We start from the raw sequence: 144179 nt of genomic DNA on the forward strand, positions 1-144179 counted from the left end.
ATATTCAGAAGACTTCTAGAACAAAAATCTTGGAATTTTGAATTGTGAAAGATTGATTTGATTGATGGTACAAAACACTGAGAATTGTACTGCCAGCAGTTTGGCTATCAACTGACTGTTCAGGTATTGACGCAGCAGTTAGAGTGAAAAATCAACAGTCAAAGTTAATTTTCTTTTTTTGTTGTTTTTGCTTTTTGTTTTATGTGAAAAATGAAAGTTTATTTACATGACTTGTTAGAAAAACACAGACATAATAAATAACTAATATTTACTGTATGCGGGCAAAATTACCGATAATAACCCTGAAAATCATTTAATGCACAGAAAAATGAATATTTGACTGGCAGAAAACACATAAAATATTATCTGAGTAATTAAGCAATATTATGACAAGTAATACAACATTTAATACTGACAGTACAAATATTACATACTATATTGAACAGTACGACGAATAAACGGTACATTTAAGAAATAAGAAATACGGCAAATTTTAAGAATGACGATTGATAACCCATGCTACAAATAGTAACATGTAGATGATTGGGAGCATAAGCATCCCAGGTCCACAGTGTTCAGGACTATGCAGGCAGAAGAAAGTCATGATCACCGTAGCAATGGTGATGACTGTAAGAAACAGTGTCTCTATCCACTTTGCCATTCTTGTTAGGGAAGAAGAGAAAATAGATATGAGATAGGAATTTGAAAGATGAGTTGGAATTTGATGTGAGATTTTATGGAAGAAAATGAGAGGTATTTATAGAATGGAAAGAAGGAAAGAGACGTTGGGGAATGATGTGATTCCGTACAAAAGGAAAATTTGAGTGGAAGTAAGATTTGAAAGAAAGTGTATGATAGTGTTGGAAAAAGGAGAGATTTGATTTTTGAAAAAGAGATTTGAAAAGATTTTTGCAAATAATGGAATATAGTACAAAAATTAGTGGGAAACAAAAGATAATAATAATCTACTTGTTACCAGTACAGTCTGAGTTTCCTGATTCTGCGCCTGCAAAAAGATTTAACTCTGTACCAATTGTGTCAGTACCATTTATCTGTAAATAAATAAATAGCATGTGTGAAGTAATACACAGTATTTGGTGTTTGCGTAAGAATAAATTCAACTGCAAGCCAAATTACTGTATAAGAAAAATTCTAAAAACTAAGTATTTCATATGTCAGGATATTTGTTGAAATAAAAATCCATGATTATATGAGACCCTTAATTTTCAGATTGGAGTTTTCTTGAAAAATATGTGGGCAAATTTTGGGGTATAACACATTGTTCATAGCCTAAATAGTTCATTAATCGTCAAATCTATTACAAATACAACTTTAATATGTTATACCACATTTTAAAATTAAATATTTTTTATCTGTAGAATAAATATGTTTAAGTTATAGATACTTTTGAGTAGATAATAATATTCTTTATAAATGTAAATGATTTTTTATTTTATAATAGGCATTACTCGAGTAAGGACCATTAGAGCTAGTGGTTATGAGAAACTTTTCAATAGGCTGCGATGTTGAATTATTATTTGTGGTGAACATTAAGAAGAAGGCGGGTTTGTTGAAGGTGACCTTACGAAACCACCAGCGAGACATGAATGAAACAGTAAACCCTAACCCCCTTTTCTTATAATCCGTTGTTTCAGCCATGGATCTCGAATTTTTGTTTCCAGAAACCAAATGTTGGTGCGGTATAGCGGCAAGCAACAAAATATTTGGAAGTATTCATCCGGGATTTATCGTGTCCACAGAGATTGGTGAGAAGAACTGCCGTTCGACTATCTCGCGTTCTAAGTTTCATGATTTGGGTGCGGAAAGGTAAATGCGGGAAAAGTAAATAAAAGCAGATAAACAATCTCAATAGTCTAAGAGAAATAGTTATGGAATTGCATTTCGTTCTACCCGTCGAATACTTAAATCTGAAGATCTATCGCTATACACTCACAATACGCATCAACATCACCGGGCATCACTCGAGATGCCACATTAGTGTCCATGTCTGCAACACCGACGAAAGCTCAACCGTACTATTCACATCAGCGATTTCTCCACCGACACAATCAACACGGAGGCATTAGACTCGATACCCACTAAGATTGTTAGTCCTGAATCCATGTCTGCAACCCAGAAACTAACAGTTATCATTCCTAATCAAGATCTATGGTGTCCATGTCTGCAACAACACAAATCCAGAGCATGTAAGCAAAAAGATCAAGAACAACAACAATGATGATTTGTAAAGCGAATATATAAACGATCCCAAGATCCACAAATATACATACAATAAGGGTAGAAACATACATACAACACCCACCATTGGAATGAAACAAAGGGAGGAGAGAAGCTGAACTGGAAAGATCTCACCGGTATAATGAAATCGAGACAGATCCATGATCAATCCACATGACGTCGCACCCAATGGTGTTTCGTAAGCCTCTAAAACACCAAGAAAGGATCAGAGCTCAACTTGTCAAGAAGAGGTGATAAAAAACCTAGAAAAATCTGTTTAAAACTATTTATACAAACTGATTTACGCACAGCGCGCGACGCGCCGGATGCAGCGCGCGTAGCGCGCTCTCACTTATGTACCAAATCGCCCTAACGCGCGAAGCGCCCTAAAAACCGCGCGACACGCCCAAACTCAAAAGTGCCACTATTTACATACACAAAATAACTACAATTTGGCACTTAACACCAAATCAATCCCTAACACGAATGAGGTGCTTTCTTCCTCTCCTTCTTCTTCGAGCACCCCTGTTCCCCAGCGCGTGAAGTCTTTCACTCAAGCTTTGAAAGGGGTCTCTGATATCCCTGTATCGCAGCTCCCTCAACCTTTGATCAAAGGGGATCGCCCTTCTATTACCATTCCGGAGGAAGAATATAAGGCAGGCATAGATGAATGTAAGAACAATCTCCATGGGAGAGTTCTATGGCCAAAAGGAACTTCGCCCCTTACTGTTGTTGAGCTCAGGAAGAAGCTTGCTCTTATTTGGTCAAACGTGAAGCACTGGGGCGTTCATTCATTGGGTAAAGGTTACTATGAACTTACTTTCTCTAGTATAGAAGATATGCGCAAGGTGCGAGCTTTGGGAGCTATCAGTTTAAACCAAGGTTCATTAAAGTTGTTTGCTTGGACTAGGGATTTTAATCCGTCAGTACAAAACAACACCTCTGATCAAGTGTGGGTCAGATTCTATGGGTTGGCCCAGGAATATTGGAGGCCACGGATTCTTTTTGCTATTGCTAGCTGCGTAGGTACACCAATTTGTATGGATGCTGCAGCATCTGAGTCTAGGGTGGACCATACCTTCGGGAAATTTGTTCGAGTTTTGATCGATATGGACCTGACACGTCCATTAAATTACAATGTTTTTGTTGAAAGAGAAGGCTTTGCGTTTTTCTCAGACATTGAATATGAAAACTTACCCGAGTTCTGCACACACTGCAGAAAAACGGGTCATGCGGTGCAAAATTGCAGACTACTAAGACCCCCCATGAACTCTCATGCTCCAAAGCCGTAGGAGCCTGCATTGCTTAATAAGAACCCTACCGAATTAGATCATGTTGACAAGGGGGTTACCCAACATCCTGATGCTGTTCACTTAGAAGCTAGAGCGGATGATGGTGATTTGGGTGGAAATAATTCTGATAATACCTTGAAAAAACAGGATTTAGTGAATGATGTACCTGAAGCTGAAGCTTTGCTGAATGGCTTGGCTGTTGATGACCCTATTTTGGTTCTTGCAAATTCTCTAAATTTTATTACTCCTCCCTCACGGCACAATGACTCTCAGCTATCAGAGTTTGTAGACGCAACGCAGTATGATGTCGCCAAAGCTGATGAAGGAGTTGTTTTTCTCCAAAAATCTTGGGATAACCTTGCTGAAGAAGATGAACATATAGAAAGAGCCTTCTCAAATGCAATCTCCAATCTTAACAAAAAGAAGCACACAACTAGAGTAAAAAAGAAACACTCTTCAAGGTCTCAAGCAGTACCAAAGACAGTGTCATCATGAAGTGTGTTTATTGGAACATAAGGGGTGTGGCTAATGCTTCTTCTAGATTAGCCTTGAAAAGAATAATCAATAAATAGAAGCCTGATTTTTTAATAATAGCGGAACCAAAAATTGTCTTTGACAATTTCTTTCAGCTTTGGTTTGCAAGGTTGGGTTTCAAGTTTTTTGCCTCGAATTCGTCTGTTATTCCGTCTATTTGGTGCCTTTGCAATGTTTCTTTTACTCCTACCCTTATTTCCGTGTCAGATCAGTTTGTTGGTTTCTCGGTTTGCTTGGACAATTAGCCGATGGCCATTGCTGCTGTTTATGCCTCTACTAACTTGGTTAAAAGAAGGGAGTTACGAAAGGACCTTAATGTTCTTCAGGGATGTTATCCTCTCCCCTAGGCCTTCTTTGGGGATTTCAATGCGATTATGGGAGCGTTCGGGCATCGGGGCCGGAACAGTCCGGCTATTAGGCCGATGGCTGATTTTATTAGTTGGACATATTGCAACAATCTTTTTCATTTCCCTACTACTGGTGCCAAGTTTACTTGGTCTAATAAGAGGGATCCTCCTTTCTTTATAGAGAGACGTCTCGACCGGTGCATAGGTAACTCTCTTTGGCTTGATATATGTAGCAGTATCGCTGTTTCCACGCTGCCTAAGATATGCTCTGATCATCATCCCTCCTGTTGGAATTTCACATTCATTCTTTCAAAGTCGCTTCCCAATTCAAGTTCCTTAGCACATGGTCGCTTCATGATAATTGCAAGGAGTTGATTGGCTCGGTTTGGTCTCAAAGTATTGTTGGTTGTCCCATGTATGTTTTAGATAAGAAGATGCAGCTTCTTAAGAAAAAGCTTAAAGTGTGGAATAAATCTGTTTTCGGTAACGTAACGCAGAATGTTAAATATGCTGAAGATATATTAAGTAAGATTCAAGAGGATATTCAAATAGAAGGTATGTGTGCCTCCCTGAAGCAGCAGGAATTTGATGCCCAAAATTCTCTCAGTAAGGCTCTCGACATGGATGAGCAATTTTGGAGGGACAAGTCCAGAGTTAATTAGCACCTTGAGGGAGACCGCAATACGACTTTTTTTCACCGTGTCACTAAGATCAAGCAAAATTTTAGACCGATTTCTATGCTTAGAAATGGTGACTCCGTTATTACTGATTCGAAGTCTATTGATGATTTCACGGTTAGCTATTTCGAATCGCTTTTTTCTTCTAACCTTTCTATTTTGCAGGATTCAAAAATGGTTGAAGATACCATTCCCTCTTTAGTGGACGATAAAACGAATCAAATGTTGACTGCTATTCCTTCGATAGATGAGATTTCTGCTGCTGTTTTCAATCTCAATAATAGTAGTTCCCCGGGCCCCAATGGTTTTGGAGCGTTGTTCTTTCAGGCTTATTGGGATATTATCAAGCAAGACGTGTCAAATGCGGTAATTCAGTTCTTCAGTTCTGGCTGGCTGCGGCCTGGATTTAATGCAAACACTATAATTCTCATCCCTAAAGTCAAGGGAGCAGACACGTTGGATCGCTTCAGACCAATTGCGATGTCGAATTTCAAGTTCAAAATTATTACAAAGATTCTGGCTGATCGTTTGGCTTCCATAATGCCTTTTCTTATTTCCAAGGAGCAAAGAGGTTTTGTTAAAGGGATGCATATTCATGACTGCATTAGTTTGGCGTCTGAGGCGGTTAACTTGCTAGACTCTAAGGCTTGGTGCAGAAATATGGCGCTCAAGGTTGACATTGCAAAGGCGTTTGATACCCTGGATTGGAATTTCCTTTTGAAAGTGCTGCGTCAATTCGGTTTCAATGATAAATTCTGTTTGTGGATTAGTAACCTTCTCAAATCTGCCTACTTGTCCATTAACATCAATGGTGTGCTGTATGGCTATCTCGATTGTTCTCGTGGTGTCCGGCAAGGGGACCCGTTGTCTCCGTTGCTTTTCTGTCTTGCCGAAGAGGTGATTAGTAGAAAAATTCTGCAGCTGGTTTCCTCGCAGAAGCTTGAGCTTATCAAGGGCCCTAACAACGTTATTGTTCCTTCCCATATTTTGTACGCGGATGACGTCTTCATTTTTTGTAGAGGAAAGTTCTCAAACATTAAGAATCTCATCAATGCTTTTGAAGATTATGCTACTGTGTCGGGGCAACATGTTAATTGTAATAAATCCTTTCTTTATGGTGGTTCTATGTCCGCGTCCAGATTAAATATTTTGGCGAACATGTCGGGGTTCAATATTCGCACTTCTCCGCTTGTTTATCTTGGAGTTCCTATCTTTAAGGGTAAACCTAAAGAGGTTCATTTGCGTCCGATTGCGGATAAAATCATTCATTTGCTTGCTTCATGGAAAGGTGCTCTTTTATCGTTTGCCGACCGTGTTGAGCTTGTGAAGTCCGTCATTCAAGGTATGCTCACGCATTCCATGGCTATTTATTCGTGTCCGATCTCTCTTATCCGCAATGTTGAGCGTGCGGTGAAGACGTTCATATGGAGCGGCGAAACTTCTAAGAATAAAATCATAACGGTGGCTTGGAACAATATGTGTTTTCCTTTAGTGGAAGGTGGGCTTAGGATTCGGTCTATCAGCAGCTTAAATGACGCTTACAATCTTAAGATGGCTTGGGAGTTACATAACTCAATGGAGCCTTGGGCTCATCTACTTAGGCAGAGAGTTTTTAGAAAGCAGAAAATCATCAAGCATCACATTTTTTCTTCCCTTTGGGCCAGCATTAAACCGGAAATGCCGACTGTGGAGAACAACAGCTCTTGGTTGTTGGGTTGCGGTTCTAATATCAGTTTGTGGCACGATGCTTGGTGTGGCAGCCCGCTGAGCAATGATTTGGTGGATGCGGATGGTATCGTCGATCAAACGGTCAGCAGTATTATAACGGATGGTAAATGGGATTTTTCTAAAGCTGTTTCTTGCATTCCGGCAGCGATAAAGGAGAGGATTTCTGGCTGCTATATTCCCTTCGATCTTCATCCTGATTCGAAAGTTTGGGTGCACTCTACTAATGGGGAGTTCTCTTCTAAAATAGCTTATGAGTTTAAGAGACCAAAAGGTTTGCTTAACGAGTGGTGGCAGTGGCTTTGGTCAAAATCTATCCCACCTTCGAAGTCATGCTTGGTTTGGAAGCTCTTACATATTAAAGTGCCTACGGACGAACAACGGCGGAGAAGGAATTTTGCCTTTCCTTCTCGGTGCGATCTTTGCAATGAGGCGGAAGAAACAACACCCCACCTATTCTTTAACTGTAAGTTCTCCTCCCAGCTTTGACATTGGTTAAGTTTAAAGCTTAATTCATCCTTCCCTATTCTTTGTTGGAATGATGCTTGGAGTCTTTGCAAATTTTTTGGGGCTGGTCAATGCAAATCCGTTGCTGGGGCAGCCGTGATTTACGTCCTGAATGTATATGGCTGGCTAGAAATAAGACTAGATTCCATAATGCTAAGATGAATTTCTCTGCTGCCACTTCTTACATTATGGATGCCGTTGCTTTGGCTGGTAGTGTTTCTTCGCCTACAAAATATTTGAATATGCAAGATTCCATCTTTCTCAAGAGTTTCAAAGTCATTATCCGTCCTCCCAAAGCTCCTATTTTTATGGAGGTTATTTGGAAGCCGCCTCCAAGATATTGGATAAAGATTAATTGTGACGGTGCCTCGTCTTCATCGTCGGGGTTGTCAGCTTGCGGTGGTATTGTGAGAAATAGTGAGGGCTTTTTTATGGGAGCCTTTGCTTCTTTTTTGGGAGTTTCCAACTCTCTCATGGCCGAACTCTCAGGAGCAATGTTTGCTATTGAGTTCGCTTATGAGCATAATTGGAATTCCATTTGGTTAGAGACCGACTCTACGACGGTGGTTAATGCGTTCAAGTCCCTGTTTGTTGTGCCATGGAATATTAGAAATAGATGGGTGAATTGTATTAATATAGTTGCTAATTGGAATTTTGTGATTTCCCATATTTTTCGGGAAGGGAACACTTGTGCAGACAGACTTGCTAACATAGGGCTTAGTATTAATGGTACTTCTTATTTTTCCTCTGTCCCTGATTGTTTAAGGGCTTATTTTGTAAAGAATAGGCTTGGTATGCCTTTCTTTAGGTTTGTTCCTCCTCGATAGGGTTTCGGTGTATGTCCCCCTATCATTTTTGTAGCAATCTTCTTTTATCTAATATTATCCTTCATTTAAAAAAAACATTAAGAAGAAGGCCGACTTTAATGAATTTGAATGTTTTGATATCTTACAGTTCTTTTACTGGATACTTTTATGAGAAACAATTTTTTTATAGAACATTAAAACATAAACATCCTTAAATTAAGATAGTTTATTTTGACTACTACTTGATGTCAAACATTTATATCAATCACACCAACAATATGTAGGGGTATTTTTTTTCTTTTCATATTAAGTTTATATCAATTTTTTCTTGTCAAATTCATTTTAACACATTCCATTTTTTTGATAAGGTCGAGATACTGGAAGATTACTTGGAGGTGGTGGATAATACAATGATAGTGAATTTTTTGAACGTCTGGTTTTTTATTTTTTAGAAATCAAGATATCAATAAAGGGAGAACTAAGGGTTCTCCAACCCGAATACAAAGAGTGAAAACGGGAAAACCCCTCAAAAAGAAAAAAAATTACAAACCAATTAAATTATGAGATATAGTACAACGGTTCCTTACTAAACTCGTAGAAAGAATAATTGGGTTGAGTAATTTTTCCTCAAAAAGACCATCTCCAAGCTAACAACTTAATGTTTCAAACAACGTTGTTAACACTCCAAGCTTCTTTACGAAAACAAACGCCGTTCCTAACCAACCAAAGGCACCAAGTTGTTGCAAACCATATAATATCCAATTTACTATCCAACACCAATTTACTATGGAAGAACATGTGCCAATCCATAAAAATCGATAAGCACTCTTCTTCGTAACAAACCCCTTTACCCACCCATAACGCTACATCGTTCCAAATATTTTTCACCACCAAACAACCAAAAAACAAATGATCCATATTCTCCTTACTAATGCCACAAAAAATGCACTTTAAATCCTCCGAGGATAAAGACATACCTTGATTCTCCAAGAGGTCCTTCGTAGGGAGCCTATTATGAAATAACCTCAAACCAAAAGCCTTTATTTTGAAAGGGGCATCCATAACCCATAAAAGATCAAAAACTTCCGCGTGCTTAACTTGGGGACCATAAGGAATGAAAAACTTTTCGTAGTGCTCATAACAAGAAGCAACCGAGAACTATTTCTCCAAATTACCATTCCAAACCACGGTATCCTTGTCTACCGACCAACCATTGAAATTCTCCAAGCGGTTCTTTAAAGACAACAAAAAGCCCCTAAGGACCGAATCATCCATCACGGAATCGGGAAGACCTAAATCCCCCCACCTCCATTCCTCCTCCAACCACCCTCCCATAGCCGCCACCGACACCTTTTTAAGGCGAGAGGCAAAAAATAAATCCGGAAAAGCCTCTCTCAAAACTATATCATCCAACCACTTTGAATACCAAAACGGGGCATTATAACCATTGCGGATAACAAAACTACAACTACCAACAATCGGATCATTCATACCAAGGGAAGAAAAAGATGAAGAAGAATTAATTTTTAATATGACTTTCCACCATAAAGAAGAGAGGGACGATAAAGGTACCTTACCATCCGATCCGAGCACCATGGAAGAGAGATCACCATACCGCGCTTTCAATATGTTATACCACAAAGAGTTATGACCTTGAAGAATCCGCCACCTCCATTTGTTAAGAAGTGCCAAGTTGAACAAAGCCAAATTCTTCACCCCTAAACCACCATATTTCCTCGGTAAAGTGACAACCCCCACTTTATCCAATGAATACATCTTTTATCTTCCATGCCACCCCATAAAAATCTACTTTGAACACTAGTGAACAACTTCACCACCTTCTTCGGCATCTTGTAAAACAACATAGTAAATATGCATAAAGAACTAAGCACCGATTTAAGAAGAGTAATTCTACCTCCCAAATTCAAAAACCAATTAGACCATCCTTCCAAACGATTCCTCATTTTTATCAAAAGAGGTTTCCAAGTAGCTTCCTTTCTTGGATTAAATCCATTAGGAATGCCCAAAAAGTAAAAGTTACTCTCCTCCACCTTACAAGAAAGAAAATTGGAAGCCGCCTCCAAAAAGTGCACATTAGTATTAATACCAATCAACTTACTTTTATTATAATTAATACCGAGACCCGATACTATTTCGAAATCCCGGAGAACCGCTCGAACCGCCCACAAATGTTTCCAACTTTCTTCCCCCACAAGTAACGTGTCATCCGCAAATTGGAGAATATCCACTTTGCTATTAGCATTGAAGGAGTAGTTTTGAAATTCACCCAATTGAATGGACTTCTTCACAAGACCCGTAAGACCTTCCACCACTAAAACAAAAAGAAAAGGTGAAAGAGGATCACCTTGCCGTAAGCCTTTATGCACCTTGAACTCCTTAGTTGGACTTCCATTTACTAGAACCGACATGTTACTAGAAAAAACCAACATCTCCATCCACTTCCTCCACTTTTCCCCGAACCCCATCCTATTAAGCATGTACCTCAAGAAATTCCAACCTACATTATCGTACGCTTTTTCAAAGTCCACCTTAAAAAGAACACAATTACGCCCTTCTTTTCTCGCATGATCCACCACCTCATTAGCCACAATAACACCATCCAATAATTGCCTACCGGGAACAAAAGTGTTTTGAGAAGGAGAAATAATAAAGTTAAGCACTATTTTTAATCTTCCCGCCAAAAGTTTGGAAACCGCCTTATACAAACATCCCACCAAGCAAATGGGTCTATAATCATTTAAATCCACCGGATTCTTTGCCTTCGGAATTAAAGTCAAGAAAGAAGATGTAATCCCTTTAGAAATCGGTCCTCCTTGGAAAAAGCAATTGAAGAAATTGATCACATCCTCTTTGATAAAGTTCCAACAATTCTTCAAAAAAAGGAAAGAGAATCCGTCGGGACCCGGACTCTTCGCCCCACCACACTCCAAAACCGCCTTTTTAATCTCACATTCAAGGAAAGGTTTCTCAAGATCCTCCGCTTCTCCCCTACTAATAGATTTAAAAGGGATACCATCCAAAGTAGGTCGAAAAGGTTCCGATTCGGAAAACTTATTCTCAAAATGAGAGAACACCTCCTCCCTAACCTCTTCCACCGTTTCTACCAATCCTCTCGAAGAAGTAATTGGACCTATATGGTTTTGTCTACTTCTTTGTCTCACGACTTTATGAAAAAAGGCACTATTCGAATCACCCTCCTTAAGCCACAAAAGTCTAGATCTTTGCCAAAGCATATTCTCTTTTATCCTTACCTTCCTCCAAAATCTACCCGTCGCCTCCTTTCTAAGAACGATGTCATCATCAAAAGAGGAAGGAGATAAAGGATTGAAAACTAACCTTTCATCCACGGAGTTTATGTCATGAACTTCTTCATCAATCTCAAGATCAATCTTCCCGAAAACTTCTTTATTCCAAATCTTGATTTTGTCTTTAATAAGTCTAAGCTTCTCCTTCAAAATAAAATCGCCTCTCCCATGGATCACCATATTAACATCTGGTACAACACTTTGCTATGTTCCTCCAAAATAATTAAATTGAGATGAAGTCCACTTTACTCAAGCAACACACATGTAACTAGCAAAAGGTTTAGTAGAAGAAACTTTTGCAAATCTTTTTCTAAAATCCAATATTATTTCTCTTTTAAGATAGCATAAAACTAGTGATTGCAAACTTTAAGAAAGATCCTTTGATGAATTCTAAACACGATTTTATCTTTAAATTTATGGCTAACCATTCCCCCCCCCCCCCCCCCCACCCCCAAAATTATAGTTAAGACCTACTGCAACCATTTACACTAGTAATTGACCAATTACATTTTCTTTGAATTTTAATAATATATATATATATATATATATATATATATATATATATATTTATTATAACGTACTCCACGTTAATTCTTTTCAATTTAATGGTTAAAAATAATAAGAAATAGTTTTCTCTCTCCACATTTAAATTACTTATTATTTTTAACCATTAGATTGAAAAGAATTAATGATTAATATTTGGAGTAAGTTATAATAACCAAGTGTTCTCACTTGAGTCGTCCTACCATATATATATATATATATATATATATATATATATATATATATATATATATATATATATATATATATATATATATATATATATATATATATATATATATATATATATATATATATATATATATATATATATATAGGGCATATCATATGAGAATGTCTTTTTTATATGAGAATGAATCTGAACCATTGGATTTTAAAATAAATGGTGGAGATTATGAGTGAATCTTTTTTTTCTCTCTCCTATATTTTGAAATAAATGATGTAGGAGAGAGAAAAAAAGATTCACTCATAATCTCCACAATTTATTTTAATATATATATATATATATATATATATATATATATATATATATATATATATATATATATATATATATATATATATATATATATATATATATATATATATATATATATATATATAGGGCATATCATATGAGAATACCTTTTTTATATGAGATTGTGAGAATGAATCTGAACCATTGAATTTTAAAATAAATTGTGGAGATTATGAGTGAATCTTTTTTTCTCTCTCCTGCATCTTGAAATAAATGAAGTAGGAAAGAGAAAAAAAGATTCACCCATAATCTCCACCATTTATTTTAAAATCTAACTAGTAGAAGACCCGTGCGTCCGCACAGGTAATTTAAATCTTAATGCGAATAATATAGTACAAACGAAACGAAATGAGCACATATACTAAAATGTTTCTTAGGAATATACTTAGAAATGTTAATGTGGAAATCATCCTTACTGATAACTATAAATATGTACAAATATTTTATTGAATAAAATAAAAAAGGTATTGTGGTGATAGTGACCCGTGAAAATAGTGAGTTTCAGTGAGAAAATTCAGAGTTGGTAAAATTTACAAATATCGCTCTTATTGTTTCTCTAGAAATAAAGATTTTATCTCTCAAATTAAAATAATTATTAATAAAATTAAAATAGATATTAGGTTGGTAGTGACCCGTAAAATTAAAAAAAAAGTTAATTATTTGTACATCTATTGAATATTATGCAATTTATTAAATTAAATTATTAATTTTATTTAAGTTAAGAAAAAACAGTGAGTTTCAGTGAGAAAATTCAGAGTTGATAAAATTTACAAATATCGCTCTCATTGTTTCTCTAGAAATAAAGATTTTGTCTCTCAAATTAAAATAATTATTAATAAAAATAAAATAGATATTACGTTGGTAGTGACCCGTAAAATTAAAAAAAAAAAGTTAATTATTTGTACATCTATTGAATATTATGCAATTTATTAAATTAAATTATTAATTTTATTTAAATTAAGAAATAAATTAACGATTATTTTTAGTGATAATGATGCAAAAGTGTAATATTGTCTCTACTGAAGCTTTCCAATAATTTAATATATTTATTTTAGCTAAACTTGTTTGGTTAATTAGTTAGGAGAATTTCTTTGGCCACCTCCCAACCTTCTAGCTCACCTCTGGTGAAAAACCCAGAATACCCCTGATTTCGAAAATGAATTTCCGAAATGCAGGAAAAAGGTGTTTTCGGAGATGCATCTCCGAAAGTGCCTTTTTTTTAAAAAAAATTTGACTTATTTCGGAAATGCACTTCCGAAAACACCATTTCGGAAGTTCATTTCTGAAATACTGCGCGTTTTGCAGATTAGGCAAAACAGCCCCCTCCCCCTAATCATTTACCCTAATCTTCTTCCAAACTCACACCCCAAGAGATTTTTGTGCAAACCAGTTCCAAGCTACCTCAAAGGCTCCAACTACTTGCTCTATTACATTCAAAAGTCCTCAAATCCATTCAATCGGTAAGCATTTTGATTTTAAGATCTATGATTAAAATGTATATTAGGGTGTTTACAAATAGCAAAAAATGTATTAGGTTATGTTTATTGATCGTAAAAATAGCAAGTGTACTATTTTTGCCTCTGTAGTAATAATAGGGGAAATTCCCCGAATGTCGATCTCAAGGACTGCGTAGGAAATACAGATTCGTAAAATATAATTCAATTGAATAAAAACTAATGTTTTGGTTTTGGGGAATTTAATCCTTGCAAAGAAAAATAATGAGAAAAATAAATTGAGTTTTGTTATCAAATATATTAGATGCTAGGGTGAGTGGTTGATTTGGCATGTAACACTTTCAGAGTTAAGATCTCTTCAACAAGTTCATAACATTCAGTTACCACATCCTTAGGGTGTTTCCTCCTAAGTCCTTAGTGAGGAAACCTTTGGTCTTCCAACCTAAATCCTAAGTCCTTTGGAACCTAAATTGAAACCAAGCTTTTATATAATCAAGATTATGTGGTAATTATAGGGTATCCCTAGTCCTAGGTGATATCTACTATAATCAAATTATACACAAACCCTAACAACTACAGTCCTGTATTTGTTAGCCATAGATTAGTCCTTATTTGACCAATAAAGAAAATAAGAAGAACATTGCATAATTTAACTGAATAATATAATCCAATGTATTGACGAAATCACAAATTCATCGTTATTACAAAAACCAAATCAGGACCACCCCCTAGCATTGGGGGGTTTAGCCTCTCATAATATTCAAGAAAGACAAAGTAAAGAATTTAGACATTACAAAGATAATTGGGAACTTTGATCTTCAATGGTGTCCACCGTTGAATCTCTCCGTCTCTGAAACCCTTGATGAAGCTATCTTCTCTCTTCTGTGATTTTCTATCGTATGATGCAAAAGTCCCAAAATAATTCTCTCAAACTCAACTAAATAGTCTAGGTACAAATCTCAGGCAAATGAAATGTCTAAAGTACCCTCAAGGTGGAGATTTAGTGAAAAAGCCCTAAAATTGGAAGTTTTCACGCTCACAGCAGCACTGGCCGTGCTTGGACGCACGGGCGGCCGTGCTGCTCTTTATTTTTATTTTTGCTCCCATCCATCCTGACACGGGCCGTGCGTGGAAGCACGGGCGGCCGTGCGTGGTCCCTGGATTTTGTATGGAGAGTGCCATTCTCCTGACACGGGCCGTGCATGGAAGCACGGGCGGCCGTGTTAGACCCCAGAACCTTGAATTTTCATCTTTCTCTTGCCTCTCCTTCCTTCATAGTTGCTTTGACACTTAAGATGACTTGTTCAAACCTGAAATTCGTACACAACTAACCAAACGGCATAAAAAGCATCTAAATAACTTAAATTAAAACATAATGTAAAGTAAACATAAAAACAATCAAACATGAAATACTTAAACAAAAACAATAAAACATTGATCAAAGTGTTACCGAATCAACAAATTTAGACCGAATCCATGATAGAAATTAGGTAGAAATGGTGACCGATCATTTATACTGATATTTAGGATGTTTAGAATGTGTAGACATAGGTTTGATGTTTGGTTTCGGGGTCTGCCATGGGAGTTGCAGAAAACTCCATCGTAGGGGTGTTTCGGAAGTTCATTTCCGAAAACACCTCCATCCCAATTTTCGGAAATGAACTTCCGAACTGTATCAGAATTTCAATTAATTTTGTTTCTTCTTTTGTCTCGCATATTAATCGATTTCAATTGTTTACAGGAACATGTCAGGCAACCAACCAGCACGCATCAGACAGGGGAGAGAGTCTCAGACTGCGTCGGCTAGACGCGAGCGGGCGGCGGCGCAGCTGGCGTCGACCCAGGGACGGGGGCAGGGTCGGGGACGCCGTGTGCGAGTTCCCGTGGACGTGGGAGAGGGTACATCTGCTTCAGGATCTAGGAGTCGGCTGGCTCGGGTATCTTCTTCCCGCCAGCGAGAGGAGGAGGACGAGGTGCCAGTGCAATACTACGAGCCGTAAGGTGTACCGGATGTTGACCCTCCAGCCGGGGAGGAGGATGAGCAGGAGGATGGCTATCCGGGAGGGCCCTTTGACACTTCCGTGCTGATTCACTACCACGATCACGTCGCTCGGCGGATCTGGGAGGGAGAGGTATTTTTTTAATTTAACCGTTTATTTGTCACCATTTTTTATAATCTAACTGTTTATTTGTCGCCTATTTAATATATGTCCGCTTATTTAATATATGTCGCTTATTTGTTTTTTTTTGTTACAGGAGAGAGAGCCGCTGAAAATGGTCAACCACGCCCGCAAGATTTTTGGTCTGTTTAAACCAGCAGCTGAGTGGTTTAACGACCATGTGCGAGGTTCAGGGCTCAGCGGGCTCTGCATGACGGGGTACACCATGATCAGCACCGGCATGCAGGGGGCATTTGTGGAGCGTTGGCACAAGGAGACGTCCTCTTTCCACTTGCCGGTTGGGGAGATGACGATCACCTTGCACGACGTGCAGTGTCTTCTCCACCTGCCGATTAGGGGGCCGCTGTTGACCCACTCCAAGATCCAGAGGGTGGAGGCCATTGAGTGGATGATGCTCTACTTGGGCATGGAGCACGAGGTTGCTCACTTTGAGTGCGCCACGACTTTTGGGCCTCATGTCCGGTTCACCACACTGAGCGTTTATTTTGAGCACCATCTGAACGCGGCTGTCGGGGCTGAGGGTGAGGGTGACGAGCTGTTCACACACTATCACCGCGGCTGCGCTCTCCGGTGTTGGTACATGCATGTGGTAGGCGCTACATGCTTTGTGGACAAGAGTGCCAGGTACGTCGACGTGACCTACCTCCGCTACTTCATGGACCTGGATACCGTTCACCAGTGGAACTGGGGGGCAGCTACTCTGGCATACCTCTACAAGAAGCTGAATGAGGCCTCCAACTGGAGGATGAGGCAGTTGGTCGGATCCTGCACACTACTTACGGTACGTTTTATTTTAACACATTATCGTATTTATTTATTTATTTATGTTTCGTATTTATTTTTAATACATTATCGTGTTTGTGTTTCAGAGCTGGATCATCTCCTACTTCTCCCGCATCCACGGCTTCCACATCGATCCTGCGTACGTTGACGCCATGCCCAGGGCCACCAGATACGCTCTCCAGAGGGGGAAAGATGCGGTGGGACCATACCATTTGTACCTGGACCGCACGATGCATGACGACGTCACCTGGAGGCCGTTCGTCGACTACGCTCAAGTTGTCCCCTTTGACGGCATTGCTCTATATTCAGGCTGGTTGGCATGCGGGACCGGCATCATGGTCCGGTATCTCCCTGAGCGGTGCATGCGTCAGTTCGGATTCGTGCAGCGGATACCCAGGTCACCCTTTGAGGCTGCCCCGGACACAGTGACCCGAGTGCAGCTCACTGCCATATGGGAGGACTGGCAGCATCATGTGGTACCGCAGGAGTACCGTCTCACTCGGGTCACACAGGACTGGCACAGTGAGGAGGGGTACGTCACATGGTTCTACCGGGTGTCCCATCCTCTGATGAGGCCCGACGTTCCCGACGCTCCTAGGCCAGCACATGAGGAGATCCTGGAGAACCAGCAGGCCGACGATGACCACGCCATTGATCTCCTGCCGATCTGCTAGCGGATAGAGATGCTTGGGCGGGACGCCTTGGATCGGGGTGTCGTTCTTCAGGGCGGTCCAGATGCAGTCGCCGTGATGGAGGCGATCGTCACTGATGCGGGCCGTGCGGCGGGGTATAGGCGGCAGAGGAGGGCTCAGGGTGAGAGGGTTAGGCACACCCAGTAGTGGTCGGGTTTATTTATTTATTTTTTCGGATTGTATATTGCACACACTATTACTATTTGGTTCGGCTTGTATATATTATTTGGATTTTATTTATCGCATTAGTATTTTCTGTTTATATGTCGCTTATTTTATTTGGCGTTTGCGTTTAATTAAAATGCGAGACTGCTTAAGAAAAAACATAAAAAAAAAACACAGTTTCTGCATAATTCGGAAGTTCATTTCCGAATTCACCCCCCATGAGGTGTTTTCGGAAGTTCATCTCCGAAGACACCCCCGTGAGGTGTTTTCGGAGATGAACTTCCGAATTGTGGAAATTTTTTTTAAAAAAAAAAGCGCTTCGGAAGTTCATTTCCGAAACAGGGGTATTTTGGAATTTTCGCTAGGGGTGACCCCCCATAGGGAGGTGGCTAAAGAAATTTTCTTAGTTAGTTTTGCCATTTCATTTAACTCTTATTTGATGTAGATGTTTTTGTAAATGTTTTTATTGTTATAATAAAAAATAAAATTAATTAAAAAGTAAGAGAAATATAAAGAGAGGGGGATTATATATTCTTCATGAAAAAATTAAAGTGCAACTTAATATTCCAAAACCACAATCAACTCTAAGGTTTTTTCAATTGACCCAAAAATTTGTCAATTACCATTCTATATAATTCACATATCCAATCATCACATTTAAAACACTTCTTTACAAACAGATCATTATATGTGACACATTTAAAACACTTCTTTACAAACAAATCATTATATGTGAATTAATTCCCTTCCTTGTAATGAGTTTGCATCCGAAGATGTTTTATAATAATTGGTTTGATGATGAACGTACTGATTATAAATTGGTGGATGATGTTATTGTCCTACCATTATTTAATGTATTTCTTTCTCCAACGTTTATTGCAATACCCTGCAGAAAATTTAAAAGAATTTTTATAGTTATAATAGTCTAATTCAATTCGTGCATTGAACAGGAGTAAAACAAAATACAGAAAAATTAGGGGAAACGCCTTTGGTTTAGGAGCAACTAAATGTAAAGTTGGCTCATTCTTTTTTTCTGAAATGGTTGGCAAAGTTGCTGCTACATCTATTTCGAACGTAGAGCCCTCCAACTGATCCCATAACATGAAAATTAGTTGCAAGATATTTTTAGCTTTAAATGCACAATGAATAGGTACTATATTACATTGTTTTTCTGAGAAGGTGTGATAATAGCATCAGTTACAAAGTAAGACCCTAGACTAATGATCTAAGGGATTTTGACATAGCCTGCGGAATCTGTTGGTATAATGGCTAATGTCTCTGGTGTTTGTTTCAATTTTATTAGCTCAAAAATTAAATTATTTGACACAAATGCATTTTTATGGTTATTGTACTCAGGTGTTGTTAGCTTGAATAAATAGATTGCTACTGACCTGTGAAGATTTCAACTCGTGTCTTGATGCTGCTTCAACTTCAATTCCAACGATAAAGTCTTTGGTGGTTTCAATACCAATATTGTAGAAATAGAGTCATCAAATCTGTGAGCATTTCTTTATCCAAAGTTAAATATTATAGCATCCAGTTACAAACTCCAATACAATATATATTTTTGTTTGGCTTCCCATGACTTGTAAGCAAAAATGCTTCTGACATTAGAAACAAAATTCGACAAAACAGTAAATCGTGTTAGAAATGAAATTGACTTCTTATTGCAGATTTTTACTTCCTAATAAAGTAAATTATATTTAGTCGAAAGGTATGCATAAGAGAAAATAGTAGAGGATATGCAAATTTAACATCTGGATGGTTATTGAGAGTAATGAAAAATAAAATGTCATCGCTCGAGTGATTGGTAAAATCTCGTATAGTCGAACAACATTTGGATGCTTGATTAACTTCATCGTAGCTACTTCCCTCTTGATCTGCAAAATACATTACAAACATGTAAAATACCTTACACATCATAATTCAGTTCCTAACTAATCAAAAACCAGAATTCACCTTGAATATGAAACAAACACACCTGAATTGTTGTTGATGGTTATGTGCCAAAACCACAACTAAATTTGATGGAGTTCCTAACTAATACTGGAATGTGTTTGGGTGCAATACAAAGAATGTAGGTAAAATCATGGTGGAATATTGACATGCTACAATTGCATGCTGGTAAACTACTGGTATGAAAGGAGGGAGAAAATAAGAGTTAGATGCATGGAAATGGTAGTATAGGAACATATCTATACTGAACATATAAAATTTGCATCCCACTAATCAAATCTACATAACAGAAGTGTGATATAACATAAGTAAGTTAGTAAAAACTGATGGTCAATAATGATTTCAAGAACCTTGGATGAGCTGGAGGCTGAAAGAGTGGAGGAAGGTGCAAAATCGAGCAAGACTGGCACAACAGCCCCAAATCCCACTCCTTTCTCCAACGTAATTTTGAGCTCCAACCTTCATAAAAAACATTAAAATTAGACGGGCTTTAAAATTTTGAACCAGTTGGAAAAGAAAAAGACATATATCACTACGCCAAATTTAAGCTGTAGCAGCGCAGCTACTAAAGCGCTTTTAGCAAAAGCGCTCTCGTAGGGCTCGCTAAAAACAAAATTAATAAACAAGGGAAAATGATGCAAAAAAAGCGCTCTGGTAGGGGGGGTTATGAGAGCGCTTTCAAAAAGCGCTCTGGTAGGGGGGGGTATGAGAGCGCTTTTAAAAAGCGCTCTGGTAGGGGGGTTATGAAAGCGCTTTTAAAAGCGCTCTTATAGGGTGGGTGCTACGAAAGCGCTTTTGGGATAAAAGCGCTCTGGTAGGGGGTGTTATTAAAGCGCTTTTGAAAAGCGCTCTGGTAGCCCATTTTAAAAATTATATATTTTACAAACACACGCGTTTTGTTTCAGATCCAAAACACGCGAACCTTCTTCTTCCTTTCGTTGCTCCGCCGTCCTCACTCCCTCTCCGCCGTCCTCACTCCCTCTCCAGCCTTCAACCGACTCCGCCACCGCCTTCCTCACTCCATCGCCACCCTTCAACCGTCTCTTCTCTGTTCAGGTTAGGGTTTTGTGCCGGAAATTTTCCTTCTTTTCATTGTTTGCTTTCAAAAATACAAAATTTTATTTAGGGTTATAGTTAATATTATTGGGGCTTTTTTAATTTATCAGTGATTTAGGTTTTATCAGTGTGATTTAGAGTATTGAAGACAAAGTTTGTTAGGTTTTTATCAGTGATTTAGAGTATTGAAGACAAAGTTTGTTAGGTTTTTATCAGTGATTTAGAGTATTGAAGACAAAGTTTGTTAGGTTTTTATGCAGAAAAAAAAAAACTCAAGTAATTTGTTTTTGGAATAAAAGTTTCATTAGATCCGTGAAGTTAGTATTTACATCTATAGATGTATTATCTATAGTTTTATACACTTTTTAATTTAGTATGAATTGATTTAAAGGGCCTCCAGGATTGATCACTTTTGAACTCTTTTAGCTTTCACATTCTAATTTTTTTTCAATATAATGTATCTGGAAATTAACATGATTCAAGATTTTCTATATGTAGTTAGTAATAATCACGTTTTTCTATTGTAGGTTGAGCTTCAAACAGTGGATGGACTGGTAAAGGATAGAACACAATGTGCCCCTGCCGATTATGTTCCACAGAATATGAATCAAGTATTGTACCCCGAAGTCTTCTGTGGCAGGATCCTTCGGGGTACAGTTATTTGATTCATATTCTGTGACACAATACAACTTGGATAGAAATGAGGCGATGCAGGTTAAGTCCAACAAAACCTTCAAATTTCTAGTCCAACAACCCCTTCTCATTATTGCAACATTTATTGATTGAGTAAACATACACCCCTAGCTTACACCAACACCGTAATTTTCTACATACAAGGTATACAATTCATTTTTTATTAATTTATTCTATCTTAATTTCTGTGCACAAGTATCTATCTGTGTTAAAATATACAGTGTAATATACAAATGTAGGAAAATAAGTGTAGATATAGCATAGCTCAAAGATGAAGGAAAACGCTGAAGGGTAAGTAGTAGTAACTAGTTGTCATGTATTATTTGTCATAGAAATTAATATTCAACTTTTATTTGTGTCTAATTTTTCCTGTCAATTGGTTGTGAACTTTACATTAATTGTTGTTGCAGAGAAACTTCTTATATTGCTAAGAGATAGTAGAAAGCTCACAAGGATACTGGGCTCTTTTGATCAATTTGGTAACAACTTCTCAAATTCTGTAATTGTTTGACATGCTGTTGGTTGAGTTTCTAATAGTGTTCCTATCAATAACATGTAGCTAATGTTGTTCTTGAGGGTGTCTGTGACAGGATTATTGTTAGTGATCTATATTGCTTTATCCCTCTGGGCTATATGACGTGGCTGTGTTAAATTTAAGGTAAACTTTATGTACAAAATTTGTTGAACTAATTTACAATAAATGATATTCCATTCCATGTATTCAAGTTAGATATATAAAGTCCTAAATATTAATAAATTAATTTGTATTTATTGATATATTTAATTTGATTATTCTTTTTACACGACATATATATATATATATACTCGTTCTACTCTTTACCTTCTTATTTTAGAGCCTTTATATAATAATAATCTTATTTTGATTATATTATTTTTATTTTGCAGATTGTGAAGATTTTCAGTCATTTGAAGATGTTCAGACTTTGCAGGACTAGGACCGATTTAGTTGATTTAGTTGTTTAGGGATGATTTTCTTATTGTTATAATGTCATGTGAATTGGTTTAGTTGTTTTCATGTTTGAAATATGTGAATCGGTGTATATATATTTTGGATTAATTACAATGGTATAATTATAATGCATGTTTAGTATATAATCGAAATCGCTTCTTTGTTGAAATAATGAGATTACTGAAATAATGGGATTACGATTGTAAATTATAGGTTTATGGGATAACAATGGTAAATTACAGGTTCATGAAAGAATGCTGCCATAAATGCAGGTTTAGAAATTATAAAAATAATAGGTTTATAAAAAAAAAAGCATAAAAAATAAAATAAAAAACGCAACCTACGAAAGCGCTTTTGGAAAAGCGCTCTTATAGGAGGGGCTATCAGAGCGCTTTTTCCAGAAAAAGCGCTCTAATAGGGGGGGTACCAGAGCGCTTTTTCCAGAAAAGCGCTCTTATAGGGGGGTCTACCAGAGCGCTTTTAGAAGCGCTTTTGTTACCTATGCCAGCGCTGGCTTTCACAGCGCTTTAAAGCGCTTTTAAAGCCCAAAATAAGCGCTTTCGTAGGCCTTCCGTGTTGTAGTGTATCATGGAATGTATATGAATATACTTCCATTGTGGGACCTCTCTTTGCAGGTAATATCTATGCAACATGGCTTCAATTTTTCTCTTATCTAATATGAATATCAAAGACACCAAATTCATCAGATAAAATCGGTAACTATGCAAAATTGGAAGCATTACAAGTAATATCCCTAGTTACCTTCAGCAGTCAAAGGAAGGAGACATTGCTTTGGGTAGAGGCATTGTCTCCTCACGATTCATTCTCGATGTAATCTAGCCTGTGGATTTGCTAGAGAACACTGTAACATTCTAATTGAAACCTTAGAATAAACCTAATCAATATATGCAACAATTACATAACTTTTAAAAAGCAGATAGTGCACAAATTCTAATGATACCTTCTAATTCATATCTTTCGGTATTCTTTAGTACTTTCATAGCATTTGATCGCTCTGCAAAATTAACAAAACCGCATTTTAAATAACGATAGATCAACATTCAAAGAGCAGTATTTATAAAATAAAAAGTAATCAATTATTTAGAGTTTAAACAAAAATTCATGGCAAAAAAAAAGTTCACATTAAAAAATTATAAAAGAAATTGAATATGAGAAAAGATTGAGAAACATTTAGCAAAACTCACTGCGAGAGCAGTAGCTCCATCAGCTGGATCTGAAAAAATACAACGGAGTAAGCAAAAAGCTGAATCTGAAAAATTACAACCGAGTAACGAAAATTTTCACACCAAAAAGATGAAGAAAACCTAAAAAACTAACATGAAAACAAATATATTGATGAAAAAGAAAAAAATCTTCGAATCACATCTTATTTCGGCGGAACACTAAAAAAACAACAAACCCATACAAAAAACATCCAGTGAAATAGATGTCGACAAAAAAAAGCATGTCACTAGGTTTTTTGAATCAAGAAAAATATATATTAATATTAATACCTGAAAACCTTATGCAAGAAAAAAGCGGTGGAAATCAAAACCTGAAAAATCAAAACATTGTCATTATTCTTCTTCCACTACGCCAAATTTGGTTTTTAGCAGCACCCCTACGAAAGCGCTTTTAGGAAAAGCGCTGGCATAGGCTTCGCTAAAGACAAAATTAAAAAACACGCTAAAAAAGCGCTCTAATAGTGGGGGGGTATGAAAGCGCTTTTAAGAAGCGCTCTGGTAGGGGGGGTTATGAGAGCGCTTTTCAAAAGCGCTCTGGTAGGGGGGGGTACGAAAGCGCTTTACAAAAGCGCTCTGGTAGGTGGGGGGAACGTGGGGGGAACGAAAGCGCTTTTCAAAAGCGCTCTGGTAGGGGTGTTTAATGAGAGCGCTTTTTGTCAAAAGCGCTGGTATAGCCCAGGCTATGAGAGCGCTTTCCAGAAGCGCTTTAGTAGCCTTATTACTAAAATTAAAACCAAAAACACGCTTCTACTGTTTCTCACTTTCTCTCTTTCTTTTTCTCTCTGCACGCGAACCAGAAACCCCACCCCTCACCGTCGTCGGTCCTCCGTCCACCACCATCGCGCGAACTTCTTCTCCTCCGTCCACCACCATCGTTTCGTCTCCGTCTCTTCTCCTCTGGTAGCAACTTTCTTTGCGCCACCCAGGTATCACACTTCTCCGTCTCTTCTCCTCTGGTAGCTCTTGATTTTAGGGTTTGTGTGACCAATTAGCCATGTCTAACATTATATGCATTGTTAGTTGCAACTGTGGCTTGAATCTTGGAAGATAAATTTTGTGTCGCTGTATTTAGACTCATTGCTGAATTAAGTTTACATATGTTTATGAATTAAGTCGATTTAAAAATTGTGGCTTGAATCTTGGAAGATAAGTTTAGCAGATAATACATTTCAGTCGATTCAAAAATTTATGAATTAAGTCCTAATTGCAGAATTGGCATTGCATATGTTAGTATTTACTCTTTAGCCATGAAGAACTTGTCATCCAACACATGATTGGAAGATAGTTATAACAACACAATTGATTTTCTTAAAAGCAAATATTATCCAAATTTTTTTAAAATTATTTGCCGATAGGTGCTAAAGACGTAGCTCGCATGTTCAGTGACTGAAACTGGTTCAGAGCATTCATTTCCTGGTGAATCTGAGTTACAACTAATGTTTGCTGCATTGCTAGCAAGCTGGATATGCTTTTAGGTGATAGGGTTCTGTTGAACTGTGAAATGGTGGCTGTTGGATTGTTTGGGGTCTGCTTGTATGGTTTTCACAAAATATAAATTTAACCTCTTCTTATCTTTTGAGTTCTGTTCCATAGAGAGGCTCTTATTCTTAATTTGTGGTCTCCATTTATGTCCTTAGCCTCTTCTTATCTTAGTACAATTGAAATTGTGAGTCTCTTGTTATCTTAGTAGAATTGAAATTGTGAGTAAAGTTTCTTGACTGTTGTATAAGATAGTGGAGGAGGTGCAATATTTCTCTACCAATGATGATATATGTAGTGGATTTTGAGGCATGTCGGTATATACATACGTGTAAAGGTATATAACTAGCTAGTGGCATAACCGATGCCCATCATATATTTGGGCATAAAACTGAATATAAATTAAATGATATAAAAATGAATATATAATAGTATCAGTATGAACATAATTAAAAATGAAACATCTCATGAAACAGAGACCAGCACTAAAATCATACCATTCCCTCCATATGCCATAAAGTTTTATAGCTTCGTGTTAGTAGTGGTGTATTTAATTAACTGCATCGTGTGTCTTGTGTTAGTAGTGTTAGTAGTGGTGTATTTAATTAACTGCATCATGAGCTATTCACCCATTCTTATTATAATCATACATTGAATTGAATTTCTTGTATAGGTCTGACTGGATTGATAACTTTGGATCTCTTTGGAGCTCGTATCATTGACTCTGGTACTACATATTTAGGAGTATGTACACACATCAAACTATTGTTGATTTCCTTTGTTCAATCGATTTTGTCTTGGTGGTTACTAACTTTGTGAATTTGCTATAGGGGTAACTTGTGTATAGTGAAAGTTTGATCGTTTCCCAGCCTAGTTCGACGTTTGGCGTTTTCTTGAGTTCGGTAACATCCGAGGTAAATTTCTTTCTCAAATTACTGGTATTATGATGAATTTGTCTGAAATTGTGTGATTATATATGTTACGTTTTATTGCTTCGGATTCATTCCGTTTATACTTTGCGTTTTGACAGAAACACATTAGTTTTATGTGTTTAGAGAGTTAATATAGGAGGTACTTACTAACTTTGTGAATTGAATTCGCCATAGGGGTTACTTGTGAAGAGTGGAAGTTTGACCGTTGTTGTTTAGCTTAATTAAGACATGGATAAGACATGGATGAATTCAAACCGATTGTCGAAAGAGTACGAGAAAGGGGTATGGGAATTTGTTGAGTTTGCGGTTGCGAACTCCAAAGACCCGCTTCGAATGCCGTGTCCTTGCTTGGGTTGCTGTTATGCCGGGGGTAAGGTTGACGGGAATCAGTTGGGATCTCATTTACTACGGTTTGGAATTGATAGAAGTTATACATGTTGGACAATGCATGGTGAGAAAAGTACCGGGAATGCTGGGTCGAGGTGTAATAGGAAGTATGCTTCAAACGACGATTGCACAGACACATACGATTGTGATCGAGTCGAAGAGATTGCAGAAGCGCTGGAAGAAGATCTAGCGGATTGTCCCAAAATGTTTGAGAGGTTGGTAAGCGATGCAGAGAAACCGTTGTATGATGGTTGTTCAAAATTCACAAGATTGTCTGCGGTGTTAAAGTTGTACAACTTAAAGGCGGACAATGGATGGTCGGATAAAAGTTTCACAGAGTTATTAGCCCTTATGAAAGATATGCTACCAGAGGATAATGTTCTTCCCAATCGAACGTATGAAGCCAAAAAGATGTTGTCTTCTATTGGAATGAGCTATGATAAGATACACGCATGTCCAAACGATTGCGTTTTGTTTCGAAACGAGTATGCAGCGTTGAATGAGTGTCCTAAATGTGGTGCCCCTCGATATAAGAAAAAGTTGTCTCCTGCTAAAGTCTTATGGTATTTTCCTATAATTCCGAGATTTAGACGCATGTATCGTAGTGAGACCGATTCAAGACACTTGACTTGGCATGCAGATGAAAGAATTATTGATGGAAAGTTGCGACATCCGGCAGACTCACCACAATGGAGTAAAGTTGATACTGAATATCCTGAATTTGGAAAAGAAGCAAGAAACCTTCGGTTGTCATTGTCTACTGATGGAATGAACCCGCATGGTATTCAAAGTATCTCGCATAGCACATGGCCTGTGATTCTTATGATTTATAACTTACCTCCGTGGCTATGTATGAAGCGTAAGTACATGATGTTATCTATGCTAATTTCTGGGCCTAAACAACCAGGGAATGACATAGACGTATACTTGGCACCCTTAATCGAAGATTTAAAGTTTTTGTGGGAGAGAGGTGTGGAGGTTTACGATGGGTATAGGAAAGAAAGTTTCAACTTGAGGGCGATGTTGTTTGGAACAATTAATGATTTTCCAGCATACGGAAATCTATCCGGGTACAGCAACAAGGGTCAAAAGGCGTGTCCTGTTTGTGAAGATGAAACCGATACGACACGATTGGCGCTTTGTCAGAAGAATGTCTTTCTCGGCCATCGTAGATTCTTAAATTCTAATCATCACTACCGTGGGTGGAGAAAAGCATTCAATGGAGAGGCCGAACATCGTACAGCCCCGCCTTTTTTGTCAGGTGATCAAATTTTTGAAAAGGTGAAAGATGTGAGCACTCAGTTTGGCAAGCCTTTTGCACATTCAATTGTCAAGGGTGGGTGGAAGAAGAAGTCAATTTTCTTTGAACTTCCATATTGGAAGTCGTTGTACGTAAGACATTTCCTGGATGTTATGCATATTGAAAAAAATGTATTTGACAGCGTTATAGGTACGCTACTCAATATACAAGGAAAGTCTAAGGATGGCGTTAACATAAGGAATGACATGGTAAACATGGGGATGAGAACTGAATTGGCGCCCGTGACGAAAGGAAGACGAACATATCTGCCACCTGCTGTTTACACTCTATCTAGAAAGGAGAAGAAAACATTGTGTAAGTTCCTCAGTGAAGTAAAAGTTCCAGAAGGCTACTCTTCAGATATTAGAAGACTTGTGTCCATGAAAGACCTCAAGTTAAAGAGTTTGAAGACGCATGATTGCCATGTTATAATGGAACATTTTTTACCAATAGGTATACGTTCTATTCTGCCAGAAAAAGTAAGAAGCGCAATAACTAAGCTGTGTTTCTTCTTCAGGTCTATTTGCAGTAAGGTGGTCGATCCCGCGATCTTACCAACATTGCAAAATGAGATAGTTGTTACTTTATGTGATCTTGAAATGTATTTTCCTCCCTCGTTTTTTGACATAATGGTTCATCTAGTCGTTCATCTTGTGAAAGAGACACAACTGTGCGGACCAGCTTATATGAGATGGATGTACCCTGCTGAACGTTATATGAAAATATTAAAAGGGTACGTGAAAAACAGAAGTCGACCGGAGGGTTGTATTGCCGAGCGATACGTTGCTGAAGAAGCGGTTGAGTTTTGTACTGAATATCTGTCAAATGTTCAATCAATTGGACTCCCCAAATCTCATATTGTCGAAAAAAAAGAAGGAAAAAGGCTAATTGGAAATAAAGTTGTGACAGTATCAATGGTCGAACGGGATCAAGTGCACTTGTATGTTCTGCACAATGAGATTGAGGTTGAGCCGTTTGTTGAAATGCACAAAGTTGTTCTCCGAGATTTAAATCCAAATAGAAATGAGAACTGGATAGTACGAGAGCACAATCGAAGTTTCATACCGTGGTTTAGAGATCATATTTATTCAAAGTATCGTTCAGATCCTGCTTCAGTAACAGAAAGGTTGAGATGTTTAGCCTATGGTCCATCTGTAATTGTACTTTCTTATAGCGCATACGCAATTAATGGATACACATTTTATACCAAAGAACAGGATGATAAAAGTACTATGCAAAATAGTGGTGTAACCTTGGTAGCTGAAGCTATGCACATATCAAGTGCGAATGACTTAAATCCGAAATTTGCAAATTTGTCATATTTTGGGGTTATCGAGCGCATTTTGGTGTTTGATTACGCGAAGTTTCAGATTCCTGTATTTGGTTGCAAGTGGGTTGAAAATAATAGTGGCGTACGAATGGATAAGTCAGGATTTTTGCAAGTGGATCTCAATAGGGTAGGGTACAAAGATGAGCCTTTCATTCTAGCCTCTCAAGCTAAACAAGTGTTCTATGTCAATGATCCGACAAGTACGAAATGGTCTATAGTGCTTTTATCTAACAAAATAGTTGATGAAAAAATTGAAGATCAAGGTGATATTGGTGTTGGCATTGAATCTTGTACAAGAAACGATCAAAATGAGAATGAATCTTGTATTAGAAATGATCATAATGAGGGTATTTGGATCAATCCAACCGTCCGCATTGTTAAGAGACGCGTAGTACACAAACCTACCAAGAAAAGAAAGAGACGTTAGTGATAAAGGTAATAGTATACATAGTCCGACTAATTTGTTTTATTCAATTTGGTGCATATTCTCGTTTTGTACATAACTTTTGAACCATGTATCCGCTTGTTGACTTCTTTACATGTAACTATACTATTTTGACGATTCCGGAGCTGCTCATGCACTTATCTTTACATTTCGGGACTATTTTTTTATCGGTTTTGCTTCTGCCCGTAATCAAAAGTCGGGCTTAGGGTCTGAATTTCGGAAAACCGACTTTGTTTTTGAGTCCGTGGCGACGTTTTACCATAGCCATGTAAATTTCGTTCAATTCCGATAACTTTCTTTTTTACGCTTATTTTGATTTGTACCGATTTCGTTTCCGATTTACTTGTACATGCATGGTTTGACTTCCATTTGACTTGTATAGATTGTTAGCTTATTAATAGTGTACTAATGTGCTTTAGTTTGTTTGATACAGGTTCAATGGCTTCAGATAGAGATGCTCCACCTGAAAACCCACCTGAAAACTTACAAGAAAACTCACAAGAAAGAGTTGCTTCGGATACAAATGCTCCACCTGATACTGAAGCAAAAGAGGTTGCACGAGGCATCACTATTATGAGGAGTATCATACGACATAGAGACCAAGGATTAGTGTACCGATTGGAATGGAATTCTGATAAACAACCAATTGGTCCTAATTCTGCAAAGTTGACAAGTTATATTGGTACACTTGTCCGTATGCATATTCCGGTCTCCATAGCTACCTGGAAATCGAAAACGAAAAATTTAGAATTGGAGGAGAAAAAACAAGCGATTTGGGAAGAGCTTCAGGTATATATCATATATGGTTAATTGTTGTTATTATCTTGACGATAAATTGTTTAAATTATTTATACTAACACACTATGCGTACGTTTTTTTGCAGAGGACTTTTGAGATACCAGATGAACGTAAAAGCTACATACTTAGTTTGGCCGGCAAGAGATATAGAGGGTGGAAAAGTTTTTTGACAAACACCTATCTTAAGGATAAAGATGGAAAATTTCTTGAAAATGCACCGGGACGGCCAACAAAGTATGCGACCTTCATTGATGAAGCAGATTGGGCTGAGTTTGTAAAGCAAAGAGATGAAGCTTTTCAGAAAAAGAGTGCCACGAATAGGGAGAGAGCATCCAAACCCGCGTATCCATACAAAAAAGGGCGTTTGGGATATGCACGCTTAGAGGATAAAATTGTAAGTAAATAGAAATTCGATTTAATTAATTGTCTACATGTGCATGTTTTAATTGACGATTTTATCGTTTGTGTCAATGCATAGTTGGAGGAGACTAAAAGTGAGGAAGCTTCACTTCCTGTACATGTGTTGTGGAAGGAAGCTCGTGTGGGCAAGAATCACGCTGTCGATCCCGATGTTCAGAGAGTTTATACTGAATGTGTAAGTATAATACTATGTCTTTAATTAAATCAAATGTTTTTTAATATATAAATGACTTTTTATCTCCACTAATAATTATTTAAATGTAAATGAATTACAGGAGACCTTGTCGCAATCGGCATCCACCGGTGAGGAGAGCGTACTTAGTAGAGTACTAGATGCTCCCGAGTATCCCGGTCGGGTGAGGGGTAAGGGTCATGGTGTGACTCCAACCTCTTTTTACAAGAGTCCTAGGAGAAGAAATCCTTCAAATGAAGAAGTGTTGCAAAAGTTGGCGGAATTGCAAGCACAAGTCTCTGAATTGCAAAGAGATAAAGAGGCGTATATGAGAGAAAAATGCAACACTTCATCGGTGAAAGAAACTAGTGATAAGGCTAGTATCAACTATCAAAGGAAATTTCCCGAGGTAATTATAATTTTTTTTCCTTTTAAATTGTTCTATTTTATTAATGATAATGACTTTATATTTACTATTGGTTTAGGGCATTTCATCTTGCCAACTATACTTATCGGAACCGAGTTATCGACTAGTTGGCAAGGGAAAAGTGCACAACACTTCGGGAGATTTACTTCACCACAGACCGCTCCCGGATGGACACCTGAAAGTATCGGTGGATGTTGTATTAGATCGTGATGCGATTCTACCGGTACCTGACATGGTCTCAGAGACGACATTGCTGCGAGATGCAATAGGATCGTTTGTTGCATGGCCCTCGGAGCTCATTACCATTAGTGATGAGGTAAATTGAAAACGATTATGAATCATTTAGTTTTCGAATGTCAATTCTAAACCGTTTATTAATTATGTTTTACATTTTATTTTTAGACTGCTCCTATAAAACCCGCAATTAAGGGTAAAGGGATTTTACAGGAGGAGGAGTCTGTTGCATCGCTAAAAGAGGTACATTTAAAGTGTTAATATATAATCTGAATCAAAATATGCATGATTTTATATTTTACCTAACTTATATGATTTTTAGGCATCCGCTCGGGAGTCACAACAAGTGACGCAGCAGGTTCGTAGCGTACCACCCAGTGGTCCTCCGAAGCAAGCGGCAAGAAAAGGCGGTGCTTTTGTGCCTCGATACCGGGCGACACTCGCAACAATGGTTGATATGTCCGATATGAAGGATGGTGCTTTACGGGAAATCGATATGGATGAAAGTGTCTTCGGTATTGAGTTCAAGTCACATATTACAATTGATGACTTGCAAGAGATTTTTAACCAAGATCAACTAGGCGTCAGTAATATGCATTCATACATCCGGTAATATTCACTCATCCGATATATTATTTAATTAGTCCCACAATATAATTTATTTACACTTTTCAATGAAAAGAATCTAATGTTTATTATGTTTTTATTTAAGGTTGTTGTATGACAGAGTGTTGCGCGGGACTGCATTGTCTAACAGATTCCGGTTCGTGTCTTCCGCCCATTGCAGCGGAATGGAAATTGTTTCGGATCCGGAATCTGTTAGACAGCGCTTAGTCGATAGATTCATGTCCACCGGCAATACAGAATGTCTGCATCTTTGGGCGTATAATACCCGACCAGTAGGGTTAGTTTCTCATTCTTTATTCATCTAATCTCTGTTTCTTTAGTGTATAGCAATATTTTCATATAACCTATTGTTTTAATTTATAGAGCACACTGGTTGCTGCTTGCTATCAACCCGATAAGGGAAGTCGTGTATTATCTGAATTCGGTAAAGGGTGAATGGACCAATTATCCGGCCATGAAGGAAATCGTTGATTTGTAAGTAGGATCGTTCTAAATATATATTCGTGTATATTTATATATTTACTTATTTGTGGGATTGATCTAAACATATGCTTTTATATATTTGTTAATTAGATCAATACAAGTATTCCGTAGTCAACGGGACGCACAGGTATCCCGGACTAAATCAAACAACATCACCTGGATCGAAGTGCAGGTACATTACTTTTCACAAATTTGCTTATAATATTTATGCTACTTGGTAAAACAAGACAACTTATATAGAATCTTATTTGTTTTTCTATGTAGTGTCCGCTACAGCGTAACAGTTCAGACTGCGGATACTTTGTATTGAGGTTTATGAAAGAAATCATTCAGGCGAATCAATTAGAGATTCCTCCCACGGTATAAAGTTATAACTTAAGATAATTTCATATAATTTATTACATTTACCTAAATATATTATTCATATTATGTTTTTGTTTTATAGTACCTTGACGAATTCCGTGCTGCTGGGTACTCGAAGCTAAAGTTAGAAGAAATCAAAGAGGAATTGTGTCAATTTTATATTAAGCTATTTTTCATGCAGATTTGAACTATAATATTGTTGATTTTGTAATGATGTATATATATAATTTTGTAATGATGTATATATATAATTTTGGATATTATAATGGTATATATTAGTATATATATTGTCTTACTGATGGCTGAAATAATATAGTCGAAAATATATTACAGGTCGAAAATATATTACAGGTCGAAAATATTACAGGTCGAAAACATTACAGGTCGACTGGGAGGATTAAATTATAGGCTGCACATAAAAATACCTCATTTAGCAACTACAGCGCTTCTAAAAAGCGCTCTTAAAGGTCCACATACTAGAGCGCTTCTTAGTAAAAGCGCTGGCAAAGACCAGTAAAAAAGCAAAAAAAATTAAAAAATTACGCAGCATACAAAAGCGCTTTTGGAAAGCGCTCTGGTAGGCCCCCCTATGAGAGCGCTTTTTCTGGAAAAAGCGCTCTCATAGGGGGGCCTACCAGAGCGCTTTCCAAAAGCGCTTTTGTATGCTGCGTAATTTTTTAATTTTTTTTGCTTTTTTACTGGTCTTTGCCAGCGCTTTTACTAAGAAGCGCTCTTAAAGGGGGGTCTACCAGAGCGCTTTTTCCAGGAAAGCGCTCTAATAGGGGGTCCTACCAGAGCGCTTTTTCCAGGAAAGCGCTCTTAAAGGGGGGTCTACCAGAGCGCTTTTAAAAGCGCTTTCGTAGCCTACGCCAGCGCTGGCTATGGCAGCGCTTTAAAGCGCTGTTAAAGGCCAAAAAAAGCGCTGTGAAAGCTGTTCCGTGTTGTAGTGTTCACCGTAACAACAACAACACAACCAGCAAATATTGTAAAAGAAATTGAAACAATAATAAGAGAAAAGAAGAATGCATGCCTAAAATTGCTTACAAATTTCATATGCTTATGAGAGTGAGAAGAAATTGTGATTTGTTTATTGAAGATTGGGAGGAGAAAAGGGCAGCGACGGAGGTAGGGTTTGAGGGGAAAGAGAGAAGACCAAAGGTAGGGTTTGGGAATAGAGGCCAGAGAACAGGAAAGAGAGAAAGAAAAGGTTTGTGCGTGAGAGAGAAAGAGAAAACACAAAGATGAAAAGAAGTTCTGCAGAGAATGGGTACAAAATATTTTGAGTTTGTCCAATAAGAAACACACAAATGGCAAAGTTGAATTTTTAATTTGTTAATTACTTAGATAGCCTTTTGATAGTGTAAATTTTTTTGGAAGGAAGGGTATATTAGTCAGTTTGGGCAACATTATAGTATTGGGTAGATAGTTGATTGATTGATATTTCAGATTCATTCTCACATTCTCATATAAATATAGGGGACGACTCAAGTGAGAACACTTGGTTATTATGAGAAATGAGAACAATGAATCAAGACCATTAAATTTTGATTTTGTTGATTTTAATGGACTGAATTGGTTTCTTTTTCTATGTTGATTTAAAATAAATACTAAGGAACATAGAAAGATAAGCCAATTCAGTCCCTTAAGATCAACAAAATCAAAATTTAATGGAATAATGGTCGTGAATCATTAGATTTATTTAACAAATATGAATCATTAGATTTAATTAACAAATAGAATTTATTTATTCTATATAGAGATCTCCTTATTGAATTTTTTCTACTATTTAAAATTTACAAATTAATCTTACCATAAATACATTTCATTTACTATATAAATTAAAGACTAACATTTTTCTATTTTTTTTATGTAACAAAATTATATAATAATTATATCTAGATTTTTAGTTTTGCAGCATCAAATAGGCGTCATCATTAGTAAAATATTGTTAAAATGCTCAGAGTTATTGATTTATAAAAATAAATAATATTCTAACCTGCAAATAAATAAATAAACCAAACTAAAAGATAATAATTTTATATTATCTAATATTTTTATTCAGATTAAAATATAGATAATAATTTCACATTCTGTAATATTTTTAATTAAAATAAAATATAGGCAATAAATCAATAATATGATTTTATTTAAAATAGCCAAAATAGTAGAATTTTCAAAAGTAGAAAAAATAAAAAAAGTTAAAATATAGTTAATCATTTATAATGCTTTGACATTTTTATTAAAATGAATCTATTGGTGATAAACCCACAACGTGTTTTTATTTTAAAATAGTCACAATAATAGAACATTCAAAAATAAAAAGTTGATTTTATTTATCATATATTTATTTATACTATACAATATAGATCAATATATTAGAATATTCAACTTTTTTTCATCAAAATAAATTATAGATCAATAAATTTATAATTATGTAATGAATAAAATTATATGAATCATAAAATATAAATGAAAGAACTATATTAATTTTAAAGCATAAAAAATATTATAAATAAAATTAACTTTTTATTTTAAATATTTTACCATTGTGACCATTTTAAATAAAAACACATTATTAATTTATTACCAATATATTTTCATTTGGGTAAAAATATTAGAGAATATGAAATTATTATATTTTAATTTGCTTCATTTATTTATCTGCAATTTAGGAGATTTTTTTATTTTTACAAGCTCTATAATTGTGACCATTTTAAATAAAATTACATTAATAATTTATTACTTGTATTTTAATTTGATTAAAACATTAGATAATGTGAAATTATTATTATCTATATTTTCGTTTTATTTATTTATTTATTTGAAAGTTATGATATTATTTATTTTTATAAATTCTATAATTCGGACAATTTTAAAAAAATTCTACCCTTTAAACAATATTATAATAGTTGAGGTGTATATTTGATGTTGAAAAATTATAAATTTAAATCTTGTTATTTATTTAATTTTTTCAAATACAAAAATAGAAAAATAATAGTCTTTAATTTATTCTAAATATTAGAATAACAAATAAAAAATTATTTATGGTAAGGTTGTCTTATTATAGAATTTGTAAATCTTAGGCATAATAGAAAAAAATCAATAAGGTGATCTCTATTTAGAATAAATAAATCCTAAGCGTTAATAAAATCAGACGATTGATATTGTTAGTTCTCGTTTCTCACCATAGTTATCAGTTCTCACCGGATACGCTCCATATATATTTATTTTATTTTAAAGTTAATAATCTAATGCCCAAATAATATTGCAGTGAAAAGTAGTAAATGTCAATTTTACTCTAGCATATTTTCAGCTAATTTATCATTTTATTTTTTATTATTCATTTGAGACTTTCGAAAATTGCACCTTACATATCCGTCCCGGAAGACTTTGAAAACGTCTTCCAATTTGTAAGTTTTAAGAACCGAAATACATTAAATGAAGACATCCAATTTTGTAGTAATTGACTTCCGAAAGACCTGAAAAAAGAGTTTCGATTTTGAATGAAAATTTTTAATAGACCATAACACTTGACAACTGTGTTTGCTTTTTTACGACTTTTTGTACCAGAACTCTTTATGCAAGTCTTCCGGTTTGTGTTTCGTTGTTTACCTGAACTCTTTGCTGAAGACTTCCGGTGTGCATTTTAAAATTTCTTTTATGTATGGAAATTCTTCTACAAATACGCGGAAACAACCAAATATGTGTAGATACCTCTGAAGCTTTCTCAACTACTCAAATATTCTATACACGATAAAAGGTGATAAGGTAAATTAAAGAGGTTGGAATCATAAATAAAGTAACTGTTATCATCACTCGTTCAGACATGGAAATATGGAAGAGAGGGAGAAGTAACTAAGTAATTTTTGGTTGTGATAAAGTTGGAAAATACAAGGATACAGATAGTGGAACACAAAATGCGACTAAGAAACGTTGATGTCCATTCGAAATTAGGTCGACTCCGGTGAAAGATGGGTCTGAATGGAAGGTTGATGTAAAATATGGAGTTCATAACCTTTGTTGGTAGGTTAACCACAAATATGAAGCAACATGTTGTTAATTTGACAAAGAGAGATGTTTCACCTAGACACACATTGTTTTCCTGGCAAGAGCGAGATATCTGGATCAATAGTAATTTTTTCTGTATAACAATATTTAGAGTCTGTTTGGTAACACACAAACAGTAGCTTTTAGCTTTTCAGCTCGTATCAATAAAAAAACTCTATTTGGCAACTGTCATTTAGCTTGTAGCTTGTAGCTTGTAGCTTTTTTACTAGCTTTTAGCTTTTTTCTCAAAAGCTAATTGAAGTAGCTTTTTAACTTTTAGCTTTTAGCTTGTTATCTTTTCTTCCATTTGTACCCTCAATAATTTATTAAAACCCATTTTTACCCTTTATATTTTATTGTGATTTAAATTAAATTAATTGTGTTTTAATTGAGAAAATAATAAAGGTTAGTAATCGTATTTCAGCTTTACTGTGGAATGTTAGACAATAAACTTAATTTTATTATTAATATTATTCTTAAAAACTAATATAACTGAATTGAAAATTACAATATTATTATTTTAATTATTTTGTTAAATTAAATTACAAAATTTATATATTTACTATCTATTTTTTTGTGTTATGTTTAATTTTATAATATTTAAAGTATTTTGTATGTGATTATTAATGTGTTTATTTTTATTGAATAAAAATTAATAAAAAATATTTTTATTGATGCTCACATTTATTTTTTGAATGTCCTTTTATGTCATTATGCATTTATCAGCTAATGTAACAACTAATTTACCAAACACTCAAATTAGCTTATCAACTACCAGTCATCAGTTATAAGCTATCAGTCATCAGCTACCAGCTAGCTTATCAGCTATCAGCTAATTTTATCAAACAGAGTCTTAGATCAATAATAATTTTTTTCGTATTTATTCATTTCTTTAAAAACAATGTACTATTCAAATTTGATATTTTTTATGTGATAGAGAGAATAATAAAAAATTAATTACAATGATTTACTTATATGATACTTAAAATTTAAATATTTGTCCATCAAAATTTTTAAAAGAATATTTAGTCAAATCTAAAATTTAAATAACAATTAAACGTTACATTTAAGAGAACATAATCAACGTTAAAGGTGGACTCGTTTCTAGACCTATAATTTACTGATTCATTAATACTATTAACCCATTTATAGTGGAATGTGGCACAAAACCAAAAACTCTCAATTAAATTTCATAAGTTCTCAATTAAAATGTTAACGTAATATAAATGTCAATTAATGAAATTTTTAACTTCAACTTACACAAATATACTCTTTGTCTATACACTTTCAATATACACCACGCATCATGGTATTTTCAAGATTATTGGACACACATTTGTAAGTAAATTTAAGACACCAATGTACTGATTATAAATACCAATTGAAATTATATTTGTAACACCCATACATATATGTCTAGAATAATATGTAACGATGCTAAAATGGTACAAGAAACATGCATAAGCGGGAAAAATGACAAGAATTAAAAATCATATAAAATTGCATTCTTTGACAAAATATATACAATTAGCTTGTCAATAATAATACACAGCGAAAAGAAATGATCTGATGAGGTCATCCTGCCATGGAAATAAACGGATCTGCCGTGGATCTGAGGTTTTTCCTCACTGTCAGGTACAAACCCACAACAGGGATACAATCTTACATTGGAAGTCCATTGACTAACTAATGAGATCAACAAACAACCATGAGTACCAGTTTCCTCCAGAATAGGTATTCCGGATTTACTTGTTTACCTCTTGTCGTGTGCGACCCTTAAGGTCAGGTCTTCCGGGGTTACCTGCCTTTCTGCTATCGGAAACTGTCCTCAAGCCACATAAACAAGTATGCAAATCCGTCCCCATGTACGAGGAATCCAGAAGTAAGTTCTACCTTTCTACTTAGGCTACGCTATACCACACCCTCGATGAGTTATCCCTTGTGCCTACGCGTCAAAAGACTTGCACATGCACACCGCTAGATGAAACAGATCATTCCTACTTAGAATTCCATCCACGATGGGTTTTCCCGTTGTGGCCTGCCTAAGTGGCGTCACAGCCCCATCAATCACCTATACGCAGATGTGTTAACCACTAGTGCAAATACGACATAATGACTACTCAAGCTCACCGGGTGAGAGCCTAGTGGCATTGCCTACTTGGCACCACTAGAGGATAGTTATTTGACGTGATGTAGCCTACATGGCATCACTCCTTTGTAACACCCTTCTAAAAACCCCCGCGGAAAATATAATAAAGATCAGAGTAATTATACAGCAAGGATGCTACAATTAATAAAATAAATAAACTCCACGTCGTTTGTCATGCTTTATTAGGGATAAACCAAAAATGTAAAAAACATATGTTCGGCACAGCGGAAACTCATTCAACAATGTTATAAAACATCTCCAATAAAATCAACGATACATAAACCAATAATGGAAAAACAGTGTATCACAAGTAACTCTAAGACTATCGTCCCCCAGTGTTACAAGATAAGAGCATGACCGACACAACCCAACATAACTGAATAAACTCTACGAGTCATCCTCACCAATCGCTTAAACCGCTAATTCAAATCTGAAATCGTCAAAGTAAGGGTGAGACTACATCATAATTAAATAACATTATAAATCATCAGATATAGAATTTCATAAGCAATTATCCACCCTACTTAGCATATTCAGATTTATCAATTCATACCAATCACAAGCACAAGTCAAAAGTATGCACCAATAACACCACACAATCATAACACCGGATTTCATCCTGACATGTCACAATTTATACACAGACCATGCAGACTCTTATGCATGTGGTACCATACATGGGCTAAACCCATCCACCTGATCTTTTTCATCACCAAGATACAGTCCAAGCAGCACAAATTCCTCACAATGGGAATTATGCCCACCATTTTGATCCACTGTCATCACCGGGATCCATCACCAAAGTGCATATGAATGAATGCACACATATGACATACTTACAACATCACCAATCCGATGAACAACATCGTCTCACATAACTCAACATAGTTATCCCCAATAAGTATGTACTTGTATCATGCATCATTCAAAACAAATCAATCATCATCATACGATCAAAACAATCACCACATGATCACGTTATACACACTTTATCATCATTATAATCATGTTGTCACAACATCACCACTGGATCAAAATGAACAATGTCGTCACCAATAACTCACCAAAAGCAACACCGAATGATATATTCGGTTTCAGCACCATCTACGATTATATCATATATAATTCACACCACATATAACGTTAAATCACAGTTATATCATTACAACATCACCACATTGTCACATTAACCAAATCATGCACACAATGTACAAAAACACGCCATAAACGAAATAAATCAAGATTTTCAAAATAAAATCAAGTTATTGTTGTTTTCTTTACTTTATATCATAGAGTATTTGATTTAAGAAACAACGTCCAAAACGGCGTCTAAAACAAACTTACGGTTTGAAAATTAGAAGCTTTTAAAGTTAGAATAATTTTCAAAACGTGCTACTGGAATTTGTATTGGAACCCGGTTCTTACCACATGGGAACCGGTTCCCACGAACCCAGTAGCTGAAAAACATGATTTTTATGACTTTTATGCATCCCAAACACATACCATTACGAAATTGATCACCAATAACATCAAAATACTTCAAATACATGATTCTAATGCACAAAGAACATACCACAACACCATGTAACAATACTACATCATCAATTACAGTCAATTCATCAAATCATGCATGTCAGTGTTGGAATTTCACAAAACCTAACATCCCAAATAGAGATTCTAATCCCTTTATTCAATCCTATCATCATCAAAATCATAATACCATATAATTAGAGTAATCACCCCTTACCTTAGCCAAGAAACTTGAATTCTTCTCTTCCTCCTCTTCTCCCCTTTCACGTTCCTTCTCTTTTCCTCTTTTGCTTCTCCCTTTTTCCTTATTTTCATAATTTCTCTATTTTATAAAAAAAAAGGATAATTAGTTAGTAAGGCTTCTCCATTGGCACCTCCCCTTTCACTAACTATGTCACGACCCAATAACAACAATTCCCATAATTCTTCCAAAAATCCAATTTTAATTACTAAATAATTAAATAATTTCCAAATAATTAATTTAACTTAATTAAATTAATTTATGAAATTACGGTGTGTTACACCCTCGCCATACCAAGCACGCCGATGTTTTATCCACGGCGGAAATGCCTTTCCAGACCCGCTTGCACATTGCAATGGTAGCTGATGTGTGTATGACTTACCGAGATGCCGATGTTTTTCCACTGGAGGTCACACCTCCAGCCACCCCATCGGTAATATTATCATGAGCGCTTTACCCCTAATAGCCTAGGCCTGCTTCGATTCAAGCTTACATCAATCGCATCATCAAGCCACACAGGCTCACAAATTTTGAATGTTCAACCAGAACAACGGAAAGCATAACATGATCATAATATAGCATTCAACATAATGCATCCACCAATAATTCACATATTATGAAATATCACATTCATGATCATATACAATATATCATGTTCAAATGCAATATAAACAAGTCTCAGACGACTAAGGAGACATTCAGTTCCCTATTCAGAACGAAACAACTTCCGGGGAAATAGTTACACAAAAATTTATTCACAACATTCTGTCTAAAAGTGTGTTAGATGTGTCAAAGAACGACATTTTGATAACAAGGATAATTTTCCTAGATAGTACATTTTATTAGCTTTCTAACGATATGTACCGCGCGTCAAACATACTTACGGAACATCTTGATCATTGAATATTAAAATATGTAATCAAAAAATGAAGATTAAACTATGTCATTGAGTTTTAATTTCATACGTATTAAGATCACATAACTGATTAAAAATTAAACATAAGTAAAAAAATTACCACCTATGAAAATTATAAACATAAATCAATGCGAACGAGAAATTTGTAATGCTTAAAATAAATCAGCAAATATGGGTCATCCTCGTCACCAACAACTTGTTGGAGATAACGATGAATCAAGGTGGAAACGTGAGCCCAACTCGGATCAGATGGTCTTGCTTCGTAAGCTAGAACTGAAACCTCTCTTGGTGCATCACGTGGGGGCGTTACAAATCGAGTATGTCAAACATGATAATACCACTCCAAGTATTCAACATCAATCTCAAATTGAGTGGTGGCCAATGCTGTCGGACGGATCTCATCAACGACGCTATGATGGTAACCAATTCAATTAACATAAATATCACAAACCATCATATAATCAAGAGGTGGAGGTAGAACATACTGCCTGTATCCAAACTGACATATACATCTTTTAAGCAAGTATGTGTAGCAACCTGCCCTAAAAATAAATATTTAGAGTCGCCACCTATTCTGAAGGGCGAATAGGAAACCCTACGCAGTTTAGAGATCGGGGTAAGTTATTATAATCAGGTTGAGGGAAGGTGTTAGGCACCCTCAACCCTTTCCTATTGGCTTTGAATCTAAGGTAAAGGTTTATGGCTAAAAGTTAAGGTCAATAGCTAAGGAATTGAATAGGGGAAAAATTGAGATTTTAGGGAGGGGGACTCGCCTTGGTTATCCAAGTGCCTACGTATCTCCTTATGGAGAATCAGAGTCAACGCAGTTCGGGCACAGGGTTGTACGCCTTAGAATTTGATATGAATGTATTTGAAGTTGTTTTGAAGGTATTTTGAGTTACCTTGTCATAGATTTAAAAATCACAGTATTTGCAGGGATGAAAATCCGTAGTGTCGTGGTTTAGTGCTTTAATGTTTTGGGCGTACAACCCTGATTTGATATGGCACTGTTAGATGCGGTGATAAATAGATTTGATCAGTATAGCTAACAGATTAATGGGCATTGCTGGTTACTCAGATCGATAGATTGATTGTCGCGGGCAGCAAATTAAGTGTGTTTTAAATTTAATTAAATTGCTTTATTCAGATATTTGATCAGTACGACATAGAGAGTCGACTAATTCGAAGGCGGGATGAAATAGATATTCATCCGCCATTTATCCGTTAAAGGGGAAGTTAGAATTGATTGTTTTTATTATTTTTATCTCTCGTCTAGTGCGACTAATAGATTTAGTCGGGTCGAGGAGAGAATTAGATTGAATGTTACTGTTTCACCAAATAAGCAATGGGATCGGGCAAAACCCTAATGCATATTACCTTTATAGGTTTTTTGTGATTTTTTATAATTAAAATTAATTAAATCAATTAAGTCGAATAATCGACATAATCGAATAATCGGGAAATATAATTCCTAAAACCTAACATAACCCTAATTTCATTCTAATTATATTACTTTAATTTAATTTAATATTCAATTTAATAAGAAAACAAAATAATAAGTAGAAAAGAGAAAAATAAATAAATAATGAGAAACAAATAAACAACAAAACCTGGGCGCTGATTGCATGTGGACGCCCCCTGAGGGTCCATGGTGGAGCTTCACGCTGTGAGTCATTGGATGGGTCTTCATGTACATTCAGTGGTAGTGATTGCAGGTGTATGGTAGGTATATGTGTGGTTGCGAGCACCGGATCTTGTGTCAAGATACATCCTGCAATATAACAAAATAAATTGTCTTTGGTGGGAGTCGAACCCCCAACCCAAGACTTACAAAGGCTACCGTATTACCAACCTGGCTGCAGTCATCAGTTGTTTGTTCATCGACGCGCGCGCTATATAAAAAGCGTCCCAGAATTTTAAAAACAGAAGAAAACCTGCACGCCGTTACTGTTCCCATCGTCTTCGCTGGGGCTTTTTTTTCCATTCTGCAGAATTTATACTCATACACCACGGTTAATAAATAAAAAAAAAATTACATGGTTCGATTGCAAATCGTATTATGAACACGATGATGGCTTTAGTTTGGTTCAATTTTACTTATTTTGAAGAACCCCAATTTGAAGCTTTGATAACCTATCAATGGTGAAACACCAAACTTGTATTCCAACTCAAATTAAATTGCCCAGAAATAATATATACACTCATACGAATACAACCACGTAATCTTATGATGATTAAATTAGAGCAATTGAGGAAAAAGAAAGATGAGCAAACCGTGTTTTCAACCACGTTTTTTTTTGTTCTTCAACACCCTTTTTTTCTTTTTTTCGGCCGATCTCCTGTTATGCACAAAAATCTTTCCTTTTTTATATTAGTCTATTTAGGTTTTCTACACCTAATGGGCCTATTGCCCAACTAAATTAACGATTAAAAATAATCATAATAATAATACAAATAATCCTAAGAATATATAATTAATAACCTAATTAAAAATAAAAAATTTAATTAATCCTAATTCTACCTAATAATAATAATCATAATATTAATAAAAGTTAATAATGAAATTTAAATAATAATAAAACAAATGTTAGTAAAACACAAATAATTTCTCCAAAAATCATAGAATTTTTGTAACAATTGGGCCTACTGTTTAGATCCCAGGATACTTGTTATTCAAACCCCTATTTTTATTTCAACCAATTTATAAGAGAATTTTATAAGAGGTCGAGTTTAATAATAGATATATTAAACCCTATGGCTCTTAATTTTTTAACGCCCTTAATAAATTAGAAGATGTGGATTATATCGGGTAAATTTTGGGGTATGACAGTTGCCCCTGTTCAATCTTCTTAAACCTGAAGAGTCGGATAGGCACGTCTGCCTATCGTAATCTAAAGGTAGAGGATGATTGAACACTGAAATGCCCTGAAATTTGCCTTTGTTGGGAAGAAATTCCATGGGAGATGGAGTTACAGATGCCACCCAAGGTAAATACCCCTCTCTTTCGAATGCGAAGCAGCCGCTTTCGAAAAGAATCACTGTGTTTCGATTGTAGCACGACCCAAAAAGGCAACCTGAATTTTATGCAATGTTATGATGCATGCGATGTATGATGCAGTGAGCTTCTCAAAATAAATGAGAGCGATGTATGTATATGCATTATGTATGAATGAGGTATGTTAGTTGAATGATGCATGATTGTAGTTTTGAAAAAGAAGAAAAAAACCTTTGTTTGATGTTGATGATGTTTTGGAGAAGATCACTGCCGAGGGACTAACGTGATAAACCCAATTGTGAAACCCTGTTTGCCTGGACAGGCTCCTAGAAAGGATGGAATATGTCTTAAAGAAGACTGCCTGGAAAGGCTCCTGAAAAGGAGTGATAATATTCATTCGATTGTAGAGTGAACACTATGTGGTTGAAGTGTATTGATAACTCCGTGTAGTAAATCCTGATATGGGAAAATAAATCCCTACACCAATAGGATCATTTGCTATGATTATAGCAAACTCACCTGCACCATTAGGATCATTTGCGAGGGTTATCGTAAACTCACCTGCACCATTAGTATCATTTGCGAGGGTTATCGCAAACTCACCTGTACCATTTAGGATAATTTGCTATGCTTATAGCAACTTCACCTGCACCATTTAGGATAATTTGCTATGCTTATAGCAACTTCACCTGCACCATTTAGGATTATTTGCCCTGGTGTCATACCCTAATTTTTGACCCCCCTGAGATGGCATATCTTCAGGATTTTTTCATCAGGTCAAGACAAGTTTCCAGAGCAGTTACTTCTCCATCTGGTATCTAATCAAGGATGCTCAAAGACAAGAAAGCTCAGGCAAAGGATCAATCAATACAAGGATGAGTCCCTAATACAATCATGGGGCTCAAGGACTTCATTTTTCTCATCTATGATTGATTGGACATCCAGTCATCTGAGTACAGGTTTACTCAGGTCACCAAACTAGGGTTTTGAGCCTAATCAAGGACTGAAATCAGGGATCACATTTGGGAAACCCTAAAAAGCCCCAGGAAACCATTCAAAGACATCAATCATCTTCAAATAACTCATATGACAAGATCCACTGGACATTACATCTCAGTTCAAAGTCTACAGTCATCATTGTCCTCTGGTCGACAATTAGGGTTTTTGACCTAATTCACCAAGATAGTTGACTTTTAATCAGGGCATGAATTCAAAACTCAAGACATGATTCAAAAATCTCTACTACCTCAATATAATCCATTTACATCATTCATTTGAGGAAAAGATCTTGTTTCTACACAAAAGCCCAAAAATTCACTTTGTCAGGAAAAGTCAACTGTGTGGGATCATCATTGACTTTTAAGATTTTTGGTCAAAAAATGACTTTCAAAGATCAATATCATCAATATATGGATGTCAAAGTCATTTGACCAAAGAAATTCAAATAAATTCATCAAGGAGCAAAAAGTCGGGAATTAGGGTTTTTGAAGGCATGGTGAGAACTCAAAATTTCACCTACACAACTCAAAAAACTTCCAACATGAAAGTTGTAGATCTTGCAAAATAAAACAACATCTTACAAAGGAACTTTTTTCAAAAGATCAACCATTTATGAAGTTTTGGAAATTTTGAAGTTTAGGACATAAACACTTAGAAATATTTCTAAGTGTTTTAACCTAGTTTTCATCCAACTTTGGGCTCATTTTTCACAAATTTCCCAAATGATTCTGAAGAAGACATAAACTAATGATTTAAAGTAGATGTTTAGGGCTTTCCAAATTGTGTTCAACCTTCTCCAAATTCAATTTGAGCTAAGAGTTATGCTTGTTCAAAGTTGGCCTCATGAAGTAAAATTATAGGTCATGGACACTTTTGGACTTTGCAAATTTTGTGCAAATAACCTCTCTTATGGATGCTACACGACCCATAACACATCTGAAACCATGCCATGAATTCATTTTCACCATGCCATAAGAATTAAAGAAGATTATAAAAACAAGAACATGTGATTATGTAATGATTACATTTGTGAATTTATGGCAAATTGATGAATCACCCAAGGAATCTTCTCACCAACCAATTAGAGCTCATTTCTGGCTCAGAATTGTCCCCTAAGATTAAACAAAATCGAGGGCTAGGGGATTGATCAAATGGAATCAAAATTCTCATCATTGCATAAGAGATACTTGCAAACTTCCTTCATGGCTAAGAAAGCAAATCAACTTCACTAAGGAAGCTCACTCCTCTGCAGCTATACTGATCCATTTGCCTATAAATACAGATGCATTCCTCATTCAAAAACACACCAAAGCAACAGAATTCTTGCTTTCTCTCTTCTTTCTCCATACTTAAGGTTTTCAAAGGTTCTTTGGCAAGAAGACTCGGATTCTTCAAACCAAAGCTCTTCCCTTGGAATTAAGTATTCAAACACATTAGGGGAGTCATTTAGAGGTGATCCAAACCTCTGAAACACTTCTGGGAGTGAGGAATCATCATCTTCACCTCTCACTTGGAGCTGTTGCAGTTGGGGTCGAGCAAGAGGTTCTGGGTACTTTCAGTCCAAGCTAAGCATCTCAACACCTTCCAGGAGGATCACTGAAGCTATCTGGATCGTTGCAACAACTCTGCAACACACTTTGATCAGAGCCAGATCTTCATTTTTCAGGTAAGTTTCCAAAACTTCAAACTCTATGATTCACGCATGATAAATTAAAAATGAAGTTACCAGTTGGTTTCTGCACCTTCATAGATCATTAGCCCTCAATCAATTGCATCAAAGCATACATATATAGCATTTCATGTTTAATTTCAGTTTTAGGGTTCTTAGTGTTCATGCGTGCGAATTTTATGTTACACTTAGAATAAATAAAATTAAAGAACACCATCATAATCCTCGTCCAAAAACGAGCAAAATCCATGTTTACATCTTTAAGTTTGGTTGAGAAACGAAGGAGATAGCAAATTCAAAAAATCTGAAGCTTGAGGTTGAAGATGAAGATGGTGGCGCCATTTTTTTTGAATTTCCCAGATTTAAGTTTATTTTATTTTGAATGATGGGTATGTTATCTACGAATTCATCGTAGTGTCCCAATGGTTACAGCGCGCGTCCAAAAGCCTTGCCTTGCCTTAGGTCTGGGGTTCGATCCCCCCCTCAGACCTTTTGTTCATTTTATTTTTCCAACTCATTTAATGCCTTGCTTTCACATATAATCATATGGGCTCTTTCTTTAAGCAGGCCACGCGCGTGGCCCAGTTGGTATTTGTTTTGTTTGGCAACCAAGAGGGCGTGAGTTCAACCCTTGGTGAGACCAAACCATATTTTTACTACTATTTTTCTTCATTTTTTTAACAACTTCACACAATTAATTCACCTATCAAATTAAATCATTTTCACCTCATTTTTCACACACTTGCTATTCAATATATCTATTTTGTGAATCATCAAAAAAATCATAAAAATATTATTTATTTCATATATTTTTATTAGGTTTAAAAAGGTATGTTTTAAGTGTTTTCTTAAATACTTTAAAATATATATTTTCATTTTGTTTTAACCTAATTACTTTGTGAATAATTTTATGATAAAACCCTAATTGTTTAGGTCTTAATTAGTTAAAAGTTCTTTATTTTTAACTTAATTAATTTGACTTTTGTCAATATTCAAAATTGTTTTCAATCTCTGATTAAACGGATGATTAGGGTTTTCAAACAACAAAACCTTGCATCATTCCAAATCATTTTTTTCAATTTGCTTTTACACCAGTACTGTAAAGTACTGGGCCTCTAATAGAGTGTAAGTCCCAAAAACCTTCTCTTCTTAGCTTTGTTTTCAAAACTGTATTTTCAAAATCTTCTTTCTGTTTTCAAAACATTCTTCTGGTATTTGAAGGGCATTATTCCCGGTGAAACTCTTCAGATACCTATGTGACCTTTGTCCATCTTCACTTCTTCTGTTTTCAAAAACCATTAACTGTTTATCATATATGTATTCAACTGTTATCAACAAAACAACAAAAATACTGTTGAGGCTCTGTACATACTTCTTCAATGGCCTCCACTCCATCCAGGTTAGGCTTTACAAGCTTTCAATTTACAGTCTTTATTTAAATTACTGTCAAATATAAATTGTGCATATATTAGTTTAGAACTACGTTTGAGTATAAACCTTAGGACAGTTAAACTATATATATATATTATAGGAATATGACCTAGGATTGAGAATGTCTTCCCGGTGAAGGCTCTTTCCTAATTAGAGATCTGTAGTTCAAAACCCCAAGATGAATTATTCCCGGTGAAACATCTTGGCAAAAACCTTAGAATCCAAATAAATAGGACACATCCACCCAAAGAGGAATTATTCCCGGTGAAACCTCTTACCCATTTGCTTAGAGCCAAAATAAGTTCAAAACTACATAGCTTTCTCTTGTGCTATAACAAGGACCCTCGATTAGCCTCCTCTTGGGCTTTGTACAAGGACCCACAGGCTTCTTAAAAGCATTTCCAGCTTCCTCTTGAGCTTGTATACAAGGACCCATCAGGTTTCTTATAAACATAGGAACAGGTCTTTAGCCACCTTTTAGCCTTCCCTGGTGAGTTTCTTCCAATTTAAACCAGACTTTAAACAAGCTAAGTTTGTCTCAATTTTGCATTGAGTACACCTTTTGGAATGAGAGACATGGACAGTCTCTGTCACCCTTATCTTCATCAATCTTCCTTAGCAGAGTCTAGGATCCATGCTTTGGGTCATCCTCAGCATTGAGTCAGCCTTCATCTTGGGCTTTAAACAAGAAGTCTCCATTAGATAATCTTTCTGCCACTCATTTCAATAAAAATCCCTGGAAAGGGTTAGCCTCCAAAGTCAATTAAAATCAACCTCCATTTCAACAAAATTCCCTGGAAAGGGTTAGCTTCCACACATTCTTTCATTTTCAATAAAATTCCCTGGAAAGGGTTAGCCTCCAAAGTGAATTAATAAATAATTTCATTTCTCTTAGAAGATAGTTTCCCCAAAAAGAGTCAAAACCCCTGGAAAGGGTCAGCCTCCAAAAAACATGATAAAGTCAGTCTTTTACCAAACAATTTCTCCAGCTGAGTCAAAATCCCTGGAAAGGGTTAGCTTCCAAAGAAAAACAGTCTTTTAATAAATAAAATCTTCTCAGTAGAGTCAAAACCAACAAAAACAGTTAGCCTCAACCTTGGGCTTCATATAAGGCACCCAAACAATAAAACTCCCCTGTCAAGAGTCAGCCTCAACCTTAGGCATTGTACAAGGCAGATAATAGAGTCTCCCCAGTGAGTTCTTCATCACTTAGTAGCCACAACCTTGGGCTTTGTACAAGGCAGATAAACCATATTTTTCATGTGTCAAAGATTCCTAACACTTAGGATCTTTCCCCATATAGTCATCCATACTTAATTCATTTAAGAGTCCGCCACAACCTTGGGCTTTGTACAAGGCAGAAAATAATGTTTTCCCTAGCAACAGTCAGCCACAACCTTGGGCTTTGTACAAGGCACACAAATAGAGTCTCCCTAAGTAGAGTCAGCCTCAATTCTGGGCTTTGTACAGAACACAAAAATACCTTGTAATTAATCCCCAGTGGAGTCATCTCCCAGAGTCAATAATAATTAATAAATCAATCAAAAAGCCTCAAGCTTGGGCCTCATACAAGCCAGCTAAAGTCAGATCTTTTATACAGTAGATAGACATAGCTTATCTCTATAGAGAGATATTTTTACTACTCTACCACATTCAAACAAACAATCATTTCATTTCAATTTTAATCAAGTCTCCCATTTAGGATTTTGAAAGGCATGAGCTGGCAGTAAAACCCAGACATGTGGTAACTTTCCCTAATTTGGATGAGCATCTTTCTTTCATTTAAGAGGCATTTGACTGGTATACTTGCACATACACAAGTAAGGTCCCCCTCTTGAATGAAATGAATTCAGTTATTCTGTCACTCCTTTAAATGTTTGTGGTAGAATAGTACAAATACCTCTCTGTAAAGATGATTTCATGTCTCTTTACTGTAAACAGAGATTTAATTCCAAGCTTCAACCTTGAGCTTCAAGCAAGGCACCAAAAAAACAATTAATTTCCCTAGTTAGTTCCCCGAACTACATTAAGCTCTGACTTCCACTAGGGATATGTAGGCATGAGGTTCACAAGGAATCTCAGCGAGCTAATAAAATACCAAAAATAGTCAGTCAGTCTATCTGTCTGTCTTTCTTTAATCAATTCAATTCCTTCTCCTAACACAAAGGAGAAACTTTCCCAATCATTAGCAATAAACACAATCACAATGACACAGAGAAGGTTCCTGTAGAGTACTACAGATATGTAGGGTGTTTAAACACTTCCCTATGTATAACCGACCTCCCGGACTCCAGAATTTCTAGTCTAGGTGAAATCCCCACACTTAGCAAACTCCTAGGGTTTAGTTGAGATCTTTTTTCCCCTTTCCTACTCGTAGGACAAATAAGAAAGTTCGTGTGATATCGTAGGAAGAACTGAAATAAAATTCATCCCACCACGGGCGCATTCTCCTTCCAAATTTCGCGTGAAGGGTTTAGCGTGCCGTCCTCCCAAGTGAAACGGGGAGGTAAAGAAAACGACCACCACAGAAAAATGGCGACTCTGCTGGGGATATAAGTGTTAAAAACCTTGGTTTTTCATCCAAACCAATGGTTGACCTGTTGCTGGTCCAGCCCCAATGAGGAATTAGGGATGCCAAATTCCCCCTCAAACAAGAGAGGTCCTGCCTAACCTCTGTGTCATTTCATGTGTTTGTTGCATATATATTTGTTTATTTTGTTTATTCTGTATCGGGAAAGGGCTTGATTCCCCCTTGTGGTGAGAAATCCTATACCCGGATTTGAGTGCAACATAAGATAGGATGGAGGATGTCTTCCCGGTGAAGACCCTCTAATCTTGGTTTCCAAGTCTACTCTTGGGATTTGCCTGGCTGGTTGTGATTAACTGCGCCACTGCATTCCGAGACTGATTTGTACCAGGAGGACCTAGAAATACATTAACCCCACTTAAAGCCTTTTGTTAGGACGTAGAGCGGTGATTACGGAAGTAATTGTCACGCAGATACTACACTCAGAGAAAACTCTCTTATAGATACCAGTCAACGTATCTTTAAGGTTGAGCAAAAACTCTGAGACCCTTAGAACCCGTTCTACAGGTACAAAAATCCTTAACTTTAGTTTACCATTGGGGCGGGGATTTGCGTTTTGACTTCATGACCACTATACCCTTCAACGCCATGTTTCTTTAAAACTCTTGTGTGTGCATTCATGCATTCATGCATCATTCATTAATAAACAACTAAAAACAAAAAAAAAGAGTCTTTTTCGAGTCGTTTTTCAAGGAAACTAAATAACGAACGTTTTGAACTTCATAGAAAGAGAGAAACGGAGAAAGGACTTAAGGATCTATACCATGGATTACGGAAGAAAGAGAGCTAGGAAATACACCTTCAAGATTCCCCAGGTCGAGGAACTGGGAAAGCTCGGAAAACTGGTGGTCAACCCCCAGGCTTTCAAGGAGAAGTATGGAAAACTTCTGCCTTTGCTCAATACCAACATTGTGGATGGAATCCTTCCCACCTTGTTACAGTTTTATGATCCAACGTATCACTGCTTCACCTTTCCAAATTATCAGCTCATGCCTACGTTAGAGGAGTACTCTCGTCTGATTGGAATACCCGTGTACGCGCAAGATCCGTACTCCGGTTTGGAAAAGAATCCTGACGACATTATCATTGCTGCAACTACTCCTTTGAACGTAGTCGACATCAGAACTCATATGGTGAGTAGAGGAGGAATTCAAGGATTGCCCTCCAAATTCCTGTTTGATCAAGCTCGGTACTTCGTCAGCATCCAAGATATAAATGCATTTGAGGAAGTCTTGGCTTTGCTTATCTACGGATTGTTTTTGTTCCCTAACATTAACGATTTCGTCGACATCAACGCAATTAAGATCTTCTTAATTGGAAATCCAGTTCCAACCTTGCTTGCGGATGCTTATCACTCTGTGCATTCAAGAAACCTGCAGCGAGGAGGATTAATCACATGCTGCGTACCGTTGTTATACGAATGGTTCGTTTCGCACCTGCCGAAATCTAGCACTTTCTGGAACATGAGGGATGGCCTTTACTGGTCACAGAAAATCATGTCTCTCACTCATACGGACATTGAGTGGTGTAATCCTGACAACGACGAAACCAAGATCATCTTCAGTTGCGGAAATTTCCCCAACGTACCCCTTATTGGAACTAAGGGAGGGATCAGTTACAATCCAGCTTTAGCCCGTCGTCAATACGGCTATCCCATGAAAAATATACCAAGTAACATCCAATTGGAGGGTCTGTTCTTCAAGAACATCGACGATCATGGCAACATGCTGAAGAAGGAAATTGTCCAAGCCTGGCGTCTTGTTCACAGCAAAGGGAGAAGATTGTTAGGAAAACATCTTTGCATCTCCCTGGATCCTTACCTTCAATGGGTATGCGTCAGAGCATTCAAGCTCAGGATGCCATATCAACATCAAGAACCTATTCCCCTAAGGGAACCAATTTACCTTTTCTCCACCGATGTTGAAAAACTGCAAGCGGCATTAAACAAGGTATGCCAAGAAAGGAATGCTTGGAGGAACAAGTATCGAATTGTCAACATGGAAAATGTTGAAATTCAAAACATCCTAAGAAGGAAGGATGAGTTACTTGAAGTACTCGATCGACAAGTGACACAATCATCACTTTCTCATCATATCCCTCCTGCTTCCTGAATCATCGATCAGCTCACGTCAGAGAACGCTCAGCTCAAGAAACAGAAGAAGATGTTAGAACGTGAAGTCGGCTCTTCGTCAAAGTTTTAGAGTCCTTTCTCTCAGTTTCTCTGTATTTCCATTTTCAAAGTGTGTAAAAACGGCGTTTTCGCTCAATTAATAAAAGTTTGATGTTTCATAACGTAATTATGGTGTTTCCTTGAAAAATAATAACTTAATTGCATATCATACATCGCTTTAGTCGTACGCACTGACACGAGAATTGTCGCGGATCTAAGAGTTACTTTCCTATCTCCAGAAAGAGAGGAGGAGAAGGAGGTGAACCAAGACTTTCAAGCTGTCTCATCCATACAACACTCGTTCAAGTCGCAAGAAAAGAATGGAAGACTTTGAGCAAGAGAATGAAGAACTCAGAGAAGAGATTAATACTCTCAAAGGTACTGTTGAAAGGCTCAATAGTATGGTAGAAGCCCTGGTAGTTGCGCAGAATCGACCAACGCCAGAAGAACCACAAAGGACTGTGGTTTCCGAGATTGTTTCTACTCCTATTCCTCAGTATACCATGCCGCCTGATCGACCTTGGGGCATGCCGTATAACTTTACTCCAGAAGGGTACATACCTCCAGCTTCTGAAGCTCCAAAAGTCACCATGGATATGCGTCCACCGGAGGGTTACAAACCTCTGGAAATTGAAGTTCCAAGAGCAACGGCAATGGGTTTCGCACAACAGAATGCTGAGATACCAAGATCTGCTGTCATGGCTTCTCCACGACCGATTATGCATACTTTTCCCCCACAGGGCGGACAAGTATATCATCACGCTCCCAGTGAGGACGCTGGCGTGTATGAAAGATTGGACGAGTTCCAGGAACAGTTTCTACAAATGCAGAAGGAACTCAAGACTCTCCGAGGACAAGATCTATTTGGAAAGAATGCTGCAGACCTCTGTCTGGTTCCGAATGTTAAGATTCCTCACAAATTCAAAGTACCAGAATTCGAGAAGTACAAAGGGAATTCATGCCCACAAAGTCATCTCGTAATGTACGCTCGAAGAATGTCAACTCAGACTGATAATCAACAATTGCTCATTCATTATTTTCAAGACAGCCTGACTGGTGCTGCACTCAAATGGTACATGAACTTGGACAGTTCAGAGATTCGTACTTTTCGAGACCTCGGAGAGGCCTTCGTCAAACAGTATAAGTATAATCTGGATATGGCTCCCGACAGAGATCAACTCCGGGCCATGACTCAAAAGGATAGAGAAAGCTTCAAGGAATACGCTCAGAGATGGCGTGAAGTTGCTGCTCAAATTTGTCCACCACTTGAAGAGAAAGAAATGACAAAAATCTATCTCAAAACTCTAAGTCCATTTTACTACGGACGAATGGTTGCAAGTGCACCAAGTGACTTTACCGAGATGGTAAACATGGGTGTGCGTTTAGAAGAAGCAGTTCGAGAAGGACGCTTGAACAAAGAACCAGAATCTTCTGTTGGTCCAAGGAAGTATGGAAGTTCTTTCCAGAAGAAAAAGGATCAAGATGTCAGCAATGTCTTGCACAAAATCAAGAAGAAATTCCAACCTCGAGTTGCGACAATAACTCCGGTTGTTAACTCAGCGCCAGCTTATCAACCTCAGGTCTCGCAACAACAAATTCAACAAAGGTCGCAGCAACCTCAGCAGCAGGTTCGACCTCCAAATTACAACAATCGGGCTCCAAGGTATCCTGCCTTTGACCCCGTACCAATGCCGTATGCAGAATTGTTTCCAACATTACTGGCAAAAGGACTCATCCAGACAAGGAGTCCTCCAAATCCTACAAACAGTTCCTCACCATGGTATAAGGCTGACCAATCTTGTCCCTATCATCAGGGGGCACCAGGTCACAATATTGAGAACTGTTTATCTTTCAAGATTGACGTCCAACGATTAGTGAAGAGCGGAATGCTATCTTTCAAAGATACTAATCCAAACGTCCAAGCAAATCCTTTGCCGCAGCATAAAGAAGCTTCAGTAAATCTGGTAGAGCAACACCCCAATGTCATTCAAATCTACGACATTCGTCAGATAGGGGAAAATCTTGTTAAGATGCACGCTAAACAAGCTGGGTACGGTCATGTACCACCTCACAACTACTTCACATGTGAAATTTGTCCAAAGAATAATCAAGGATGTGCCGTAGTTCAAGCTGCATTACAAGAACAAATGGACTTGGGATGGATTCAACATATCCGAGTCAGAACTGAACATGACATCAACATGGTTCAAGGATGTCCAGGAGAATACAAAATCTACAAAGTTGAAGACCTTGAAGGATCGGTAGTCAGGTTCCATAAAACTTTAAATGGACTTGCCTACTTTGGAACAGATTTCCACGCTTACAGTAGATGCGAAATCTGTCGAAGAAGTTCACGAGGATGTTTGCGTGTTCACAACGACATTCAAAAGCTGATGGATGACAATACGATTACTGTTCTTGCCAACAGAGAAGATGACGAAGTCTTTACCGTATCTCCTCAAATTAATCAAGTTGAACCTATGCAATTCAAGTATGACAGCAGGAAGACAGCAGTTGCACCACTAGTCATCTACTTACCAGGTCCTGTACCGTACGAGTCTAGCAAGGCTATACCATACAAGTACAATGCTACATTCATTGAAAATGGTAAGGAAATACCATTACCGTCTGTTGTCAACATTGCTGATGTTAGTCGAGTCACCAGAAGTGGACGAGTCTTCAACAGAACAACAGAAAATGTGGAGAAACCTTCGGAGGAAGTACCACATAGGCAAGACAATCATCCGACCAATGCTGTTCAAGCGAAAGAAAATGATGAGATCTTGAAGTTAATCCAGAGGAGTGAATACAACATTGTAGACCAATTACTACATACTCCGTCTAGGATATCTGTTCTCTCCCTGCTATTGAGTTCTGAAGCTCATAGGGAAGCTCTACAGAAAGTTTTGGAACAAGCTTTCGTAGAACCAAGTGTTACTATAAGTCAATTCAACAACATCGTTGCCAACATCTCCGCCGGAACTAACCTAAGTTTCTGTGACGAAGATCTTCCTGAAGAAGGAGTGGACCACAATCTTCCACTTCACATCTCAGTTGGCTGCTGTGGACCTCCGATTTTTTAATACCGGGCCATACCTCTGATCTGTAGAGATACGTGAACTGACTCTTTTTTGTCGCTTAATGCTTTCGCATTTTTTTGAAAATTCACAGAGTCGCCACCGACCTTTTATTTTATCCAATTAAGGAAAGGTTTATAAAAGAAACAGAAAAAAGACCTTTAAGAAATTCTGGGTAAGGGGGTAGGTTATACAAAGGGAAGGTGTTAGCACCCTTTGTATCCATGGTTATCCATGGGCTCTTAAGTTTGCTTAGCTCACTTGTTTTTTGATCACTTTTCAATTGCTCTGAAATTGCTCATATGTGGTTCCAAATACTTTTGTAAATTGAATTTTGTAATGATCCGTGTGTGGATGTATACAAAATGCTTGTTTATCTTTCGAAAGATGTTTTGAAAAGAACGTTAACTTTGTAATAACCCGTGTTTGGATGTATACAAAGTATTGTCTTTTTTGAAAGTTTTGAAAAATCAACAGTGTATGAGAATTTTGTTTGTTTTGATTTGAGCAAGCAAACTAGGAGGTCTACCCTGAGTTGTAAGGTCTTTATCCTATTTCCTTTAAAAATCTATCCTTTCACCGGATATAAAAGCAAGGTTCGATTTTGTACTCAAAACGGTGGAATTTTGACTTTGATTTTGAAAGGAATGAGAAGGGATTACCTGAAGAGGTGCAAGTGTGATTGTGATTGGATTCAGATATTTATCTTTGAAGTTAGTGATCTAACGGTTCAATTTTATCTTTGACATACACGCAGTTTATATGTGCTGGAAATTAAAATGCGGAAATGTAAAGTGCGGAAAGTAAATCTACGCTATTACATCGATTGTGCAGGAAACGTAAACTAGCCTATTTACATGAATTTGACATCCTATACATTTATCTAGGAATTTAAATTGCAAGAAAAATAAAAGGCATGTTTTTGGATTTTTTATGATTGACTTTAATTATAATTAATGCATGATTAATTAAATTAAAATGAAGAAAAAAGATGAAAATGGATTTAAACCTAGAAATTAAGTTTAAAATATGTACAAAATATTTGTTGATTAATTTTAAAACAAAACTAATTTTTTTGGAATTTTTGAAATTGATTGGAAATTGATTTAAGTTAATTAAAACATAATTATGCAAATAATTATATAAATAATTAAAACTTAAAAAGAAAATTATTCAAAATATGTACAAAATTAGCTTATAATATATAAACAATATTTTATATAAAGAACAATTTTTTTTATGATTTTTTGATTGGTTAGAATAATTAAAAAGCCAATATATAAATATATACTAATTAATTATGCAAAATATTGAAATTATGAAGAAAAATAAAATATTTTTAATTCAGAAAATAATATATTATTTTAGAAGTCTAAAAATATTTTTTGTGTATTTTTTGGATTTTTAAAACTATTTTTAATTAATTTAACAAAGAAATTAAAATAAAATAGAAAATAAAATAGAAAATAAAAGGATACTGATCCTGTGTGGTGGTTTATGAGGGAGCATGATAAGCTGTGTAATCTGGTGCGTTAGATGAAGAATTGATGGAAATCTATGGCCCAGATACGTGGGCACAAGGTATACATGCGTGGGAGTGATCACGTGGGATCACAAAGACTTTCAACAAGTCTGTTGGGCCCCACCATGCACATGTGGCTAGCGAGACTTGCTGACCAGCGAATGGGAAGCGCAAGAAATGCCACGCGTGCTGGTCAATGTTTCCAACTCACTATTCATCTTCTTCAACCTCTTACCTATGGAATTAGCTGCGGATTTAGCTGCAGCATTACCTGCGGATTTTGTTTCAAATTTCCATGCTTCTGAAAACCTACAAAAACAACCATGAGCAAAAACAAAAGGGACCCAGATCGACTTAAAATCACCTCCTGAACACGATGGTGGTGTTAGTTTGGCTATTTGAGCGCTGTAGCTATGGATTCGAAGAGATTAAAGTTTGAACATGCATGAACATTCATCAATGGTATCAAGCAATATTCACGTGGAAACCAGCATGTTAAAGCCCAGACCTGCCTTATAGGACCTCATTAACTTATTAGAATGATTAGTTTATATTGAGGTTAATTAAATATATGAAAACGAAAGTTGATCATGTATGAATATGAACAACACTTATGCATGTGATACGACTCTCATGGGGTCACACAAAGAGTTTATTCTTACTTTATATGATCTTAGAAGATGATTGGAATGATTGTTTGGTATTGATATTGATTGGAATATGGAAATTGAAAATTACAAAGTATATGGAATTTTTGAGAGATTTGATGAGTTTTCTTGCTATACTCTTGCTATATTTCGTGGCTCCTCTTGTTGTTGATGTATTCCACTTCTTTTATAGGCCAAGGGCTGCTTGGAAGTGAAGCTAAGAGCATTGATTGCTTTGTTGAAAGTTTGATTTTTAAATATTAAAATTCTTTGAAAACTTGACCAAGTCTTGCTCTCCTTCAATGCACTTGCCTTGTACTTCATTTGGCTGCAGAAAAATGGAGATTCTTTGATGAGTCATGCTTGAATTGTAAGCTACCATTTATCCATGCATTTTCCTTTTAATTTTAATCTTAAAATAAGATAAAATCATGCAAAAAATGGATAAAAAAGGTATGGGCTTAGTCTTGGTCGTGGGAGGCCCATAACATCATGGAAATGATGTTTGAATGCTGAAAACTTGGCCCCATTTGGAAAAAATACATTTTTGATCAATGTTGATTTCATGTATTTTCCCAAAATTTAACCAACTTCAACAAGGTGTAAATCCTTCAATTTTTGTCATATGAAGGAGATCTTGCACTTTTTGGAAACCTCAAAGAGTCCTCTAACCAATGCCTTTGGTCTCATGTCAAAATGATTTTTGAAGCTCCTTGTGTGTCCTTTTGAAAAAAGTGTCTTTTTGTTGACTTTGAAAATGACCTGTAATGTCTTTGATCATATTTTTCAAATGGTGAATCCAATGACCATGGGATCAATGGCATTTGAAAGATAATTGAATTTCCTTCGAAACAAGCTTTGGTTTGAATTTTTTGGATGAAGGATGAGAGAGTTATGATCAGTCAAAGTTGAGTTGACTTTTCAGGCAAAAACCCTAATTTTGAATCTTAGGGTTTTGTTGATTTTTGATCTTTCCTTGATGAATTATGATCATCCAATGATCAACTGATGAATCCTTTGACAAAATATGGACTTTGACAAAAAATTTCATTTTTGACTGTCTGTTGACTTTTTGGTCAAACGGGTCGTCTGTTGACTGTTTGAGCTGCTGACGGTGCGTCTGAGTGAATTGAAGTTTGAAAATTTGTATGATGGTACTTTGAGATATATGGATGTGTATGAAATCCATTTGAGCTCTCAAAAACCTGTTGCTCCTGTAAAAACAAGAAAAACCCTGACTAGGGACTGTTTGTGTAGGAGATAGTTAAGCGTACCTGATTTTTGTGCAGTGTTGAGTCTCTGCTAATCGCGTGATATTCAGAAGACTTCTAGAACAAAAATCTTGGAATTTTGGATTGTGAAAGATTGATTTGATTGATGGTACAAAACACAGAGAATTGTACTGCTAGCAGTTTGGCTGTCAACTGACTGTTCAGGTATTGATGTAGCAGTTAGAGTGAAAAATCAACAGTCAAAGTTAATTTTCTTTTTTGTTGTTTTTTTTTTGTTTTTGTTTTATGTAAAAAATGAAAGTTTATTTACATGACTTGTTAAAAAACACAGACATAATAAATAACTAATATATACTGTTACCAGTACAGTCTGAGTTTCCTGATTCTGCGCCTGCAAAAGATTTAACTCTGTACCAATTGTGTCAGTACTATTTATTTGTAAATAAATAAATAGCATGTGTGAAGTAATAAACAGTATTTGGCATTTGCGTAAGAATAAATTCAACTGCAAGCCAAATTACTGTATAAGAAAAATTCTAAAAACCAAGTGTTTCATATGTTAGGATATTTGTTGAAATAAAAATCCATGATTATATGAGACCCTTAATTTTCAGATTGGAGTTTTCTTGAAAAATATGTGGGCAAATTTTGGGGTATAACAGTTGCCCCTATTCAATCTTCTTAAACCTGAAGAGATTGTCTGAAATCTGAAGGTAGAAGATGATTGAATATTTAGATGCCCTGAAAATTTGCACTTACCTTGATCAGAAGAGATGTTGGAAGTTGCATTTGAATGTCGTCTGCGAAATGTTGTTGGCAGATTGAAACATTACCTGAGATGGGCTTTCAGATGCCACCTGGTAAATGGGTTGAGGGTTTGTTCATCAGAATGAATCCATTGATTATATCTTGATGAAGGATTTGACAGTCTTTGTGTTGACTGTTTCGGAACCGTCCAAGGTTACCGCTTTAAGTCTTGGAAGATAATCGTTACGGAACTTGTCCAAAATTTTTTTTTAAATTTTGGAAGTTGATCATTGTGGAACCGTCTGAGGTATCGCTTTAGATCTGCAATGTTAGATCGTTCTGGAACCGTCTGAGGTATCGCTTTAGATCTGCAACGTTAGATCGTTCTGGAACCGTCTGAGGTATCGCTTTAGATCTGTGATGCTAGATCGTTTTGGAACCGTCTGAGGTATCGCTTTAGATCTGTGATGCTAGATCGTTTTGGAACCGTCTGAGGTATCGCTTTAGATCTGTGATGCTAGATCGTTTTGGAACCATCTGAGGTATCGACTTTGATCTGTGATGCTTGTTTTTGAGTTGGTAAGTGATCAGAATGAATCTTCGGCTTGATTATATCTGAGAGAACCGTTCATGGAATTCAGGTGAACACGGCATGTGATTGAGAACATCTTTGTTGAAGATATCTGCCTACCTGAAAAATCCAGTTAGTGATATGCAATGTTTATGATGCATGTAAATGTGAGATATTCCCGGAGAAATATGCATGTTATGTTGTGCATGATGTATGATGTATGATGCATGATGTATGAATATGAATATGTGAATGTATGAATGTATGAATGTATGAATGTGATGTGATGTATGAATATGTGATGTCAAGATTCTAATTGGAAAAATAAATTCCCACTAGTCAGCTGGACATGAATGTATTGTGATCGTTGATGATATTTTGTCTTGCTTGAGTACCCTCGTCTGGGGAAATTCTTTGAGAACCCGGGTATCCCGTTGAAGGATCTTTGACTACTGCTTGGGGAACCAAAGGTAACTGGAAGTTCTGATGCCCTTTCAAATGGGAATGAGGAAGATGCATAATCCTCTGATGCACTATCTGACCAAGTCCGGGTGCGGGGATCACACCTTCTGAAGATAATAATCTGGAACAAACCTGCTGGGGAATAAGACTTCTTTTGAAGAGAAAATCTTTTTGAGGAATTTGCTGAGAAATGCGTTTCTCTTGGTGATTTCCTTCTGATGGAATGATGTCCAGATGATCGGGACATTTCCTGAATGCCATTCCTGTTTTTCCTGGTAAACATCAATCATATTCAAATGCATATGTTCATTCAAAATTATCATTGGGATGCTTACGTATTTAAACAGAAGAAATGAAAATAGTGATTTTTGAAAGAGCTGCATTGAAAAGAGCCATGATAGGCGGGTTAGCACAGGGAGACAACAATCCTAGAAGTAGGAAACTGTCAGAAAGTTTTGAAAAATATTTATGAAGATAAATAGCTATGTGAAAATGATCCAGTCAAGTTTCAACTCTGCTATTGCCAATCTGTCTTCGAGCATCTCATCCCTCACTTGTTGGAAGAAAGTGATTAGACTGATCGGTGTCTTTGAGGTGTTGAATCTTGATGGTGAGTAGGCAGCTGAACGGAACACAGTTGTATGCTTCATTCCCTAACTTTTGCCTAGGCCGCCCTTTCAGGTTTTCAGCCTACCGGGATAGTATTTGTTTAGTCTCTAATTTTTGCCTGGACCGCCCTTTCGGGTTTTCAATCCACCGAGACGCTCATTTTTTTTTTTTGCCTAAGTTGCCCTTTCAGGTTTTCAACTTAGCGAGCTGTTTTTTTTTTTTTTAAGAGAAGTATTTTTTGACTATGTCAGCATTCACAGGGTGTGGGAAATCCTCGCCATCCATGGTGGTAAGCAACATGGCGCCGCCGGAGAATATTTTCTTGATTATGAATGGTCCCTCGTAGGTGGGAGTCCATTTGCCTCTGGGATCACCTTGTGGTAAGATGATGCGTTTGACAACCAAGCCACCAGTTTGGTATGCTTGACTTTTGACTTTTTTGTTGAAGGCTTTGATCATACGCTTTTGGTATAGCTGACCATGACAAATAGCTGCGAGCCTTTTCTCATCAATCAAGTTTATCTGGTCCAACCGTGTTTGAATCCAATCGTCTTCGTCTAGATTGGCTTCTTTCATAATCCTTAGGGAAGGAATCTGAATTTCAATTGGAAGAACTGCCTCCATACCATAGACTAAGGAAAATGGAGTTGCCCCTGTCGAAGTACGCGCAGATGTGCGATAACCATGAAGAGCAAAAGGTAACATCTCATGCCAGTCTTTGTAGGTTACTGTCATTTTTTGTATGATTTTCTTGATGTTCTTGTTGGCAGCTTCCACCGCGCCGTTCATCTTTGGTCGATATGGAGAAGAATTATGATGTTTGATCTTGAACTGTGTGCAAAGTTCAGTAATCATTCTGTTGTTTAGATTTGTGCCATTGTCCGTTGTGGTGGTCGTTTTCTTTACCTCCCCGTTTCACTTGGGAGGACGGCACGCTAGACCCTTCACGCGAAATTTGGAAGGAGAATGCGCCCGTGGTGGGATGAATTTTATTTCAGTTCTTCCTACGATATCACACGAACTTTCTTATTTGTCCTACGAGTAGGAAAGGGGAAAAAAGATCTCAACTAAACCCTAGGAGTTTGCTAAGTGTGGGGATTTACACCTAGACTAGAAATTCTGGAGTCCGGGGGGTCGGTTATACATAGGGAAGTGTTTAAACACCCTACATATCTGTAGTACTCTACAGGAACCTTCTCTGTGTCATTGTGTTTGTGTTTGCTGCTAATGATTGGGAAAGTTTCTCCTTTGTGTTAGGAGATAGAATTGAATTGATTAAAGAAAGACAGACAGATAGACAGACTGACTATTTTTGGTATTTTATTAGCTCGCTGAGATTCCTTGTGAACCTCATGCCTACATATCCCTAGTGGAAGTCAGAGCTTAATGTAGTTCGGGGAACTAACTAGGGAAATTACTTGTTTTTGGTGCCTTGCTTGAAGCTCAAGGTTGAAGCTTGGAATTAAATCTCTGTTTACAATAAAGAGACATGAAATTATCTCTACAGAGAGGTATTAGTACTATTCTACCACAAACATTTTTGAAAGAGTGACAGAATAACTGGATTCATTTCATTCAAGAGGGGGACCTTACTTGTGTGTGTGCAAGTATGCCAGTCAGATACCTCTTAAATGAAAGAAAGATGCTCGTCCAAATTAGGGAAAGTGTACAAGTCTGGGGATGTGCCAGAGCATGTCTTTCAGAGTCCTAAATGGGAGACTTTGATTGAAATTGAAATTGAAATGTTTGTTTGTTTGAATGTGGTAGAGTAGTAAAAATATCTCTTTATAGAGATAAGCTATGTCTATCTACTGTATAAAAGATTTGACTTTAGCTGGCTTGTATGAGGCCCAAGCTTGAGGCTTTTTGATTGATTAATTGATATTATTGACTCTGGGAGATGACTCCACTGGGGATTAATTACAGGGTATTTTTGTGTTCTGTACAAGGCCCAGAATTGAGGCTGACTCTACTTAGGGAGACTCTATTTGTGTGCCTTGTACAAAGCCCAAGGTTGTGGCTGACTGTTGCTAGGGAAAACATTATTTTCTGCCTTGTACAAAGCCCAAGGTTGTGGCGGACTCTTAAATGAATTAAGTATGGATGACTATATGGGGAAAGATCCTAAGTGTTAGGAATCTTTGACACATGAAAGATATGGTTTATCTGCCTTGTACAAAGCCCAAGGTTGTGGCTACTAAGTGATGAAAGACTCACTGGGGAGACTCTATTATCTGCCTTGTACAATGCCCAAGGTTGAGGCTGACTCTTGACAGGGGAGTTTTATTGTTTGGGTGCCTTGTATGAAGCCCAAGGTTGAGGCTAACTGTTTTTGTTGGTTTTGACTCTACTGAGGAGATTTTATTTATTAAAAGACTGTTTTTCTTTGGAAGCTAACCCTTTCCAGGGATTTTGACTCAGCTGGTGAATTTGTCTGTTAAAAGACTGACTTTATCATGTTTTTTTGGAGGCTGACCCTTTCCAGGGGTTTTGACTCTTTTGGGGAAATTATCTCCTAAGAGAATGAAATTATTCTTTTGACATTTATTAATTGACTTTGGAGGCTAACCCTTTCCAGGGGTTTTGACATTTTAGAGTGAAGGAATGTGTGGAAGCTAACCCTTTCCAGGGATTTTGACAGTTTAGACAGATGTTGGAGGCTAACCCTTTCCAGGGGTTTTTATTGAAATGATGGATTGATTTTAATTGACTTTGGAGGCTAACCCTTTCCAGGGAATTTATGAATGAAAAGTGGATGGCAGAAAGATTATCTAGTGGAGACTCTTTGTTTAAAGCCCAAGATGAAGGCTGACTCAATGCTGAGGATGACCAAAACATAGATCCTAGACTCCACTAAGGAGGATTGATGAAGATAAGGGTGACAGAGACTGTCCATGTCTCTCATTCCAAAAAGTGTACTCAATGCAAAATTGAGACAAACTTAGCTTGTTTTAAGTCTGGTTTAAATTGGAAGAAACTCACCAGGGTAGGCTAAAGGTGACTAAAGACCTGTTCCTATGTTTATAAGAAACCTGATGGGTCCTTGTATACAAGCTCAAGAGGAAGCTGAAAATGCTTTTAAGAAGCCTGTGGGTCCTTGTACAAAGCCCAAGAGGAGGCTAATCGAGGGTCCTTGTTATAGCACAAGAGAAAGCTTATGTAGTTTTGAACTTATTTTGGTTCTAAGCAACTGGGTAAGAGGTTTCACCGGGAATAATTCCTCTTTGGGTGGATGTGTCCTATATTTTTGGATTCTAAGGTTTTTGCCAAGATGTTTCACCGGGAATAATTCATCTTGGGGGTTTGAACTACAGATCTCTAATTAGGAAAGAGCCTTCACCGGGAAGACATTCTCAATCCTAGGTCATATTCCTATAATATATATATATATATATAGTTAAACTGTCCTAAGGTTTATACTCAAACGTAGTTCTAAACTAATATATGCACAGCTTATATTTGACAGTAATTTAAATAAAGACTGTAAATTGAAAGCTTGTAAAGCCTAACCTGGATGGAGTGGAGGCCATTGAAGAAGTATGTACAGAGCCTTAACAGGATTTTTGTTGTTTTGTTGATAACAGTTGAATATATATGATAAACAGTTAATGGTTTTTGAAAACAGAAGAAGTGAAGATGGACAAAGGTCACATAGGTATCTGAAGAGTTTCACCGGGAATAATGCCCTTCAAATACCAGAGGAATGTTTTGAAAACAGAAAGAAGATTTTGAAAATACAGTTTTGAAAACAAGCTAAGAAGAGAAGGTGTTTGGGACTTACACTCTATTAGAGGCCCAGTACTTTACAGTACTGGTTATGAGAGCAATTTGAAAATGATTTTGAATGATACAAGGTTTCGTTGTTTGAAAACCTTAATCATTTGATTTTATCAGAGATTGAAAATAGTTTTGAGATTTGACAAAAGTCAACTTAATTAAAGTAAAAATAAAGATTTTTACTTAATTAAGACCTAAACAATTAGGGTTTCATCATAAAATTATTTACAAAGTGATTTAGTTTAAATCAAAGTGAATATATATATTTAAAGTATTAAAAAAAACACTTAAAAACATACTATTTTAAACCTAATTAAAATATATGAAATAAATAATATTTTTATGATTTTTTTGATTATTCACAAAATAGGTGTGTTAAATAAGAAGTGTGTGAAAAATGAAGTAAAAAAGAATTAGTTTGATAGGTTAAATAAATATGTGAAATTGTGAAGAAAAATGAAAGAAATTAGTGTTAAAAAAAAAAGTTTTGTCCCTTGGAGGGTTTGAACCCACGCCCTTGAGGTTACCAGTCCAAAACAACACCACTGAGCCAACGCGCGCTCAGTGTTAGTGACTTGCCTCCATTTGGTCATGTTTCAAAACAAGTTGTAAATCCTTAAAAAATAAAAGAATCAAAAAAAGTCTGGGGCGAGGGGGATTCGAACCCCAGACTTGTGGCATGATGATACTAAGGGCGCATGGGTGGCCACTAGGGCAAGTTGTTTAGTCATTAATAAAACGCATACCACTCAAAATAAAATAAACTCTACCCTGAGATTTGAATTTTGCGCGCCACCACCATCTTCGTCTTCAACCTCAAGCTCCATGAATTTGAATTTCTCTGAAAATGGAGGTCGTGAGGATGATTGAGAGCACCTGGGCATGAATGAATGATCTCAATAGCTTCCCTGAGACTCAATGATGCTAACTGGATGCTTATTGTAGCCTGAATCCTTCTGAATTGTTCTATGGACCTCCCTCGATTTGAGCTTCAAGTGGACATGGAGGTTGTTGAATCCTGAGTTACAGATGAGCTGCAGCCATCTGGTTAGCTTCACTATGACCTGAGGAGTGTGTCTGGATGATTGGCTTGCCTTGAAACCTTCTGAATCACTCCATGGACCTCCAACTGCAAATGCTCCAAGGTGAGAGCAACAATGGTGTTCCTCCACCTACAGAAGTGATCCAGGTGCTTGGATCACCTCAAATGACCTCCCTTGAGATGTTAGAATGCTCACTTCCCAAAGATAAGCTTTGGTTTGAAGAAATCGATTCTTCTTGCCAAAGAACTTTGAAAAACAATGAACAAGAGGAGAGAAAGAGAAAGCAAGTAATATGGTTGCTTTGGTGTGTTTTTGAATGAGGAATGCATCTGTATTTATAGGCAAATGGATCAGTATAGCTGCAGAGGAGTGAGCTTCCTTAGTGAAGTTGATTTGCTTTCTTAGCCATGAAGGAATTTTGCAAATATCTCTTATGCAATGATGAGAATTTTGATTCCATTTGATCAATCCCCTAGCCCTCGATTTTGCTTGATCTTAGGGGACAATTCTGAGCCAGAAATGAGCTCTAATTGGTTGGTGAGAAGATTCCTTGGGTGATTCATCAATTTGCCATAAATTCACAAAATGTAATCATTACATAATCACATGTTCTTGTTTTTTTAGAATCTTCTTCAATCCTTATGGCATGGTGAAAATGAATGCATGGCATGGTTTCAGATGTGTTATGGGTCGTGTAGCATCCATAAGAGAGGTTATTTGCACAAAATTTGCAAAGTCCAAAAGTGTTCATGACCTATAATTTTACTTCATGAGGCCAACTTTGAACAAGCATAACTCCTAGCTCAAATTGAATTTGGAGAAGGTTGAACACAATTTGGAAAGCCCTAAACATCTACTTCAAATCATTAGTTTATGTCTTCTTCAGAATCATTTAGGAAATTTGTGAAAAATGAGCCCAAAGTTGGATGAAAACTAGGTTAAAACACTTAGAAAAATTTCTAAGTGTTTATGACCTAAACTTCAAAATTTCCAAAACTTCATAAATGGTTGATCTTTTGAAAAAAGTTCCTTTGTAAGATGTTGTTTTATTTTGCAAGATCTACAACTTTCATGTTGGAAGTTTTTTGAGTTGTGTAGGTGAAATTTTGAGATCTCACCATGCCTTCAAAAACCCTAATTCCCGACTTTTCGCTCCTTGATGAATTTCTTTGAATTTCTTTGGCCAAATGACTTTGACATCCATATATTGATGATATTGATCTTTGAAAGTCATTTTTTGACCAAAAGCCTTAAAAGTCAATGATGATCCTTCACAGTTGACTTTTTCCTGACAAAGTGAATTTTTGGGCTTTTGTGTAGAAATAAGATCTTCTCCACAAAGGGATGATATAAATGGATTATATTGAGGTAGTAGAGATCCTTGAATCATGTCTTGAGTTTTGGATTCATGCCCTGATTAAAAAGTCAACTATCTTGGTGAATTAGGTCAAAACCCTAATTTGTCGACCATGTGAAAATAATGACTGTAGACTTTGAATTGAAGTGTGATGTCCAGTAGACCTTGTAATATGAGTTATTTGAAGATGATTGATGTCTTTGAATGACCCTCTGAGGTTTTTTAGGGTTTCCCAAATGTGATCCCTGATTTCAGTCCTTGATAGGCTCAAAACCCTAGTCTGGTGACCTGAGTAAACCTGTACTCATATGACTGGATTGTCTAATCAATCATAGATGAGAAAAGTGAAGTTTTTTTGAGCCCCATGATTGTATTAGAGACTAGTCTTTGTATTGATTGATCCTTTGCCTGAGCTTTCTTGTCTTTGAGCATCCTCGATTAGGTACCAGATGGAGAAATGACTGCTCTGGGTACTTGCTTTGACTTGATGAAAATCCTGAAGATATGTCATCTCAGGGGGGTCAAAAATGAGGGTATGACAGATGCCCCTATTTAAGTTTCTTTTATCTGGAGGGAGAGAGATTGAGATCTCGATCTCTCCTGCGTAAAAGAGACTTTAAATATCAAAGAATGCCCGAATTTTGGGCGCTCCTGAGATGTTGTAACTGACATAGTCTTTGCATGACTTGATCCCGTTGTCGCACTTGGCGGGGGATGAGGAGACAAACTCCTGTAGAAATACTTGATGTGGATTCTGGTGAATGGATGGCAATGTAGGATGCGCAATCCATCTTCTTTAACTAAGTGTTGATACTTAGAAAAAGGTAAACAACCTCCCCCTTGTTTCGGATGTCCATATCTCGAAACTGGTCTCAGTTGCGTTTGGACAATATCTCAGATAAAGAGAAAATCTCCAAAGGTCTGTTTCCTCATCAAACTTCTTACCAGCGCTTGGAGGTAAGATGCCATTTGACGGCTGTAGAGAAACTTCAAAGGTTTGTTTCCTCGTCAAACTTCTTATCAGTGCTTGGAGATAAGATGCCATTTGACGGCTGTAGAGAAACTTCAAAGGTTTGTTTCCTCGTCAAACTTCTTATCAGCGCTTGGAGATAAGATGCCATTTGACGACTGTAGAGAAACTTCACCATCTTCCCTTTTGACTTGACGTCTTTGAAAGAATGTCATATGGCCTCATGATCTTTTGAGGGGCTAATGACTTTGTTTGAAGGCGGACGAACTGTTTTTCGGGGTGAAAACTGCCATTCGTCAACTGATGCCTGGGGAATCAACGAACTGTTTCCCTAAGAGGAAAACTGCCATTCATCGACTCTGTGGGGAGTTAAACATCCCAGAAACAGACAAACTGTTTGAAGAAACTGCCATTTGTCGATCTCTTGAGTATTTAACAGACAAACTGTCTTTTCTTGGGAAAAGACTGCCATTTGCCAATTGCCAGGGGAGCAAACTGTCTTCTACTGGGAGAGACTGCCATTTGCTGACTTTGTCATGATAGAAAGTGAGCGAACTGTCTTCTGCTGAAAGAGACTGCCATTTGCTGACTTTGTTGTGATAGAAAGTGAGCGAACTGTCTTCTGCTGAAAGAGACTGCCATTTGCTGACTTTGTTGGGGAATCTGAACTATCTTCTGGATGAAGACTATCATTCGCTGACTCCGCTGGGGAATCATTTGTCGATCTGCTGGGAGATTCTGAATTTTCCTTTGACAAGAAGTGGCACCTCTTGACCCTGCTGGGGAAATACCAAACCTGTAGGGAATTCCAAAATGTGAAGCAGACTATCTTATCTGAAGAAGACTGTCGAATGTCGCCCTGCAGGAGATTCTCAGCTGAGGAATTCCAAAAGTGGACAAACTACCTCTTTGAGGGAGACTACCATTTATTGACTTGCTTGGGGAAATCTCTCTACATGGATCGTTGTCTTGAAGGAAAAAAGTTTCTCCAGGACTTGCAGGGGAAACTTGAGTTCATGCCCTCATGACTCGGGCATTCTCATGATTAAAAGCCTAATTTGACTATGCAGTTGTGATGTAACGTATGCATGAATATTATGACAATTATAAAATGTAAAGTGAATGTGAATAGAATTGTCACGGATGTAAAATCCTAATGATACGACTTGAATTCTTGTTGATCAGAAGATGTCCTCTTCTTGTAGTTCGAACTCTGTTTGGAATATCTGGCTATCAGTTGTCCGCTGTCCGAAGTAAATAATATGAATTGAAGTAAAGATCCGTCATCGGGAGATGTTCGCAAAGCGACCTCATGGGGAAATATTGGTTCCCGGAGTCTCAACCGTTCTCGGAGCAACTGTTTGCATTCTTCCTATTGTTTGTAAACCTCAGAAAGAAATTTCACCTTTATTTTAGCAAGTAAATTCATTTTTATTTTATGAAAACATTTGTTTCAAGAAATTGACTGTTTAAACTTAAAATGCATTTCAAGAAACTGAATAAGACTAGATTGCAAAGGAAAAGCACAAGGCTCAAATTATTATATATGGAATGGTAATCAGCCAAATGCTTGATTCCATGGAGTATTTACAAAGTTGGAAATTGGTAATTTTTCGGGAAAAGGGCTACGATGAAACGTGACGATCGTTATCTTTCCTTTCTGTTTCGAGTTGCGCTGTATTCGTGCTTCGTAGAAGATGACCTACTGCTGATGAATACTCCGCTATGGATTTTGAATGATCAAGTTTGTCCTGAACACAGTTACTTGCCGTATATCCCTAACTTTTGCGTAAACTACCCCTTTCGGGTTTTAAGTTTACCGGGATTGATTATTTATTATTTTTTTATGTCTCTAATTTTTGCCTGAATCGCCCTTTCGGGTTTTCGATTCACCGAGACGCTCTTTTTTGCCTAAGCTGCTCTTTGCGAGTTTTCAACTTAGCGAGCTGTTCTTTTGTTTATTTAGGCGAAGTATTTCTTGACTGCGTCGACGTTCACAGGACGGGTGCATTCTTCTCCATCCATAGTCGCGAGTATTAAGGCTCCTCCTGAGAAAGCTCTCTTGACCACGTAGGGGCCGTCATAATTGGGAGTCCATTTCCCTCTCGAATCTGTGAGAAAAGATTGAATCTTTTTGAGTACAAGGTCGCCTTCTTTGATTGTGCGAGGTCGAACCTTTTTGTCGAAAGCTTTCTTCATTCTTTGTTGATATAGCTGTCCGTGGCATAAAGCTGTCATGCGCTTTTCTTCGATTAAGTTCAGTTCATCGAATCTGCTTTGACACCACTCGGCTTCTGTTAATTTTGCCTCCATCAAAACTCTTATTGATGGAATCTCAACCTCTATAGGTAGGACTGCCTCCATGCCATATACAAGGGAGAAAGGAGTTGCTCCGGTCGAAGTACGTACTGATGTACGGTAACCATGAAGAGCATACGGGAGCATTTCATGCCAATCTTTGTAAGTGATGACCATCTTCTGAATGATTTTCTTGATGTTTTTGTTAGCTGCTTCTACAGCTCCATTCATCTTTGGTCTGTAAGGAGATGAGTTGTGATGTTCGATCTTGAATTCTTCACAAAGCTCCTTCATCATTTTGTTATTCAAATTTGACCCATTGTCAGTGATTATCTTGCTAGGAATGCCGTAGCGACAGATGATGTGATTCTTGATAAACCTGACGACAACTTGTCTTGTAACGTTTGCATATGAAGCTGCTTCGACCCATTTGGTGAAATAGTCTATAGCTACCAAGATGAAGCGATGTCCGTTGGACGCTTTTGGTTCGATCATTCCAATCATGTCGATTCCCCACATGGAGAAAGGCCAAGGGGAAGAGAGTATGTTGAGCAGAGATGGTGGCACATGAATTCTATCGGCGTAGATCTGGCATTTGTGACACTTCTTTGCGTACTGGTAGCAATCTGACTCCATTGTCAGCCAATAATATCCTGCTCTCAGTATTTTCCTTGTCATGGTATGTCCATTGGTGTGAGTACCAAAGGAACCTTCATGTATTTCTCTCATGAGTATTTCTGCTTCTTTTCTGTCAACGCATCTGAGCAGAACCATGTCGAAGTTTCTCTTGTACAGAACATCTTCATTCAGGAAGAATCTACAAGCTAACTTTCTCAAAGTCTTTCTATCTTTCTTTGACGCCCCAAGAGGGTACTCTTGCTTTTGAAGAAAGTTCTTGATGTCGTAGTACCACGGTTTGTCGTCGATGATTGCTTCTACTGTGAAAACATGAGCGGGCCTATCCAGGCGCATAACATCGATCCGAGGAATGTCATTCCAATGATTTATCCTAATCATGGAAGAGAGTGTGGCTAATGCATCAGCCAAGTTGTTTTCTTCACGAGGAATGTGATGAAAATCTACCCTGTCGAAGAATGGTAACAATCTTCTTGCGTAGTCTTTGTAAGGAATTAGCCCTGGTTGGCGTGTTTCCCATTCTCCTTTGATTTGATTGATGACCAAAGCAGAATCTCCGTACACATCCAAGTGTTTGATTCTTAGATCCATGGCTTCTTCGAGACCCATGATGCAAGCTTCATATTCGGCCTCATTGTTTGTGCATTTGAAAGTTAATCTGGCAGTAAATGGAATATGGGTACCCTGAGGTGTAACAATGATTGCCCCAATTCCTCGTCCATAAGCATTGACAGCTCCGTCAAAGATTAAGCCCCACTGGGATCCTATCTCAGGTCCTTCGTCTGGTAGTGGCTCGTCGTAATCTTTCATCTTGAGGTACATGACGTCCTCGTCCGGAAAGTCGAAACTGGTTGATTCATGACCATTGAGTGGATGGTGAGCCAGGTGCTCAGCTAGAATGCTTCCTTTCACGGCTTTCTGTGCGTGATACTCAATGTCATATTCTGATAACAACATCTGCCAACGGGCAATTCTCCCGGTTAAAGCAGGCTTCTCAAAGATGTACTTGATTGGATCCATATGAGAGATCAAACAAGTAGTATGTCGAATCATGTACTGGCGGAGACGCTTGGCAGCCCAGGCCAAAGCACAACACGTCTTCTCGAGCATGGAGTAGCGGGATTCACAGTCAGTGAATTTCTTGCTCAGGTAGTAAATGGCATGCTCTTTTCTTCTCGTCTCGTCTTGCTGTCCAAGGACACAACCCATGGAGTCTTCTAAGACGGTTAAGTACATTATCAAAGGTCTTCCTTCCACTGGAGGAGACAAGATGGGTGGTTCGAGCAGATATTCCTTAATGCTGTCGAACGCTTTCTGACAATCGTCTGTCCAGACGCAACTTTGATTTTTCCGTAGAAGTTTGAAAATAGGAGCACAAGTTGCAGTCATGAGATATATGAATCTCGAGATGTAATTCAGACGTCCAAGAAATCCTCTAACTTGTTTCTCGGTTCTGGGCGAAGGCATTTCTTGAATTGCCTTGACTTTGTCTGGATCTACTTCAATTCCTCGTTTGCTGACAATGAAACCAAGGAGTTTTCCTGAGTAGACACCAAAGGTACACTTGTTGGGGTTCAGGCGAAGCTGAAACTTCCGTAAGCGTTGAAATAACTTTGTCAGATTCTGTATGTGATCTTCTTCATTTTCTGATTTGGCAATCATGTCGTCCACATAGACTTCCACTTCCTTATGCATCATGTCGTGGAAAAGCGTAGTCATGGCTCTTTGATAAGTTGCCCCTGCGTTCTTTAGTCCAAAAGGCATAACACGGTAGCAGAACGTGCCCCAGGGGGTGATGAAAGCTGTTTTTTCCATGTCTTCAGGTGCCATTTTGATTTGGTTGTATCCTGAAAATCCGTCCATGAACGAGAAAACTTTGGATTTTGCTGTACTGTCTACCAACATATCAATATGTGGTAAAGGAAAATCATCCTTAGGGCTAGCTTTGTTCAAATCTCTGTAGTCGACGCACATGCGGACTTTTCCGTCTTTCTTAGGAACGGGAACAATGTTAGCTAACCACTGAGGGTATTCTGAAGTGACGAGGAAACCTGCGTTGATCTGCTTTTGAACTTCCTCTTTGATTTTCATGGCCATCTCCGGATGAGTTCTTCTTAATTTTTGCTTGACCGGAGGGCATTCTGCTTTTAACGGCAAGTGATGCTCCACTATACTGGTATCCAACCCTGGCATATCTTGATAAGACCAAGCGAAGACATCTGAGAATTCTTTGAGCAGCTGTATCAAACTCTCTCTGATCTCTGAACTGAGCGAAGCTCCAATCTTAACCTCTCTTCTGTTTCCATCGGAACCAAGGTTAATGATCTCTAGAGGCTCATTGTATGGCTGAATGGCCTCTTCCTTTTGTTGAAGTAATCGTGAAATTTCCTTTGATATTTCTTCGTCTTCTTCTTCCTCTGCCTCGAATACAGGAAACTCAAAGCTTGGAGAAGTCATACGGTCGCACGTTTCAACGGGGTATTTTATGATTAATCTGCATATGTGTGATAAGTTTTATTTAGACAACGAGGGAAGACTCGGTGTATGCAGTTAATGGAATATTTGATGTTTTTTAAGGGTGTTTTTTAGGATTACCAATTTCCGAAAAAAGAAAAGGAAAAACTAAACGAAGGAACAGAATGACATTTTTATTTATGGACAGTCATTTCTTGAAACAAAGACCCTATAAAACAAAACTCTATTGCTTTGGGCGAAGCAAAGAGGGACATTTTCCTAAGAAATAGTAAAATGCAAAGCCCTATGAAACATCTCTTCACCCTGGGCTATGGTGAGAGGACAAAATAACGGTGAAAGTTCCTACTTAGGAGTGCGAACAACAGTTGAAACTTCGACAGCTGTCCAATAGTGGCGAACCCCATTGTGCACTAAGTAATCTGGAACCTTAGGCTTAAGCTGGCCTGTGGTAGGTCTTGATTTACCAACCACTGTCTTTGCAACACTCAGACGATCTTCTTCTACTTCAGCAGACTGAGCGGTGTGAGCATACCCATTTCCGAGTGGAGTATGTCGAACTTTCTTTTGAGGAAACTTCCAATCTTCTGAATGGAGAGACTCGTTGTCGGAGACACTTTCGAGATCGTCCTCTTCTGTATTTTGGTCTTGCTCTTCTCCCAAGATGGCATTGACTAGATATGTGAACTCTAGATCCGTAGCCTCGGAAGGTGACTTGGGGATATAATCCTCAATGATGACTTCACCAGTAGGTGATGCTGAATAGCAAGGGTTATACATCTCTTTTGGCTGAGAGAGGTACTCAAAATCACTGTTCCATCCAGTTGGAACAATATCTTCAAGAGAGATTCTTGAACTTTCAGGAGCGGAGTATTTCACCATGTAGTCGAATTTTCCGCTTGGTTCTCCTAATGTATCCCAAGTCTCTTCGGGGATAGGAGGAACTTCTTCTGATGAACCATGACTTCTGGTGGTGAAGCTGTTAGTAACTTCATCACTGCTTGGTTGAGTCTTACTTTCAGATCCTTCATTTGGATAACAGCAAAGTGGTTCAGATTCTGATAGGGAGATGTATCCTGCTTCGTGAAGATAGGATAACCATTCCTCTTCATCGGTGCTTTCTGTATCGATGATATTGACTGTTTGTTGAACAGGTTGAAGAAAACCTCCACTGCAGAAAGTTTCTTGAATAGGGAGAACTACTTCAATCCCTGGGATAGCTTTTGATGATGTCGGAAAGAATCCAATTCCCGTTCTGTTCTTGTTGTTGGTAGGAATATTAATGTGACCCCAACCACTGGTAGTGCCATCCTTCACAACTTGGATTGCATCTTTGTATGAAGAGATAGACGCTGCTTTCTCCTTTCCTTTGTCTAAGGAAAGTGCTTGGAATTTAGTTCCAACAACTTCTTTTGGTTCTATGTCGGAGAATGATGACAGGTTGCTGACGATCAGAGCTCGTTCTCCACATACGGTTACCAATTTGTCATTTCTTATGAACTTCAGTTTCTGATGAAGTGTTGAAGTAATTGCCCCAGCCTCATGAATCCATGGGCGACCTAGCAAACAACTGTATTGTGCTGGAATATCCATAACTTGGAAAGTGATTTTGAACGTCTGAGGTCCAATAGTTATGGGAAGATCCACTTCTCCGAAAACTGACTTTCTTGATCCATCAAATGCTTTGACGATGACATGACTTTTTCTTAGAGGGTAATCTTCGAAAGATAATCTTGATAATGTTGATTTAGGCATGACGTTGAGAGAGGATCCATTGTCTATTAGGACTCCTGTGAGTGTATCACCCATGCAGCCAACTGAGATGTGAAGTGGAAGATTGTGGTCCACTCCTTCTTCAGGAAGATCTTCGTCACAGAAACTTAGATTAGTTCCGGCGGAGATGTTGGCAACGATGTTGTTGAATTGGCTTATAGTAACACTTGGTTCTACGAAAGCTTGTTCCAAAACTTTCTGTAGAGCTTCCCTATGAGCTTCAGAACTCAATAGCAGGGAAAGAACAGAAATCCTAGACGGAGTATGTAGTAATTGATCTACAATGTTGTATTCACTCCTCTGGATTAACTTCAAGATCTCATCATTTTCTTTCGCTTGAACAGCATTGGTCGGAAGATTGTCTTGCCTATGTGGTACTTCCTCCGAAGGTTTCTCCACATTTTCTGTTGTTCTGTTGAAGACTCGTCCACTTCTGGTGACTCGACTAACATCAGCAATGTTGACAACAGACGGTAATGGTATTTCCTTACCATTTTCAATGAATGTAGCGTTGTACTTGTATGGTATAGCCTTGCTGGACTCATACGGTACAGGACCTGGTAAGTAGATGACTAGCGGTGCAACTGCTGTCTTCCTGCTGTCATACTTAACTTGCATAGGTTCAACTTGATTAATTTGAGGAGATACGGTAAAGACTTCATCATCTTCTCTGTTGGCAAGAACAGTAATGGTATTGTCATCCATCAGCTTTTGAATGTCGTTGCGAACACGCAAACATCCTTGTGAATCTCTTCGGCAGATTCTGCATCTACTGTAGGCGTGGAAATCTGTTCCAAAGTAGGCAAGTCCATTTAAAGTTTTGTGGAACCTGACTACCGATCCTTCAAGGTCTTCAACTTTGTAGATTTTGTATTCTCCTGGACATCCTTGAACCATGTTGATGTCATGTTCAGTTCTGACTCGGATATGTTGAATCCATCCTAAGTCCATTTGTTCTTGTAATGCAGCTTGAACTACGGCACATCCTTGATTATTCTTTGGACAAATTTCACATGTGAAGTAGTTGTGAGGTGGTACATGACCGTACCCAGCTTGTTTAGCGTGCATCTTGACAAGATTTTCCCCTATCTGACGAATGTCGTAGATTTGAATGACATTGGGGTGCTGGTCTACCAGATTTACTGAAGCTTCTTTATGCTGCGGCAAAGGATTTGCTTGGACGTTTGGATTAGTATCTTTGAAGGATAGCATTCCGCTCTTCACTAATCGTTGGACGTCAATCTTGAAAGAGAAACAGTTCTCAATATTGTGACCTGGTGCCCCCTGATGATAGGGACAAGATTGGTCAGCCTTATACCATGGTGAGGAACTGTTTGTAGGATTTGGAGGACTCCTTGTCTGAATGAGTCCTTTTGCCAGTAATGTTGGAAACAATTCTGCATACGGCATTGGTACGGGGTCAAAGGCAGGATACCTTGGAGCCCGATTGTTGTAATTTGGAGGTCGAACCTGCTGCTGAGGTTGCTGCGACCTTTGTTGAATTTGTTGTTGCGAGACCTGAGGTTGATAAGCTGGCGCTGAGTTAACAACCGGAGTTATTGTTGCAACTTGAGGTTGGAATTTCTTCTTGATTTTGTGCAAGACATTGCTGACATCTTGATCCTTTTTCTTCTGGAAAGAACTTCCATACTTCCTTGGACCAACAGAAGATTCTGGTTCTTTGTTCAAGCGTCCTTCTCGAACTGCTTCTTCTAAACGCACACCCATGTTTACCATCTCAGTAAAATCACTTGGTGCACTTGCAACCATTCGTCCGTAGTAAAATGGACTCAAAGTTTTGAGATAGATTTTTGTCATTTCTTTCTCTTCAAGGGGTGGACAAATTTGAGCAGCAACTTCACGCCATCTCTGAGCGTATTCCTTGAAGCTTTCTCTATCCTTTTGAGTCATGGCCCGGAGTTGATCTCTGTCGGGAGCCATATCCAGATTGTACTTATACTGTTTGACGAAGGCCTCTCCGAGGTCTCGAAAAGTACGAATCTCTGAACTGTCCAAGTTCATGTACCATTTGAGTGCAGCACCAGTCAGGCTGTCTTGAAAATAATGAATGAGCAATTGTTGATTATCAGTCTGAGTTGACATTCTTCGAGCGTACATCACAAGATGACTTTGTGGGCATGAATTCCCTTTGTACTTCTCGAATTCTGGTACTTTGAATTTGTGAGGAATCTTAACATTTGGAACCAGACAGAGGTCTGCAGCATTCTTTCCAAATAGATCTTGTCCTCGGAGAGTCTTGAGTTCCTTCTGCATTTGCAGAAACTGTTCTTGGAACTCGTCCAATCTTTCATACACGCCAGCATCCTCACTTGGAGCGTGATGATATACTTGTCCGCCCTGCGGGGGAAAAGTATGCATAATGGGCTGTGGAGAAGCCATGACAGCAGATCTTGGAATCTCAGCATTCTGTTGTGTGAAACCCATTGCCGTTGCTCTTGGAACTTCAATTTCCAGAGGTTTGTAACCCTCCGGTGGACGCATATCCATGGTGACTTTTGGAGCTTCAGAAGCTGGAGGTATGTACCCTTCTGGAGTAAAGTTATACGGCATGCCCCAAGGTCGATCAGGCGGCATGGTATACTGAGGAATAGGAGTAGAAACAATCTCGGAAACCACAGTCCTTTGTGGTTCTTCTGGCGTTGGTCGATTCTGCGCAACTACCAGGGCTTCTACCATACTATTGAGTCTTTCAACAGTACCTTTGAGAGTATTAATCTCTTCCCTGAGTTCTTCATTCTCTTGCTCAAAGTCTTCCATTCTTTTCTTGCGACTTGAACGAGTGTTGTATGGATGAGACAGCTTGAAAGTCTTGGTTCACCTCCTTCTCCTCCTCTCTTTCTGGAGAAAGGAAAGTGACTATTAGATCCGCGACAATTCTCGTGTCAGTGCGTACGACTAAAGCGATGTATGATATGCAATTAAGTTATTATTTTTCAAGGAAACACCATAATTACGTTATGAAACATCAAACTTTTATTAATTAAGCGAAAACGCCGTTTTTTACACACTTTGAAAAGGGAAATACAGAGAAACTGAGAGAAAGGACTCTAAAACTTTGATGATGAGCCGACTTCACGTTCTAACATCTTCTTCTGTTTCTTGAGCTGAGCGTTCTCTGACGTGAGCTGATCGATGATCCAGGAAGCAGGAGGGATATGATGAGAAAGTGACGTTTGTGTCACTTGTCGATCGAGTACTTCAAGTAACTCATCCTTCCTTCTTAGGATGTTTTGAATTTCAACATTTTCCGTGTTGACAATTCGATACTTGTTCCTCCAAGCATTCCTTTCTTGGCATACCTTGTTTAATGCCGCTTGCAGTTTTTCAACATCGGTGGAGAAAAGGTAAATTGGTTCCCTTAGGGGAATAGGTTCTTGATGTTGATATGGCATCCTGAGCTTGAATGCTCTGACGCGTACCCATTGAAGGTAAGGATCCAGGGAGATGCAAAGATGTTTTCCTAACAATCTTCTCCCTTTGCTGTGAACAAGACGCCAGGCTTGGACAATTTCCTTCTTCAGCATGTTGCCATGATCGTCGATGTTCTTGAAGAACAGACCCTCCAATTGGATGTTACTTGGAATGTTTTTCATGGGATAGCCGTATTGACGACGGGCTAAAGCTGGATTGTAACTGATTCCTCCCTTAGTTCCAATAAGGGGTACGTTGGGGAAACTTCCGCAACTGAAGATGATCTTGGTTTCGTCGTTGTCAGGACTACACCACTCAATGTCCGTATGAGTGAGAGACATGATTTTCTGTGACCAGTAAAGGCCATCCCTCATGTTCCAGAAAGTGCTAGACTTCGGCAGGTGTGAAACGAACCATTCGTATAACAACGGTACGCAGCATGTGATTAATCCTCCTCGCTGCAGGTTTCTTGAATGCACAGAGTGATAAGCATCCGCAAGCAAGGTTGGAACTGGATTTCCAATTAAGAAGATCTTAATTGCGTTGATGTCGACGAAATCGTTAATGTTAGGGAACAAAAACAATCCGTAGATAAGCAAAGCCAAGACTTCCTCAAAAGCGCTCATATCTTGGATGCTGACGAAGTACCGAGCTTGATCAAACAGGAATTTGGAGGGCAATCCTTGAATTCCTCCTCTACTCACCATATGAGTTCTGATGTCGACTACGTTCAAAGGAGTAGTTGCAGCAATGATAATGTCATCAGGATTCTTTTCCAAACCGGAGTACGGATCTTGCGCGTACACGGGTATTCCAATCAGACGAGAGTACTCCTCTAACGTAGGCATGAGCTGATAATCTGGAAAGGTGAAGCAGTGATACGTTGGATCGTAAAACTGTACCAAGGTGGGAAGGATCCCATCTACCATGTTGGTATTGAGCAAAGGCAGAAGTTTTCCATACTTCTCCTTGAAAGCCTGGGGGTTGACCACCAGTTTTCCGAGCTTTCCCAGTTCCTCGACCTGGGGAATCTTGAAGGTGTATTTCTTAGCTCTCTTTCTTCCGTAATCCATAGTATAGATCCTTAAGTCCTTTCTCCGTTTCTCTCTTTCTATGAAGTTCAAAACGTTCGTTATTTAGTTTCCTTGAAAAACGACTCGAAAAAGACTCTTTTTGTTTTTAATTGTTTATTAATGAATGATGCATGAATGCATGAATGCACACACAAGAGTTTTAAACAAACATGGCGTTGAAGGGTATAGTGGTCATGAAGTCAAAACGCAGTCTCCCGCCCCAATGGTAAACTAAGGTTAATGATTTTTGTACCTGTAGAACGGGTTCTAGGGGTCTCAGAGTTTTTGCTCAACCTTAAAGATACGTTGATTGGTATCTATAAGAGAGTTTTCTCTGAGTGTAGTATCTGCGTGACAATTACTTCCGTAATCACCGCTCTACGTCCTAAAAAGGCTTTAAGTGGGGTTAATGTGTTTCTAGGTCCTCCTGGTACAAATCAGTCTCGGAATGCAGTGGCGCAGTTAATCACAACCAGCCAGGCAAATCCCAAGAGTAGACTTGGAAACCAAGATTAGAGGGCCTTCACCGGGAAGACATCCTCCATCCTATCTTATGTTGCACTCAAATCCGGGTATAGGATTTCTCACCACAAGGGGGAATCAAGCCCTTTCCCGATACAGAATAAACAAAATAAACAAATATATATGCAACAAACACATGATATGACACAGAGGTTAGGCAGGACCTCTCTTGTTTGAGGGGGAATTTGGCATCCCTAATTCCTCATTGGGGCTGGACCAGCAACAGGTCAACCATTGGTTTGGATGAAAAACCAAGGTTTTTAACACTTATATCCCCAGCAGAGTCGCCATTTTTCTGTGGTGGTCGTTTTCTTTACCTCCCCGTTTCACTTGGGAGGACGGCACGCTAGACCCTTCACGCGAAATTTGGAAGGAGAATGCGCCCGTGGTGGGATGAATTTTATTTCAGTTCTTCCTACGATATCACACGAACTTTCTTATTTGTCCTACGAGTAGGAAAGGGGAAAAAAGATCTCAACTAAACCCTAGGAGTTTGCTAAGTGTGGGGATTTACACCTAGACTAGAAATTCTGGAGTCCGGGGGGTCGGTTATACATAGGGAAGTGTTTAAACACCCTACATATCTGTAGTACTCTACAGGAACCTTCTCTGTGTCATTGTGTTTGTGTTTGCTGCTAATGATTGGGAAAGTTTCTCCTTTGTGTTAGGAGATAGAATTGAATTGATTAAAGAAAGACAGACAGATAGACAGACTGACTATTTTTGGTATTTTATTAGCTCGCTGAGATTCCTTGTGAACCTCATGCCTACATATCCCTAGTGGAAGTCAGAGCTTAATGTAGTTCGGGGAACTAACTAGGGAAATTACTTGTTTTTGGTGCCTTGCTTGAAGCTCAAGGTTGAAGCTTGGAATTAAATCTCTGTTTATAGTAAAGAGACATGAAATTATCTCTACAGAGAGGTATTAGTACTATTCTACCACAAACATTTTTGAAAGAGTGACAGAATAACTGGATTCATTTCATTCAAGAGGGGGACCTTACTTGTGTGTGTGCAAGTATGCCATTCAGATACCTCTTAAATGAAAGAAAGATGCTCGTCCAAATTAGGGAAAGTGTACAAGTCTGGGGATGTGCCAGAGCATGTCTTTCAGAGTCCTAAATGGGAGACTTTGATTGAAATTGAAATTGAAATGTTTGTTTGTTTGAATGTGGTAGAGTAGTAAAAATATCTCTTTATAGAGATAAGCTATGTCTATCTACTGTATAAAAGATTTGACTTTAGCTGGCTTGTATGAGGCCCAAGCTTGAGGCTTTTTGATTGATTAATTGATATTATTGACTCTGGGAGATGACTCCACTGGGGATTAATTACAGGGTATTTTTGTGTTCTGTACAAGGCCCAGAATTGAGGCTGACTCTACTTAGGGAGACTCTATTTGTGTGCCTTGTACAAAGCCCAAGGTTGTGGCTGACTGTTGCTAGGGAAAACATTATTTTCTGCCTTGTACAAAGCCCAAGGTTGTGGCGGACTCTTAAATGAATTAAGTATGGATGACTATATGGGGAAAGATCCTAAGTGTTAGGAATCTTTGACACATGAAAGATATGGTTTATCTGCCTTGTACAAAGCCCAAGGTTGTGGCTACTAAGTGATGAAAGACTCACTGGGGAGACTCTATTATCTGCCTTGTACAATGCCCAAGGTTGAGGCTGACTCTTGACAGGGGAGTTTTATTGTTTGGGTGCCTTGTATGAAGCCCAAGGTTGAGGCTAACTGTTTTTGTTGGTTTTGACTCTACTGAGGAGATTTTATTTATTAAAAGACTGTTTTTCTTTGGAAGCTAACCCTTTCCAGGGATTTTGACTCAGCTGGTGAATTTGTCTGTTAAAAGACTGACTTTATCATGTTTTTTTGGAGGCTGACCCTTTCCAGGGGTTTTGACTCTTTTGGGGAAATTATCTCCTAAGAGAATGAAATTATTCTTTTGACATTTATTAATTGACTTTGGAGGCTAACCCTTTCCAGGGGTTTTGACATTTTAGAGTGAAGGAATGTGTGGAAGCTAACCCTTTCCAGGGATTTTGACAGTTTAGACAGATGTTGGAGGCTAACCCTTTCCAGGGGTTTTTATTGAAATGATGGATTGATTTTAATTGACTTTGGAGGCTAACCCTTTCCAGGGAATTTATGAATGAAAAGTGGATGGCAGAAAGATTATCTAGTGGAGACTCTTTGTTTAAAGCCCAAGATGAAGGCTGACTCAATGCTGAGGATGACCAAAACATAGATCCTAGACTCCACTAAGGAGGATTGATGAAGATAAGGGTGACAGAGACTGTCCATGTCTCTCATTCCAAAAAGTGTACTCAATGCAAAATTGAGACAAACTTAGCTTGTTTTAAGTCTGGTTTAAATTGGAAGAAACTCACCAGGGTAGGCTAAAGGTGACTAAAGACCTGTTCCTATGTTTATAAGAAACCTGATGGGTCCTTGTATACAAGCTCAAGAGGAAGCTGGAAATGCTTTTAAGAAGCCTGTGGGTCCTTGTACAAAGCCCAAGAGGAGGCTAATCGAGGGTCCTTGTTATAGCACAAGAGAAAGCTTATGTAGTTTTGAACTTATTTTGGTTCTAAGCAACTGGGTAAGAGGTTTCACCGGGAATAATTCCTCTTTGGGTGGATGTGTCCTATATTTTTGGATTCTAAGGTTTTTGCCAAGATGTTTCACCGGGAATAATTCATCTTGGGGGTTTGAACTACAGATCTCTAATTAGGAAAGAGCCTTCACCGGGAAGACATTCTCAATCCTAGGTCATATTCCTATAATATATATATATAGTTAAACTGTCCTAAGGTTTATACTCAAACGTAGTTCTAAACTAATATATGCACAGCTTATATTTGACAGTAATTTAAATAAAGACTGTAAATTGAAAGCTTGTAAAGCCTAACCTGGATGGAGTGGAGGCCATTGAAGAAGTATGTACAGAGCCTTAACAGGATTTTTGTTGTTTTGTTGATAACAGTTGAATATATATGATAAACAGTTAATGGTTTTTGAAAACAGAAGAAGTGAAGATGGACAAAGGTCACATAGGTATCTGAAGAGTTTCACCGGGAATAATGCCCTTCAAATACCAGAGGAATGTTTTGAAAACAGAAAGAAGATTTTGAAAATACAGTTTTGAAAACAAGCTAAGAAGAGAAGGTGTTTGGGACTTACACTCTATTAGAGGCCCAGTACTTTACAGTACTGGTTATGAGAGCAATTTGAAAATGATTTTGAATGATACAAGGTTTCGTTGTTTGAAAACCTTAATCATTTGATTTTATCAGAGATTGAAAATAGTTTTGAGATTTGACAAAAGTCAACTTAATTAAAGTAAAAATAAAGATTTTTACTTAATTAAGACCTAAACAATTAGGGTTTCATCATAAAATTATTTACAAAGTGATTTAGTTTAAATCAAAGTGAATATATATATTTAAAGTATTAAAAAAAACACTTAAAAACATACTATTTTAAACCTAATTAAAATATATGAAATAAATAATATTTTTATGATTTTTTTGATTATTCACAAAATAGGTGTGTTAAATAAGAAGTGTGTGAAAAATGAAGTAAAAAAGAATTAGTTTGATAGGTTAAATAAATATGTGAAATTGTGAAGAAAAATGAAAGAAATTAGTGTTAAAAAAAAAAGTTTTGTCCCTTGGAGGGTTTGAACCCACGCCCTTGAGGTTACCAGTCCAAAACAACACCACTGAGCCAACGCGCGCTCAGTGTTAGTGACTTGCCTCCATTTGGTCATGTTTCAAAACAAGTTGTAAATCCTTAAAAAATAAAAGAATCAAAAAAAGTCTGGGGCGAGGGGGATTCGAACCCCAGACTTGTGGCATGATGATACTAAGGGCGCATGGGTGGCCACTAGGGCAAGTTGTTTAGTCATTAATAAAACGCATACCACTCAAAATAAAATAAACTCTACCCTGAGATTTGAATTTTGCGCGCCACCACCATCTTCGTCTTCAACCTCAAGCTCCATGAATTTGAATTTCTCTGAAAATGGAGGTCGTGAGGATGATTGAGAGCACCTGGGCTTGAATGAATGGTCTCAATAGCTTCCCTGAGACTCAATGATGCTAACTGGATGCTTATTGTAGCCTGAATCCTTCTGAATTGTTCTATGGACCTCCCTCGATTTGAGCTTCAAGTGGACATGGAGGTTGTTGAATCCTGAGTTACAGATGAGCTGCAGCCATCTGGTTAGCTTCACTATGACCTGAGGAGTGTGTCTGGATGATTGGCTTGCCTTGAAACCTTCTGAATCACTCCATGGACCTCCAACTGCAAATGCTCCAAGGTGAGAGCAACAATGGTGTTCCTCCACCTACAGAAGTGATCCAGGTGCTTGGATCACCTCAAATGACCTCCCTTGAGATGTTAGAATGCTCACTTCCCAAAGATAAGCTTTGGTTTGAAGAAATCGATTCTTCTTGCCAAAGAACTTTGAAAAACAATGAACAAGAGGAGAGAAAGAGAAAGCAAGTAATATGGTTGCTTTGGTGTGTTTTTGAATGAGGAATGCATCTGTATTTATAGGCAAATGGATCAGTATAGCTGCAGAGGAGTGAGCTTCCTTAGTGAAGTTGATTTGCTTTCTTAGCCATGAAGGAATTTTGCAAATATCTCTTATGCAATGATGAGAATTTTGATTCCATTTGATCAATCCCCTAGCCCTCGATTTTGCTTGATCTTAGGGGACAATTCTGAGCCAGAAATGAGCTCTAATTGGTTGGTGAGAAGATTCCTTGGGTGATTCATCAATTTGCCATAAATTCACAAAATGTAATCATTACATAATCACATGTTCTTGTTTTTTTAGAATCTTCTTCAATCCTTATGGCATGGTGAAAATGAATGCATGGCATGGTTTCAGATGTGTTATGGGTCGTGTAGCATCCATAAGAGAGGTTATTTGCACAAAATTTGCAAAGTCCAAAAGTGTTCATGACCTATAATTTTACTTCATGAGGCCAACTTTGAACAAGCATAACTCCTAGCTCAAATTGAATTTGGAGAAGGTTGAACACAATTTGGAAAGCCCTAAACATCTACTTCAAATCATTAGTTTATGTCTTCTTCAGAATCATTTAGGAAATTTGTGAAAAATGAGCCCAAAGTTGGATGAAAACTAGGTTAAAACACTTAGAAAAATTTCTAAGTGTTTATGACCTAAACTTCAAAATTTCCAAAACTTCATAAATGGTTGATCTTTTGAAAAAAGTTCCTTTGTAAGATGTTGTTTTATTTTGCAAGATCTACAACTTTCATGTTGGAAGTTTTTTGAGTTGTGTAGGTGAAATTTTGAGATCTCACCATGCCTTCAAAAACCCTAATTCCCGACTTTTCGCTCCTTGATGAATTTCTTTGAATTTCTTTGGCCAAATGACTTTGACATCCATATATTGATGATATTGATCTTTGAAAGTCATTTTTTGACCAAAAGCCTTAAAAGTCAATGATGATCCTTCACAGTTGACTTTTTCCTGACAAAGTGAATTTTTGGGCTTTTGTGTAGAAATAAGATCTTCTCCACAAAGGGATGATATAAATGGATTATATTGAGGTAGTAGAGATCCTTGAATCATGTCTTGAGTTTTGGATTCATGCCCTGATTAAAAAGTCAACTATCTTGGTGAATTAGGTCAAAACCCTAATTTGTCGACCATGTGAAAATAATGACTGTAGACTTTGAATTGAAGTGTGATGTCCAGTAGACCTTGTAATATGAGTTATTTGAAGATGATTGATGTCTTTGAATGACCCTCTGAGGTTTTTTAGGGTTTCCCAAATGTGATCCCTGATTTCAGTCCTTGATAGGCTCAAAACCCTAGTCTGGTGACCTGAGTAAACCTGTACTCATATGACTGGATTGTCTAATCAATCATAGATGAGAAAAGTGAAGTTTTTTTGAGCCCCATGATTGTATTAGAGACTAGTCTTTGTATTGATTGATCCTTTGCCTGAGCTTTCTTGTCTTTGAGCATCCTCGATTAGGTACCAGATGGAGAAATGACTGCTCTGGGTACTTGCTTTGACTTGATGAAAATCCTGAAGATATGTCATCTCAGGGGGGTCAAAAATGAGGGTATGACATCCGTGATAATCCGTTCAGGGATGCCGTACCGACAAATGAGATTGTATTTGATGAACCGGGCCACCACATTTTTGGTGACAGAAGCAAATGAAGCTGCTTCTACCCACTTTGTGAAGTAGTCAATAGCGACCAGGATAAAGCGATGTCCGTTGGAGGCAGTAGGTTTGATTTCTCCAATCATATCAATACCCCACATTGCAAAAGGCCAAGGAGCCGTCAGGACGCTTAATGGAACTGGAGGTACATGTACTTTGTCAGCGTATATCTGGCATTTGTGACATGTTCGGGAGTGATGATGGCAGTCTGTTTCCATGGTAGAACAGTAATAACCCGCTCTCAGGATCTTTTTAGCCATTGTATGTCCACTGGAATGAGTACCGAAGGCACCATTGTGTATTTCTTTCATGATCTGTTCTGCTTCCTTCTTGTTTACACAGCGAAGTAAAGTCGAGTCATGGTTGCGTTTGTATAAAGTTCCATTGCTTAGGAAGAATTTGGCAGCAAATCTCCTTAGAAATTTTCTGTCATTAATGGATGCCCCTTCAGGATACTCCTGAGCTTCGAGATATCTTTTTACTTCATGGAACCATGGTTTTTCCTCGGTTCCTTCGGTATTGATCTCATTGCAATAGGATGGTTCATCTTGCCTGTAGATGGTGATCATAGGCGCCTCGTTGTCCCACCTGACTTTGAACATGGATGACATGGTAGCTAAAGCATCAGCTAGTTGATTTTCCTCGCGTGGGATGTGTTCGAAAGTGATTTCTTCGAAGTAAAGAATCAAACTCAGCACATATTCTTTGTAAGGAATTAGATTTGGGTGCTTTGTGTCCCATTCCCCTTTGACTTGGTAGATTACCAAGGCCGAGTCTCCGTAGACTTCCAGGAATTTGATTCTTAGATCGATTGCAGCTTTAAGACCCAGAATACATGCTTCGTATTCGGCTATATTGTTAGTGCAATTGAAGCATAACCTGGCAGTGAACGGTGTGTAACTTCCTGCGGGGGAAATGATCACAGCTCCGATGCCATTGCCAAGTGCATTAGAAGCCCCGTCAAAAACCATAGTCCACCGGGATCCTGGCCCGGGTCCTTCTTCTGGTCCTGGTTGTTTGTAGTCATTGACTAGCATAATGTCTTCGTCTGGGAAGTCAAAGTTCAATGCTTGATAATCATCCACTGCTTGATGAGCCAGATGATCAGCTACCACACTTCCTTTGATGGCTTTTTGTGAAGTGTATTGAATGTCATATTCTGTTAAGATCATTTGCCATCTCGCTATTCTTCCAGAGAGAGCAGGTTTTTCGAACACGTATTTGATGGGATCCATCTTGGAGATTAGGAAAGTGGTGTGATTTAGCATGTACTGTCTTAGCCGGCGAGCTGCCCAAGCTAAGGCACAACAAGTTTTTTCGAGTAGTGAGTATCTTGTTTCACAATCGGTAAACTTTTTGCTAAGATAGTAGATTGCGTGCTCCTTTCGGCCGGATTCGTCATGTTGTCCTAGTACACACCCCATTGAGTCTTCTAACACAGTTAGGTACATTATCAGAGGTCTGCCTTCCATAGGTGGCAACAAGATTGGAGGTTTTTGGAGATATTCTTTGATTTTGTCAAAGGCTAACTGGCATTTGTCATTCCACCTTTCCACTTGATCTTTCTTCAACAGTTTGAAGATCGGCACACAAGTAGTAGTCATGTGGGCAATAAATCGGGCGATGTAATTTAGACGTCCCAAGAATCCTCTGACTTGTTTCTCGGTACGAGGTATAGGCATTTCTTGAATGGCTTTAACCTTGGCGGGATCAACCTCAATACCTTTGCTGCTGACGATGAAACCTAAGAGTTTGCCGGATCTTACTCCAAAGGTACACTTATTTGGGTTCAGTCGCAACTTGTATTTCTTGAGTCTGTCAAACAACTTGTGTAAATGACCCAAATGTTCTTCCTCGGTGTTGGATTTTGCAATTATGTCATCGACATACACCTCTATTTCTTGATGAATCATATCATGAAATAGCGCTACCATTGCACGTTGATAGGTTGCTCCTGCGTTTTTCAGACCAAAGGGCATTACTTTGTAACAAAAGGTTCCCCAGGGTGTTGTGAAGGTTGTTTTTTCCATGTCTTCGGGTGCCATCTTGATTTGATTGTACCCTGAGAATCCGTCCATAAAGGAGAATACCTTGCATTGTGCGGTATTGTCAACCAGTACATCGATGTGTGGTAAAGGGAAATCATCTTTGGGACTTGCCCGGTTCAGATCTCTGTAGTCCACGCACATTCTGACTTTCCCGTCTTTTTTAGGTACAGGGACGATGTTAGCTATCCAAGGAGGATAACTTACAACTTTTAGGAATCCGGCATTGAACTGTTTTTCAACCTCGTCTTTGATCTTTTTTGACATATCAGGCCTACTTCTTCGTAGTTTTTGTTTGACTGGAGTGCTACCTTCTTTGATTGGCAGGCGATGAACTACAATGTCCGTGTCAAGGCCTAGCATATCTTCATAGGACCCGGCGAATATCTCGACGTAGTCTCGCAGCATTTGAATCAGTCTTTGCTTGATGCTGTGTTCTAAATCAGCCCCTATTTTGACTTCTTTCTTTTCTTTGCTGCCCAAGTTGATGACCTCAATTGGCTCCTCGTGAGGCTGTATGGCCTTGTCTTCTTGTTCTAGTAGCCTTGCAATTTCTCTTGGCACTTCACAATCTTCCTCACTTTCGTCCTCAGTTTGGTAGATCGGATTTTCAAAGTCATGACGGGCAATAGCAGAATCGTTGTTGACTGGATCCAGAGTGTATGTGAATCTGCAAGTTAATTATGTGAGTATGTGTGAAGAAAAAACATAGCTATTTGAAAGCGAAGAAAGAAGGAAAAAGGATCACAAAATTTAAATATGCAAGCGTCCCATGATTTTAATGAATGCACATGATCATGATATGATAAGCCCTTATAGAAGGACCAGTGTGCTAAGGCACGCGGCTTTCAAGCTCATGGTTCGATTGTTCAGGAACCATTTTTATCTTTGCACAATATACACAAAGAAAACAGGAAATGGCATTTACTCCTGGTCAAAGGAGATCACATCCTCAGCTTTCCAGTTGTTCAATCCACTGTTGTGAGCAGGGGGTACCCAGCTGTTCCAGTTGCAGTTGTCTTTTTCATCTCCCACAGCATTGATTTCATTAGTGGGAAAATGAGCCGGTGATCCTTCGGGATAAGGGATATACTCTGCTGGATACGAGAGCCCAGGCTGAGATATCTCTGTCGGCTGAGCGAGATGCTCGATAAGGCCATCCCATGCAGTCGGGATGATGTTTTGAATAGAGACTTGTGCATCTTGATGAGGAGTGTATGCTGACAGAAAGCAACCCTCGTTATTTGGTATTTCCCTGGCTTTTTCAAGAGCGAAGTTGTCATCGTAATGTTCATCCCATCCAGTTGGGACAATGTCCTTCATAGCAATTTGTGAGCTTGGAGGAGCGGAATATTTCACCATATAGTCATATTTGCCGCTGGGTTCTCCTAGCGTGTCCCATACTTCTTTGGGTGGATTTTGATATTGCTCAGTGGCGGGACTTGTGAAAATTTGATCATTTCCAACTTCATCACCCCATCCAGTCGGGGTAAGGTCCTCCATAGCAATATAAGAATTCTGAGGTTCGGCATACTGATAATTATACCCGCCGTTTGGTTCTCCCACAGCATCCCACATTCCCATGGAAATGGGTGGAATTTCATCTGGATATGGCTGAATGATATGGTTCAAGAACACTCCTTCATCTTCAATAGCGTTTACTTCTTGGCTGACGAAGTGTGACATTAATCCTCCAGAACGAGGACTTTGATCATTCTTTTGATTTTCACTATCATAGCCCAGACCTAGCTTGTCAGACTTGTAGGGTATATCGGGAAGCTGTCCCCATACTGTGCAATCACCCTGTTCAATCATGGCTTTGGCATCTTTGAGAGAAGCCATAGTTGTAGTTGGAGTAGCAGGAATATGCTTGGTGGTAGAGACATCTGGAGAGACCACCTCAAATGATTGGCATGGAGTTTCGATGAATTCGTCCTCCAACTCGACATATTTGGAATTGCTTAGGTGACTAACCACATATTCCTCTTCGCCATAGACTGTGACAATCTTTCCTTTTACTGGATATTTTAACTTCTGATGCAGGGTAGAAGTTACAGCGTTTGCCCCATGTATCCAAGGGCGTCCAAGTAAACAGGAGTAGGCTGGGTGAATTTCCATTACGTAAAAGATAGAATCAAAGATTTGAGAACCCACTCTGATTGGGAGATTCACTTTTCCGTATACCGTTCTGGTTGACCCGTCAAAGGCTCTTACCACAACATCGCTTGGTTGTAACACAATTCCTTCGAAGTCAAGCTTTTCTAGTACTGTTTTCGGTAACACGTTCAGAGAAGAACCGTTATCTACTAGCACATGAGATAGAGTGGTGCCATTACATTCAATGGAGATATGTAAGGCTTTGTTGTGATTTTTTCCCAGCAGGGGTTAGATCCACATCAGAGAAACCGAGACCATTGCTCACGGTTAGATTGGCAACACAATTCTCAAATTGGTCGACTGAGATCTCTTGAGGTACATGCGCAGCTTTTAGGAACTTCATCAGGGCTTTGGCATGAGCTTCTGAATATTTTAGCAGAGATAGCATTGAGATTTTTGAAGCAGTGTGCCCCAGTTGCTCAACAATATTGTAATCACTCTTGCAGATGATTTTCAATATTTCCTCCATTTCTTGCTTTGATGGATCCTCAGCAGTGATCTCCACCGGGGTTTGAATTTGTTCAACTTGTGGCTCTTTGCCTCGAGCGTTGACATTTTGATTAGGAACTGGGACTCGGACTGGACCAACAGCAACATTTGGAGAAATTTCTGGTGAAAAGATTCTTCCACTTCTCGTGATCTTGCTGGTACCCACAATATTACCCACAGTTGGAGTAGTTATCTTTGCGGTCTCTTCAGTCGAGGTACCTGCTTAACTCCATGAATGTAAACATTAGTGTCGTATCCCCATGGGACAGCTTTGTCTGAGGAGTATGGAAATGGAGTTGGACTAGCAATGACTACTGATGCCACTTTGAGTGTAGCAGAAATTTTGAATGGAGCCTTGGCAGAGATTTTGAATGGTAAGCTGGAGATCACTGAGGCATCCTCTATTCTCATCCCGTTTGCAAAGACTTCGCACAGCACGTCCATAGAAGGGAGCCTCTCAAACATAATGATACGGCGATCCATCCATTTTTGAATTCCCATCCTCAGATTTTCACAACCATTGGGCAGGCAGGAGCAGTAAAAGCAGTCGGGGTCACACCCTGGGAAGTAACCAGCTCGGATTAGCTTTCCTTTGACTTCGCAGAGTGGAGTTGATAATTCGTTCACATCATAGATGTAAACAGTGTCCAGGATAGCGTTAACAGTTTTGTCATGCTTTGGCATAGGTGCAGTGATGACATTTGGAGTTTCTGGAGGATCGAACTCAATTTCACCAGCATCTATCATATCTTGTATTTTATTTTTCAGGGCCCAGCAGTGATCTGCGTCATGTCCTGGACAGTTTGAGTGATAGGCACATGTCGCATCAGGGCGATAATTCGGAGAGGAAGTGTTGACATTCCTTGGAGGACCTCTTAAGGTGATCAGATCTGCTTTTAGCAAGTGCTGCAATGCCTGAGAAATTGGCATGTTGATTTTGGTGAAATTTCTTCTTGGTGCATCTGGTCGATGCGTGTATTTTGGCTGTTGATCTTTTTGAGGTGCAGATGCGGAGATCAGAACTGCCCCTACAGATTGATGCTGCTCACTTTTGCGACTTTTCTGAATTTGTGTTGCATTGACCTCATTTCTCCCGCTGATGGGCCTTTTTGTAGTACCAGAGGTGGAACCTATTTGAATTTTTCCATTTTGAATGCCACTTTCGACACGTTCTCCGGTCAGTATCAGGTCAGTGAAACCTGATGATGAACTTCCCAGCAAATGGCTATAGAAAGGGCCAGTTAAAGTGCCCATGAACATGTCAACTAGTTCGCGATCAGATAAGGGTGGTTGAACCCTTCCAGCCATATCTCTCCACTTTTGTGCATATCCTTTGAAACTTTCTTTTGGTCCCATAGACATGCCCCTTAGTTGAGTACGGGTTGGCGCAAGATCAGCATTGTATTGGTACTGTTTGTAAAAAGCAGCAGCTAATTCTTCCCAAGTATGAACCTTGGTATTTTCCAGCTGATAGTACCACTCGAGTTGTGTACCCGACAGACTTTCTTGGAAGAAGTGAATCCACAATTTGTTATCCGTTGTATGAGGTTGTATCTTCCTCACATAGGATCTCAGATGTAGTTTCGGGCAAGAAACTCCATCATATTTTGCAAAGACAGGAACTTTGAATTTTGGAGGGATAACAACATCCGAGATGAGCCCCAGATCATTGAAATCTAAGCCAGGTATTTTTTGTATCTCCATAGCTTTCATACGGTCTTCCAGCTGTTGGTATTTTTCATCATCCGGTTCGTCCCCAGAATGATCATTTTCTTCATTTGAAGAGAGAGAGGGTTTAGCAGAACCCTGGTTGCTTTGATTGTCTTCTTGTTCACCATCACCGACTGTTTCAGGGATCGGTGGCTTTTTGAACTTTTTGACTGGGATTTTGATCTTCCTTTTCAGGTGACTCACGCCTACAGATCCTTTGGGCTTCTTTTTCTTCTTGATTATCAGGGCTTTCAGTTCTTGCTGCCCCTTTGCCAGTTCCAGAATTGCCACTTGAACTTGGGCATTCTGTGCTTCGAGATTCTTGATGCTCATTTCGGATTCCATCTCTTCTGACTGAAATAAACAGCGAGAAGATGAGAAATCCGTCATGTGAACCTGTTATGCAATGTGTATGACTGGATGCCATGTGTATGCAATGTATGAAATGTATATGCAATGTATATGAATGCAATGTATGAAATGTATATGCAATGCATGAAGTGAAATGTGTGTGCAATGTTTCAAGGATCTTAGAGTTTAGATTTGTTAAAGAAGAAACAAACGTTAGTTAATCAATTTATTTCTTTTTTCTTTTTTTTTGCTTCTTTTTTCTTTGCCTCATTTGGGCTTACAAGACAGAAATAAAATAAATGATCCTTCAGGTCTCCCGTGGACGCTTTCTCTTTGCCCCCAGGAATGTGTTGATCTGCTGTTCTTCTTGAAGCTGTCCGGTGAGCTCCAATATCCTTCTCTCATAGTCCTGACAGTATGATTTGAAGGTGTCTCTTTCCTCTTTGAGTTGAACCCAAGATTTTTGCAACTCTTCTAGGTCAGTTGGCATGTCCGGGTGTAGAATAACTTGAGGTTCGTATCCTTCGACCTCTGGTTCAATAGTCACAGGTAGAACAGCAGGATATGGCATAAGGAGTTTCTGAGCATGAGTGCGGACCCATCTGAGGTAGGGTTCCATAGGAATAGAATTCCATTGCCCCAGAGTTTTGCTTTCTATTCTATAGACACTGCCCCATGCATGTATGAACCTTCGTCGGTGTCTATGAGAATCATTCTCGTAATCAAACACAATGCCATGGATAATCATGTCATGAGGACCGTTGCTCCTTGCATATCCGAATTGGCGTAGAGCTAAAGAGGGATTGTAAGTGATACCTCCTTTGATGCCAAGGAGTGGCACATTAGGGTACTCTCCACAATGATCAATGATAGTAATGTCTCTTTGAAAGAAGTTGTTCCACCGGATATCTGAATGAGACAAAGACATAATCCTGCGAGACCATTGCATTCTTTGTTCATTTCTCAACACTGATCGGGGAAGATGAAATGTAAACCACCTAGCCAGTAGTGGTATACAGCACATGAGAGTTCCTCGTTTCTTCATGGTACGAGTGTGTAGAGAATGTAGAATGTCTCCCAGCAATGTTGGTACCGGGTTACGGATTAGGAAAAGGTTGATGATGTGTACACTTATGAACTGGTCGGGATTTGGGAATAAAACCAACCCATAGATCAAAAGTGCCATAACTTCCTCAAAAGCTGGATAACTTTTGTTTTCTAGCAGTAGTCGAGCCTTTTCCAATAAGAACTTGGCAAGTAAACCCTTAACTCCACTCTTTGTTTCCCAATTGGACTCGATTTCTGATTTTCGCAGATGTAAAGCAGCAGCAATGACTTCAGGTTTTGGAATCCTTTCTAAACCAGTGAAAGGTAATTGATTTCGAACAGGCAATCCAATTAGTTCAGAGAATTCTTCCAAAGTGGGTACCAACTGGTAATCAGGAAAGGTAAAGCAATGATGTTCAGGGTCAAAGAACTGGAACAGGACCCGTATCATGTCTTCTTCAAATTTTGAGGTAACCAAATGGAGTAGGTGACCATGCCTTTCAGTGAATTGAACATTCCTGGGGAATTCTGACACTAAGTCTTTTAGTTCAGACGGTACCGTTGAGATGTTGATTCGGATGTAATCTTTGGTGGCGGGAGCCATTACCTGCAAAAACAAAGGTAAACTCTTTGATCCTTGAAGTGTTTGGTGCAAAAATGATATGCTTATGATGCAAACATGTGGCACACAAAAACAAATCAAACAATAGCCTTAGGTTTAAAGGCTTGCATGGAGCTGATAGGTGATACCCTCCCCACTGAAGTTTAGTTGGTTAAAACCTGTCCTAGAATTGGATTCGGGTTCTATGATCCTTGGAAGTAACATCTCAATACGGCGCTCGAGCGGCCGATCAAAATATTCCTCGAGGATAACTAACTTCGATCAATTTCAAAGCTAGCCACTTAATAGGCCACAAGTCAAGTTCAACTAAAAAGGTTCTAAGACAAATTAGTGTTTAATGACATTTCGGAAGCCTAATATACTCCTTGATCGTTTTCAAGGGACATCAGTATAAACCAAAGTATCGCACTAACGATGACTACCAGATCAACCGTATCGGTACATGCCGTACAGTTTCCTTGGTCTAATGTCATATACTTAAGGTATCTCGAGATTCGGGTTAGAATCTTTCACACAAGCAAAATACCCAAGCAAGCCTTTGAAAAATAGAGCAATCAAGTCAATCAATTGAAAACATCGAAGTGATCTATTCTCTTAAGGTAACCCCTTTTGAAAACATTTTGTTTTTGAAAGTATATCCCCAGCAGAGTCGCCAGTTCTGTGGACCTCCGATTTTTTTTAATACCGGGCCATACCTCTGATCTGTAGAGATACGTGAACTGACTCTTTTTTGTCGCTTAATGCTTTCGCATTTTTTTTGAAAATTCACAGAGTCGCCACCGACCTTTTATTTTATCCAATTAAGGAAAGGTTTATAAAAGAAACAGAAAAAAGACCTTTAAGAAATTCTGGGTAAGGGGGTAGGTTATACAAAGGGAAGGTGTTAGCACCCTTTGTATCCATGGTTATCCATGGGCTCTTAAGTTTGCTTAGCTCACTTGTTTTTCGATCACTTTTCAATTGCTCTGAAATTGCTCATATGTGGTTTCAAATACTTTTGTAAATTGAATTTTGTAATGATCCGTGTGTGGATGTATACAAAATGCTTGTTTATCTTTCGAAAGATGTTTTGAAAAGAACGTTAACTTTGTAATAACCCGTGTTTGGATGTATACAAAGTATTGTCTTTTTTGAAAGTTTTGAAAAATCAACAGTGTATGAGAATTTTGTTTGTTTTGATTTGAGCAAGCAAACTAGGAGGTCTACCCTGAGTTGTAAGGTCTTTATCCTATTTCCTTTAAAAATCTATCCTTTCACCGGATATAAAAGCAAGGTTCGATTTTGTACTCAAAACGGTGGAATTTTGACTTTGATTTTGAAAGGAATGAGAAGGGATTACCTGAAGAGGTGCAAGTGTGATTGTGATTGGATTCAGATATTTATCTTTGAAGTTAGTGATCTAACGGTTCAATTTTATCTTTGACATACACGCAGTTTATATGTGCTGGAAATTAAAATGCGGAAATGTAAAGTGCGGAAAGTAAATCTACGCTATTACATCGATTGTGCAGGAAACGTAAACTAGCCTATTTACATGAATTTGACATCCTATACATTTATCTAGGAATTTAAATTGCAAGAAAAATAAAAGGCATGTTTTTGGATTTTTTATGATTGACTTTAATTATAATTAATGCATGATTAATTAAATTAAAATGAAGAAAAAAGATGAAAATGGATTTAAACCTAGAAATTAAGTTTAAAATATGTACAAAATATTTGTTGATTAATTTTAAAACAAAACTAATTTTTTTGGAATTTTTGAAATTGATTGGAAATTGATTTAAGTTAATTAAAACATAATTATGCAAATAATTATATAAATAATTAAAACTTAAAAAGAAAATTATTCAAAATATGTACAAAATTAGCTTATAATATATAAACAATATTTTATATAAAGAACAATTTTTTTTATGATTTTTTGATTGGTTAGAATAATTAAAAAGCCAATATATAAATATATACTAATTAATTATGCAAAATATTGAAATTATGAAGAAAAATAAAATATTTTTAATTCAGAAAATAATATATTATTTTAGAAGTCTAAAAATATTTTTTGTGTATTTTTTGGATTTTTAAAACTATTTTTAATTAATTTAACAAAGAAATTAAAATAAAATAGAAAATAAAATAGAAAATAAAAGGATACTGATCCTGTGTGGTGGTTTATGAGGGAGCATGATAAGCTGTGTAATCTGGTGCGTTAGATGAAGAATTGATGGAAATCTATGGCCCAGATACGTGGGCACAAGGTATACATGCGTGGGAGTGATCACGTGGGATCACAAAGACTTTCAACAAGTCTGTTGGGCCCCACCATGCACATGTGGCTAGCGAGACTTGCTGACCAGCGAATGGGAAGCGCCAGAAATGCCACGCGTGCTGGTCAATGTTTCCAACTCACTATTCATCTTCTTCAACCTCTTACCTATGGAATTAGCTGCGGATTTAGCTGCAGCATTACCTGCGGATTTTGTTTCAAATTTCCATGCTTCTGAAAACCTACAAAAACAACCATGAGCAAAAACAAAAGGGACCCAGATCGACTTAAAATCACCTCCTGAACACGATGGTGGTGTTAGTTTGGCTATTTGAGCGCTGTAGCTATGGATTCGAAGAGATTAAAGTTTGAACATGCATGAACATTCATCAATGGTATCAAGCAATATTCACGTGGAAACCAGCATGTTAAAGCCCAGACCTGCCTTATAGGACCTCATTAACTTATTAGAATGATTAGTTTATATTGAGGTTAATTAAATATATGAAAACGAAAGTTGATCATGTATGAATATGAACAACACTTATGCATGTGATACGACTCTCATGGGGTCACACAAAGAGTTTATTCTTACTTTATATGATCTTAGAAGATGATTGGAATGATTGTTTGGTATTGATATTGATTGGAATATGGAAATTGAAAATTACAAAGTATATGGAATTTTTGAGAGATTTGATGAGTTTTCTTGCTATACTCTTGCTATATTTCGTGGCTCCTCTTGTTGTTGATGTATTCCACTTCTTTTATAGGCCAAGGGCTGCTTGGAAGTGAAGCTAAGAGCATTGATTGCTTTGTTGAAAGTTTGATTTTTAAATATTAAAATTCTTTGAAAACTTGACCAAGTCTTGCTCTCCTTCAATGCACTTGCCTTGTACTTCATTTGGCTGCAGAAAAATGGAGATTCTTTGATGAGTCATGCTTGAATTGTAAGCTACCATTTATCCATGCATTTTCCTTTTAATTTTAATCTTAAAATAAGATAAAATCATGCAAAAAATGGATAAAAAAGGTATGGGCTTAGTCTTGGTCGTGGGAGGCCCATAACATCATGGAAATGATGTTTGAATGCTGAAAACTTGGCCCCATTTGGAAAAAATACATTTTTGATCAATGTTGATTTCATGTATTTTCCCAAAATTTAACCAACTTCAACAAGGTGTAAATCCTTCAATTTTTGTCATATGAAGGAGATCTTGCACTTTTTGGAAACCTCAAAGAGTCCTCTAACCAATGCCTTTGGTCTCATGTCAAAATGATTTTTGAAGCTCCTTGTGTGTCCTTTTGAAAAAAGTGTCTTTTTGTTGACTTTGAAAATGACCTGTAATGTCTTTGATCATATTTTTCAAATGGTGAATCCAATGACCATGGGATCAATGGCATTTGAAAGATAATTGAATTTCCTTCAAAACAAGCTTTGGTTTGAATTTTTTGGATGAAGGATGAGAGAGTTATGATCAGTCAAAGTTGAGTTGACTTTTCAGGCAAAAACCCTAATTTTGAATCTTAGGGTTTTGTTGATTTTTGATCTTTCCTTGATGAATTATGATCATCCAATGATCAACTGATGAATCCTTTGACAAAATATGGACTTTGACAAAAAATTTCATTTTTGACTGTCTGTTGACTTTTTGGTCAAACGGGTCGTCTGTTGACTGTTTGAGCTGCTGACGGTGCGTCTGAGTGAATTGAAGTTTGAAAATTTGTATGATGGTACTTTGAGATATATGGATGTGTATGAAATCCATTTGAGCTCTCAAAAACCTGTTGCTCCTGTAAAAACAAGAAAAACCCTGACTAGGGACTGTTTGTGTAGGAGATAGTTAAGCGTACCTGATTTTTGTGCAGTGTTGAGTCTCTGCTAATCGCGTGATATTCAGAAGACTTCTAGAACAAAAATCTTGGAATTTTGGATTGTGAAAGATTGATTTGATTGATGGTACAAAACACAGAGAATTGTACTGCTAGCAGTTTGGCTGTCAACTGACTGTTCAGGTATTGATGTAGCAGTTAGAGTGAAAAATCAACAGTCAAAGTTAATTTTCTTTTTTGTTGTTTTTTGTTTGTTTTTGTTTTATGTAAAAAATGAAAGTTTATTTACATGACTTGTTAAAAAACACAGACATAATAAATAACTAATATATACTGTTACCAGTACAGTCTGAGTTTCCTGATTCTGCGCCTGCAAAAGATTTAACTCTGTACCAATTGTGTCAGTACTATTTATTTGTAAATAAATAAATAGCATGTGTGTAGTAATAAACAGTATTTGGCATTTGCGTAAGAATAAATTCAACTGCAAGCCAAATTACTGTATAAGAAAAATTCTAAAAACCAAGTGTTTCATATGTTAGGATATTTGTTGAAATAAAAATCCATGATTATATGAGACCCTTAATTTTCAGATTGGAGTTTTCTTGAAAAATATGTGGGCAAATTTTGGGGTATAACAGCTGCATGGGTGATACACTCACAGGAGTCCTAATAGACAATGGATCCTCTCTCAACGTCATGCCTAAATCAACATTATCAAGATTATCTTTCGAAGATTACCCTCTAAGAAAAAGTCATGTCATCGTCAAGGCATTTGATGGATCAAGAAAGTCAGTTTTCGGAGAAGTAGATCTTCCCATAACTATTGGACCTCAGACGTTCAAAATCACTTTCCAAGTTATGGATATTCCAGCACAATACAGTTGTTTGCTAGGGCGCCCATGGATTCATGAGGCTGGGGCAATTACTTCAACACTTCATCAGAAACTGAAGTTCATAAGAAATGACAAATTGGTAACCGTATGTGGAGAACGAGCTCTAATCGTCAGCAACCTGTCATCATTCTCTGACATAGAACCAAAAGAAGTTGTTGGAACTAAATTCCAAGCACTTTCCTTAGACAAAGGAAAGGAGAAAGCAGCGTCTATCTCTTCATACAAAGATGCAATCCAAGTTGTAAAGGATGGCACTACCAGTGGTTGGGGGCACATTAATATTCCTACCAACAATAAGAACAGAACAGGAGTTGGATTCTTTCCGACATCATCAAGAGCTATCCCAGGGATTGAGGTAGTTCTCCCAATTCAAGAAACTTTCTGCAGTGGAGGTTTTCTTCAACCTGTTCAACAAACAGTCAATACCATCGGTATGGAAAACACCGATGAAGAGGAATGGTTATCCTATCTTAACAAAGAAGGATACATCTCCCTACCAGAGTCTGATTCACCTTGCTGTTATCCGACTAAAGGATCTGAAAGTAAGACTCAACCAAGCAGGGATGAAGTTACTGACAGCTTCACCACCAGAAATCATGGTTCATCAGAAGAAGTTCCTCCTATCCCCGAAGAGACTTGGGATACATTAGGAGAACCAAGCGGAAAATTCGACTACATGGTGAAATACTCCGCTCCTGAAAGTTCAAGAATCTCTCTTGAAGATATTGTTCCAACTGGATGGAACATTGATTATGAGTACCTCTCTCAGCCAAAAGAGATGTATAACCCTTGCTATTCATCATCATCTACTGGTGAAATCATCATTGAGGATTATATCCCCAAGTCACCTTCCGAGGCTACGGATCTAGAGTTCACATATCTAGTCAATGCCATCTTGGGAGAAGAGCAAGACCAAAATACAGAAGAGGACGATCTCGAAAGTGTCTCCGACAACGAGTCTCTCCATTCAGAAGATTGGAAGTTTCCTCAAAAGAAAGTTCGACATACTCCACTTGGAAATGGGTATGCTCACACCGCTCAGTCTGCTGAAGTAGAAGAAGATCGTCTGAGTGTTGCAAAGACAGTAGTTGGTAAATCAAGACCTACCACAGGCCAGCTTAAGCCTAAGGTTCCAGATTACTTAGTGCACAATGGGGTTCGCCACTACTGGACAGTTGTTGAAGTTTCAACTGTTGTTCGCACTCCTAAGTAGGAACTTTCACCGTTATTTTGTCCTCTCACCATAGCCCAGGGTGAAGAGATGTTTCATAGGGCTTTGCATTTTACTATTTCTTAGGAAAATGTCCCTCTTTGCTTCGCCCAAAGCAATAGAGTTTTGTTTTATAGGGTCTTTGTTTCAAAAAATGACTGTCCATAAATAAAAATGTCATTCTGTTCCTTCGTTTAGTTTTCCCTTTTCTTTTTTCGGAAATTGGTAATCCTAAAAAACACCCTTAAAAAACATCAAAAATTCCATTAACTGCATACACCGAGTCTTCCCTCGTTGTCTAAATAAAACTTATCACACATATGCAGATTAATCATAAAATACCCCGTTGAAACGTGCGACCGTATGACTTCTCCAAGCTTTGAGTTTCCTGTATTCGAGGCAGAGGAAGAAGAAGACGAAGAAATATCAAAGGAAATTTCACGGTTACTTCAACAAAAGGAAGAGGCCATTCAGCCATACAATGAGCCTCTAGAGATCATTAACCTTGGTTCCGATGGAAACAGAAAAGAGGTTAAGATTGGAGCTTCGCTCAGTTCAGAGATCAGAGGGAGTTTGATACAGCTGCTCAGAGAATTCTCAGATGTCTTCGCTTGGTCTTATCAAGATATGCCAGGGTTGGATACCAGTATAGTGGAGCATCACTTGCCATTAAAAGCAGAATGCCCTCCGGTCAAGCAAAAATTAAGAAGAACTCATCCGGAAATGGCCATGAAAATCAAAGAGGAAGTTCAAAAGCAGATCAACGCAGGTTTCCTCGTCACTTCAGAATACCCTCAGTGGTTAGCTAACATTGTTCCCGTTCCTAAGAAAGACGGAAAAGTCCGCATGTGCGTCGACTACAGAGATTTGAACAAAGCTAGCCCTAAGGATGATTTTCCTTTACCACATATTGATATGTTGGTAGACAGTACAGCAAAATCCAAAGTTTTCTCGTTCATGGACGGATTTTCAGGATACAACCAAATCAAAATGGCACCTGAAGACATGGAAAAAACAGCTTTCATCACCCCCTGGGGCACGTTCTGCTATCGTGTTATGCCTTTTGGACTAAAGAACGCAGGGGCAACTTATCAAAGGGCCATGACTACGCTTTTCCACGACATGATGCATAAAGAAGTGGAAGTCTATGTGGACGACATGATTGCCAAATCAGAAAATGAAGAAGATCACATACAGAATCTGACAAAGTTATTTCAACGCTTACGGAAGTTTCAGCTTCGCCTGAACCCCAACAAGTGTACCTTTGGTGTCTACTCAGGAAAACTCCTTGGTTTCATCGTCAGCAAACGAGGAATTGAAGTAGATCCAGACAAAGTCAAGGCAATTCAAGAAATGACTTCACCCAGAACCGAGAAACAAGTTAGAGGATTTCTTGGACGTCTGAATTACATCTCGAGATTCATATATCTCATGACTGCAACTTGCGCTCCTATTTTCAAACTTCTACGGAAAAATCAAAGTTGCGTCTGGACAGACGATTGTCAGAAAGCGTTTGACAGCATTAAGGAATATCTGCTCGAACCACCCATCTTGTCTCCTCCAGTGGAGGGAAGACCTTTGATAATGTACTTAACCGTCTTAGAAGATTCCATGGGTTGTGTCCTTGGACAGCAAGACGAGACAAAGAGAAAAGAGCATGCCATCTACTACCTGAGCAAGAAATTCACTGACTGTGAATCCCGCTACTCCATGCTTGAGAAGACGTGTTGTGCTTTGGCCTGGGCTGCCAAGCGTCTCCGCCAGTACATGATTCGACATACTACTTACTTGATCTCTCATATGGATCCAATCAAGTACATCTTTGAGAAGCCTGCTTTAACCGGGAGAATTGCCCGTTGGCAGATGTTGTTATCAGAATATGACATTGAGTATCACGCACAGAAAGCCGTGAAAGGAAGCATTCTAGCTGAGCACCTGGCTCACCACCCACTCAATGGTCATGAATCAACCAGTTTTGACTTTCCGGACGAGGACGTCATGTACCTCAAGATGAAGGATTACGACGAGCCACTACCAGACGAAGGACCTGAGATAGGATCCCAGTGGGGCTTAATCTTTGACGGAGCTGTCAATGCTTATGGACGAGGAATTGGGGCAATCATTGTTACACCTCAGGGTACCCATATTCCATTTACTGCCAGATTAACTTTCAAATGCACAAATAATGAGGCCGAATATGAAGCTTGCATCATGGGTCTCGAAGAAGCCATGGATCTAAGAATCAAACACTTGGATGTATATGGAGATTCTGCTTTGGTCATCAATCAAATCAAAGGAGAATGGGAAACACGCCAACCAGGGCTAATCCCTTACAAAGACTACGCAAGAAGATTGTTACCATTCTTCGACAGGGTAGATTTTCATCACATTCCTCGTGAAGAAAACAATTTGGCTGATGCATTAGCCACACTCTCTTCCATGATTAGGATAAATCATTGGAATGACGTTCCTCAGATCGATGTTATGCGCCTGGATAGGCCCGCTCATGTTTTCACAGTAGAAGCAATCATCGACGACAAACCGTGGTATCACGACATCAAGAACTTTCTTCAAAAGCAAAAGTACCCTCTTGGGGCATCAGAGAAAGATAGAAAGACTTTGAGAAAGTTAGCTTGTAGATTCTTCTTGAATGAAGATGTTCTGTACAAGAGAAACTTCGACATGGTCATGCTTAGATGCGTTGACAGAAAAGAAGCAGAAATACTCATGAGAGAAATACATGAAGGTTCCTTTGGTACACATACCAATGGACATACCATGACAAGGAAAATACTGAGAGCAGGATATTATTGGCTGACAATGGAGTCAGATTGCTACCAGTACGCAAAGAGATGTCACAAATGTCAGATCTACGCCGATAGAATTCATGTGCCACCATCTCTTCTCAACATACTCTCTTCCCCTTGGCCTTTCTCCATGTGGGGAATCGACATGATTGGAATGATCGAACCAAAAGCGTCCAACGGACATCGCTTCATCTTGGTAGCCATAGACTATTTCACCAAATGGGTTGAAGCAGCTTCATATGCAAACGTTACAAGACAAGTTGTCGTCAGGTTTATCAAGAATCACATCATCTGTCGCTACGGCATTCCTAGCAAGATAATCACTGACAATGGGTCAAATTTGAATAACAAAATGATGAAGGAGCTTTGTGAAGAATTCAAGATCGAACATCACAACTCATCTCCTTACAGACCAAAGATGAATGGAGCTGTAGAAGCAGCTAACAAAAACATCAAGAAAATCATTCAGAAGATGGTCATCACTTACAAAGATTGGCATGAAATGCTCCCGTATGCTCTTCATGGTTACCGTACATCAGTACGTACTTCGACTGGAGCAACTCCTTTCTCCCTTGTATATGGCATGGAGGCAGTCCTACCTATAGAGGTTGAAATCCCATCAATGAGAGTCTTGATGGAGGCAAAATTAACAGAAGCCGAGTGGTGTCAAAGCAGATTCGATGAATTGAACTTAATCGAAGAAAAGCGCATGACAGCTTTGTGCCACGGACAGCTATATCAACAAAGAATGAAGAAAGCTTTCGACAAAAAGGTTCGGCCTCGCATAATCAAAGAAGGCGACCTTGTACTAAAAAAGATTCAATCTTTTCTCACAGATTCAAGAGGGAAATGGACTCCCAATTATGACGGCCCCTACGTGGTCAAGAGAGCTTTCTCAGGAGGAGCCTTAATACTCACGACTATGGATGGAGAAGAATTCACCCGTCCTATGAACGTCGATGCAGTCAAGAAATACTTCGCCTAAATAAACAAAAGAACAGCTCGCTAAGTTGAAAACTCGCAAAGAGCGACTTAGGAAAAAAAGAGCGTCTCGGTGAATCGAAAACCCGAAAGGGCGATTCAGGCAAAAATTAGAGACATAAAAAATATATATATTAATCAATCCCGGTAGACTTAAAACCCGAAAGGGGTAGTTTACGCAAAAGTTAGGGATATATGGCAAGTAACTGTGTTCAGGACAAACTTGATCATTCAAAATCCATAGCGGAGTGTTCATCAGCAGTAGGTCATCTTCTACGAAGCACGAATACAGCGCGACTTGGAGTGGAAGGGAAAGATAACGGTCGTCACGTTTCATCGTAGCCCTTTTCCCGAAAATTACCAATTTCCAACTTTGTAAATACTCCATGGAATCAAGCATTTGGCTGATTACCATTCCATATATAATAATTTGAGCCTTGTGCTTTTCCTTTGCAATCTAGTCTTATTCAGTTTCTTGAAATGCATTTTAAGTTTAAAACAGTCATTTTCTTGAAACAAATGTTTTCATAAAATAAAAATGAATTTACTTGCAAAAATAAAGGTGAAATTTCTTTCTAAGGTTTACAAACAATAGGAAGAATGCAAATAGTTGCTCCGAGAACGGTTGAGACTCCGGGAACCAAGTTTTCCCCATGAGGTCGCTTTGCGAACATCTCCCGATGACGGATCTTTACTTCAATTCATATTACTCATTTCGGACAGCGGACAACTAATAACCAGATATTCCCGAGAGAGTTCAAACTCCAAGAAGAGGACATCTTCTGATCCACAAGAATTTCAGTCGTATCATAGGATTTTACATCCTCGACAATTCTATTCACATTCACTTTACATTTTATCATTGTCATAATATTCATGCATACATTACATCATAATTGCATAGCCGAGTCAGGCTTTGATCCTGTGAATGCCTAAGTCATTGAGGCATGAACTCAAGTTTCCCTTGCAAGTTCCGGAGAAACTTTTTTCTTCGAAACAACAGTTCATACACAAGGATCTCACCAAGCAAGTCAACAGATGGTGGCCTCCCTCAAAGAGATAGTTTGTTCACTTTTGGAATTCCTCAGCTGAGATTCTCCTGCAGAGCGACATTCGACAGTCTTCTTCAGACAAGATAGTCTGCTTCACATTTTGGAATTCCCTACAGGTTTGGTATTTCCCCAGCAGGGTCAAGAGGTGCCACTTCTTGTCAAAGAAAAATTCAGGATCTCCCAGCAGATCGACAAATGATTCCCCAGCAGAATCAGTGAATGGTAGTCTTCATCCAGAAGATAGTTCATGATCCCCAGCGGAGTCAACAAATGGTAGTCTTTCCCCAAGGAAAGACAGTTTGTCTGTTAAATACTCAAGAAATCGACAAATGGCAGTTTCTTCAAACAGTTTGTCTGTTTCAGGGATGTTTAGTTCCCCACAGAGTCGATAAATGGTAGTTTTCCCCTTAGGAAAACAGTTTGTTGATTCCCCAGGCACCAGTCGACGAATGGTAGTTTTCACCCCGAAAACAGTTCGTCCGCCTTCAAACAAAGTCATTAGCCCCTCAAAAGAGCGCGGGCCCATATGACAATCTTTCAAAGATGCCAGGTCAAAAGGGAAGATGATGAAGTTTCTTTATTACCATCAAATGGTATCTTACCTCCAAGTGCTGGTGAGAAGTTTGATGAGGAAACAACCCTTTGAAGTTTCTTTATTACCATCAAATGGTATCTTACCTCCAAGTGCTGGTAAGAAGTTTGATGAGGAAACAAGCCTTTGAAGTTTCTTTATTACCATCAAATGGTATCTTACCTCCAAGTGCTGGTAAGAAGTTTGATGAGGAAACAAGCCTTTGAAGTTTCTTTATTACCATCAAATGGTATCTTACCTCCAAGTGCTGGTAAGAAGTTTGATGAGGAAACAAGCCTTTGAAGTTTCTTTATTACCATCAAATGGTATCTTACCTCCAAGTGCTGGTAAGAAGTTTGATGAGGAAACAACCCTTTGAAGTTTCTTTATTACCGTCAAATGGTATCTCATCTCCAAGTGCTGATGAGAAGTTTGATGAGGAAACAAACCCTTGAAGTTTCTTTATTACCATCAAATGGTATCTTACCTCCAAGTGCTGGTAAGAAGTTTGATGAGGAAACAAACCGTTGGAAATTTTCTCTTTATCTGAGATATTGTCCAAACACAACTAAGACCAGTTTCGAGATATGGACATCCGAAACAAGGGGGAGGTTGTTTACCTTTTTCTAAGTATCAACACTTAGTTAAAGAAGATGGATTGCGCATCCTATACTGCCATCCATTCGCCAGAATCCACATCAAGTATTTCTGCAGGAGTTTGTCTCCTCATCCCCCGCCAAGTGCGACAACGGGATCAAGTCATGCAAAGATTTTATCAATTACAACATCTCAGGAGCGCCCAAAATTCGGGCATTCCTCGATATTTAAGTCTCTTTTACGCCGGAAAGATCGAGATATCAATCTCTCTCCCTCCAGATAAAAGAAACTTAAATAGGGGCATCTGTCATACCCTAATTTTTGACCCCCCTGAGATGGCATATCTTCAGGATTTTTTCATCAGGTCAAGACAAGTTTCCAGAGCAGTTACTTCTCCATCTGGTATCTAATCGAGGATGCTCAAAGACAAGAAAGCTCAGGCAAAGGATCAATCAATACAAGGATGAGTCCCTAATACAATCATGGGGCTCAAGGACTTCATTTTTCTCATCTATGATTGATTGGACATCCAGTCATCTGAGTACAGGTTTACTCAGGTCACCAAACTAGGGTTTTGAGCCTAATCAAGGACTGAAATCAGGGATCACATTTGGGAAACCCTAAAAAGCCCCAGGAAACCATTCAAAGACATCAATCATCTTTAAATAACTCATATGACAAGATCCACTGGACATTACATCTCAGTTCAAAGTCTACAGTCATCATTGTCCTCTAGTCGACAATTAGGGTTTTTGACCTAATTCACCAAGATAGTTGACTTTTAATCAGGGCATGAATTCAAAACTCAAGACATGATTCAAAAATCTCTACTACCTCAATATAATCCATTTACATCATTCATTTGAGGAAAAGATCTTGTTTCTACACAAAAGCCCAAAAATTCACTTTGTCAGGAAAAGTCAACTGTGTGGGATCATCATTGACTTTTAAGATTTTTGGTAAAAAAATGACTTTCAAAGATCAATATCATCAATATATGGATGTCAAAGTCATTTGACCAAAGAAATTCAAAGAAATTCATCAAGGAGCAAAAAGTCGGGAATTAGGGTTTTTGAAGGCATGGTGAGAACTCAAAATTTCACCTACACAACTCAAAAAACTTCCAACATGAAAGTTGTAGATCTTGCAAAATAAAACAACATCTTACAAAGGAACTTTTTTCAAAAGATCAACCATTTATGAAGTTTTCGAAATTTTGAAGTTTAGGACATAAACACTTAGAAATTTTTCTAAGTGTTTTAACCTAGTTTTCATCCAACTTTGGGCTCATTTTTCACAAATTTCCCAAATGATTCTGAAGAAGACATAAACTAATGATTTAAAGTAGATGTTTAGGGCTTTCCAAATTATGTTCAACCTTCTCCAAATTCAATTTGAGCTAAGAGTTATGCTTGTTCAAAGTTGGCCTCATGAAGTAAAATTATAGGTCATGGACACTTTTGGACTTTGCAAATTTTGTGCAAATAACCTCTCTTATGGATGCTACACGACCCATAACACATCTGAAACCATGCCATGCATTCATTTTCACCATGCCATAAGAATTGAAGAAGATTCTAAAAACAAGAACATGTGATTATGTAATGATTACATTTGTGAATTTATGGCAAATTGATGAATCACCCAAGGAATCTTCTCACCAACCAATTAGAGCTCATTTCTGGCTCAGAATTGTCCCCTAAGATTAAACAAAATCGAGGGCTAGGGGATTGATCAAATGGAATCAAAATTCTCATCATTGCATAAGAGATACTTGCAAACTTCCTTCATGGCTAAGAAAGCAAATCAACTTCACTAAGGAAGCTCACTCCTCTGCAGCTATACTGATCCATTTGCCTATAAATACAGATGCATTCCTCATTCAAAAACACACCAAAGCAACAGAATTCTTGCTTTCTCTCTTCTTTCTCCATACTTAAGGTTTTCAAAGGTTCTTTGGCAAGAAGACTCGGATTCTTCAAACCAAAGCTCTTCCCTTGGAATTAAGTATTCAAACACATTAGGGGAGTCATTTAGAGGTGATCCAAACCTCTGAAACACTTCTGGGAGTGAGGAATCATCATCTTCACCTCTCACTTGGAGCTATTGCAGTTGGGGTCGAGCAAGAGGTTCTGGGTACTTTCAGTCCAAGCTAAGCATCTCAACACCTTCCAGGAGGATCACTGAAGCTATCTGGATCGTTGCAACAACTCTGCAACACACTTTGATCAGAGCCAGATCTTCATTTTTCAGGTAAGTTTCCAAAACTTCAAACTCTATGATTCACGCATGATAAATTAAAAATGAAGCTACCAGTTGGTTTCTGCACCTTCATTAGCCCTCAATCAATTGCATCAAAGCATACATATATAGCATTTCATGTTTAATTTCAGTTTTAGGGTTCTTAGTGTTCATGCGTGCGAATTTTATGTTACACTTAGAATAAATAAAATTAAAGAACACCATCATAATCCTCGTCCAAAAACGAGCAAAATCCATGTTTACATCTTTAAGTTTGGTTGAGAAACGAAGGAGATAGCAAATTCAAAAAATCTGAAGCTTGAGGTTGAAGATGAAGATGGTGGCGCCATTTTTTTGAATTTCCCAGATTTAAGTTTATTTTATTTTGAATGATGGGTATGTTATCTACGAATTAATCGTAGTGTCCCAATGGTTACAGCGCGCGTCCAAAAGCCTTGCCTTGCCTTAGGTCTGGGGTTCGATCCCCCCCTCAGACCTTTTGTTCATTTTATTTTTCCAACTCATTTAATGCCTTGCTTTCACATATAATCATATGGGCTCTTTCTTTAAGCAGGCCACGCGCGTGGCCCAGTTGGTATTTGTTTTGTTTGGCAACCAAGAGGGCGTGAGTTCAACCCTTGGTGAGACCAAACCATATTTTTACTACTATTTTTCTTCATTTTTTTAACAACTTCACACAATTAATTCACCTATCAAATTAAATCATTTTCACCTCATTTTTCACACACTTGCTATTCAATATATCTATTTTGTGAATCATCAAAAAAATCATAAAAATATTATTTATTTCATATATTTTTATTAGGTTTAAAAAGGTATGTTTTAAGTGTTTTCTTAAATACTTTAAAATATATATTTTCATTTTGTTTTAACCTAATTACTTTGTGAATAATTTTATGATAAAACCCTAATTGTTTAGGTCTTAATTAGTTAAAAGTTCTTTATTTTTACCTTAATTAATTTGACTTTTGTCAATATTCAAAATTGTTTTCAATCTCTGATTAAACGGATGATTAGGGTTTTCAAACAACAAAACCTTGCATCATTCCAAATCATTTTTTTCAATTTGCTTTTACACCAGTACTGTAAAGTACTGAGCCTCTAATAGAGTGTAAGTCCCAAAAACCTTCTCTTCTTAGCTTGTTTTCAAAACTGTATTTTCAAAATCTTCTTTCTGTTTTCAAAACATTCTTCTGGTATTTGAAGGGCATTATTCCCGGTGAAACTCTTCAGATACCTATGTGACCTTTGTCCATCTTCACTTCTTCTGTTTTCAAAAACCATTAACTGTTTATCATATATATATTCAACTGTTATCAACAAAACAACAAAAATACTGTTGAGGCTCTGTACATACTTCTTCAATGGCCTCCACTCCATCCAGGTTAGGCTTTACAAGCTTTCAATTTACAGTCTTTATTTAAATTACTGTCAAATATAAATTGTGCATATATTAGTTTAGAACTACGTTTGAGTATAAACCTTAGGAGAGTTAAACTATATATATATATTATAGGAATATGACCTAGGATTGAGAATGTCTTCCCGGTGAAGGCTCTTTCCTAATTAGAGATCTGTAGTTCAAAACCCCAAGATGAATTATTCCCGGTGAAACATCTTGGCAAAAACCTTAGAATCCAAATAAATAGGACACATCCACCCAAAGAGGAATTATTCCCGGTGAAACCTCTTACCCATTTGCTTAGAGCCAAAATAAGTTCAAAACTACATAGCTTTCTCTTGTGCTATAACAAGGACCCTCGATTAGCCTCCTCTTGGGCTTTGTACAAGGACCCACAGGCTTCTTAAAAGCATTTCCAGCTTCCTCTTGAGCTTGTATACAAGGACCCATCAGGTTTCTTATAAACATAGGAACAGGTCTTTAGCCACCTTTTAGCCTTCCCTGGTGAGTTTCTTCCAATTTAAACCAGACTTTAAACAAGCTAAGTTTGTCTCAATTTTGCATTGAGTACACCTTTTGGAATGAGAGACATGGACAGTCTCTGTCACCCTTATCTTCATCAATCTTCCTTAGCAGAGTCTAGGATCCATGCTTTGGGTCATCCTCAGCATTGAGTCAGCCTTCATCTTGGGCTTTAAACAAGAAGTCTCCATTAGATAATCTTTCTGCCACTCATTTCAATAAAAATCCCTGGAAAGGGTTAGCCTCCAAAGTCAATTAAAATCAACCTCCATTTCAACAAAATTCCCTGGAAAGGGTTAGCTTCCACACATTCTTTCATTTTCAATAAAATTCCCTGGAAAGGGTTAGCCTCCAAAGTCAATTAATAAATAATTTCATTTCTCTTAGAAGATAGTTTCCCCAAAAAGAGTCAAAACCCCTGGAAAGGGTCAGCCTCCAAAAAACATGATAAAGTCAGTCTTTTACCAAACAATTTCTCCAGCTGAGTCAAAATCCCTGGAAAGGGTTAGCTTCCAAAGAAAAACAGTCTTTTAATAAATAAAATCTCCTCAGTAGAGTCAAAACCAACAAAAACAGTTAGCCTCAACCTTGGGCTTCATATAAGGCACCCAAACAATAAAACTCCCCTGTCAAGAGTCAGCCTCAACCTTGGGCATTGTACAAGGCAGATAATAGAGTCTCCCCAGTGAGTTCTTCATCACTCAGTAGCCACAACCTTGGGCTTTGTACAAGGCAGATAAACCATATTTTTCATGTGTCAAAGATTCCTAACACTTAGGATCTTTCCCCATATAGTCATCCATACTTAATTCATTTAAGAGTCCGCCACAACCTTGGGCTTTGTACAAGGCAGAAAATAATGTTTTCCCTAGCAACAGTCAGCCACAACCTTGGGCTTTGTACAAGGCACACAAATAGAGTCTCCCTAAGTAGAGTCAGCCTCAATTCTGGGCTTTGTACAGAACACAAAAATACCTTGTAATTAATCCCCAGTGGAGTCATCTCCCAGAGTCAATAATAATTAATAAATCAATCAAAAAGCCTCAAGCTTGGGCCTCATACAAGCCAGCTAAAGTCAGATCTTTTATACAGTAGATAGACATAGCTTATCTCTATAGAGAGATATTTTTACTACTCTACCACATTCAAACAAACAAACATTTCATTTCAATTTTAATCAAGTCTCCCATTTAGGATTTTGAAAGGCATGAGCTGGCAGTAAAACCCAGACATGTGGTAACTTTCCCTAATTTGGATGAGCATCTTTCTTTCATTTAAGAGGCATTTGACTGGTATACTTGCACATACACAAGTAAGGTCCCCCTCTTGAATGAAATGAATTCAGTTATTCTGTCACTCCTTTAAATGTTTGTGGTAGAATAGTACAAATACCTCTCTGTAAAGATGATTTCATGTCTCTTTACTGTAAATAGAGATTTAATTCCAAGCTTCAACCTTGAGCTTCAAGCAAGGCACCAAAAAAACAATTAATTTCCCTACTTAGTTCCCCGAACTACATTAAGCTCTGACTTCCACTAGGGATATGTAGGCATGAGGTTCACAAGGAATCTCAGCGAGCTAATAAAATACCAAAAATAGTCAGTCTGTCTATCTGTCTGTCTTTCTTTAATCAATTCAATTCCTTCTCCTAACACAAAGGAGAAACTTTCCCAATCATTAGCAATAAACACAATCACAATGACACAGAGAAGGTTCCTGTAGAGTACTACAGATATGTAGGGTGTTTAAACACTTCCCTATGTATAACCGACCTCCCGGACTCCAGAATTTCTAGTCTAGGTGAAATCCCCACACTTAGCAAACTCCTAGGGTTTAGTTGAGATCTTTTTTCCCCTTTCCTACTCGTAGGACAAATAAGAAAGTTCGTGTGATATCGTAGGAAGAACTGAAATAAAATTCATCCCACCACGGGCGCATTCTCCTTCCAAATTTCGCGTGAAGGGTTTAGCGTGCCGTCCTCCCAAGTGAAACGGGGAGGTAAAGAAAACGACCACCACACCTGGTTCGGACAAATTTCACCTACACCATTAGGATTACTTGTCATAGCTCTGACAAGCTCACCTGCACCAATAGGATCACTTGCGAGGGTTGTCGGAAACTCACCTGCACCAGTGGGATTATTGGGTTTTGCTGTAACAGTCAGACGGAAACTGACTACCAAACGAGAATTGGATTTTTATGCACCAGTCAGACGGGAACTGACTACCAAACGAGAATTGGATTTTTATGCACCAGTCAGACGGGAACTGACTACCAAACAAGAATTGGATTTTTATGCACCAGTCAGACGAGAATTGACTACCAAACGAGAATTGGATTTTTATGCACCTGCCAGGGCAAGAACTGAACTTTGAAATGATTTGGATTGCTAATGAAAATTGGACCTCTGTGATATGTAGTGTGTGAATGCCCCGGATGATATGCATATGCTAATGCGTATGTATGTATGCTGATGCTGATGTCAATCCTAAGATTTTATCTCCTTATTGAGCTTGTTTAGACCACATTTGCACCTACACCACGGCTATGCTTATGCCGACTTGGTAATGTGGATAATGCTTATGCACATGCGTATGCATAGATTGTTTATGGGTGAATGAACAACAAGGTTGCTATCATCGGTAAGGTTACCGGGATACATCAATCAGGTGATCGGGTGAATATCTCCGTGAGGTTGCTATCATCAGTAAGGTTACCGGCATCGGTAAGGTTACCGGAAAGCATCAATCAGGCGATTGGGAAGAATATCTCAGTAAGGTTACTGGCATCGGTAAGGTTACCGGAAGCCTCAATCAGGTGATTGGAAATACACCAACAGTAGGATTACTGTCATCGGTAAGGTTACTGGGAAGCAGGTGGATAGTATAGCTTAGCACCAGAGTTTTGATCGGATGTCTTGATGTATGGGATAATGCTTATGCTCATGTATATTTTGATTGATGTAATGAGTGGAAATGAAGTAATGTCTTCTATAAGACTACCTGAAAAGGTTTCTGGAGTGGATGTGAATGTTTGTCTTAAGGAAGACTATCAGAAAAGATTTTTAGCAACGAATGAGGAATGTCTTTAAAGACTACTACCTGAAAAGGTTGAAAGGTGTCTTTAAGAAGTACTACCTAAAAAGGTTCTTAGCAAGGAATGATTAATGTCTTAGAAAAGACCACCCAGAAAGGTTCGTAGAAAGAAGACCACCTGAAGAGGTTCCCGAAAAGGATGACAAATTGTCTTAAAAAAGGCTACCTAAAAAGGTAATTAGAAAAAGAATGTCTTGAAGAAGACTACCTAAGAAGGTTATTGGAAATAACGATGATTGTCTTAGAGAAGACTACTTAGAAAAGTTCTTAGAAAAGGACTGTCTTAAAGAAGACTACCCTAAAAGGTTCTTGGAGATGACGATGACTGTCTTAGAGAAGACTACTTAGAAAAGATCTTAGAAAAGGACTGTCTTAAAGAAGACTACCCTAAAAGGTTCTTGGAGATGGCAATGACTGTCTTAGAGAAGATTACCTAGAAAGGTTATTTTAGAAAAGAATGTCTTAAAGAAGACTACCTGAAGAGGTCCCTTGAAAGGATGACAATTTGCCTTGAATAAGACTGCTTGAGGAGGCTCCTAGAAAGGATCGTGACATTCGTCTTAAAGAAGACTACCTAAGAAAAGGTACGGTGTAATGTATCAACCAATGTATGTAATGCATGATTTATGTGTATTTCATGATGCTCCAATGATAGGTTGTTGATAACCATAGCGTATATAGCTCGCTGGAATTGTAGGTTTGTTTGATAAGATGGAGTGTGATGCTAGCGCGACTTCCCAATCCCCGTTTTTTTGAAAATCGTAGTTAGGAGAAAGATTCGTTCGATGTTGTAAAGTGTGAGAATGCCTTTTTCTTTTGTTGTGCGCCTTGCCCCAGTTTGGTTTTTCGAAATACTCCACGCATTTAACCTTTAGAGGTTCCCCACGCCTTTAACCTTTTGAATTGTTTACCTTATGGATTTGATGTCCAATGTCCCAATGTTTAGTGGAAAAAGATGCCTATGATCTCCAAGCTATGAAGGGAGTTCTCCAAGAAATAACCTTGTCATATGCTCCGAAGTTTAGATTGAAGGGTATGCCCTTGATCTCCATGATATGGAGGACTATCCATAGTGTTCTACCCTTTTGGTTTAAATTCCTCCCACGTTTGACATTCCCCTGTTCGTTATTGTTTCGAGATGTGACCCAAGTCGGTTGAACCTTTAGGATGAATGCCCCTAGTAAATAGGATTTTTTATTGTATGCCCCTGTGATCCTTGAAATTTTGCCCCTGTTTAGGAGAACCCTCTAGATGTGGTTCCCCCATTCCAGAGTCTTTATTAGAAATGATCGCCTTTGATGAACCAATTTCGAGATCTCCTCAATGCTAAGTGTATATTTGTAGATGGCGTTGTACCCTTTGAGAAGTAACTCCAATGCGATGCGTATGCTAGTTTTGATATCAAAGTCCGTTATGAATTAGGACTAGATGATTAGAAGTGAATGCTTGAAGAAGCGTAGTGATTAGAAATAATTTTAACAAACTTAGGAGTCAGTATAACAAAATCCTGCTTAATATGCTTTCGTGGTTAACCTTGCCTCAATTAGGACTTTTGAATGTTGTAACTTGGCCTTGGTTCACGGTTTAAGAAACAACAGATATAAGGCTCAAAATTTATTTTACCCACCCCTTTCTCCTTGATGTTCTCCAAATCCTAAAGATTCGCCTAATCCAATGAGTGTGCCTTATTTGCAGGAGAATCGCTTCAGTTTTGACGTTGAGCAGAAGCCTTAGCAGAGATCTAAGCATTGATGAAAAATGTTGTAAAGATCCAAGCGTTTATGAGAAGCTTTGATGATTTAGCAGTCACAAGATTATCCTTTGTTGTTTCGCCTTTGTTTTTTTTATCCCTTATTTTTGCATGAACCAATTCCTTTGAATTTGATCCATCGGGATGCCCTGATTTTTGCCTAAGTCATTATTGTTTTCTTTCATGAAATTTTCCATTTTGACTTAGCGGGCATTTTTTCTCCTTTTTATTTTGAATACTCCTTTTGAGATATTGATCCTTGGATATTGAATGATGTGACTGCTATGTTGATTTTGATTTGCAAGCTTCGCCTTTGATACTTCCTCGATCTTGAATGATGTGTTGAGAAAGAAGATGTGGTGAATGTTATCTCCATTGCTTCCTCCATCTTGGATGAATGCGGGGAAGAAGATATGCTTGAACCTTTGGTTGATTCTTGCTTGAATTGACTGATTCTCTTGACAACCAAAATACATCATTGGATTAATTAAAATCTACCCTGTCCCTGGTTAAAATCAAGGTTTATTTGAAAAGTAGAAACAAACTCCAACTCCTGGCTCGAGGGGGTAACGAGGGATTAACATCCTTATTTCTCCACTGTTTGGGAATTGAAACAATGCCTGTACATCGTCGGCTCGGTCTTACCATGAAAGCATATGTTTAGCTGGACTTAGTTATTTGTATTCGTCATTCTCCCTTAAGTTTGTTAATAAATCCTAACCGTGAAATTGAGAATGGCACTAAAGTGCGTGAGTGGAAACTCGTAGCAGTGAGTGAATGAATTCACTCCAAAACCTGCATGGTCATCCCATTAGAGTTGCTAATCCGAAGGTACCACTTTTATCCTGAGTAACACTTAGCAATCGTAGGGGTTGAAATTTTGACATGATAAACACCTATTAACCTTAGGGACAATCTCCTTTGTAGATCCGTTGACCTTGTTTTACTCCTTAGTTCATTAACTGATAGAAGTAAAGGGTAACCTCGAATTCTTCTTGGGCACGTCAAACCTGTCGGGAATAAAATGTTAGCGGTGGGTTTTCGTCGTATAGGAACTTCATGAGTTTCCTTTGACCAAACCTCTTTTGCTTTTCCCTAGGATAGTATCACACCATTTGCAACCTTCAGAATTTGTAGATTGATTGAAAATCCTATGGCCCTTTTGCCTCTTGGTATGGAGTTAGCATATGTCGCATTCCTCCTTCGTATTTATGCATCTTCGTTCAGGATTTTGCCCCAGTTGGACTAATCCTTGCCTCCAGGTTATCGTAGGGCATCCTTGTAAGTTTGATACGTTCTAAGATGAACCCCTTTATGACTAAATACATCTTGAGTGTATCTATGAGGGAACTCTTTGTTGAACTAATCCTTGCTCGATGACAACCTTTATTGTATTCATGATCCTGTTACGACAAGGCATGGACATGCGGCGTGACGAAAGACATCCTTTTTTCCTTAGTACGGCCAAGATCATTCTTGGTGTTTTATTCTCCTTTCTCCATAGTCTACGATCCTTTGATTTTCTTCGGGAATTTTGGGAAACCGGCTAGCGCGGTAAGTGTGGATGCGGGTGAAGATAGAAATGCAAATGTAGATGCAAATGTAGATGCAAATGTATGACTGCATGAAAATGCGAATGCATGGGTATGCGGGACTCCTTGTATTGTAACTCCATGTATGCAATGCAGACGTGTGACATGTAATCCTAGGGACAGCCTTAGAGACGACATTAAACCCTCGTGGAACCTTTGCAGGATAAATGTTATGACACGCTAAGGGAACTCCCTTAGATTAGGGAATATGCAGAAGGTAGCGATTGGTGACCGTTCAAGACAGTTACCAAGTCTCATGGTCATCGAGAGGCCAATCAACGTGTACCAATGAAGTTGTCCTTAGTGGGAAGGTTCTCTATGAGGAACACAACCTATCTGAGGACGATATTGGGTGAAGCGAAATCCCTACAGGCTAGGGATGAAAGATGTAGAGATGGGAATCCAAACCCTACAAGTTAGAGGGTGCACGGAAACAAACATGGAGTGACCGTTCAGGACAATCACTAGATCTCATAGCCATCGAGAGGCTAATCGAACGCATGCTAATGAAATTGTCCTTCGTATGAGGGACGTGATTTTTTTTAGAAATAGAATCCCCACAGGCTAGGGAACTCGTAGATGTAGGCACGAAGTGACCGTTCAAGACAGTCACTAGATCGCATGGCCATCGAGAGGCCAATCGACGTATGCTTACAAAGATGTCCTTCGTATGAAGGATGCGTTTTTTTAAAAATATGATCCCTACATGCTAGGGAACGCGTAGACGTAAGCACATGGTGACTTTTCAAAGTAGTCACTGGATCGCATGGCCATCGAGAGGCCAATCGACGTGCGTAAACGGAGGTGTCCTTCGTGGGAAGGACGGGGTTTTGGAAATAGAGTCCCTGCAGGCCAGGGGACGCGTAGGAGTACCTGCAAAAATTAAAATGCAAGGCATTCGCAGTATATAAATTGCATAGATAATAAGCACGTAAGCACATAAGCCCTAGGTTCATATGTTCGACGTAACGGCTTAGGATGCCTACCCTTCCCATTGATATGTTCTAGAAGGTCTCATGGGATTGTTCGTAGCCGCCGAGACTTTTTGTCTCTTTGGATTTTGGAACAACTCATTGGTCCATGAGGTTCGAATTTTAGGGGTTGGTTCCCAGAGAGATAAGCTAAATACCCAGTCCAGCCCTCAACAAGGTCGAGCCTCGTATCTGACCTTTCCGAATATCTAACCCACTCTGAGTGGAATTATAATAAGACTCTGATCGGTCACCATTTCTAGTAAGTTTCCGCACCTTTTTCCGACCAAAAGTCATAATCTTGGTAATACTAAGTGGCATTGTTATAGGTTTTATTATAAGTTTCTTAATTTGTCGGTTGTTTGAGTTTTGCATGCTAGTGTGTTTTAAGTTTTATAAAAGTGCCATTTTATGCATTGGTTGTTAGTTTGTTGTTGGCCAGGTTGACCCAGGAATGAGATAGGAACTTAGGACACTTCGGGGCGAAAAAAGAAGCTGAAAGAACCAAAGATGAAGGTTCACACGGGCACCCGTGTGCATGCACACGGGCCGTGTCAAAAGATGACTGGAAAGATGTTTTTGAGAAGCAAAACAGAGGTTTCACACGGGCACCCGTGTTCCTGCACACGGCCCGTGTGGAAAGGTGCGTGGAAAGGAAATTTTTGAGAGCTGAACAGAGGAACAACACGGGCACCCGTGTTCCTGCACACGGACCGTGTTGTTAGGCGCGGGCAGATGTTCAAGTTTTGTAATTTTGAAAGCATGGATCTCATTAAGGGTATTTCGGACCTTTCGGATGCGGAGGAAGTGAGCCAACACTACTAAAACCTAACGGGAAGAAGTGTGAAGGCATCTTGGATCATTGAGCATAGAGAATTACAGAGAAAGAAGAGTCAAGGGTTTTGGAAGAGATCTTCAAGAGCACTCGCGATTGGAGATCATATCAACCGATAATTTCTTGTAATGACTTCAATTACTCTTGTTATTTTCTTAAACATTATGAGTAGCTAAACTATTTTATGCTAGGGTGATGTCCCTAAATCTTTTCATGTAATGACTTGTTAAAACCGTTGTGATGAATTTGATGTTTTTATAATTTGAGTTTATGATTCAAAGATTTTCATGCTTCATTGTATTGGAAAATATTTTGTTGATCTATGATTAGGGTTAGGCTTGACACACCACTCTAATGCGTTTTGAATCAAAACATTACCGGTAAATCGCTTAGGAATAAGGATTTCACCATAGTGATCATCCATTCTAGAACACGATGCATAATGCCTTAATACTAAAATCAATTATTGAGGAATTGAAATTGACTTTTAAGTATTAAGAAGTTCTCCACTAAGGAATTAGGGAAAACTATTTTATGGAATTGATACTCAATTGTGGTCACATCTTTTCATGAACAACGGTGTTTTCAAGGAGTTACATAAGATTTATACATCTACCTTAGCATGCTTTCTCATTTGTGAACCAAATCATCATTTACTTATCGTTTTTAATTATAAACAGTTAGTAGTTTCATCAAGCGAATCAAAAAAACCAACAATAGCTTTTTGTTCAATTGAAATTTAGTACTGGCTTATACTTTATTCGCAGTCCTTTTGATCGATACTTGGATTCAACTCCATTTTAATAACTACATCGGTAACAAAAGTAGTACACTTGCTATTTTCCGATCAAGTTTTTGGCGCCGTTGCCGGGGACTGCCAAACTATAAGCCGAACTTTAAGTCAATTGAAATTTTGTTGCTCTGCGACCAAAATTTTATTTTTATCTGTTAATTTTAATTTCGTTGCAGTCTTGTATCTGTTCTAACTGTTGTCTAACTGTTTATGCGAGGTCAGACCTCAGCTAAATTTTCCTTTGACACAGAACCAGAAAGAGCTCTGCACGAGAGACGCCGCAAGGCAAGAATTGAAAGACTGGCAGCACCAAGTGCAAGTCTTAGTGTTCCACATCAGGAAAGCGACGACGAAGTGTCTGTGCATTCGGAGCACAGTGACTCTGACTTTGACAGGGAGGTAGTTCAGGAACCCGTTAACATGGCTGGAAATCAACCTCCTGCAGAAAGATTGTTAGGGGACTATGGAGGGGAAAATGCTCACCCCAACCGGATGACTATTGTTAATCAACCTGTGAATGTGGCACATTTTCAATTGCATCCATCCACCATTCGCCAGTTAGAGAGCAAGCCGTTCTCCGGAAGAATAAACGAGGATGCAAATAAGCATCTTCAGAGATTTCTCACTACGACAACTTCGTTGAAGATCGAAGGTCATTCAGAGGAAGCCAAGAGACTTGTTATGTTCCCGTTTACACTTACTGATGACGCAGAGGAGTGGTTTTACTCACTTCCGGCTGCAAGTATCACAACATGGCAAGAGATGGAAACGGCATTCCTCAATGAATATTTTCCTGCGTCGGTGTTCATCCGAAAAAGATACGACATTGTAAATTTCAAACAAAAAGAGGGGGAATCATTGGGGGATGCATACAAGAGGTTCAAAAGGTGTTTGACTGCATGTCCCACTCATAACATGGACGCTACCGAGCAAATGCAGAATTTTGTGAATGGGTTGCGACTTAAGACAAAGCAGCTTATTGATACCGCTGCTGGTGGTTTAACAAATTTTGCTACAGCCACAGTTATGAAAAGGATCATAGAGGCAATAGCTGCTAATGAGCATCTTGAGTTGTATGATCGTACCATGAGCCAACCGGAGGGCAAAATTGATTTGAAGTTGTCAGAACAGGTTGTAAAGATGGAGGATCAGATTGCTGCAGAGGTAGAGAGAAGGTTAAAAAAGATGAATATTGGAACTCAGACAGTAGCACAGGTGGAACCAGTTAAAGCGGTTCTTTGTGAAATATGTGGTGGACCGCACTTTGCTATGCATTGTGTAGCAACTCAAGAACAGGTTGAGCAGATTCATATGTTGAGGCAAAACAATCCTTATGCCAACACATATAATCCGGGGTGGAAAAATCATCCGAATTTCTCATGGAAAGACCAGCAAGGAAACGTCCAGAAGCCGGTTCAAGGACAACAACCATATCAGCCTCAGACTCAACAATACCAACCACAGGGACAATAATATCGTCCGCAACAACAACCATACCAGCAACCTCAACAACAATACCAGCCACAGGGTCCAAGAAAGGCGGATTGGGAAATTGCCATTGAAAAGATGGCCGCTCAAAGCTCCCAATTCCAAGAAGAGACACGTAGCAATTTAAGGAACACCGGAGCCTCAATCAAGAACCTTGAAGTACAAATGAGTCAAATTGCTCAACACCTTGCAATTCCGCAAGCACCAGGAGCCCTCCCAAGCGCAACTGTTACTAATCCTAAAGACAATAAAAAAATCAATGCCGTCACTACACGGAGAGGGAAACCACGTGAAGTGGTGGAAAAGGATTCGGAGAGTGAGGATCAATTGCTTGAGGTGGAGCTGGACATAAGAGAGAATGAGCAAGTGGAAGAAGAAGTGGTAACACCAGCACCAGTTACGAAAGAAAAAGTATTAACACCAACACCAGAAGTCAAGCTGCCTTACCCTCAAAGAAACAAGAAAAAGGGGCAGCAAGAAAAGAATTTTGAGAAGTTCCTGGAATTATTCAAAAAGCTGGAGCTGAACATTCCGTTGTTGGAAGCACTTGAGCAAATGCCCACCTATGCCAAATTCATGAAGGACATCATCGCTAAAAAGCGAACCATTGCAGACCACCCCATTATTCTAACAGAAACTTGTAGTGCTATTTTGCAGGGCATGAAGATACTAGTGAAAAAGAAGGATAGAGGAGCAGTTACTATCCCTTGCACTATTGGAGATAGATCTTTCAAGAGAGCTTTAATTGATCTGGGGGCAAGTATCAGTCTCATGCCTCTATCCATCTACAAAAAGTTGGGAATTGGTGCAATCCAAGACACTCGGATGACTCTCCAATTTGCAGATCATTCGGTCAAGCGACCTTACGGAGTAGTCCAAGACGTCCTTGTGAAAGTGGATAAGTTTGTGTTTCCGGTAGATTTTGTAATTCTTGAAATGCCAGAAGACGAAGAGATGCCGATAATCTTGGGAAGACCATTCTTGGAAACGGGGAGAGTCATGATAGATATGGATGGGGGCACTCTGACTTTGAAGGTTTATGATGAAGAGTTAAAAATCAATGTTCATAATACCATGAAGCATAAAGAGGATATTGGCACTAGTAGCAATATACAAGTGCTCCAACAAGTGGTAGAAAGTGATCATGTGGAGAGTGTATTGCAATTACCTCTCGAAAGAGTTTTGAGCATGTCAATTTTTGGAGAAAATGAAGAAGCCAGTGATAATGACTTGGAGGTGGTATCAATGTTGGAAACTCAACCTATCTTTAAAGGTTCTCGAACACATAGGTGGGAAGATCTAAGGCAACCAATAGCATTGGGTTGCAATGAAGAAAAGCCAAAAAGTTCAGAATTGAAACAGCTTCCGGAGAATCTTAAATATGTTTTCCTTGATTCTGAAGAAAAATGTCCCGCCATCATTAGCTCGAGCTTGAAAAATATACAAGAGGACAAGTTAATTGAAGTTCTGAAAAAGTTCAAGGGAGCTATGGGTTGGAAAATTGAAGACCTCAAGGGAATAAGTCCTACAATGTGCATGCACAAAATTCTCATGGAAGAAGATCACAAACCGGTGGTGCAACCTCAAAGGAGATTGAACCCAGTTATGAAGGAGGTGGTGAGAAAGGAAGTTGTGAAGCTGTTAGATGCAGGTCTTATTTATCCGATATCAGACAGTTCATGGGTGAGCCCTGTTCATGTGGTACCTAAAAAAGGAGGTACAACGGTGATAGCTAATGAAAAGAATGAGTTAATTCCTACCAGAACGGTCACTAGGTGGCGGGTGTGCATAGACTACAGAAGACTAAATCTGGCCACAAGAAAAGACCACTTTCCATTGCCATTCATTGACCAAATGCTAGAAAGATTGGCTGGGCATGACTATTATTGTTTTCTGGATGGGTACTCGGGATACAACCAAATTGCGGTTGCACCGGAGGATCAAGAGAAGACAGCCTTTACTTGCCCATACGGTATCTTCGCTTATAGAAGGATGCCGTTCGGGTTGTGTAATGCCCCAGCGACATTCCAAAGATGCATGACTTCTATTTTTGCTGATATGCTTGAAAAGCATATGGAAGTCTTCATGGATGACTTCTCGGTATTTGGTTCCTCCTTTGATAATTGTCTGGCTAACCTTTCACTTATTTTGCAGCGATGTCAAGAAAGTAATCTGATCCTAAACTGGGAGAAGTGCCATTTCATGGTACGAGAAGGCATTGTGCTTGGTCACAAGATCTCCCACAGGGGAATCGAAGTTGATCAAGCTAAGGTGGAGGTTATCTCAAAATTACCTCCACCTGTGAATGAGAAAGGTATTCGGAGTTTCCTAGGCCATGCGGGATTCTACCGTAGGTTCATAAGGGATTTTTCGAAGATAGCCAAACTGCTGACCACTTTGTTGGTTAAAGACAGGACTTTTGTATTCAATAAAGAGTGTACCGATGCATTTGAGACACTGAAAAATAAACTAGTGTCGGCACCCATTGTGATTGCCCCTGATTGGTCTCTACCCTTTGAGATCATGTGCGATGCTAGCGACATTGCAGTGGGGGCTGTACTTGGACAGCGGAGAGAAAAATTGCTTCATGTTATTTATTATGCCAGTCATGTTTTGAACCCTGCACAGATCAATTATGCAACTACCGAGAAGGAGTTGCTAGCCGTTGTGTATGCCTTTGATAAATTCAGGCAATATCTGTTGGGTTCAAAAGTGATTGTTTACACTGACCATGCTGCTTTAAAATATCTCTTTGCCAAGCAGGATTCAAAACCCAGACTTCTGAGGTGGATTTTACTTCTCCAAGAGTTCGATGTAGAGATTCGCGACAAGAAAGGGTGTGAAAACACTGTTGCAGATCACCTTTCGTGAATGTCACCCATTGAGGAGACAGAAGAGCGGCGTCCAATAAAGGATGAGTTTGCTGATGAACACATCCTAGCTGTTATTGGAGTGCCTTGGTTTGCTGATTACGCAAACTACCTTGTTGGCGGTATAATACCTGACGATTTTGATTCTAACCGCAAGAAAAAGTTTGTTCATGATTGCAGGTTCTATCTATGGGACGACCCATACCTATACAAGAGAGGAGTAGATGGGCTGATAAGACGATGTGTGCCTGAGGAAGAGCAAAAGGATGTGTTGAGAGCATGTCATGACTCGGAATATGGAGGGCATTTTAGTGGGGATCGTACTGCCTCCAAAGTCTTGCAGTCAGGGTTGTACTGGCCATCATTGTTCAAAGATTCCCAAGAGATGGTAAAAGAATGTGATAAGTGTCAGCGTACTGGGAACATTTCAAAAAGAAATCAAATGCCCCAGAATTTCATGTTAGAGGTGGAGTTATTCGATGTTTGGGGAATTGACTTCATGGGTCCTTTTCCACCATCATTCGGGAAGAATTACATCTTAGTTGCAGTGGACTATGTCTCAAAATGGGTGGAGGCGGTAGCTTTACCAACTAATGATGCAAAGGTAGTAGTCAAGTTCTTGAGGGAGAACATATTTGCTAGGTTTGGAGTACCGAGAGCACTTATTAGTGATGAAGGAACGCACTTCCTAAATCACCTCATGGAGAAACTCCTGCAGAAATACAATGTGAAGCATCGGATAGCCACCCCTTATCACCCTCAAACAAGTGGTCAGGTAGAGGTGTCTAATAGACAGCTCAAACAAATTCTCGAGAAGACAGTGAGTTCGTCGAGAAAGGATTGGGCAACAAAGCTAGATGATGCGTTATGGGCTTACCGAACGGCGTTCAAAACACCCATCGGGATGTCACCATACCAACTTGTTTATGGAAAAGCATGTCACTTACCTTTAGAGCTTGAACACAAGGCATTTTGGGCAACTAAACTTTTGAACATGGACTTGTCTCTAGCAGGAAATTCTAGAATCTTACAGTTGCATGAATTAGAAGAGTTCCGGAATCGTGCGTACGAAAATGCCAAGGTTTACAAGGAACAGACCAAGAAGTGGCACGATAGGAGGATTCAGAAAAAAGAGTTTTGGGAAGGACAGCTGGTCCTTCTGTACAATTCCCGTTTGAAGCTTTTTCCGGGAAAATTGCGATCCAAATGGTCGGGACCATTTATGGTTCATAAGGTGTTCCCTTACGGTGCAGTTGAAATAAAAAATCAAGCTAATGGAGACATCTTTAAAGTTAATGGGCAGAGATTAAAGCCATATTTCCAAGGTCAACCAGTTGGACAGGTTGATGTCATTCGTCTTGCTTAGTAGGACGATGGACCGTCGAGCCATGCGACGTTAAACGAAGCGCTCCGTGGGAGGCAACCCACGTTTGTTTCCGTTAACTTTCATTTTCTTTGTTTTATTTCGTTTCTTTTGTAGGTGGTAGAGTTTGGACCGGTAGACGCAACTCGAGTAAAAAGGCACGGAGAGTGTCCATTTTTGGTGCATTGAAAGCCATCAACACGGGCACCCGTGTGCAGTAACACGGCCCGTGTTGAAAACTGACTGAAAAGAAGAAATAAAAAATTTAAAAAAGTGGCTTCAGCACTTGCAACACGGGCACCCGTGTGCAGCAACACGGCCCGTGTTGCCCTCAGCACACCCCTAATTGCCAATCCAGCTTTTTCACACGGCCGCCCGTGTGCAGGGACACGGACCGTGTGAGCTGTGCGGGACAGAATTTTTCAAATTTTTTTAAAACCCCATGTGGGGCCCATCTCCATTATAACCAATCTTCTTCTTCTTTCCATTCATTCTCCCACTTTTCTTTCTCATCCTCCATTAAACCCTAGCCTCCACCTTCACTAAACTCATCCTACCACCATCAACCACCCATCAAAACACCATAGTGCTTTCACAAAAGTTGTTCTACTCTCCATCCTCTTCACTTCTATCGGTTCAGATTTTTGATTTCGTGCAATTTTATTTTTCCGAATTTTTCCTTGTGTTATTTGTGTGTTTTTTGTTAACTTTTTCTTGCAGAGCCATTACAATGCCTCCCCGAAAGACAACCACACGCCGTAATGTTCGGGATGATTTTGCCGAACCCTCCCAACCGAGGCAGCGGGTCCGTCGCGCTCCCAGTCGTGCAACCGTTCGTAGAGGGGACCAAGAAGAGAATGCCCATGGCATTACGTTTGCACTTCCTGAACACAAAGCAAGGTATGATATTTTAGTGCAACGTAAATTGCTACCGACTAGATATATTTGTGATGATACTCTTACCAAGTTAGGCCTCAAAGATGAAGTCTACCGGATGTTTCACAACATCGGTATGTTGCCTTTTATGCTGTTTGAGGCACCGACTTATGAGGGCCTAACTTTGGAATTCCTGAGCACTGTAGATTTCAAATTGAGACACAAATGGAATGGCTCCGAAATGGAGTACTTTGGTGATCTAGAGTTTTATATGTTTGGGCATAAGCATGTGTTGTCTGTGGAAGAGGTAGGGGAGGCACTGAAATTACCGTCCTCTGGACCAGGCGCCCCCCCTGAAACTTTTCCTGCTTGTGAATTCTGGGAAGCCATTACAGGTGCAGCTGGGTACAATCCAAGCAAGGCTAAGGCCTCGGGGATTCATAACCCTTGTTTCCGTTATGCTCAGAAAGGTTTGGCTTTCACCTTGTTTGGGAGGGGGGATAGTACAGGGGTCTGTGCGAAAAGAGAGCTATTTTTGTTGCATAACATGCTTGAGGTAAGCCGGGTGAATGTCGCTGCTTTTGCTGCTAACCACCTGAAGCAAGTTGGTAATGCTTCTTGTGGAGAGATTTCAGTTGGGGGAATGATCTCTCAATTGGCTGAGCACCTGGATTATGGCCACTTGTTGAATGATGAGCCTTCTTTACCGGGTAAGAAAATTGATTTGCAAACTCTTGTAAATCAGAGGATGATTATAGTGAAGCCTGGGTATTTCTCACTAACTGTCCATGGATAGCATGTTTTGGCATTGCCTGCACCTGATTCTGTTTCTATTGCAAATCGTGCTAACTGGCTATATGTAGCTACAGGTGAGTTTATGGGTGAAAGCCCTCCACATGACCATAATTTTGCAGGTGATGACATGGAAGATGACCTCCCCGCCCAGGATCGCCCTGTCCCGCCCCCTAGACAGTCTTTCCAGCACACTGTTGGATCATCTTCCATGACTCAGGATCAATGGGGGTGGGTGCAAACGGAGATTGGCGCTCTCCGCACCGAGCAAACACGACAGGGTGTTGAGTTGTTCAGGCAAGGAGCTGTGGTGGATGATGTCCAGGAGATGATGCGACGCCTCATGTTGCAATTTCCTCAGGATCCTCCTCCTCCACCGCCTTACCAGTGAGATTGGTAATCTCCGTCACACTGGAATTAAAACATTGAGACAATGTTTAGTTCAAGTGTGGGGGAGGATCTATTTTGCTTTGCTTTCTGTTTTTTTTTAATTCATAGTTTAGTTTGTTTAATTTGAATTTTTTTTTCTTTTGTCTTCCTGTTTTTATGTTTATTTCGAGTTTGCAGTGCTGCCATTGTGTTACCAGGTTGGATACAAGTCGGAGGGTGGCGAATGACTAGATAGTGGTTGAACAACACATCTCACACTTGATCTCTATAGGCACCACGGAAGTTGACACAATCAAAGAAAAGAAGGTTGGACGCAATGAGGAAAACACTGAACCAAGAGAGAGTATGGTGAACTTTGGAGGAAAGGAAATTGCAGAACACCTAGAGCACTTTGAAGCATGCAAGCTTAACCTACCCGGTGAGATGTCAGAGCCAAATTTATAACATCCATATGAGAGCTCAGTAAGGTATGACACTATTCACTTTGATTTTGCGTATTTTCTCATAACACAAGCACACTATGAAAGCACACACTGAGGCAAGTTTTTTCTCCGTAACCCCGAGCCTTTCTAACCATCTCGTATGCATGTTATCCATCGTTAACCCCCTTTGAGCCATAATAGTTGTTTTGTTCATTGTGTTAGTCTTTTTATCACCCGTTATCTCATTGTTCATGTCATCGCTCGGCATTCATGATTAATCACTTGTAAGACACTAAAAGGATCTAAGTGTGGGGTTGTGAACCATTGAAAAGGGGGGCAAGAAAAAAGAAAAAAGAATATCTAAAAAAAAAAGAGAGAAAAGATGAATATGATCTTGTGAAAACCAACAAAAAGAGGTTTAAATTTCAAAGCAGAATAAGATATTTGCCCCGGTCCACTTTTAATCTGTAAAAGGTTCAAACCCCATTCTTATGATTCAGATCAAAATGAGTAGAGAAGTGAATCCTATGTAATGCCGAGCACCTAAACCATTTGTTACCCCGTTCTTTGTTTACCCACCAAACCAAAGCCACGTTACATCCCTAAGACCTCATAAAGTGTGTGTAATCTCTGTGTGTAGTGATTTGAGGATTTATTCAAAGTTGAAAGTAATATGCATGCCTTGATATTATGAGTGTAGACACTTTAACCCGGAGAGATTTTGTGAGAGTGTGAAAAGCTTGCAGGTGAAAAGCGTGTTCGAAAGTGGGAATGCCATTGATAGTCTGAAAAAGGAAACCTTACACTCGATTGCTAAGTGTAGGAATCGTGCGAAAAACCTGGTTGTGTTGTGGAGAAAAGAGTCTCGTCGGTGACCTTTGTTTTGACTCGATACATCACTTGAGGACAAGCAATGAGATAAGTGTGGGGTTGTGATCGGTCACCATTTCTAGTAAGTTTCCGCACCTTTTTCCGACCAAAAGTCATAATCTTGGTAATACTAAGTGGCATTGTTATAGGTTTTATTATAAGTTTCTTAATTTGTCGGTTGTTTGAGTTTTGCATGCTAGTGTGTTTTAAGTTTTATAAAAGTGCCATTTTATGCGTTGGTTGTTAGTTTGTTGTTGGCCAGGTTGACCCAGGAATGAGATAGGAACTTAGGACACTTCGGGGCGAAAAAAGAAGCTGAAAGAACCAAAGATGAAGGTTCACACGGGCACCCGTGTGCATGCACACGGGCCGTGTCAAAAGATGACTGGAAAGATGTTTTTGAGAAGCAAAACAGAGGTTTCACACGGGCACCCGTGTTCCTGCACACGGCCCGTGTGGAAAGGTGCGTGGAAAGGAAATTTTTGAGAGCTGACCAGAGGAACAACACGGGCACCCGTGTTCCTGCACACGGACCGTGTTGTTAGGCGCGGGCAGATGTTCAAGTTTTGTAATTTTGAAAGCATGGATCTCATTAAGGGTATTTCGGACCTTTCGTATGCGGAGGAAGTGAGCCAACACTACTAAAACCTAACGGGAAGAAGTGTGAAGGCATCTTGGATCATTGAGCATAGAGAATTACAGAGAAAGAAGAGTCAAGGGTTTTGGAAGAGATCTTCAAGAGCACTCGCGATTGGAGATCATATCAACCGATAATTTCTTGTAATGACTTCAATTACTCTTGTTATTTTCTTAAACATTATGAGTAGCTAAACTATTTTATGCTAGGGTGATGTCCCTAAATCTTTTCATGTAATGACTTGTTAAAACCGTTGTGATGAATTTGATGTTTTTATAATTTGAGTTTATGATTCAAAGATTTTCATGCTTCATTGTATTGGAAAATATTTTGTTGATCTATGATTAGGGTTAGGCTTGACACACCACTCTAATGCGTTTTGAATCAAAACATTACCGGTAAATCGCTTAGGAATAAGGATTTCACCATAGTGATCATCCATTCTAGAACACGATGCATAATGCCTTAATACTAAAATCAATTATTGAGGAATTGAAATTGACTTTTAAGTATTAAGAAGTTCTCCACTAAGGAATTAGGGAAAACTATTTTATGGAATTGATACTCAATTGTGGTCACATCTTTTCATGAACAACGGTGTTTTCAAGGAGTTACATAAGATTTATACATCTACCTTAGCATGCTTTCTCATTTGTGAACCAAATCATCATTTACTTATCGTTTTTAATTATAAACAGTTAGTAGTTTCATCAAGCGAATCAAAAAAACCAACAATAGCTTTTTGTTCAATTGAAATTTAGTACTGGCTTATACTTTATTCGCAGTCCTTGTGATCGATACTTGGATTCAACTCCATTTTAATAACTACATCGGTAACAAAAGTAGTACACTTGCTATTTTCCGATCAGACTCGTAGGCGATGTAATTCCCCTCTGGTCATTATTATAATTCCCACGCTTAGGCTTAACTGCAATTTATAATATCCCAATCGAATACAATAAAATAACAAATATAAAAATATTTAATTAAATTGAACGTAAATGAATAAATTGCAGATGAATAAATAAATAAATAAAAATTTAAGTATTTAATAAAAAAAAGGAAAACCTAAATCCTAAACCAAACCCTAATTTTCGCAAACTAACCAAACCCTAAATGATTCGCCAAAACCCTAAATGATTCGCCAAAACCTATACCCTGCCAAAACCTAAAGGAGCATAATAATTTACAGTTTTGTTATCACTAATCCCCAGCAGAGTCGCCAGCTGTAGCAACCTGCCCTAAAAATAAATATTTAGAGTCGCCACCTATTCTGAAGGGCGAACAGGAAACCCTACGCAGTTTAGAGATCGAGGTAAGTTATTATAATCAGGTTGAGGGAAGGTGTTAGGCACCCTCAACCCTTTCCTATTGGCTTTGAATCTAAGGTAAAGGTTTATGGCTAAAAGTTAAGGTCAATAGCTAAGGAATTGAATAGGGGAAAAATTGAGATTTTAGGGAGGGGGACTCGCCTTGGTTATCCAAGTGCCTACGTATCTCCTTATGGAGAATCAGAGTCAACGTAGTTCGGGCACAGGGTTGTACGCCTTAGAATTTGATATGAATGTATTTGAAGTTGTTTTGAAGGTATTTTGAGTTACCTTGTCATAGATTTAAAAATCACAGTATTTGCAGGGATGAAAATCCGTAGTGTCGTGGTTTAGTGTTTTAATGTTTTGGGCGTACAACCCTGATTTGATATGGCACTGTTAGATGCGGTGATCAATAGATTTGATCAGTATAGCTAACAGATTAATGGGCATTGCTGGTTACTCAGATCGATAGATTGATCGTCGCGGGCAGCAAATTAAGTGTGTTTTAAATTTAATTAAATTGCTTTATTCAGATATTTGATCAGTACGACATAGAGAGTCGACTAATTCGAAGGCGGGATGAAATAGATATTCATCCGCCATTTATCCGTTAAAGGGGAAGTTAGAATTGATTGTTTTTATTATTTTTATTTCTCGTCTAGTGCGACTAATAGATTTAGTCGGGTCGAGGAGAGAATTAGATTGAATGTTACTGTTTCACCAAATGGGCAATGGGATCGGGCAAAACCCTAATGCATATTACCTTTATAGGTTTTTTGTGATTTTTTATAATTAAAATTAATTAAATCAATTAAGTCGAATAATCGACATAATCGAATAATCGGGAAATATAATTCCTAAAACCTAACATAACTCTAATTTCATTCTAATTATATTACTTTAATTTAATTTAATATTCAATTTAATAAGAAAACAAAATAATAAGTAGAAAAGAGAAAAATAAATAAATAATGAGAAACAAATAAACAACAAAACCTGGGCGCTGATTGCATGTGGACGCCCCCTGAGGGTCCATGGTGGAGCTTCACGCTGTGAGTCATTGGATGGGTCTTCATGTACATTCAGTGGTAGTGATTGCAGGTGTATGGTAGGTATATGTGTGGTTGCGAGCACCGGATCTTGTGTCAAGATACATCCTGCAATATAACATAATAAATTGTCTTTGGTGGGAGTCGAACCCCCAACCCAAGACTTACAAAGGCTACCGTATTACCAACCTGGCTGCACTCATCAGTTGTTTGTTCATCGACGCGCGCGCTATATAAAAAGCGTCCCAGAATTTTACAAACAGAAGAAAACCTGCACGCCGTTACTGTTCCCATCGTCTTCGCTGGGGCTTTTTTTTCCATTATGCATAATTTATACTCATACACCACGGTTAATAAATAAAAAAAATTACATGGTTCGATTGCAAATCGTATTATGAACACGATGATGGCTTTAGTTTGGTTCAATTTTACTTATTTTGAAGAACCCCAATTTGAAGCTTTGATAACCTATCAATGGTGAAACACCAAACTTGTATTCCAACTCAAATTAAATTGCCCAGAAATAATATATACACTCATACGAATACAACCACGTAATCTTATGATGATTAAATTAGAGCAATTGAGGAAAAAGAAAGATGAGCAAACCGTGTTTTCAACCACGTTTTTTTTTTGTTCTTCAACACCCTTTTTTTCTTTTTTTCGGCCGATCTCCTGTTATGCACAAAAATCTTTCCTTTTTTATATTAGTCTATTTAGGTTTTCTACACCTAATGGGCCTATTGCCCAACTAAATTAACGATTAAAAATAATCATAATAATAATACAAATAATCCTAAGAATATATAATTAATAACCTAATTAAAAATAAAAAATTTAATTAATCCTAATTCTACCTAATAATAATAATCATAATATTAATAAAAGTTAATAATGAAATTTAAATAATAATAAAACAAATGTTAGTAAAACACAAATAATTTCTCCAAAAATCATAGAATTTTTGTAACAATTGGGCCTACTGTTTAGATCCCAAGATACTTGTTATTCAAACCCCTATTTTTATTTCAACCAATTTATAAGAGAATTTTATAAGAGGTCGAGTTTAATAATAGATATATTAAACCCTATGACTCTTAATTTTTTAACGCCCTTAATAAATTAGAAGATGTGGATTATATCGGGTAAATTTTGGGGTATGACAGTATGGAACAATTGTGTCACCCCACTTCAGACACCTCTTGTACAAATGCATCTTGTCAAACTGGTGCCATACTTTATGATCCTCCAATGGATGCCATATGAGTCAATATGTGTCAGATAGTCCAAAATAGGTCTCAACTCATCCACCTTCAAGACTCCTTGCTTGTACGACCATCTCATAGCTCTCAGAAATCCAAAATTATCAGCTGATCTCTAATTCTCTCTTCTTTTTCCAAGTGTTCGAAAATAATCATGAATCTAGCACTGTTACAAAATTAATACTTTTAACAAACAAATTTAATAAAAATAAATAAATAAACTAAATTAAAATAAATTAAAATTAATACCTGTAGTAGAGTAGGATATCCACCAAGTTACTTGCAACTGAACATGGATGCATCTCCAAGATATCTTTAGAGGGTAACTAACGCAGCTGCTCCCCAACCGTAACCCTTAAGTCTATCAAAGTCCCTAAATAATAACAAATACTGTGCTTCGACAAGCATATAAGTCTTGTCAGCACAAATGGTGCAACCCACCAACATCAACATATACGCTCTAGTTGCACAATCACATCAAGAAACAACTCGATGAACTTTGAATAAGTCGTATAACCACTCCAACTTATAAAAAGCACCCCTGCAGCTACAGACCTATCCTACTTCATCACTCTATGAAACTCCTATGAAGTCAACAACAAGTTCAACAACAACTTCTTTAGTGACATGTTCGGAACTCTAAAAACGCCCTTGATAGACAGGTGAAGCATACGAGAGACATCATCCAAAGTAATACTCATCTCACAAAATGGCATGTGAAATGAATATGTATCCAGATGCCATCTCTCTACAAACGTGGATACTATGTTTGTGTCTATCTTTGTCAAAATGGTTCTCTAAAGTGAAGATAGACCAGGCTTAGACATCCAAGCCTCCATCTCTGGTGGGAGAATAAGGGAACCCTCTTGTTAGCTGAAGATTTCGTTTGAGAAGAATGTCCTTCGAAGATTTGGAATTCAAAGGAAGATGGTTACTGATGATCATCTTTAAAGATAAAAATGGCCACTGATGGCCATGCTTCGAGAATGATGTTTAAGTTGGAACAAAGATAGTGAGCGCCGAAGCTAAATTCGAGAAGAATGGTCTTTGGGACTTAGACGTTTTTGCGAAATATGCGAAGTACTGAAGCTTAGCGTGTTTTCGTGGCATTCTCAATTCTGATTACGTTGCCACGCGTCGAAAGAGGATTCAGGTGGGAGGATTTAAATTTCTAAGTAGTTTATATAACTGCACAAAGACAGATGGCATCCCAAGGATTCTCGAAGAATAACGTGGCATCATATTAGTGTAGGACCGTTAGGGTCAAATTTAGTATAAATAAGGGTCTTAGTATTAGGATTCCGTGTGTTCATTTTGTACAAATCACTCACATATTACTCAAGTATCAAGTGTTAAGAGAAAGAGTTCGATGAGAAATGTACGTATGACACCAACACCATTTCAAATACATGTGTATTTTTTTCTTTATTCAAGTATCTTTCGATATTACTGCATTCCATTTACTTTATGTCATTTATATTCCTGCACTCTTTACTTTCATGTCATCTAATTTTCGAAGCATTTAACTTTTCTGCACTTTAAGATTCTTGCACTTTTACTGTTTTGTCTTATGTTTTATCTTTAACTTACCTTTCGCTGATGTTATATTTACGTGTATAACGAGGTGATTGCTAATCTTTATTTCCTTGATTAAGTATTTCTTATTTCGAGACACACCAACCATAGACATAATTCAAACTATCATGAATAACAACCTTTTTGACTATGTCCTAGGATCAATCTAGTCGATCTTGCGAGTAACCAAATCATATTTATTATAGTTTGGAAGACTAGCGGTTGTTTATCGGAAATCAACGTAAACAATTGGCACACCCGGTGGGACAGTGTCAAGCAGATTATTATTAATCGATTGTTTTGTTTTGTCTAGAAAACATCAAGACCTTGTATGAACCCCAGGAACGGTAAATTAACAAACAGTGCACAACCGATTCCCAAACGAAGGTACAACATGAAATGGCCGTTACGACCAGTGCAGGGGGAGATCAAGATCCCTCACAAAGGTCAGGAACAGGAGCGGCAAATTCTACGCATATTTCGACTTCTACTCAAGGAGCGCAGGATATACCGGGTCCGACTGGATCGAGACCTATGGATAGTTCCTAGGCTATACCTGAAAATAATTCAACAACGACAGGGACTATTCCAGTTTCAGTGTCGACTACCGCGCCTCCATCATCAAGTGCGAGCGGAATGCAACTTGCCTCGACAAATGCTGCAAATCAGTTATTTACCCCAGGATCATCCGCGTTCGAATGGAGAATAAACAGTCAATATGGAATGCCATATCCATACACGATTGGTACACGAGGAGCAGGACCTACATACACTACAACTAACCCGACAACGTTTTCGCCAAATGCTGGTTCAGTGGGTCGAAGCGCACAAAACACTGGCTTCTCTGCCCAAATACCCAATTTTACCACAAGCAATCAAGCAGCATTCCGATAAAGAGATGGACGCAAGTAACCACGATATCTTAGGAATCCTGGCCAAAGAATTAGCGTCAATCTTAAATCCATTAGCAACCAATATTGCTAATACTAATCGGGAGAATGCGGAAACTTTTCAAAAAATATCTTCCCAAATGAATCGAATGGCAGAATTCATGGGAGTTCAACAACCCAAGCGGAGAAATAACCAATCTTCTTATCGAGAAGGCGATCCCATTCTAGAACGTATCCAAAATGCGGTTCCTCCGCCTGGTGCAACCACTGCTGGCGTGATTCCTCCACAAAGAACAACAATGGTCGAAAGGAATCGGGTAATAGATTTAGAGGCTTCGAATCAAAGAACTATTCCCGTCCAGCAAGAGTTTGAGGAAGAAAGACCCAGATTAAGGGTAATAGGTAGGAACGAACATCCAGACGAAGTAGTTCAGAGAGTCAGGAGAGAAAACCTGGCTATAGAGAATAACCTAACTACCATGATAGAGAGAGTTATGGCCAATAATGGCCTCAGTACTGGACTTCGACGTCCAAATTATACATCCCCCATAGCGGATTATATTATGAAAACAGAATTACCGAGAGGGACCAAAGACCCAAATTCACAAAGTTTTCAGGGGACACTAGTGAATCAATGGTGGAACATATTGCCAGGTATCTGACAGAAGCAGGAGATTTAGTAGGGAATGAGGATTTAAGGATTAAATACTTCCCTAGTTCGCTGACAAAAAATGCTTTTGTTTGGTTCACTACCTTACCCCCAAATTCGATAGATGCTTGGGCAAACTTGGAAAGATTATTCCATGAACAATTCTACATGGGTCAAACCAAGATAAGTCTGAAAGAATTGGCTAGCATCAAGAGGAAGTTCACAGAACCTATAGATGAGTATCTAAACAGGTTCCGTTTGTTAAAGTTAAGATGTTTCACGACTGTCCCAGAGCATGAACTAGTTGAAATGGCTGCTGGTGGTTTAGATTATTCAATTAGAAAGAATCTGGATACTCAATATCTAAGGGATATGGCCCAGTTGGCAGATAGGGTTCGACAGGTCGAACGCTTAAAAGCAGCAAAGGCTAGGGCAAACAAGGGCTACAAGAAAGAAAGGGTAGCGTACGTCGAAGAAGAAGATGTTGACAGCGAATCTTTCGAAGACTCATACAGTGTAGAAGAGGTCGAAGTAGATCTAGCCGAACTAAAAAAAGAACCACCTTATGCTTGCAAATTACTTACCCCTGCCAATGGAAAAAATCCAGTAGAGAGTGATAAGAGCAATAGATTTCCTAAGAAAACTTATACATTTGATGTCACTAAGTGTGACGAAATATTTGATTTACTAGTGAAAGATGGCCAAATGATAGTGCCTCCTAATTCTAAAATTCCTCCGTTAGAACAACGGAAGAAGAGAGGTTTTTGTAAATATCATGGTTTTTTAGGCCATAAAACCTCACAATGTTTTCTTTTCAGGGATCTAATTCAGAATGCTATCAGAGATGGACGTTTGAAATTTGCTGATAAGGCCAAGAGCCACATGAAGGTCGACACAAACCCCTTGAACATCGCTGACACTAACCTGTGTGAACCACTTGATGTCAACATGGTAGAGGTGTCTGAAGTCGAAGTTACTGAACCAGAAATGATGTCAATTGGAAAGCAGGCTACTGAAAGCCTAAATGCCAATTCGATCCTCAATGCTGATGTTGAAGGATCCTTCGATGCTGAAATGACTGAAGATCTGAAAGGAAAAACAAGTGAGGCCACTGAAGACCTCACAGTGAAGCTTCAGCAGATACAAATTTCTGAGGTTCCTCCGGCAGGTGTTAACATGGTCAATGTTAGACGCCCTTTATCTGAAATAGAAGAACTAGAAAAATGGCTGATAAGGGAGAAAGGAAACATTGAAATCCCACAAAGAGGAAACAGCCTGAAAGATTATCTCTGGGATTGCCATGTAAAAAATGGTGGAAAAAGGTTGATGTGCCCAAGATGTTCAGTTATGACAAATCGAAGGGTTCAACCAATTTCGAGAGGGCCTTGCGAGAAAGGATGGAGCAACCTTGGAGAGGAGGAAACTTGCTGTTGAAAGTATACCCAAGGTCTAAAGAAAGCTTGGTTGGTTTCTTGGTCAGGTGTCACAACGACAACTCTGAAGTGGCACTGTGCCCTAGATGTGGTGCAGTCTATGACGAACTGCTAGCAGGATCATTCGAAAGGGTGTATCTTTATATGGGTCGGGAGACTCAGGGACTTCGTCCTAACTTGTTTGGGTTCGACAACTGGACCCCATCAAGGAGGCCTGACAGCCCACACCCTAGAGTTCGAAGGGTCACATGCAAAGTTCCTACAGACATAGCCAGGGATAGATGGATGCAAGCTGGTGCCAGAACCAACAAATGGCGAAGTTGGGACCAAGGAGGAAGAACTGCAATGGCATATAGAAAGCAGTTCCAGACTTCCAATCGAGAGATGTACAGGTTGGAAAACTACAGAGGTAAAAATCCTATGTCTAGATCCCAATGGAAAAGGCATCAAAGGATGAAGAAAGCCCAAAGGGAATACAAACCAAGGGAGGCTGTAGAATCAAGTAGCAATCAAATTCCAACATAGGGGGCAAGGACAAGCAAACCCTGATGTTGTTTTGATCATGGTTTCGTGGATGAAAGTTGCCCACGAGGAGTTGATGCCAAACCCTGATGACCTTGGCGCTGAAAGGATCGTTATCCATAAGAGTCCTCAACAGAAGATGAGTAGTCATGTTGAAGCTATTGTCATCAAAAGTCTCACCAGAGTTATTACATCTCATCAGGTTAGAGATGGTGGAGGGAGTGATTCTAATGTGGGCACGTCGAACCTCAGAGACTATAGTTGTTCTGCCTTCCGGATCTATGCGTAGAGACGCAAACATCCAGAAGTCTGCTAACATGTTGGGATAAACAGGTCCTTCTAGGATTTCATAGTAGAAATCAAGTTCTTGGTTAGCAAAAAGAGCACTGATGCTTGTGAAGTTTTTCTCAAGTTCTTCTTCAGAGAGTTTGAACTCCTTTTTTATGCAAGCCCTAATGTTATTGTAAGTGAGGGGTAGTGCCATGTGGAGAAGAAAAGTTTGAAAAAGGTTTTTCTGACTCTGTGTTTAAGAGAATGCAAGAAGAGAAACGAAGTTTTGGACAAGAGTTTTGAAGCAAGCGTGAAGAAAGAAGTATAACGCTAATACTTTATATAGACCTGGGGCAATAAAGGAACGGTTCAATTTTAATGATTGATTAGACTGCGTTTGGTATTCCAAATAGAAGTTATGGCTTCCGCCGTTTCCCGCCCTTGGAAGTTGAAATGTAATCATGAATAACTGGCGCACGCACGTCTCAAAGAGACGTTTTGAAGAAAGTGACGTCATCACTTAATGATGGTTACGGCTAAGGGAGTAGAAACGTCAAGTCTAGGCTAAAAGGGTTGCGAAGGATAGTCAGGTCACGTGCTTACATTTATTAAGATTACTGTGGCAATAAAAATATATTTTGGTAAGCTTTGAAGAATTGCTAGAGTGCTACTCATGACCATTGCAAAATGAAATAAGTGGGTAAATTGACAGATAAAACTGCACGTATTTAGATTCTGGGAGAAATTGACTACAAAACAAAGAAAAGATAAGTGCGCAGCACAAAAAAGAGAGTACAAGGTTCGAGGCAACTAATTAAAATCCCTAGGAAGATTATCTTTTATCTTCGAATACTGAGTTTCCGATGAAGACATACGAAGATCAAGTAATGCCCGTTGTCTCTTTAGTTCTTCAATTTCTGGCACTAGCTTCTGTGCAGCCTCGAAGTGTTGGATCCCTGACTGCGCCACTTCAGTTAATTCCTGCTGATTGGTTTGCTGACTTGTTGCCTGACGAGACTCAGCCTCCTTTATCTTCTCTTCGAGCATTTTAATTTCCTATTTCCAGGACTTGATATTCTTTTCACATTTGTCATACACTTCTTGATTCTTCAAGCGCTTTAGCTTAAGGGCGTCACCCTTTTTGGTTGCATCAGTAGCAGCTTTCCATGAAGAACTATGAGAAGCCATCTTCGTAGTGAGTTGTTCGTCAACATTTTGCTTCCCAAGAATGTTAGACTGAAGCTGTTCGATTAGAGAGCTTAGCAATACAATCACCTCTAAGACTTCTTTTGAAACCAGAAGTAGATCCACCTTCTTCAAAAGTTGGTTCAAGCTATGACCTTTGGTAGGATCCTTACTAAGAATTTCGACAAGGTTGGTTTCGAAGAAATTTTCCTTTATCTGATGAAGAAAACCAGAAGTATCCTCTTTGTCACCAGATTCTGTCTGAACAGCTGGAGAAGTTTCGAGCTCAGAGTACGAAATATTATCAATATTCATCATGGCCTTGAGGAAGCTGAGAGGATCAGTTTGCTTAAGTTGCTCCAATTCTGAAGGGGTAGGCTTTGCTGGGGCAGGCGTCGAAGTAGTTCCAGAAGTAGCTATGGTCCCAAAGGTCGAAGTTTCGTGAAGATCGGTTTTGGCCAATTTGGAGGTTTCTTCCATAGCATTTTGTTCAGACACAGTATCTTCACTACCAGTTGGTTGTTCAGCTGCATTGATGCTACCTGAACCCTGACGATCTTCTCCCATATTGTCGTTCGTATGAGTAAGAGGAGAATCATCAGTTGAATGGATTTCTTCAACTGCCGTAGTAGGAATGATAGTTGCAAGAGGCTGAGTATCTTCGAGGACTGGGGAGAGCACGTGAGATTGGTATTGAGAAAGATCTGCGTCAAAAATTAGAATTAATCATGTTGGAACGGTTGAAAAAATTATTCGTCATAAAGGAGAACATACGCTTACTTTGGAGATTATCAAAGTCAATGGCGACATCGAAAGCCTTAAGATTGGAAGTAGCTGTGCCAGCATCGTCCTACAGTTACAAGGTAAAATGTCAACTTGATCGTTTACGTTAAAAATTTACAGAAATAATTATGTTATGAAATTCAAATACCTTGGCTGGAATATTATCTGGACTTGAGTTATGGCTCTCCACAACGAGGACATTACTAGCGGCTTTCAGGGGTGACTCTTCAGAAGACACTTTATCACTTGGCGAAGTAATCTTCGAAGAACCAGACCCCTTTTCTTTGCCTGAAGGAGTGACAACCTTCTGTCTTTTCTTGTGTCCTTGCCTGGTGCGAGGAGGGGATTGTTAGAACAAGATTTGTTCTAATCAATATTCTTTGTTTTGATGATAACAAGGATATGAATTTTGTATGAGATAATGTGGTACTCTAATACTCTGCAATTTCCGTTTCAGGAATTATAGAAAGAGTATGCACAAAATCAGCGCAAGAAGCACTGACTCAGAAGGTTCAGCATGCAACATCAGAACATGGTCTGACAAGACATCAGAACATGGTCAAGAAGAATCAGAACATGGGTCTATGGAAGCATCAGAAGAACTTGAGATCAGAAGCAGAAGCACTGAATTTTTCATGGTATCACGCTCAGAAGCACTTCAAGGTCAGAAGACAAGAAGATGCTCTGCACCAAGCTGTTTGACTCTGATGATATTCAAACGTTGTTTACACAAACATCAGATCAGAAGCAAGTACTAGATGGCAGGCTACGCTGACTGACAAAAGGAACGTTAGAAGCTATTAAAGGCAACGTCAGTAGACACAACGGAAACAAGGCTCGAGGTAGTTGACAAAAGAGTGAAACATTAAATGCAATGCTGTACGGATTACGCAAAGCATTAAATGCTCCCAACGGTCATCTTCTCAAGTGCCTATAAATACGAACTCTGAACCAACTTGCACATACGCTGTTCAAATCAAAAAGCTCTCAAGCTTCATCATCAAGCTCACTACATTGCTGTTGTAATATATTAGTGAGATTAAGCTTAAACTATAAGAGAAATATCACAGTTGTGATTATAGCTTTTTAGAAGCATTGTAATACTCTTAGAATTTGTTTACATTAATTTGTAAAGGACTAGAGTGATCAGGTTGTTGATCAGTATACTCTAGCAAGTCTTAGAAGTTGTCTAAGAAGATTGTTCCTAGAGTGATCAGGTTGTGATCATGATACTCTAGAAGACTTAGAGAGTCTCTAAGTGGAAAACCATTGTAATCAAGTGTGATTAGTGGATTAAATCCTCAGGTGAGGTAAATCACTCCAAGGGGGTGGACTGGAGTATTTTTGTTAACAACGAACCAGGATAAAAATCATTGTGCAAATTGTTT

The 144179-nt window shown here is 38.5% G+C and overlaps 1 protein-coding gene across 1 annotated transcript; it reads left to right on the forward strand.

Annotated features, from left to right (window-relative positions):
• Window positions 1-32424: 32424 nt before the first annotated feature.
• On the forward strand, window positions 32425-33388 carry LOC131656371 (uncharacterized). The gene is made up of 5 exons (XM_058926103.1): window positions 32425-32554; window positions 32641-32751; window positions 32851-32932; window positions 33025-33120; window positions 33206-33388. Exons 1-5 carry the CDS (start codon window positions 32442-32444, stop codon window positions 33308-33310), a joined length of 507 nt encoding a protein of 168 aa, XP_058782086.1. The 5' UTR covers window positions 32425-32441; the 3' UTR covers window positions 33311-33388.
• Window positions 33389-144179: the final 110791 nt, after the last annotated feature.

Source organism: Vicia villosa, linkage group LG3 (assembly GCF_029867415.1).
Source record: "Vicia villosa cultivar HV-30 ecotype Madison, WI linkage group LG3, Vvil1.0, whole genome shotgun sequence".
Lineage (NCBI taxonomy): Eukaryota > Viridiplantae > Streptophyta > Magnoliopsida > Fabales > Fabaceae > Vicia > Vicia villosa.

Coding starts and splice junctions, on each gene's coding strand:
- LOC131656371 (XM_058926103.1), top strand. CDS start 32,442: ATGGAAATTGTTTCGGATCCGGAATCTGTTAGACAGCGCTTAGTCGAT. Junction 32,933..33,024: donor TCACCTGGATCGAAGTGCAG/GTACATTACTTT, acceptor TTTTCTATGTAG/TGTCCGCTACAGCGTAACAG. Junction 33,121..33,205: donor AATTAGAGATTCCTCCCACG/GTATAAAGTTAT, acceptor TTTGTTTTATAG/TACCTTGACGAATTCCGTGC.